This window comes from Vulpes vulpes, chromosome 11 (genome assembly GCF_048418805.1).
Source record: "Vulpes vulpes isolate BD-2025 chromosome 11, VulVul3, whole genome shotgun sequence".
Classification (NCBI taxonomy): Eukaryota; Metazoa; Chordata; class Mammalia; order Carnivora; family Canidae; genus Vulpes; species Vulpes vulpes.
In genome coordinates, this window is record NC_132790.1 from 59,297,030 (window position 1) to 59,418,925 (window position 121,896).

At 39.6% G+C, this 121,896-nt stretch overlaps 1 protein-coding gene and 1 pseudogene across 5 annotated transcripts; one reads left to right on the forward strand and one right to left on the reverse strand.

The window, feature by feature from the left end:
• Positions 1-9,072: 9,072 nt before the first annotated feature.
• On the reverse strand, positions 9,073-96,997 carry SCN11A (sodium voltage-gated channel alpha subunit 11). 5 transcript variants are annotated; one of them, XM_072726495.1, is made up of 27 exons: positions 96,872-96,997; positions 89,396-89,669; positions 86,125-86,243; positions 84,754-84,855; positions 75,275-75,403; positions 73,877-73,983; positions 68,862-69,035; positions 68,043-68,106; positions 67,035-67,176; positions 66,261-66,458; positions 65,271-65,444; positions 62,743-62,872; positions 61,467-61,705; positions 57,861-58,043; positions 56,630-56,998; positions 54,318-54,707; positions 43,422-43,541; positions 42,572-42,686; positions 40,173-40,327; positions 37,040-37,213; positions 32,074-32,175; positions 31,327-31,596; positions 30,600-30,653; positions 27,457-27,598; positions 20,837-20,937; positions 13,687-13,957; positions 9,073-10,717 (listed from the first exon to the last, which is right to left on the reverse strand). In XM_072726495.1, exons 2-27 carry the CDS (start codon positions 89,666-89,668, stop codon positions 9,687-9,689), a joined length of 5,328 nt encoding a protein of 1,775 aa, XP_072582596.1. In that variant the 5' UTR covers position 89,669; positions 96,872-96,997; the 3' UTR covers positions 9,073-9,686. The 5 variants fall into 5 exon arrangements, with proteins under 5 accessions (XP_072582596.1, XP_072582599.1, XP_025856772.1 ...); XM_072726498.1 differs by having other exon boundaries at positions 89,396-89,706; positions 96,872-96,954; XM_026000987.2 differs by lacking the exon at positions 96,872-96,997 and adding an exon at positions 95,967-96,133 and having other exon boundaries at positions 89,396-89,706.
• Positions 96,998-107,174: 10,177 nt separating this feature from the next.
• LOC112921527 (SERPINE1 mRNA-binding protein 1-like) lies at positions 107,175-108,558 on the forward strand (annotated as a pseudogene).
• Positions 108,559-121,896: the final 13,338 nt, after the last annotated feature.

Consider the following 121,896-nt stretch of genomic DNA (forward strand, 5'->3'; position numbering starts at 1 on the left):
TTTAAAGTGTACAAGTTGATAAACTTTGATATGTATTATTTGCTTATAAAACCATCACCACAGGGATCCCTGGGTGGCGCAGCGGTTTGGCGCCTGCCTTTGGCCCAGGGCGCGATCCTGGAGACCCGGGATCGAATCCCACATCAGGCTCCCGGTGCATGGAGCCTGCTTCTCCCTCCGCCTGTGTCTCTGCCTCTCTCTCTCTCTCTGTGACTATCATAAAAAATTAAAAAAAAAATTTTTTTTTTAAAATAAATAAATAAAACCATCACCACAATCAAGATTGTGAACATATCTATTATTCCCAAAAGTTTCCTCATGCACCTTTGTCCACCCTTTAACCAACTCTTCTTTCCCCTATCCCCAGGTCACCACTGATTTATTTTCCGTCACCATCATTCTGTTTACATTTCTTAGAGTTTCATATAAATGGAAACATACAGTGCCTATCTGTTTTTATCCAGTTTATTTCACTTAGAATAATTCTTTCAAGCAAGCATCATTTATGTCCTCACTTGTATAAATAGTTCACTCCTTTGTACCAGGTAATGTAGCCTTGGATGGATATGCCATGATTTATTTATCCATTCACCTGTTAATGGACTTGTTTGCAGTTGTTTGGGTCTATTAAGAATAAAGCAACTATTAATATATGTAAACAAATCTTTGTATGGATATATGCCTTAATTTCTATTGGGTAAATTTCCAAGACTGGAATACCTGGTTGTGTTATAGGCTAATGTTTAACTTCCTGAGAAATAACCAAGCTATTTTCCAAAGTGTGTGCACTACTTTCCACTCCTACCAGCAATGTATGACAGTTCCAGTTGCTCTACATCCTCACCAAAACGTGGTGCAGACTTTTCCCCTTCTTTTCTCTTTTTTTTTTTCACCATTTCAATAAATGTGAGGTGGTGTCTCACTGAGATTTTATTTTTTTTTAACTTTATTTATTCATGAGAGACACACACACAGATAGAGAGAGAGAGAAGAGAAGAGAGAGAGAGAGAGAGACTGAGAGGCAGAGGGAGAAGCAGGCTCCATGCAGGGAGCCTGATGTGGGACTCGATCCCGGGACTCCAGGATCACACCCTGGGCGGAAGGCAGGCGCTAAATGGCTGAGCCACCCAGGGATCCCTCACTGAGATTTAAATTTGCATTTGCCTGATGACTGATGATGTTGAGCATCTTTTCATGTACTTTGTTATCAGCTGTCTAAAATAGTTTACCCATTTTTTATTAGATTGTCTTTCTTCTTATTGAATTGTAAGGACCCTTTGTATATTCTAGATATAAGTCCTTTATATCTTTGGTATATGTTTTTCAAATGCTTTCTCCCAGGCAAAGTCTTTTAAGAACAAATGTCTTTAATTCTGAAGTCCAGGAATACTAAATCCAGCAAAACTATTCTTCAGAAATGAAGGAGAGATAAAGGCATTCCCAAATAAAATACAAATCAAAACCACCATGAGATATCTCACACCAGTGAGAATGGTGAAAAGTAACAAGACAGGAAACATTTGTTAATGTTGGAGAGGATGTGGAGAAAGGGGAACCCTCTTGCACTGTTGGTGGGAATGTGAACTACTGCAACCACTCTGGAAAACTGTATGGAGGTTCCTCAAAGAGTTAAAAATAGATCTGCCCTATGACCCAGCAATTGCACTGCTGGGGATTTACCCCAAAGATACAGATGCAGTGAAACGTCAGGACACCTGCACCCCAATGTTTATAGCAGCAATGCCCACAATAGCCAAACTGTGGAAGGAGCCTCGGTGTCCATTGAAAGATGAATGGATAAAGAAGATGTGGTCTGTGTGTACAATGGAATATTACTCAGCCATTAGAAACGACAAATACCCACCATTTGCTTCGACATGGAGGGATCTGGAGGGTATTATGCTGAGTGCAATAAGTCAATTGGAAAAGGACAAACATTATATGGTCTCATTCATTTCGGGAATATAAAAATTAGTGAAAGGGAAAATGGGGAAAGGACAGAAAATAGAGTGAAAATATCAGTGAGGGTGACAAAACATGAGAGACACCCAACTCTGGGAAATGTACAAGGGATAGTGGAAGGGGAGATGGGAGGGGTTTGGGGTGACTGGGTGATGGGCACTGAGGGGGGCACTTGGCGGGGGATGAGCACTGGGTTTTATGCTATATGTTGGCAAATTGAACTCCAGTAAAAAAATTTTTAAAAAGGCATTCCCAAATAACCAAAAGCTAGAGGAGTTTATCACTAGACCTGCTATAAGAAATGCTAAATGGAGTTCTCAGGTTGAAATGAAAGGATGCTAAGGGCTAACAGGGAAACATGAAAATATATAACTCACTGGTAAAGGTAAATATATAGGCAAACTCAAAATACTCTAACACTATAATGGTGGTGCATACATCAATTTTATCTCTGGTATAAAAGTTAAAAGTAAGTAGTATTAAAAATAATGTGGCTACAATAATTTGTTAATGGATGCACGACATTAAAAGATGTAAAGTATGACATCAAGATCATGAAATGTGGAGAGAGGGGAACTAAAGGTATAGAGTTTTTGTACATGATTGAATGTAAGTTTTTTGTTAGTTTTAAACAGACTATTAGAGCTATAAGACATTTTATGTAAAACTCACGATAATAGCCACACACACACACACACACACACACACACACACACAATATTTCCAGTAGATATACAAAAGATAAAAAGAAAGGAATTAAAGCATACCACTATGAAAAATAAATAATTAAGGAAAAAAACAAGAGAGGAAGAAAGGAACTACAAGTAGGTAGAAGACAATGAACAAAATTGTAATGGTAAGTCCTTACCTATCAATAATTATTTTAAGTGCAAACGAATTAAATTTTCCAATCCAAAGATGTAAGACCCAACACCATAAAACTCTTAGAAGATCTCTCTGACATTGGTCTTGACAATGATTTTTTGGGTATGACACCAAAAGCACAGCAAAGCAAAAATAAACAGATGGGACTATATCAAACTAAAAACCGTCTGCACATCAAAGAAAACCATCAACAGAAGGAAAAAGCAATGCACGGAATGGAAGAAAATATATGTATAGCATATATCAGATATGGGGCTACTATCCAAAATATATAATGGACTCATGCTACTCAAAGCAATAAATAAATAAATAACCCAATTTAAAAATGCACAAAGGACTGAGTAGATATTTTTCTAAAGAAGATATACGAATAGCCAACAGGTACATTAAAAGGAACTCAATATCACTGATAATCAGGGAACTGCATATCAAAACCGTAAATATCCCCTCACAACTGTTAGAATGGCTATTATCAAAAAGATAAAACATAACAAGTGTCAATAAAGGTGTGGCATTAAGGGAACCCTTATATACTGTCGGTGAGAATTATAAATTGGTATGGCTATTATGGAAAACAATATGGAAGTTCCTCAAAAATATAAAAATAGAACTAATCATACAATCCAGCAAACTCATTTCTGGAGGAAATGAAATTACTATCTCAAGGAGGTGTCTGCACTTCAATGATCATTGCAGCATTATTCACAACCACTGAGATGTGAAAACAACCTGTGTCCATCAACAGATAAACAGGTCTTAAAAATGTGAGTGGAATATCATTTGGAATGGTAAAGGAATATCATGCAGCCATGAAAAAAAGAAGTCTTGCCATTTGTGACAACATAGAAGAAACTGGAGGGCATTATGCTAACTGTAATGAGCCAGACACATACTGCATGATCGCATTTATATATGAAATCTAAAAAAATGTCGAACTCATAGAACCAGAAAGTAGAAAGGTGAATCCCAGGAGGAGTGGGAGTGGAGAGTAAGGGAAACAGATATACTGGTTAAAGGGCACAAACATTCAGTTGTAAGATGAATAAGTTCTGGGAATTGAATGTACAGCAAGGTGATTATAGTTGGGGCACCTGGGTGACTCAGTGCTTAAGCATCTGCCTTTGGCTTGATCCCGGGGTCCTGGGATCGAGTGCCACATTGGGTTCCCCACAAGGATCCTGCTTCTCCCTCTGCCTATGTCTCTGCCTCTATCTCTCCCTCTCTCTCTCTGTATCTCATAAAAAAATGAATAAAATCTTACTATAGTTAATAATACTATATTGTATACTAGAAATTTGCTAAGAGAGTAGATCTTACATTTTCTCAGCATGCCAAAAAAAAAGGAAACGGAGGTGATGGACGTGTGAATTAGCTTGATTGTGGTAATCATTTCACAATGTATACATATATCAAACCATTGTGTTGTACACCTTAAATATATACAATTTTTATACCTCAATAAAGCTGGGAAAAAATAGAGTATGAGCCATCAGTGTGATTTGGAAGTGATTTTAAAATATAAGAAAGAGCTTAAAGGAGGTAAAGGCACTTGAAGGTGCAACAGCTCAGCAGACACAGTGATTTTAGTTTGACTGTCCGCTCGTTCTGGGTGGCTGGGGTTGGGAGGCTGATGGACAGTAAGGAGAACTAAATCGGCAAGGCCACCATACCTCTCATACCACTACTATCACATTAGCGCACTTGAAGCCTTCATTAATAACCTTATATAGATCGTCCAAAAAGAGAGGAGAGTCCACTCCTGCCACCTTGGGCACCAGCTGCTAGAAAAGGTAAATTAACCAGAGTTTGCCTGGAGAAGGAGGAAAAGAATGAGAAAAAGATGGAAACTAGGTCAAAAATATTAGGGAATCGGGTACATTGACAGAACCTGAGGATGTAGAATTTGCAGAGGGGGCACAGCATCTCCAACTCCTCATGTACAGGATGCTTCTACAATGTAAGAACTTCAAAACTATGTTTCATCTCCAGAGGAGAGGAGATGGATGGTGAAAGGTTCACAGACTAACGTGAACAGGGAAACTGCATCTTCTCTTTCAATTGCAGCCGCACTATCCCTTGGTGTCTGGCCGGTGTGGTGCGGTGGTTGGTAGCTTGAGCTCTGCGGCCAGGCTGCTTGGGTTTTGAACTAGTCTCTTACTTCCTCTACATGCCTCAATCTTCTCATCAGAACAATGAAGATTAAAAGTAGTTTATGTCTAATAAAGCTGTCGTGCAGATTAAGCGGGGTATTCTTGGTAAAGTGGCAGCTCAGTCCAGAGTAAGTGCTCAATAAATGTTAGCACCTGTTTTCTCACCGCCTCTATGATTACTCCTTGTGCAGCAAAGGACAAGATTGCCCAGCGAATGACCCCGGAGCTTCTCTCTTGGGTTGCCAGGCAACAAGCTATCTGGGACTGGCAGCTCCCCCTCCTTGAGCAGGAAGAGCCATACAGGATTTCAACTTCCCCAAGGGCACTGAGCACTAGTAGCTGACATTCCAAGACAGCTCCCCAGAACAGCTGGCTTCTGAGCCTGGATTGTTTATAAGGCAAGCTCTCATGCTGGTTCAGTAAAAAGGTAGAAGAGTAGGGAGTGGGGGGTCCTTTCCTGGAACACAACCACACTGTGTCCTGGCTCCTTGCTTGCTTCTTGGTGGAAGGGATGAAAAGGTGGAACCATGTAACTCATCTTGTTAGCCGTGAATTTCTCGGGAAGCCTGCTCCAAGCCCAAACTGCGTGTTGTGATGTTTACCTTCACCTGCCTCCCCACACCCTTCCCTGAATGGTCTCTGCTCCTTATCTTTACTCCCTGAAAGCATGCCCCTAGGACAAGTCTTCTGCCTCCTTCTAGATCTAGGTATGCTCCATTTCCCCAGGATTTCACCTGCTCCTGGGGTTTCAGATATCATTCCTGTGCTGAGGACCCCTGCTCCTGTCGTATCTTCAAGTTCCTGGCTGGATACTGTCACTTGGAGCTGGCATCTTAAACCTTTAAAATGTTCCAAACTGAATAACTTTTAAAATTTTCCTCTGTAATAGCCATGAAACTAAATAAACCTTTTCTCTCCTATATTCATTAACTTCATAACTTGTACTACCATCTACCTTCTCACCATGACAAAAATCCTAAGGTTCTCTCTAAACCCTTCCGCCATGGCCAGTTAGTTGACACAAGCATCCCTAGGTCTCACTGCATTGCCCCTACCTCTCTCCTCACTCAGTGCCTCTTCCGCTCCAGGACCAGATTCTGCTCTCTTTCCATTGTATTGCATCCTGCACACTCTGTCTGATTAATTTTTCTCCCCCTTTCAAATACCTTTAATCCCTCCCTATTACCTACATATGTTCTAACTCCTCACTGGCACCTAAGGCTCTCCACAAAACAGCCCATTTCTAAAATTCTGTTGGAGCTGCTCCACTAACTACACTCTTGAGTCCCAATTGGTCAGTTGGATAGCCTGTACTTCCTTACACTTTCTCCACACACTCCTTACACTCTGCTGTCCCCTCCACTTCAAGCACCCTCCTGAACAAGCTCCCCCTGTCATAATCCTGTACATCTATCAATCTCATCTCAGGTGCCCCATTGTCTTTCATGAAGCCTTCCCAGCCTGCCTATAGTCACACTCTGAGAGCAGAGCGGGTGTCCCTGGTTTACCAAACCTGTTATGTTGCATTGTATTATTCTCACATGAATGCTTGCCTAATACTTTTCCCAATCAATATATATGCTCTTGAGATTAAGGGCCATTGGTTGTAAGCAGTTTATACAGAGTGGTACGGCACCGGCCCTCAGGAACACGTACGTCTGTTGACTGAATTAGTAGCCCAAATCAGTAGGGGCTGATTTGCCTAGAAATAAGCTCAGAAGACAAGACGGCTGACTTCTTGTGCCAGGTAGGGCTGTTTGCCCTGGACATTCAGCGTGACCCCAGGAGGATGGAGTTCAGACTATCATCTCTGTGTTTTAGGGTATCTTAGATCCCCTCAAGGGAGAGGGCTTTCAAGCACCCATCTATGATTTAAATAATTCACCACTCCCTGCCTTGACTTTCCTTCCTTAGCCCTCTGGCTCTTTGAGTGCCAGGCTCACACACAGTTGCTGGGCAGCACCCAGAAAAGAGCATGTTGGGCATTTGCTGCCATCTAGTGAAGCAAATGTGGCTCAGTCTCTTGCTAAAACTAAGCAGATCCTATGCTGTCCCAGAGAGCTGGCTTTAGGAACCCAGCCTTGGTGAAAAGGGACCATCTGGGGATGGACAGACATGTAGGGGAAAGGTAAAGCTTCTGCACAGAACACATCACACCCAGGCCCCTAAACTGTAATCCAGGATGGGCAAGACCATATCCTTCTAGAGCCTCCCCTACTTCCAGGCAAAGGGTATCCCTACTGGAATGATGGCCAGCCACCTTGTTCAGAAAACTTGGTAAGCATTGAGTGTTTGTAAAACATCCAGTGTTTGTAATCAGAGGCATCTTTTAGGGAAATCATCAGTCATCCACAGTGCCTCAGGTGGAACTGGCCATGACTTTGGAGCTGGTGATTTCTGTAAGGCTCTTGCAGCCCTGCGGGTAGCCCTTGTGGCCCTGCCTCAAGGTTTCCCGGCTCTGGGAGCATCTACTCCCCTTCCCCAGCATGGTACAGAAGCTCTGGCTTCACTAGATGAATGACCACACACTCATAGAGTTATGGTCATGAGATTATTCATGATAAATGCTCAGCCAGTGCCGAATACACAGCCACCACTAAGGAAAAATTAGATATTGATAACAATTAGATAATGATAGTATTGCTATTTTACCAATGCTCCAGAGCATAAGGCTGCTTACAAAACCTATAAAATTCAAGCCCTGAACATGAATACACACTGAAAATAATCACTGCTTCATTGCACCAGAGCATCCAGTGATGGCCCCTTTCCCTTGGGCAAGGAGGAACAGATCAGAGGCTCAGACCTCAGACCTTGTGCTGCTGATTGGACACGTCAGCCCCTCCAGCTTGTCTGTGAGATAGGTTTGTGGAGGGTTTTCCTCCAGACTCAGTTATCATGATGTAGGTTCTCTACCTTCTAGGGCAACTTGTTACCAAGCCTGATGTCTTATTTGGTCTCTGGGCATCTCAAGTTTTTAGGAATATCCTGGGCCTTTTGATAGGCCTGAGTTGTTCTCTGGACTGCATTTCACACAGACATTCAAGCGGAACTGACTACAGGGATCATCAAGTTAAGATCGCTGGCTAACCAATATCTTCTCTGGATTCCCTAACCTGGGGTCCAGGTGTGGCTTCTAAGGTGCTCTCTCAAGCCAAGGTGGCCACTATATATATATATATATATAATTTTTTAAGACTTTATTTATTTATTTATTTATTTATTTGAGAGAGAGTGAGTGACAGTAACAAGCCAGGGGAGAGGCAGAGGGAGAGGAGGAAGCAGGCTGTCCGCTGAGCAGGGAGCCCAATGTAGGGCTTGATCCCAGGACCCCAGAATCATGACCTGAGTGGAAGGCAGATGCTTAACTGACTGAGCCACCCAGGTGCCCCAGCCACCACAGATATTTAATTTTATTTATTTATTTATTTATTTATTTATTTATTTATTTTTTATGATAGTCACACACAAAGAGAGAGAGAGAGGCAGAGACATAGACAGAGGGAGAAGCAGGCTCCATGCACCGGGAGCCCCACGTGGGATTCGATCCTGGGTCTCCAGGACGGGGGACACAGCTGTAGAAGGGGGATGGGCCAGGTTGGATGGTGTGAATCGACGTTTTCTTTAAGAAAAAAATTATAACAATCTATTTACACCCGGGGTGGGGGGTGTGCAGGGAAGGGAAGAGGAATAGACGGGCCGGTCAGGCACTAAACCGCTGTGTCACCCAGGGATCCCCACCACAGATATTTTAAGTGAGTCTTTCTTATTGGCTCCAGCCAGTGGTGTGCTGGAGCCAGGTAGGGCCAGCTCACAAGAATTGATTGGGCATCTCTTCCCAACTCCACATTCAGGAGTATCAGGTTGGTAGCCTAAACTCAGTCCTGATGGGAGTATTCACCACAGAAATCAGTACATGTTACAAATCAGGGTGCTTTTTTTTTTTTTCCCTAAAGATCCAATTGTTATACACTTATCAGCATATGACTGGCTCCCATCTTAATTCCAAGCAAAGCACCACTTTTGAGCGGCTACAAATGAGATTTTTTAGTGTACCACCTGAATGAAATGCAAATTGAAAGTCTCATTTATTTATTTTTTTCCAAATGTGCAGAACAGAGATTGTGAAAGACAGGGTGGTAACTGACAAGTCAAGATCATGCTTTTTCATTAGAAATAAACCCCAAATACTAATGTTGGTAAAAAATATCTGCAATAAGCTATTTATTTATTAGCAGTTTTTGAATTTTTACTCAGCATGCAAAAGAGTTTTATGTGTTTAAGCAACATATTTGCATTGGGGAAAACATGGAACAAAAGTATTGAACAGTATGCCTAGAAACAATATAGAAAAACATCATCTAAATTTTTAACATGTTTTTGTTTCTTTTTTTTTTTTACATGATTTGATTTGTGTTTCAGTCCTAACATCGATGTGTCCTCTACAGCCCTTCTAGTGTTTTCTTTCTTGCTAAAACAGTACCAGTGGTTCATAGTCAGGCAGACTTATCTTCTATCCCTGTAAGAGTCATTTGAAATAAACATTGAAATATCACTTCTTTTAGGCAGAAAAATATAATGGCTAGTTCAGAGAGTCAACTGCTTGTTCACAAACTGAGCTATGGACCTGGAGCTCAGACACCAGAGGCCAGATTGTGAGGCTCTGAGGTAAAAAGTGGAAGTAGGGTCTCAGTCGTAGTGGACCTTGCCCTCGGCCACCCCAGAGCCAGAAAGGTCTCCATTGCAGAGTGTGTGGAGTGGTGAACCAGGCCTATCTTCCAAGGCATACGTGGACATCTTCACCTTATATTTTCGAAAGGCCTTTTGAATAATAGCAGCACACCTTTCCTCTTCCTTCCTCTTGGTGGTGGTGACTATGGGTTCATATAACTTCTTGGAAGGGTTGGCTTCCATGAACTTCTCCTCCATCATGACCTTCATGTTGTCCAGGCCACTGGAGTCACCGAGTACCCTTGTGGTGAATGCGAAGAGAATATCCAAGCAGTGAAGACGATCTCCACTCACCATGGGCAAGTCCATCATGAGAAATTGAAATTTATTTGGCTTTGCCACACGCAAAGGTTCAGGAAGGGCATCAGCAAAGTCAGAAAGGGCAGAATATTTGATAAACTGTGTTGCTTCTGGGTCAAACTTTTCCCAGACTTCATAGAATATCTCAAAGTCATCTTCACCCAAAGGATCCTCACTTTCTTCTGTGGCTGTGTTGAAGTTCTCTAAAATCACAGCAATGTACATGTTGACAACAATGAGAAAGGAGATGATGATGTAACTGACGAAGTAGGTGATGGCTATGGCAGGGAGGTGGCGGCTGTCTAAATTGGGGTTGCATGAATCCTTTGATTGCAGCATGGGCCTAAGGAGGGCATCCCAGCCTGCTGAGGTGGTGATCTGGAAGAGACAGAGTATGCTGCCAACAAAAGTTTTGAAGTTGAATATGTCATCAATTCCAAACTCCTCATTCACTTTGCAAAAGCAGCTCATACCAAAAATGGCATAAATAAACATAACCAGAAAAAGTAGAAGACCGATGTTGAATAGAGAGGGAAGGGACATCATCAGAGCAAAAAGGAGAGTCCTTATTCCTCGTGCTGCCCGAACAAGTCTCAGGATTCGACCAATGCGAGCCAACCGGACAATCCTGAAGAGTGTTGGAGGGAAAGGAATATGCTCCTGGTTCTCCAAGGCAGAAACCATTGTACCTTAGGAGAAGGAGATAGGGTGATTAATTTCCAGCAGGTACCCTGCTTCCAGAGGCAGCTTGTCTCTCCTGCCTTGGAATCTAACTGGACCAACTTTTATCAGTACTTTTCGTAATTCATATACTCATATACTCATATTCATATACTCATATATTCATAAACTAAGAACCTCCTTTACCAATATCAGCGAAAATATCTATCTGTACCTTAACCTGGAAAGTAATTTTCAAGCACTGTACAACTTTAATGGGACTTTAGATGAAATAAGATGTCTATAATATTGAAGACACCCAAGGAAAGGGAAGAGAATACAGTTTATGAAAAGCTATTTTATGACGTATCTCATACATTTGAAATACATTATCTATGTAGGGTATTGAAAGTCACTCATGGAATAACAAATATAATAGTTTCCCATATTTATTGGATATATAGAACGGAAAACAGATAAATTAAGGATGGAGTCCTACAGATTAGAGTAAGGAGAAATTTCTAATACTGATGGTTGGCTTGACCCTGAGCTGTCAGTGGAAACTGTAGAACTTCTAATCTCAAAGTCACCTTAAAAAGGCAGGTTCTTATTTGTATAGAGAATTTGAACACAGCCTACTATAAGGGACAACAGGATAGGGCTGGAGGAAGATGGCAGTGTTGTGACTCTGGGTGGAGCTGCCATGGAGCTGTCATATTTGACCATATGCTCATCCCAAGGAAGGACTCTTGAGGTCCACTCAAAAAGCTTAAGGGACTAAATTTGAGATACTTTCTATTGTTGTAGACACTCCCCAAAATAGCATCTTGAGCAGAGGTTTTTGCAAACAGTTGAATATTTGACCTAAATGTTATCCTGTTCTATTATTGGCTGTTCGGCAAGGAAGTGATACAAGATTTGAAACAACTCACATTTTGACCTGAATATTATAGAATGGCTGGAACATGCTTGTCTTGTGTAGACATGGCCTTGCTCTTGTTCTGGGGGTTCCTCAAAGAAATTAGGGGTAATGGTCAGCCAAAATTATCTGCTATCCCCTAATGACTAAAGAGAACTTGTTCATAATATATTTTACCAACTGCCCAATTGTGCCAACAAAGCTGAATGCATATGTTAATTATGCAACAAATGCTAGTGAGATGTGGAATTGATTAAGTTGCAACTTAGTAACGACTAGAGGAGGTCCACCCTTTATGGCCACCTCCTTTACAAATATTTCTTTGACTAATGGAGTTTACAGTAATCTGTCCTTTATCTGAACTCAGTTCTTCTGTATACCAGGAGTTTTGGTGTGCAGTTAATTTCTCTATGTTTTTTTTTTTTTTGACCCTTTAAGGTAGAGTAAGTCTTAATACTTAAACTGCATGGCTAACTCCTACAGAGAGATTCACTTCAACTCACACTCATTTTGTATTTCTCTGAAAGCTTAAGAAAGAGCTTGGGAAAGTGTAGGGGTTTAGTGTTGGGTGGCAGATCTACTGGCAAAGCCATATAAAATGCTATCCACATTGGTGAGTAGAATTTGGCTCAAAGTGTGGATGTTCTCATCCACTGGAGCAAAATGTTACGCAGTGCTCTGCTGTGTAACTGCAATTGCCTAGCAGTTGTTCAAATGACAGAAGTAAGAGATATTTCCACAATCTGCATGATGGCTGGCACTGCCTAGAAGGAGTTCAGTAAGTAGTGGAATAAATGAGCTGCTCTTTGCATAGTGGAGGAAGGGTCTCCTCAAGTTCTCAAAGGGCTGTGTTAGAGTCATTCTACCATCATTTTCTGACCTTATTGTTGCTCTCAGTTTCATCAGGATTTGGGATTGGAATTAAGTGATAAACATTACTGGTATATTTCCCTGGAGGCATGTGGAAGGATCTATTGCTAAACTTTATCTACATAAACTTCATGGCTTAGAAACCAGAACAGACTATGAACTGTACCATTTTCTTGTTCTTGGAAATATCTGCATTGCTGCTGTAGTGATAGGAACCAAAATATTTTGATCTCACATATCTGTTTAACACATTCTTTCTGAAATAGTATAAAAGCTTCCACTGTGAAACCAGTTTTCATTGTCTTCCTTGCTTTTTGAACCATGAGAATAGCCCCTGGGTGGTTGCACACAATTATAAAAAGTCAAATTATCAGTGTATTTAAAAGCAAACTGCAAAAACCGAGAGAGTAAACTCTTATGGGTAGCTATGAAGAATCTAATTTTAAAGTTGATTTGTATATGTATTATAAAAAGATATATGTCAACAACCCTTTTTTCCTTTATTCTTTTTTCATAAATCTTATAGTTAATCCTGCCTATGTTAAGAAAAATATACTGATTATAGAATAAGACTGGTTGGTGAATGGGATCCAACAGTTGAGACAAGCATAGTTCATGCTGTGGTTTAAGTTAACATGGGATACAGCATAAAGAGAAAGCACTTCTTGTCTTCATGACATATTCTTGGAAGCCCAATCTAGCCTGGGCCATGGAAATCCTGTATAGGAGATGAGAGAAGGCCTAGCAATGTCACAGGGGCACACTAATTGTGATATGATATCCACATGGATTTTGAACTAAGGAAAACCGTGGCAACTAAGTACCAAATCCTTAAAACTAAAAGATGCTCATGAGAGCTTATAGTTCAACATGAAAGGTAGAATTTTGACTCAGTTGCCTGGATATACCCAAGAATCCCCACAAATACTTTAAGGTCATCTTAATTTTGTCTATCTCCACTGAATAAATGGATCCACACAATTCTTTAACTCTCTGCTTCAGTCATGTAAACAGTCAAGGGAATGAAAATTGCTCTGTATCTCCTAGCAACTTCCCAGTACAGAATGGCATCAGTATACCTGTCTATTTTTTTAGAAACCACAGTAAGCCTAATTTGTTCCTTTGTGGATAGTTTGGACATACTTCCACATGATAAGATTTACTTCTAGCTCTCAGATTAAAGCTCCCCTGGCTTCTGATAATACTTACTAACAATAGAAAGAACCACGATCACACAATCAAATAAATTCCAGCCAATGGTGAAGTAGTATTGCCTCAAAGCAAAGATTTTGATGAGACACTCAATTGTAAAGATGACCACAAAGGCCAGGTTGAGACGATCAAGGATGAATTTTGTGGTATCAAGCTGGTTTTCTGATTCAGCCATCATGCTAAGCATGTTGAGGAAAATGAGGATGATGATAATGACGTCAAAGACTTGGTTTGTGACTAGGTCATACATGAGACCCTGGCATTTATTCTGTGAGGGGAAAAAAAAGGAACCTTAGACCATTTTGCATTGGAAGAATGAAATCACATAAATTAAAAAAGGCACATACAACAGAATTTGTCCATTTTTTTACAATTGAAGAGTTTTCTTGAAAAATGTACACCCTTTTTAAACAAATTCTTGCACTTACATTTTCATTTAAATGTAATTACATGACTGTTTTTAAGTTGCAGGCTTATAGCTTTAATTCCATTTTAAAACAAAAAATGTTTGGAAATGACATAACTTTGATGTGATATATGATGTTTTGCTGAAATAAAACAGCTCATGTTGGATTTAATAATAAAAAGATGACCTTTGGTTTCTATATTTCATGTTTCTTTATTTAGGCTTCAGTAATATTAATGCAAAGAATACCTACTCACATAATTATGTTGGAGAAAATGGAATTAACATCCTTAAGCCTCCTTTTGTTAATTCAGAATAATCAGACCTTATACGTAATTAAATCTCTGTATTCAAGCAGTTCTTGAATGCCAATTTTCTAAATCTTGTTCACTTGAAAATAAGGCTAGATAAATGGGATAGTAATGCAATGATTACTAAAAACAAAAATAGAAAAGTTGATTATTTCATTTTATTACTGATGGTGAGCTTGCATATTGATTGGTACATAGATGGCCCTACTGCTCACAAAGTAAGTACATGCTAATTGTTCTTGTACAGGTTCTAGCTCAAGTTTGCACACCTAATCTACAAAGTGCATCTAAATTACTCAATTGTCTCACTATATTTTCTGTAATCTAACAGCTGTGTAACCTAGGATTTCTCTTTACTTAGTGGAAAACTATTCTCAAACACAGACTCAGACACTAATATTGTAGGTATTAGGTTTGGATTCTATCAGTGACTAAGCCAGTGATTCTATCACTGATCTAAGCCAGGTTCCTGGGTTCCTATTTTGACTTACATCATTATCAACAGGGCTCACCTAATTTACAAATCTTACAATTTTACTCCAGCAACCAAAATGACTCAGTACTTCTCTTTTGCTTCTATAATAAAGTTCAAGTTTATCAACTTGGCAAAAATCCTTCTCTGAATGTGGCCTCAACCTGCATCTCCTGCCCATTCTCACTTTGCACTTTGAGTTCTAATCTCCCACTAAACACACTACCTTGTGCTCTGTACCACTGCTGAAACAGATTCCTCTGCTTGGAATATCTTACTTCCCCAAGGAGCTAATTCCCACTCATTCTTTAGTATTCAACTTGTGCTATGTCTTTTTTAGGTTAGTAAATTCCCCACTCAGAGATCTCTCATCATTCTGAACACACCCCACTCATAGCAAGTACAACTTAATTAGGAATTATTCCTTTATAGATGTGTCTCCTCTAACCAACAGTTTATTCATAGTCACATTCCCAATACTTGGCATATAAAAAATATTCTAAAAATGGTTGTTGAAATTTTAGTGAAGACCAGGTATTCAACATGAACAGCATTTCTCTGATCTATATACTCAACAGCAACATTTGTTGGACTGCTGAAAATAGCCTTTGCCATCATTGCCAGTAAGGCTGTAGGACAAAGATATTCTCATGTGGGGTTAAGAAACATAAACATTGATTCACAAAGAGAGTCACTCAGGATGAAGTGTAGCTTGTGACTACCATCATGCAGAATCCAAGCCAATACAAGATTACAGACTGCTTCTGGAACAGACAGAGTGACATGAAACATGGAAATTACATGCAGGTTCTGGCTAATGGTCTGGAAAACAAACTCTATAAAGACCTGGAGCAACTGAAAAAGATTCAGGTGCCACTCCTGGGGCCTTCATGCTCAAGGTCAACATACCAAGACCACTCTGGCAGTGGCTGCATCATGGGTATGACCCAAAAGTCCACAAAAAAAGTCTATGGGCCTCGTATATTAGAAAATAGTTTATACACCTTTTAAAAATTCAACATCGAGTCACTGGTATTGATTATGAAAAATTCCCCTTCCACTTTTTAAAACAGGGACAGGACTTATGCATCTCCAGTAAACTGGCATTTTTACCATTCTTTATAGTTCTTCTTTTCAGATTGGATTGGCAATGTAATTTGCACATTTTTCACAAAACACTGGGATACAGTTTATTAGAATTAAGAGACTAATTTAAAGTAACTAAGTTCTTCCACCTTGGCCTTCCCTTTCTTTTGCTAACATGTCTCTCCTCTCCCCAGTAAGAAAGAAGTAAAAGCTTAAACAGCATGGTTTTTTTCTAAGTAATCTTTCAACAGTAGATCACTGCTGCCTTGATGCCACCCCAGGGACCTCCAAACAAGAAGAGGTTAGTGTCTGGGGCACCTGGGTGGCTCAGTGGTTGAGCATCTGCCTTTGGCTCAGGTCATGACCCCCGGGGTCCTGGGCTCAACTCCCGCATCAGGCTCCCTGTGGGGAACTTGCTTCTCCTTCTGACTGTATCTCTGCCTCTCTCTCTGTGTCTCTCATGAATAAATAAATACAATCTTAAAAAAGAATTCCCCAGCTGTTTATTATGTGCTGTAACGTTTGAGAACCATTGTTCTAGACACTATTCTCTTATTTGGGCCCAAAATGAAGAAGTGGGACTACTGGTTAGAAGCCACTGGGAGACAGATCTGAACTCCACATCCCAACTAATTTTCTAATAAGCAGAACTGTCTGAAGAGGAAATGATGCCTTTAGAGATAGCGAGTTTTCAGTTGTGGAGATGTGTTGGGTAAATTTCTGACACCTCTGTTGGGGGATAAGGCAGCTTTGGGATGAGCTTTGGGGTAGAAACAGCAGCAGGGCTTGGAGTTGGGTGTGGGATCCGATGCCAAACAAACTATAAATTGTTTTACAATATATGTACATATTAGGTATTTTATATTATATTATCATGTGATCCAAATATACATCCACTAACTTATTTAGAAAACTCATAAACTCCTGAGAATAATTTTTAGAACTCTAGGTATCTGTTATGGTAATCAGGCAAAAGATGATGTTGGTTTGTGATGCTAACAGTGGAGAGAGATGTAAGCATTTAGGTTTAAGAGCTAATATGGAAGTAGATGCAGGAGTCAGAAGGTGTTTGAATGGAGGTGGCTATGGGAAAATGATAGGCTGAGGCTATCATTTCTGATTGGTAGACACATTCAATCACCAGAGAACAGAGAATAAGGCATTTTGGAGGGAAAGGATAAGATCAGTCCTGAGTTTAAGGGCATAGTGGGGCATCTGAGGGCCCTGGGCAGGTAAAAGTATGGGTTTGGAACTCAGGTACAGAGCTGGAATCCAGATGTGGAATTCAATGGCATCATTACTGATATGAATTAAAACTATGAGAGTGGACGATATCAGTCAGGGAGAGCAAGAGTGATGAGAACTGAGAGGGTAGGGACAGCACTGGAGGGATACTACATTCAAGTTGGTGTCTTTCAAATTTTATCCGAGAATCATTCAAGCTTTTATCAAAGAGTCTGGAGAAGAAACTTGAAAGTCCATTGCATTTGCTGTGTGAGAAATCATCTGGGAAGTCAGAAAGGACTTGGTGAAAAGGTGCTCTCCAGGGAATCACGGTGAATGGTAAGAATAACAGCGAGGATGAGGTGCCTGGGTGGCTTAGTGGTTGAGCATCTGCCTCTGGCTCAATTCATGATCTGGGGGTCCTGGGATCAAGTCTTGCATCCGGCTCCCCACAGTGAGTCTGCTTCTCCTTCTGCCTATGTCTCTGCCTCTCTGTCTATGTCTCTCATGAAAAAATAAATAAAATCTTAAAAAAAAAAAAGAATAACAGTGAGGCAGGGTAGGTCTAGGCCTAATGTTTAATATTTAGACAAGAGATCAAGAATATAAGTTACCTAATGATATCAAAAAGCATTTGATATCACTTTGGAATGATTCTACATCTCAGTATCATTTTTAAACCAGTAATAACACCACTCTGTGTGGATGGTTCATAAAGAATCAAAAATTATCCCAAATCCCTTCTTCTACTGTTTAATTAAAATGCATCACTGCTTAGATTAAAACAGCCAGATTCCCCCTCCCCTGTACAACTGCTATTCATTTGTTCCAAAGGTCAAAAATGGTATTTAGATTTTAGAGATTAAAAAAAGTCTCTGGGGAGATAAAGTTGTGAGTTAAGGGCTAACAGCTGATTTAAAAGTCTTAACTGAAACTCAGGGACATCTGGAAATATGTATTTATCTCATGCAACACCACTTTCTGGAATACAGAAGTTAAGGTAAGTGTGATATATTAACTGAGGAGATGGTACCTGGTTGTTGGAATTGCTCCTTGTGAAGTCCTGACTGGTAAGCTGTAGCTACACAGGGATGTCTATGGCATGACACCTATTCCCAAATGAACCATGTGATGAACATGCCATAAGACATAGACTTATGGGGCATGCCCCATGATACATGCCACCATGGAGGTGGAAGCTTGCCTTGGGTAAAGTAGACCATGCCTATCTGAAGCTCATCACTTGCAGTTTAGCATGCCCAGTGCAATGGAGAGGCCTCAAAACTGCAGCTGTGTCATTGCAACTCTCTTTGGCTATGTGCTTCCTTGCTCGATTCATATTCTTTTTGAAAGAAATGGGTAAATATGTGGGAAGCTATTGTGTCTCATGATTCTTTTAGTTAATCTCAAATCTGGGACCAACTGGTATTGACAGTGGGTGCACAGCATGCACATGTAAATAAAAATTCTTTTTGTCTTTTTTGTTGGCTCAAGTTCAAATAAGAACCTCTCCAGATATAATTGTATCATTAACCTCTCAGTAAAAAATTCTTCATTGTATAAATTCTAAACACTTTGCCTTAACATTCCTAGGTATTTTTAGTGCAATACAAATATTTAATCCTAATGGAATAGACTCTGTGTGTACCCTAAATCATAGTCTTTCATTCAACTAATAGTTACTGAGGATATACTTTAAGCCAGGCTCTATTCTTAGTCATGGGAATAGCAGTAAACTAAACATACCTCTGATAATTTTGGGTCTCATGTTCAAATGAAAATCTCTAAATCCTCTACATGCTTTGGATATCAAGCCCCTCTTCCATAGCGCTTTCCTGAATTGAAAACCTTCCAACTCACATGTGAGAGCTATCAATTATTCTTAGCATATTAGCTTATAATCTGATGTGCTCAAATTCCAACTCCTCAATTAGACTGCAAGCACAAAGCAGCCCTGGAGTACCTGAAAAAGCAAGATTCATTGAGAGCAAGGGTCAGCAAACTATAACCTTTAGGCCAGATCTGGCCCACTACTGGTTTTTGTATAGCCTGCGAACTCAGGATAGGTTTTATGTTTTTTAATGTTTGGGGGAAAAAACTCAAAAGAAAAATAAAATTTTGACATGTGAAAATTAAAGACATCCAAGTTTTAGTGTTTATAAATCAAGTTGCACTAGAACATAGCCATGCACATTTGTTTTATACTATCCATGGCTGCTTTTTTGTTACATGGCAGAGCTGAATAGTGTGGCAGAGATCATGTGGACTGCAAAGCCTGAAATATTTATTATCTGACTCTTTATTTTGTCAACTCCCAATATAGAAATTTTATCATAAGTACTGGTGAAGTGGAAGCCAGTATGCATGACCTAGACTTCACACCAGGAAAGGCTGCAAAAATATATTATAAATACATTTTTAAATGGTCAAGTTTTAGTCAAAACTATAATGAGATATCACCTCACGCCTGTCAGAATGGCTAAAAGCAACAACATAAAAAACAAGAGGTATTGGATGTGGATAAAAAGGAACCCTAATGCATTGTTGGTGGGAATATAAACTGGTGGGAAACAGTATGGAGTTTCCTCAAAAACTCAAAAATAGAACTACCCTAAGATCCAGCAATCATACTACTATTCACTCAAATAATATAAAAATACTAATTCAAAGGGATTCACCCCAATATTTATAGCAGCATTTTCTATAATAGCCAAATTATAGAAACAGTCCAGGTGTCCATTAACTGATGAATTGGGTAAAGAAGATGTGGTGTATATACAATGGAATATTATTCAGTCATAAAAAAGAATGAAGTCTTGCCATTTGCAATGACATGGGCGGTGCTAGAGAGAATAATGCTAGGTGACATAAGTCAGAGAAGGACAAATACCATATGATTTCACTCAGATGTGGAATTTAAGAAATAAAACAAATGAACAAAGGGGGATAAAAGAAAGAGAGGCAAACCAAGAGACAGACTCAACTATAGAGAACTGATGGTTACCAGAGGGGAGTTGGGCGGGGGGATTAAGGAGTGCACTTGTGATGAGCACTGAGTTATGTATGGAAGTGTTGAGTCACTGTATTGTATACCTGAAACTAATATAATTCTGTATGTAACTATATTGGAATTTCAATTTTTAAAAAAGATTTAAACTATTAAGTTTACATCATTGCAATGAGTTACACTAAGGACCTATTGTGTGCTTACTAAAAATCAAATGAAAGTTGTTGCTCAAGTTCCTTTTTTTTAAGATTTTATTTATTTATTTATTTATTTATTTATGAGAGACACACAGAGAGAGAGAGAGAAAGAGAGAGAGGCAGAGACACAGGCAGAGGGAGAAACAGGCTCCATGCAGGGACCCTAATGTGGGACTCAATCCTGCGTCTCCAGGATCATGCCCTGGGCTGAAGGCAGCACTAGACCACTGAGCCACACAGGCTGTCCTCAAGTTCTTATTATTGAATTTGAATGTCCAATTTTCCTAAGGACTTGAGCTGGACACCACTGTATCTGAGTCTTTGTTGAATTTTTAGATAATGCCTATAAACTTAAAAAAAAATAAAGGAGAACAGCACTGCAGACATCTGACCTCAAGACCACTTAATGGATCTATGTGTTTAGAATGAATCAATTGCTCTCACCAGAGGCCTTGGAATGGGCTTTTGAGGTTTTTTGGATCCTAATTTTTTCATTGCATTATAGTATTTCTTCTGTTCTTCAGTCATAAAAATGTCTTCACCACCTAAGTATACAGAGAAAATGATTGCTAATTAACAGTTTTTTTAGAAACAAGTTCTGAGTTTTCAGAAGTAGTTTCAAAGTTATATTACATTCTATCACAATCCCTAAAATTCCAATGGGAAATAAAAGAGGCTGGACTCTGTGGGAGGGCTGAAACAACATTTAAATTAAGGAATAGGAAAAAATGTTACTTTTATCAGGTGTATCTTTATAGAATATGAACAAAATTACATACTTTTTCCAAACATCCACCAAATCTTTACAAAAATTGAGTATATTTCAGGTTGCTTACCTCAAATCACAATGCAAGCAAAATAGATACTAGTAACAAAAATTTAAACAAACAAAATCTCATCAAGTGGCAATTAAAATTCTCCTAAATAAATGAATAAGTGCATAATCACTAATAAAATCTCATAAAATTTTCCAGACCCATTCTCAGGAAAACAAAACAAAACTAGAGAGCTTTAAATGTTTTCACCATTGAGCAAGAATGAATAGAAATATGAACCAAAATTTTCATTTCTGGAAATTAAAATATCAAGAAATGCTGAGTAAATTAGAACAGAATTCTTTTAAAATGTATAGGTAACTTGCAAAAGTAAGGAACATTTCTGGGGTCTGAAAATCAATAGTGATCAAAAAGAGTAGTAAACTAGCCTGAAGCTACTGTTGGCCTAAGAGCATTCTTCAATCTCTGTAAACACTAGAATCTTAGGCTTTAATAACTACAAGAGAGTAATGGGGAAAAGACTGTGGGCTTATGCCAAGGTCCCTGCATGAATCTGAGACTTGTCAAGTGCTGCCGATAAAAGGGTGAAGAAGCAAACAGAATCTGTCAGTAGGCAATGCAAGACAAGGAGGAAACTATCTTAGTCTGGACTATGGGTAAAAACCCAGTCTTCCCTGACAGTTTGTGAATCCAGGCCTGCCTTGATACAGTGTGGGATTTGAATTTGCACCACTATCAGTAGGGACCAAAAATATACAGTCCTATGACAGTCTTTTTGACAATGATGCTGGGGAAACTGGATACCGACATGCAAAAGAATAAAGTTAAGTTCTTACTTAACACCATACACAAAAATAGCTCAAAATAAATTAAAGACATAAATTTAAGATCTAAAACAACAAAATCCTTAGAAGAAAACATAGGGCAAAAGCTTTACAACACTATATCTGGTAATGATTTCTTGCATATGACACCAAAGGCACAGATAACAACAACAACAAAAAACAGACAAACTGGACTTCATGAAAATATTAAAATGGGTCTCACATAAATGTGAGGGTCTTTAATCCATTTTGAGTTTATTTTCACATGTGTTGTTAGAAAGTAGTTCAGTTTCATTCTTTTACATGTAGTTTTCCAGTTTTCCTAGCACCATTTATTGAAGAGACCCATTGTAGATTCTTGCTTCATCAATGTTTTATGGTTTTCAGAGTATAGGTCTTTTGCCGCTTTGGTTAAATTTATCCCTAGGTATTTTCTTCTTTTAAGTGCAATTGTAAATGGAGTTAATTTTTTAGTTTCTCTCTCTGCTATTTCATTATTAGTGTATAGGAATGCTACCAATTTCTGGGTATTAATTTTGTTTCCTGTACCTTTGCTCATTTATTACTTCTAGTAGTTTTTTGGAGGAGTCTTTAGGATTTTATATGTGTAGTATCGTGTCATCTGCAATTAGTGACAGTGTAACTTCTTCAACAATATGGGTGATTCATTTCTTTTCTTGTCTGATTGCTGTGGCTAGGACCTCCAGTACTGTGTTGAATAAAAGTGCAGAGTGGATATCCTTCACTTATTCTTCATCTTAGAGGAAAAGCTCTCAATTTTTTCCCACTGAATATAATGTTAGCTTTGACTTTTTCAAACATGGCCTTATTATGTTGAGGTATGTTCCCTCTAAACCCACTTTGTTAATAGTTTTATCATGAATGAGTGTTGAATTTTGTCAACATTTTTCCAGATATGTCTCCTGAGGCAAGGGAAATAAAAGCAAAAAAAAAAAAGTTATCAAGACTACATCAAAATAAAAGGCTTATGCACAGTGAAGGAAATGATCAACAAAACAAAAAAGGCAACCTACTAAGTGGGAGAAGATATATGCAAATGATATATCCAATAAGGGATAAATATCCAAAATATATAAAGAACTTATACAACTCAACAATCCAGTTAAAAAATGAGAAGAGGACCTGAATAAACATTTTTCCAAAGTAGACATACAGATGAGCAATAGACACATGAAAAAGTGCTCAACATCATTAAACATCAGGGAAATGCAAATCAAAACTGAAATGAGATATCACCTCACACCTTTCAGAATGGCTAAAATCAAAAACACAAGAGAGAACAAAAGAAACCCTCATGTACTGTTGATGAGAATGCAAAATGATTCAGTCACTGTGGAAAACAGTATGGAGGTTCCTCAAAAAATGAAAAATAGAAATCATATGATCCAATAATTCTACTACTGGGTACATATCCAAAGAAAATGAAAACACTTATTTGAAAAAATATATGCACCCCTATGTTTATTGTTAGCATTATTTATCATAGCCAAGACATGAAAGAAACCTAAGGGTCCATTGATGGATGAATGAATAAAGAAGATACGGTACACACACAGAGGAAGATTATGCAACCATAAAAAAGAATGGGTTTGTGACATGGATGGACCTAGATGGTATTATGCTAAGTGAAATAAGAAAAACAAATACCATATGATTTAACTCATATGTGGAATCTAAAAAACAAATGAATAAACAAACAAAAAGCAGAACCAGATCTTTAAATACAGAGAACAACAGATGATTGCCAGAGAGGAGGGAGGTGGGGGATGTTAAATGGTTGAGGGGGAGTGGGAGGTACAGTCTTCCAGTTATGGAATGAACAAGTCAAGGGAACAAAAGGCACAGTATAAGGAATATAGTCAGTGATATTATAATAGTGTTGTATAGTGACAGATGGCAGCTACACTTGTGCTGAGCATAGCATAACATATAAACTTGCCAAATCACTATGTGTATATCTGAAAGTAACGTAATATGTGTCAGTTATACTCAAATTAAATAAATAAGTAATAAACAATCTGATTGGCAAAGGACTTCAGTAGACATCTCTCTAAAGAAGATATGCAAATAGCCAACAAGCACATGAAAAAACGCTCAACATCAATAGTCATTAGGGAAATACCAATAAAAACCACAGTGATATACCACCATACTCATTAGGATGGCTACTATCAAAAAAAGAGAATGCAAGCATTGGTCAACATGAAGAGAAATTAGAATTACACTGTTGGTAGAATGTAAAATAGCAGCTTCTGTGGAAAAGAGTACAGTGATTCCTCAAAAAAATTAAAATATATTATTACCATATGATCCAGCAATTCCACCTCTGGATATCAGGGTTTCAAAGAGATATTTGCATACTTATGTTCATAGCAACTTTTCAAAATAGCTAAAATGTGGAATCAACCCAAATGTCCATCAACAGATAAATGTATGAGCAAAGTGTGGTACATTACATATAATGGAATATTATTCAGCCTTAAAAAGGAAGGAAATTCTGAAATATGCTACAACATGGATGAGTCTTGAGGACATTATGCTAAATGAAATAACTCAATCACAAAAGACAAATACTGTACAATTCCACTTATATGAGGTACTTAGAACAGTCAAATTCATAGCAAAAGAAATAGAATGGTGGCTGCTGAGGGCTAGGGAAAGGAGAATGGGAAATTATTGCCTAATAGGTGTACAGTTTCAGTTTTACAAGATGAAAAGAGTTATGAGGATGGATGTTGGTAATGGTTGCACACCATTATAAATGTATTTAATATCACGGAACTGTACACAAAAAAATGGCTAAGGTGGTAAATTTTATGTTATGTATATTGTACCACAGTAAAAAAATTTGTGGAAAAAAAAAAAAGCAGCCCTAGAAGTTAAGATTGTTTCAGGATGCCTGGCAGATAAAAGTGTCTTCAGTAATTATACTCATCATGATAGTTTGTATTAATACTATTATTCTGAGACTGTCCTATGTGTGTGTTGGGGGATAAAACAAAAATGATTAATTACAGAAAATTTTTATACTATTATTTCCTATGCCCGCGAGAATCAGTTTTCTCAATGTGGAAGAGAAGAGATACAGATTATTATTAGAGAAGAAGTTAAGTGAAAACCTTGTAGTTCTGAACTTGAATGACCAGTATTCATATTTCCACATACATTTCCTTGAAGTCCTAAATATGACATAGCTCTGTCCGCTGAAAAAGCCTTGAAGCAATGACAATGAGCATTCTGGGTTGTGATCCTGAAATACCACCTCCCCACCCCATCCCCAGAAAAACAAAACTCCTTAGAGAAATGGCTGATTCTTGATCTGGCATAAGAGTGGTATCACTTAGCCCTGGAATATCTTGTCACTTCAGAGATCAAGGAATCTGTCAAATGGGAGGACCTGATTTTAACCCTGACTTAAAAAGAATATCAGTCGATCAAAGAATGAATAAATATTTTAAGAAAATGAAAGACTCAAGGAAATTTGAACATCGACTGGGATTTGACATATTTAGAGAATTCATGTTAAAACTTTTTAGATGTGATCATGGAATTGTGATTATCTTTAAAAAGAGATATGTTTTGAAATACCTGTGAGTAAAACAATGTTAGATTATTTGCCCTATTAAAAAATCTGGTGGCATGATTGGATAAGGGTGTAGATGCCATAAAGATGTTCTTAAGTCAATAAACGTGATGGGTGACTGGTCTTTTAGGTTCATTTTAGTATACTCTTATGCATGGTGGAAATTTTCTGCAATAAAAAGTAAAGCAAACAAAACAAAATGCCATGGCCTGATCAAAACAGTGATTTCAAATATAAGCTTCCATCTAAAATCAAAGGCCTGACATCCAAATTGCAGAGATTGATTGCAATCAAGCTGCATATTACAGAGGTGGCTCTACAAAGTGCACTTCCAAATAATAGCAGCAATGTAGTTACAGAAGGACAATGAGTGAGTCTCCCAGCAGACAGTTAAGAAGGCTGATCGGCACCAGGATACATTTTGGATAGACTGCAAGAGTTCAAAAAAGATTTTAAAAAGCCATAAAGACAATTAGGGAAACCAAAGGTGAATATTTAGTTACCCCATTTTAGAATTTTGGGATTCAGTTCCTACATGAAAGGGAAGACGTCAAAAAGGACAAGATTAGGAATCTGACGCAATAAAACCACTAAAGGTCTATAAATAAAAAATGTCATTATAGACATATAAGAAGCAAGTCACAAATTAGACTTAATATATAAAAACATGAGAAAAAGATGACAATTTCAATTTTAAAAAAGAGACAAAGGGAGAAATACAGCCATTTATCTGTGAAAAAGTATAATCTCACAAATGATCAAATAAATGAATATAAAACAATGAGATGACACTTTACCTCAAGCTAGAAAAAATAATAAAAATTATAAAAATAAGAATGGTGAGAACATAGTATATAGGCATAGTTATATCTTGCAAAAGGAGAGTACCTAGTACAGCATTTCTGAAAGGTTACTGTAATGCTTTAAATTCTAGAAATGTATCCTGAGGAAATAATCACAGATATAGAGAGAATTTTAAGAATGTTCATGATTGTTTTAGAAGAGCAAGAAATTTAAAAATGATCTAAATGTTCAAAAAAGAAGGGAATGATTAAGACAAATTATTATTTATCCATCATATAGGAAGCAATTTAGTCCTGAAAATTCTTATAACAAAGATGATTTCATCACATGGGCTCATAACTAATGGGGAGGAGGGGAAGCTACAAAATCATTATCAGGTAATCTCAACCATGTACAAGGAATACATACATATTTAGTGAGAAAGTAACTAGAAGAGATTATGTCAAAATGATGAGTTTTAATCTAAAATTGTTATAATTTGGTGGTCACCTTATGGGTGATTAAAATTTTTTAAAATCTTTCTTCGTTTTCCACATTTACTACGGATACCTTATGAATTATAGAATCAGAAAAAAATATACATCTGTTTATTACAATGCATGAAGAAAAATATCTCCCCCCGAAAGCCTGCCTTCTCCTCAAACATCTTTCCAAGTTCAATAAATCTGCTGAGACTGGTGTGCTATAAGCCAGGACACAAACTTTCTGGGAAAGGAGAGTTTTTCTTTTTATCCTGAATAACAAGGTACCCTTGAAAGGTTACTAAAATTTGACTATAGTGTCATAAATACTAATCCTGGTACTTGTTTTTCTGTTAGGGTTTAACAATGCCTTCTGTTTGAGGGTAGAATGGAAAGTAAAAACGATGACTTAATAAAACCCAGATGTCCTCAGTCTCTTTTCAGCCAAATCTTCGAGGATCTTCCCCAGGTGGCCTTGTTCCCATGCAGATGATAAAGGTTGCACCCTTGCACAGCAATTCAGATCAGAACTGTGTTCCATTAGAGCCCTTTGGAAAAGAAAGTTGAAAATACCAAACCAGGACAACCCCCATACTTATCTTTTTCTGCTGTTGGTTGAAGTTGTCAATTATAACACCAATAAAGAGATTCAGAGTAAAGAATGAACCAAAGATGATAAAAGCCACAAAGAAAAGGTAGTTGTATGGGCTTTCCTCAAACCCTGGCTGTTGTTCTTTCTGTTAGGGATTTTAAAACAAGAAAAGAAAACAATTACTGGAGAAAATTATAAGCCTTCTTAATAATTTATCTAGAAGACCAAAGTATTTCTCAGCAGTAGTGTTAACTACTCAGGCTTGTGAAAACAGCCCTGGCCCCTGCAGGGAAGACCCTCTTTCAGTTTCCCCTAGAGGAGCTTGACTGTTACCATGCAATGGGGAGGACATGTGACAAGAGGGGTAGGCCTTTTCTTCTAAGCAATGGAGAATCATGGAAGAGTTGTAAGAGAGGAGAATGGCATAATCACAGGTGTCCTTTGAGACGGTTTCTAGGATGTCTGTATGGACATAACTTGAGGGAGCCAGACTGGAGATGAGGCCTCTGGAGATGGGTCACAGTCTCTTCAGGCACAAGTGACTGACTACCAGCTCTTGATGAATGACAACATCCTTCATACAGAGCCCACTGTTGTATTTAGTCTGTGCTTGTGTCCCGTCACTCTTGAATTCCTAGAGCCTAGCATACTTTGTGACATGTAGATTCTCAATATATATTGAATGAATGTTTGGATGGATGGACGGGCAGATGGATGGATGGACAGATGGATGGATGGGTGGATGGATGGATGGATGGATGGTTGGAAGGAAGGATGGATGGATGAGTAAATGAATGAATAATCAAGCTATAGAACAGACACAAAAATGGACTTTAACCAAGTTCCCCCAACTCAAAGTATGTCCAAAAGCATCCAAAATCCCTTTCATCCAAGTTCTTCACATTGTTATTGGCTCTATGCAGTTTGGGCATAGCTGGCAGGAGAATTTTTCTTTTCTTTCTCCAGATCACATTCAAAGATAGTTATGAGTGTTGCTAGCTCTGTCACCTGTTGAATGTTTTTATATTTGTTTTTCAAAACCTACCGTATAGACTAATGTAATAAAGGTAATATTTGAAAATATTTTTGTCTTTGCCTTGAAGAGTACATGAGCTTAGTCCCAGTTGGTTTTATATGCTAAGGGTAGGCATTAGTACAGAAATGATACAATGGAAAGAAAAAAATCACTATCAGCATCTGACATTTCAAATAAGACTATGTAGGCTAACAGTCCTACAAAGGGAGGTTCAGATAGGAAGAGGAAATGACAAAAGCTCACCCTTCTTGTACCTAGGGAATTGTCAGAAAAATAAAGAGAGAATATCAGAGCCGTGAGATATGTGTCCTGATTCTCTCTCTTTGGGTTTATAGAAGGGACTTGGGATTCAGTAAACTGAAGGGAACATGGGAGTACAAAAGAGGGTATTCTAGCTCAAATTACTCCACAGGCAGGATTACTTAAGAGGCTAGATGGAGTTGCATAATTGGACAGAGAGTCTCAAATTTTTCAGTTTTCATGAGGCTTGGACATGGAGTTGATAGCCTAGGCCTGCCATGATGGGCTTTTGGCAAGAGTTAGGAGTAGACTGCTGGGTCAGGGGACCATGTAGAGGACATCACAGAGTCAGTGTTTGAGGCCAGGATGAACTAAGGGGGGAGAAAGGCCCATGGTTTTACCAATATTTGAGACCAGCAAGATTCTCTGTGACTACACAGACAAGGGCATCATTATGCTAGAAGCCAGTACATACACACCAACTATAATGTCCCAGGACCAGCATCAAGATGGGCATCCCTCCACATACCTCCACCGACCGTCATTCACTCAGGGAACATATAAGCCACATATCTCTTTGTGCATACATCTGCATAAAATTTCCTCCCCATCTCCTATCTCCACCTCAAGGCACATGGATGCCTTAGGTAAACTAGGGTGAAGGTCGTATATTCAGAAGACAAAAAAAAGCACATTAGTATTTTAAAATACTGTCTTTGTTATAAATTGGCTCTACTACTACTACTATAACACTTCTTGGCGTGCATGGGTGGCTTGGTCAGTTAAACATCCAACTCTTGACCTCAGCTCAGGTCTCAATCTGAGTTCAAGCCCCATGCTGGGCTCCACGCTGAGCATGGAACCTACATTTAAAAAAAAGGGAGGGGGGACACCTGGGTGGCTCAGCAGTTGAGCGTCTGCCTTCAGCTCTGGTTGTGGTCTTGGGGTCCCGGGATCGTGTCCTACATCGGGTTCCCCGCACAGAGCCTGCTTCTCCCTCTGCCTGTGTCTCTGCCTCTCTCTCTCTCTCTCTCTCTCTCTCTCTCTGTCACTCATGAATAAATAAAATATTTTAAATATATATATATTTTAAAACCCCACTTCTTATACCATTTCCGCTGCCACTACTAGCTCACATACCTACTATGGGCAGGCATCAACTCTGCAGACTCTCAGACAGAACAACAACATGTGTGTGCTGACAATAATAATAATAATAATAATAATAATAATAATAAACAATGCTGATTCTATTCTTGGTTCAGCCATTTGCTTACTCCATGGTTTTGGGCAACACTCTTACTTTCCAGTTCTCAACTTTCCTGACTGGGAAATAGAAATAGACTAGATGGCTGAGTACTCCTCCAACTCTCAGAATCCATGATAACATTTTACTTAACTAGAATTTTACAGTTGGCAATCACTAGAAACCCACTTAGTCTCTGAGCCTAGAGAGGTCTCTCTTATAGAGACCCTAGTCCAGGTATAAGGTTTTCCCAGAGTTCAGGGCTGTACCCTTTGAAATTTGGTTTTTGCCTGGATACCCATTTGGAAAAGAAGTGAGAGAGGAAAATAATAAAAATAATTCCACAATTCTATTGCTTCTGGCTCCATCTCCTGCAGAAGAGGTTTCTCCCTGGTCACTATGGAGAAACAGGACTGGATTTTGGAGCAAAATAGGATGTAATACTAATGAAAGGGTGAATAAGAACATCTTTTATCCCTATTTTATAGTCATTGTCCCAAGGAAAAAAAGGCAAAGAATGCTGGCTGGTGAAACTATGATGTGGGATGTTCTAGACTATCTGTGCAGTCATGATATCCCTGATTTGACCATAGCATTCTAGAACATGGCTCAACAAAAGCTTACCCCTCTGGAATCGACAGCTGCATACATAATATCCATCCAGCCCTTAAATGTTGCCTGTAACAAAAGTAGAGAAACATGAACACAATTATAGACTTGCTATCAACAGACAAGTGCAATACAACAGCAAGCAAGGCTCACTGGGCAGATATATATAAGATAGGACTGAATGTCCAGAACAGAATATCTAGATAAAAGAACACTAGAATGGAATTCAAAAACAGGTGTCTTGGGTTTTTTTCTTCTTTGTTTGTACAAGATAAATTTTTAAAGGATATTTCTACATTAAAATTTCTAGAGAAGTTGTGTAACAACTGCTGGAAAGAGCCTTTTGAGACTTTCCTGATGCCATATGTTTGCACCATATGCCTAAGACCTGGCAACTTTGTCTTGACCAGGGAACTGACTTCCAACAGAGAACTGCTGCTAATGGTGTGGCTTAGCATCTGAGGCTCTAGTCCTCTTTGGATGGAGCTCTGGAGAGTAAGGCACCATACAGGACAGAATGATATGTACAGGGGCATTGCTTGGGGGTTGAGGATCAGTAGACAGTAAAGTTGGAGATGCTTAATGGGGAACAATTCCAGAGGGCATTGGCTTCCACATGAGGAATTGGGATTTGATTCTACTATCTCAGTGGAGTCACTGTGTTTTTATTAAACTGAGAAATGATTTATGCTTCTTTAAAGGTTTCTCTCCTCAGAGTGAAAAACATACCAACAGCACTTACCACTTGCAGCAGGGCAAGGTAAGCCATTCCCACATTGTCAAAGTTGACTGGAAGGTTGACCCAAGATAAATTTCCACCTTCACATTGACTTTGATTCGCAATAGTGCTGTAATTTATAACTGAGTTTATATCTGTTCTATTAATGCATCTTCCAAATTTTCCAGAAAAGAAGTTTACTCCCAGGATACAAAATATCAGCCAGAAAATGAGGCAGACAAGCAAAACATTCAGAATGGCAGGTATGGCACCTATGAGAGCATTGACTACCACCTTAAAAAAATAAAACAGAAGAAAAATATAACAGATGCATGGGATTCACCAAGCTCTGGATCTCAGGATAGGCTTGATGTGTGAGACTGGACCTCTTAGAGCTCTGTCTTTACTTTCTACCTCCAACCCCCCAACCATGCATCCTATGACAAGCCCTGCTCTCAGCTTCACATACATAATGGATCCTTTCTATTGTCACTAAGGATCACTTGAGAGGTGTCCTCTGATGACAGTGTTACAGACTTATGGGACACCTGCCCTAGTATGGAAGGGAAGCCAGAGCTCATCTTGGCTACCACAGAATGGATGCTATACCTTAAATTTTTCTCCATCTCTCAGATTCTAAGCAGTGGACTAGATGAGAAGGAGCTCAGGAAGAGCCTGGCAATTTAAAGGAAGCCCAGCCAAAGAAGAGCAATTGGCTTTTCCACCTCTCCCTGACAGCTGACCTTCCTCCCATCTGCCTGAAGAATGTACCTTCATTCCTTGGAACTGGGACAATGCTCGCAAGGGCCTCAGTGCTCGTAGGGTCCGAAAGGACTTCAAGCTCTTTAAGTCAATGAGACTGGTCACAGAGACCTGGTGGGAAGAGAAGCCACAGATAATATACCTGACTTGGTTTCCAGAGAAGCCAGTTGGGGGCTGGTAGCCCTCATTCTGAGAGGCAGACACAGGGTGACCAGTGGATTATTCAGAAACAGAAAGCAACCAGCCCCTGCTGGAAGTGGGAAGGCCAATGAAGAAGCTATTTTTCTCCGAGATTGCCAAAGCTACAGCCCATAAAGGTGAGGACAACGCATTTACATTATCTGTTTAATGAAAGACAAAGAAAAGCTGAGAAATAGTTGTAAGTTAAAGGAAACCAAAGGGATATGACAATGATATGTCACTTGGGGTTCTGAACTGAATCCTGGATTAAGGGGAGGTGAGGGAAGACCAGGGTGGATGGATAGAAAGAATTAATCATAAAGGACCTTGTTGAAACAACTGACAAAATTTGAAAATGGATATTTTTACTATTGAGTCATGTTAAATTTCCTAACTTTGATCATTGTGCTGTGACTGTGTGAGACAATATCCTTTTTCTTAGAAAATACACACTAGAATGTTTAGGGATAAAGGGATGTAGTGCCTGCAACCTAAGCAGTTCTCTCCAATGAAAAACAGAGAGAAAATAACAAAGCAGATGGGGTGAAATGTTATTAATTGGTGAATCTGTGGAAAGAGTATAGGGGGTTCTTTACACTATTTCTTGCAACTTTTCTGTGAGTTTTAAATGATATAATAAGTTACAACGAAATAATAAATTGTTTGCTAATATTTCCCTTCCCTCATATGACTCCTTTTTGGGGAATACGCTGAATTGAAACTCAACAAATACAGTAAGTTTGAGTTGAAGACCACTATTTGCAGATTCCAGTCATTCGTACTGATCATGCAGAGCCTTCAGAGATTCAACTTGGAAGAGGGGCAGCTCAGCAGGATAGGAAGTGAATTATATGACTGACTATGCTGGTATCAGAGTCCACTATTGTCTAGCATCATTCCCCTACCAATTCATTGTAGTAGTAAAATACTACCAAATTGAGAGAGATTAAGTGAGTCAATATGGCAGGATAACAAAATTTTTAAATTAAAAAAAATCACCATCAATTCAAAATGCTTTTAAGTATAAAGGTCTCCTAAAATAGGCTTTCTGTTTGTTCTCTTGTTTGTAATCACATTGTCTGTTGGGAGAGTTAGATCTGCAGGTTTTCCACAAATACTCCTACCTTGTTCTTAGCCAGAGGGAAAAGGATGGGGCAATTTAGCAGTTCCTCTGGCTTTACCAAATAACTGTTATGCTGGGTGGGGAAGAAGCATCCCTAGAAGGACACTGTACACCTTTTCACCTGGAACCTTATCCCCAATCTGTGTTCCACCAAACTGGGAAGCATTGATGAGGCTTGCAGACATAAAAATAGCCACATTCTTACCCACGCTACATACAGTATTCTAAAGGTGGGAAGTTTTCTGCTGGTTTTATCTTTTTTTTTCTAACTTGCATTTACTACTTTCTACTCTTTTGACATTCACCATTCTGATATACACATTCTTGTGGCTAGTTCCTTTTAACTGTTATAAAATATTACAGCATAAAAATATTCATATTTTATGGATCCATTCCCCCTTGGTGAATATCTGGGTTATTTCCATTTCTTTGCTGTCCAACAAACTGGACAGATGTATGCATTTTTCCTGCATACATACACAAAAGTTTTCCAAAAATGTATAATTAGAAGTGGTATTTCTGGATAACAAATTGGGTTCACTTTTAATTTTACTTAATAATGCAAGATCTTCCCTAAAATAACTGTACCTATTAAGTTGTTAGCAGTGATTAGAAATTCCATTTTCTTACATCTTTCTCAATATTGGAGATTACTCAACTTAAAAATTTTTGGCATTCTGATGAATAACACAAAGCCTCTCATTTTAATATGGACTTCTATGCTAACTGGTAATAAGGCTAGTGTGTATTTCTTCATATATTTATTAGTAACTTAGCATTCCTTATGTGAATTACCTGTTTACATCCTTCTCCCATTCTTATACTGAGTTGTCTTTTTCTTATTGATCTGTAGAGAGTTTTTATATACTATAGAAAATAATTTTCTGTTATGCATATGGCAAATACTGTCTCCAGGCTCTAGCCTGTCTTTGTAATTACAATTCTATGAAATAAAACACCAAAAGTTTTACATTTTGATATAGTTGAATTTAGGTTTATTTTTTGTGGCTGCGTTTATATTTTTCTACTTCAAAACAATAAAGATCATTTTTTTTTAGATTTATTTTTTTTAAGATTTATTTATTTATTTATGATAGACAGAGAGAGAGAGAGAGAGGCAGAGACACAGGCAGAGGAACAAGCAGGCTCCATGCACTGGGAGCCCGACGTGGGATTCGATTCCCGGTCTCCAGGATCGCGCCCTGGATCAAAGGCAGGCGCCAAACCGCTGCGCCACCCAGGGATCCCCAATAAAGATCATTTTATATAATGTTGATTAACAAGCAACATAAAAGGACTATTCATGGGGTGCTTGGTGGCTCAGTTGGTTGATCATCTGACTCTTGACTTTGGCTTAGGTCATGATCTCAGGGTTGTGAGATCAAGACCCATGATGGGTTCTGCACTAAGTGTAGAGTATGCTTAGGATTTTCTCTCTCTCTCCCTCTCCTTCTGCCCCACCTCCTGTCCCCACTCACACTCTCTCTAAATTTTTTAAAATGTTTTAAAGTATTATTCACATATATTCTCTTATTTAATCTGCACAATAATGTTCTGATTTAAGTATTATAGATCATGTACCATGTAATAGAAAAGGAAAGCTGAAGCTCAGAGGATTAGCAACTTGTTTCAGGTGGAATTGAGATTTACACCTTGGTCTATATGATACTAATGCTAACAGTAATCGTGAACCATACTTATCAAGTGCTTTCTCTGGGATTTATAAAGATAAATAATTATAAGATTATTTCTTTTCTTATTCTACTCATTTTTATTCCATTCATTTTGTTATCAAAATTATACTTGCCTCATCAAATAAAGCTTGCAAGCTTCCTTTTTAAATTTTTTTGTAACAATTCGATAAGGTTGGGGTTAACTGATTATTGCAGGCTGCTATAACAGAATATAATAGCCTGGGTTGCTTATAAACAACAGAAATTCATTTCTCACAGTCTAGAGACTGTGTAGTCCAAGATCAAGGTGCTAGCAGAATCAATGTCTGATGAGAGATCACATCCTGGCTCATAGCCAGTTTTCTTCTCCTTATGTCTTCACATGACAGAAGGGGTGAGGAAGCTCTGTGGGGTCTCTTTTATAACACGGCTAGTCCCATTCGTGAGGGCTCTGCCTTCATAACCTAATCACCTCCCAAAGGTACCACCTCAAAATATGAACACACTGGGGGTTAGGTTTCAACATATGAATTTTAGGGGATGCAAACATTCAGTATATAGCACTACTCCTTGAAGGTTTTGTAAAACTTGCCTGTAAAACGATCTGGGCCTGGTGCCCTTTTTTGACAGTATGGTGTTGAACTACTGTTTTGATGTTTTAAATGGCTATTGTTAGATTTATGTCTTCCATTTGTCTCTGTTCTAATTTGGGCAATTTGTAGCCAACACTCTAATTTTTTATTAAGGTGGACTTGTCAAAAGAAGGAAGTACTTTACCTAAGGATACACAGAAAGATAGCAGACAAGTTAACTTTAGAATCAGTTTCCTGAGTTTAGGTCAGTGGACCACAGGTCCCTAGAATGGAGATACCTATCATCTGTCCACTGTGTTATGGGTTCTTCACTATACTATAAGATAACAGGTGCAAAGTGATTTCCACCCTGGAAAATGATAGAGTTGACAGACATGTGGATATTTTTATTCTTTTTTATTATTCCTGTTGGAGCTCCCATGGCACTGATACCTTTCTAAAATGTCTGAACCACGTGCCTCCTCGTGTCCACCAACAACATCAACATTATGGTTCTCCAGTCAGTATGTTGACCACATGGCTTATGCTTATGCATTTGTCATGTCTACTTTTTAAATAGCAGGGACAAAGTCTAACTAATTAGCACCTGATACAAAGGATATAGATGTTAAAATCCAGGGCTTCACAGTGAGGCTTACTGAGTTTGAGTTTCATGTCCACCACTTCTAGCTAGCCAATCTTTACATGTTTCTTAACCTCTCTGTGACTTAGTTTCTCCCTGTATATATGAGAAAAAATAATAGTACCTATCATATGGAGTGGTTGTGATAACTAAAAGAAAGAATGCTTATGAAGCCTATGGCAAAATTCCTGGCACAGAGAGAACACTCGATGAATGTGATGTACTCTTATTAGCCTTAGCATCACACAGGCCAAGGTGTGAATCTCAGCTTTATTTGAAACAAGTTGCTGACCATCTGAGCTTCAAGTTTCCTTATTTGTAATGTGGTATGTGACGTGTAACTCTGCTTAACTCAGAACACTGTTGTGTGGATTAAATGAAAGAATGTATGTGAATATTCCTCTTATGTTGCTTGACAATCAAGATGGAGACCAGCCTAGTCCGTTGGCTGCTGACCAGAAATCTCAAGAGAAAATAGAAAGTTGGAAGGAGAAGAGTGGGATGCTCAAAGTTATTCTAGGTATACATCAGATATAAGTGGTGGATGAATGCATCATGGAAAGCATTAGGGTAGTGAGAATATGACGTGCAGTGTGAGGAATGAGGTGCAGAACAAGCAGGGATACTGATGGATAAATGACAACTACTTACAAGTACTGTGAAGAAAAAAAATTTTTGGAGAGGTACCCAAACAAGGCACACAGGAAAAGCAGCTCCCTTATGATATTTCCCCCTCCCCTACCTCAACCCCTGCCTGCATGGAACACAGAGATGGTAAACTTACAATCACAATGATGAAATCGAGCCAGCACCAGACACTGGTGAAATACTTCCCAAATCCAAAGGCCACCCATTTTAGACCCATCTCCAGGATAAAAATGTATGTGAAAATATGGTCAGTACAATTAAGTAAATCTCGGATATTGGGTCGTTCCTCAAGGTAAATATCTTCAAATACCTGAAATGATAAAGCATAGCCATAGGCCAGGTTGAACATTTGCTTAGAATTACTTGCTGCCTTACTTTTCAGTTTTTCTTCCTTATTTGAATAGACTAACATCTCTTTTGGTGATAAGGTTTTGCTCAAAAGGTATTAAGAATGAAATTTCCCAGTGGAATCAATTCATTGAGTAAGTAAAACTGGAAGAAAGAATATTCTATTTCTAGACTTCTATTGCCACAATAGCTCCCTAGGCTCTCATCATTGACCTCTGAAATACGAAGATATCTTCCTACTAACAGATCACATAATTTCCTTGTCTTCCTGATCCTTTCAACTCTTGCCAACAATATCTTGCCAACTTTTCCAGAACCACCTAGTGGCACATTCCATCTCTTTTATCCTCCTAGTTACCTTATTGGCTCTATTCAGTGGCTCTCCATTGCTCATCACACCTTAATGCTAAACACCTTAGTCCACACTCTAGATTCTGCCAACCCTGAGGCCAATGATCTACAACAAATAGCCTTACCACAGTGCTCCCGATGTATGTGCCCATTTTTTGTGTACCAGGACATGCAAAAGTTGAGGAAGCTCTGGGCTAGAGCTTCCAGTGTAGATTACTTTGAATATTAAATACATGTTGAATGTGATCATGAAAGTGAGACATCCTATCTTCTGGAGAGTCCCTTTTTCATTGTACATACAAACATTCCCCTCATCTTAAGTGTGTATGTGGTTCTTTGGGATCTATATAACTAGGGTAGAAGCTGTCCTTTGGCCTTTACAGAGTTACTGAAAATGAAAAAAGAAGAATATAAGGGTCCCTGGTACTGAACCTGTCAAGACATTTGGGCAAAAACTGAACGCAAGAAAGAAATTGGTCCTGCTGTTGGGTACGAAGGTAATCCTATAGCCTCATGGCCCTAGGGAAAATAAATGCAAAATAATAAAACAGTCTAACTTCTAACTCCCAAGTGGGCTCTTGATTGGAGAAAACACTCCACCTCCTCAGTTTGCTTGATATTTTCTTTGGAAATTTCCTTCTTCCACCAAGACAATTAGGTGCCTGTTCTACATGGCCCCTATGTCATCCACTGCTTCTTTGACTGTATCATATGGCCCTGGTCTATAATTGCTTGAACCGCATCTGTCTTTCCTACTAGACTCCACACTCCTGGAAGGTAGGGACTTGTCTGTGTGCCTTGAAGAGAGACAAATCTGAATTGTATTGGAAGTTCATTTCCTCTCTCACCTTGGAGGCTGAGCAACAAGCTGTCTCAGCAGATCTGAGTTTGCTCAACTGAAGAGTAGGCTAATATTGGCAACTGAACTTTGGAGTCTCCCACATTATAATGAGACCATTTCCTCGTCCAGAAAGCTCCCGTTATTACCCAGTTGCCTGGACCAGAGCTTCCCAAACTCTAATTAGAGTCCCAAAGCACTTAAGTTCTGTGGGTCTAGGGCAGGTCCAAGACTGCATTTCTAACAAGCATTTAGACTGCTGATCCATATACCACATACAGTGGCAAGGGACTAGATCTTTCTTGTCTCCATTTGTCTACAAATAAGTTAAGTGAAACAGGACCTGACTCCTTCTCGTAGAACCCTCTACATTGTGTGTTCAGTCTTGCTCTGCTCAACCTACACTTGCCTCATCAGAAGCCGTATGAGACCAAGGAGGATGGTACCACATGTCCCTGACCATCTGACAACACCATGCTTTCCCACTGACTAGCCCATGGTTTGGTAGACACCTATTATCATTTGTGGAATAAGTTAAAGAATCCTATTACTTGAATAAGAGTAAATAGCCAGTGAAAATGTAAGTACTAGTAGACTACAGGGACTCCTAGACCAAGGATTAGCAATAAAAATTAATTAAGAGAGTTCTCTGCAATGGTTTAGAGAAATTTACTTTTTTTTTTTTTTTGCTTGAGAAATAATTTACAGTGCATTAAGTATATAAATGGAGATGTGTGCTGATCATAGGCTCTGGTGGGCCCCAGTGTGTGCTCATCTCCTTTCACCTAGAGATCACACAGATGTAAAGCACTAACCAGGAAGGTAATGGTGAAGAAGCAAGACATTTCCTTGTACCTTCTAATTGTTAGCAACTTACTATGAAATGTTCTGTGACTCTAAATCAAAAAGGGGAACCTAAGTGCCATTTACTTATGCAACAAATAGTTTAGTTCTATATTATGGCCATTTTAAGGGAATATAAGATACAAGAGGAGGGAGGGAGAGAATGAGAGAGAAACATGTAGATGATAAGAGCTACTAATAGCTAGTTATAGTTATAGCTATAGCTAAAGCTATAACTCAAGTAGGGGAGGCTAATAGAGGGCAAGGACCAAAAGGTGAGGAGAGAGAAGGAAGGAGTTTAGGACTATAGACTATGGAGGCATGGATTTGGAATTATTTCCAAACCTCACTGGGACACACTACACCTTGACCTGGAAGGATCTGCTCTGTGCATAAAGCAGTATCTATTTGACTCTTCTCTCAAGGGGCCATGACCAATGGAAAATGGAAAATGCCGACAACTTATTACATCCTAATCCAATCTCCCTGTAGCCTTCTCCCTCTAATGTTCTACCTTTAGGAAAGCAGCATTATGGTTTTCCAGAAAAGAGAGGTAGGAACATTGCTGTCTAGAGTAAGAAACATTTAAGATACAGTGAAAATGTCTAGAAATTCTTCAGGAATGAGAGACAGGCATGGGATTAAGGGCTAGACTCCAGGAGCCACTTTAAAGTGCTGATTTGAGTCATGACTCCCTATAAGTAAATTTTCATTGGGTTGGGACTTCCTAGTTGGAGCAGGACTCCAGAAGTTGTGCAAAATCCTGCCTCAAGGGGGACCAGTAGCAGAGATCCTACTTCCACCTGGTCTCCCCGCATTAACAGCCCCATGTCAGAATGTAGCCCAGCCACCTGGCCCACAATGTCCCCACAAGACTGTGACAATTTACCAGTGCCCCACTGCTCAGCAGAATCACAAAGATAATAAAGCTCTCAAACCAGCTGTGTTTCACTATTTGGTAGCAGGTTTTCCGCAGGTTCCACCAAATGATCCAGGGGGACTTTCTCTTGTTCATGGAACAGCATGGGAAGCAGTGACCCAGGCCTGCAAGGAATGGGCAGTAGCACTATCATTAGTGTCTGTAATGAGCTGCATTAATAACCCTAACTCTTCACCCCTCCCCTGTGCATGTCCGTTAGCTTTACAATTCTTCCCACTGAAGAGGTAGAGTTGTATTCCAACCCCTTGAATCTGGGCTCAGCCATGTGACTTGATTTGGCCAATCAAGTAGAGTTGGAATCACACATACCAGTTCTGAGCTTTAGCCTTGAGAGGTCTTGCATGTTTCCACTTGCTCTCTGGCACCATTTCCATAAGAAAGGAATATTTGGGCCAGCCCATTGGTTTCAGGAGAAGGGGGATGGACATGTGGTACAGAAGACGGGGCCCAGTTATGCCCAGGGGCCCAGTTAAGCCCAGGCCAGACTGGTGGACTCCCAGTCATTACCATTCATATGAATAAAGCCAGCCAAAATAAGCAGAAATAACCAGCCTAGATGAGTGGAGTCATGTAGAGGCATGTTTATTATTGTGTGCCACTGAGGCTTCATGGCTGTTTGTTGTGCAGCAATTTCTTTTGCAACAGTAAGCAGTGCCCTAAGGACTGAAGGGAAGAGGTAAGGATGGGAACAGGCTCTGTGAACTACTCAAACCACACATGGAAGAATCTGATCAATTGTCAAGGTGTTTACACATAGCTGAGCATTTGACCTCAACACACACCAGCCTTCAGCTTGAATCACATCACCCTTCTCACCTTGTCTCCTCCACCCATCCTCCAAGTTCCATGGATGTTAATTTCATGGTGATTATAACATTCCATTCCTTTCCTCATCATCTTCCTAAACTACTATGAGGTCTCCTTAGTCTGACCCTGCCCTCCTCCATCGTTCAGAACATCAATAGGTTAATCTTCCGAAAAGGCTTTTATTCTTTTATGCCATTCCTCCCTTCTTCTAGAAACCAACTTTTCTTCTCTAACTTCACTGTTGACATCCTGTACACACCTCAAGCACAGTCCAAATGTAAGTCAGGATAACTAACTGTCATCTATCTCTAACCTGACCTCTACCCCTATGGGCAGTCTGGGGACTGCTAAACAATCTGGAATAAGTTTGAAACTCATTCTTAGTGTCTGTTCTGAGACAAGTCTAATGTCAAACTTATGGAGAAATTTTTAATTTTAGATTCCTTCATTCATTTAAGTATCTATCTATCTATCTATCTATCTATCTATCTATCTATCATCTATCTATCATCTATCTATTTATCATCTATCTACCTATATTTGTTGAGCCCATAATCTGGGCAAGATTCCATTCTTACACTAGAGATACGTTATTGATTAAGTCACTGCCTTTATTTTTAAGGACCTTACAAGAGAAACAGACACAAATAAATTTCCCACAATGAATATAGGAGATAATAAAGGCAGATAGGAAGGAACCACTATATACACTTTATTGATTGCTTATTGTGTACCAGATATTCTTCTAGGTGATTTACATTCACTCATTTATTTTTTTTAATTTTTTTTTTTATGATAGTCACAGAGAGAGAGAGAGAGAGAGGCAGAGACATAGGCAGAGGGATAAGCAGGCTCCATGCACCGGGAGCCCAACGTGGGATTCGATCCCAGGTCTCCAGGATCACGCCCTGGGCCAAAGGCAGGCGCCAAACTGCTGCGCCACCCAGGGATCCCCTACATTCACTCATTTAATAGCAAAATAATCCTTTACAGTAGATACTATCATAGCCATTTTATAAATGAGGCACAGAGAGGCTAAGTAAATTGAACAAGTCATACAGCTAGTAAATGAAGAGGCCAGAATTGAAATCAGGCAGTCTGGCTCCAGAGCCAAAGCTCCTAACTACAGTATTGTCCTTCTTCCAGAGAAAAATCTTGGGGGATGTGTTGAGGGTCTGGCAGGTCTCCATTCAACCCTGGACTTATGGTCATGTTCCTTTGGTCTATCATCTCAACTATATCCTGACAATGGATGTACTGGGGGCAAACATATTGGCCCAGTGGGATTTCCAGGAAAGTTTTCTAGAGTTTCTACCCTGGTTGTTAGACTATGTTAGTTGAACCCACCTAAAATCAAGAATTTCCTGAAATCTCCTTTGCCTGGGTCTGATAATAGCCCTAAGAATCTACGGATGCCCTCTCCTTACCTCTGCCTCCAACAGAAATAGAAAGAAGGAATCTATCAAATCACAGAGCTTCAAAGAATAACAGAATCTCATCCAAATATTCTGTAAACTGAATGCAGAAATACTTCCACTTACCTTTGGGAAAACATCGCTCTGGTTCTTTTTTGAGAACCATTTCAGTTACCCGCCCAAAGGGATCCTGTGGATCAATGGTGCTACATTCTGAGAACACACTGGCAGTATCAGACTTCTGCACATCAGAACAAAGGAAAAGGGGAAATATTTACCAAGACGGTCTCTCACCATGGTAGCACCTAATACCTTATTGTATGACTTTTTAGGAATGAAGCTAGCTAGGCAAAGGATTCTAGGTATAGGTGTATCTAGAAAGTGTCCCTCTCATTTGGTGATTTTTTAAATTCTCTGACTAGCCTGACTTTAGGAGAGAATTCTCTAACTGTTCTCCCCTGGCTGAGAAAAGGTGAGATATATAAAGACATGGTATCTCAGCCTTTTCCTCCCTACAAATCATACCTCTGATATACTACCTAACTCCAAATAAGGAGGCTGGGTGATGAAATGAAGGTTAATTTACTGAGACTAGTTTTTAGCTCTCTCAATTCCTGGAATTATAGGTCTAGACTAGTGGTTCTTGTTGATTTTGCCCTCAAGAGACATGTTGACAATGTCTAAGGACACTTTTTATCTCACAATTGTGGGATACTATAAACATCTAGTGGATAGATGCCATGGATGCTGCTAAATATCCTACAACAGACAGAATAGCCAAGCACAAGATGGAATTATCATGTCCCAAATGTGATAGTGGAGAGGTTAAGAAAACTTGGCCTTTGATTAAGATCTGATTCTGGCACTTTGCTCTGCATTTATCCTGATACTTTAATCTTGATAGCCATAATGGCTATCTTGGAGAATGTGTATGGATAAGCTATATGTTCCTTCTGGAACACCCTGGGAAAATTACCTTTTGGGGATCTTGTTTTGACAAACATATGTCATCCTCAGAGAACACGTCAATTTCCACACTTTGAGCTCCTGGGCTGGTGGACTTCTTGGTCTCCTGATGGAATTCAAAGGCCTGACACTGAAAAGCCCAGAGTAGAATTAATATGCCTCTTGGGCTTCTCACTTGAGATAAAACAATTTTGAATTGTGACATTATTACTCTTTTTCTTTTTACTTTTTAAAACTGCTCCTGGAGAATCTCAACATAAAATAATTCTGGGAAAACTACTAAAGGAAACAGATTACCAAACTTACTCAAAAGTCATATAATCAAACAATATGGTTTTCTACAAAATTTGCCTAATAATTCAGAGGTGAAACTTACTGTATCCTTTCACTTCAATGACTAAATGATAAATTACTTAATAAATGGTACTAGTATAATTAGTTATCCCTGAAAATATAACATAATGCCAGAATATGGTAAAGATAAAAACCATAATGATTTTATATACTGATATAAAAATAGATGAACAAGGGGATCCCTGGGTGGCTCAGCGGTTTGGCGCCTGCCTTTGGCCCAGGGCGCGATCCTGGAGTCCTGGGATCGAGTCCCGCGTCGGGCTCCTGGTGTGGAGTCTGCTTCTCTGTCCTCCTGTGTCTCTGCCTCTCTCCTTCTCTCTCTACATCTATCATGAATAAATAAATAAATAAATCTTAAAAAAAATAACTTTAAAAATAGATGAACAAAAATGATAGAAGACTAATTTGGATTTTTTTTTATTCTTTGGGGTACAGAAAGTTGGCTTAGTGAAATAGAAAAAGATATAAGAGAAAAATGAAAATATATTACTTTTAAAAAATAAAAAATAAATTTTGTCTGATGACCTGCAGGTATATTCAAGACAGACATGAGAAGTCATGCCTTAGGTGAGGGTTTCATCCTAAAATCTGTGTGAGTATTCCTGTGACTATGACACAGTAAAGTCATGATTTAAGAACAATTCTCCCATTTGAATACATGCATTGATATATTACAAACACACACACACACTCACACACACACACACACACGAAAAACAAGTAAATATGGCTACAGAACAGACACAGAACAGAAATATGAAATGGTGACCATTTAAAGCATGTAGCAGGTAATGGTGACTAAAAGTGTCCCATGTGAGGAAGAGAATCACAGCTATGTCCAAGGCTTGAAACTGTGGACTGGGCTGAGTTCTTGCACTTAAGAAAGAAAGCCAAAACGAGTTATGGCTAATGCTTGGAATTATAATTATACACAGCTGCATATCTAGGAAGCAGACGGAGGTACAGCCTCAGAAATAGGATCTGGGTAAAGGTCCCCACTGGATCTGAAATATACTTTGTGTCACTGTTAGACAAGAATCCCAAATTGTCAGTGTAAGATTTGGTTCTGCAATGGTTGCCCTAAGAAGGTTGATTAAAGATATCATAGAACTTAGACTGCAAAGACAGTGACAGATCCTCTCACTAAAGTTGAAATTTAAACTAACCCTCCAAAATATAGGAGAAAACAAACAAAATCAGTAGCCATAAAAATTAACTACCAGGTGAATTTACTTGAGGAAAAAATGAAATTAATATAATAATCTAAAGTGTCATTAAAATAAGTAAGTTTAGAATTTAATGAAAAAGATATGCAGATTTTCACTTCCTAGATGGCAGTATAAGGAGCTCCATGGACATGATCTCCAGAGAAATAAGCATAAGTGGTGAAAAATATTTTTAAAACATCATTTAAAGTCTTTAGAAATTGTCCTAAGGCATACAGCAAATAAAGAAACATTTATTCAAAAAATCTTCAGAATTCAGTAATAGTATCAGGAGTCCATGGCAACTGAGCCATGATCTTCCCTCTCTCTCCCCACCTTCCAGCTCAGTTTGATGGAAGTCCTACTCTAGGAGGCTATGATCAGGAAGATGGGGCTCCCTCTACCCTCAGCCCCCAATCAAGGGATATGTATCTTAACAGGAGGTGTAGATGACCAGTTTTTCTTATCATCTCCAACTCTAAGTTGAAGAAGCTACATTCCTAGTGAATATGGCCAAGAAATTGGGCTCTCTTTTTCAATCCAGCCTCTATTCATAGGATAGAGACTCTATTCCAGATTCAGCAGCTTAAGAATCCTGGGGTTCTGATCATCCTCAATCCAGTTTGTTTAAGGGGAAGAGATTCCATGCAGAAAGAAGGAAGCTGAGAAGATGAGAGGCTACTGTCCTTCCAAGTACTTGGATCAGTACTAAGAGATTTTCCGTTTGGTAGGAGGCATTCCATAAGAAACAAGAACTCTAAAAAATTTAAAAAAAAAAAAAGAAAGAAAGAAAGAAAGAAAGAAAGAAAGAAAGAAAGAAAGAAAGAAAGAAAGAAACAAGAACTCTGAACGCTCTCCTCAAAGAACTGACTTTATCCGGAATAATGTAGGGGAGTTGAAGCTTAAGGATATTCTTGAAAACACTGGAGATTTTGATGGTAAGCAAATAAGAAGAGACTGGTCACTCTTCTTCATTAAAACTAACAAATTAAACCACAGGTCAGCAAGTTTACCACAGAGAACCATGGAAAGAGACAGCTAAGAAGAATCTCCCTGGGGTCAAAACAAATCTCAAAGACTGGCTTTATAAGTATCCCTCCTTGAAATTAATTAGATCAGACTGTGGAGGAATTAATGCCCTGTGGTATTGTCAAAAACAATAGAGCAATTAGCCAGCAATTAGTTCAGCCTAAAATCTGGGTGTGATACCAAATAAGGCAGACAGATTAACAGAGAGATCATGGAAAGAGATAGTCAAAGAGAGCCCTGCTAAAATAACTGTCATCCTGCTGTGACTGTCTACAAATCCAAGGGTTGCCCTCTGAGTAGTAACACCAAAGATTTCACATTTGTGTGTGTGTGGCAAGGGGGGATATGGGGGAGGAGGGAATAGACTTCACTAGAATAGTCTAGTCAAGTCACCAAATAAGCCCCAGAGAGTAGAAAAGGGAATCCATTCCAGATCTGCTACAATACATTAGGTAAAATGTCCAATTTTAAACAAAAATGATTAAACATGGGACAAACCCAGGAAGTACGACCCACACATAGGAAGAAGGCAGGCAAGATAAATTGTGAAAGGGCCTGGATGCCAGAGTTAAAAAACAAAGAGTGCAAATCAGCCATTTTAAATATGTTCAAAGAATTTTAAAAATATATTTAATAAATAAAGGATGCTATGATGACAATGCATAATCAAATACAGAATATCAATGAAGAGATAAGTTATTTTAAAAAAAAACAAATAAGGGATCCCTGGGTAGTGCAGCGGTTTAGCACCTGCCTTTGGCCCAGGGCGCTATCCTGGAGACCCGGGATCGAATCCCACGTCAGGCTGCCGGTGCATGGAGCCTGCTTCTCCCTCTGCCTATGTCTCTGCCTCTCTCTCTCTCTCTCTCTCTCTCTCTCTCTGTGTGTGTGTGTGTGTGACTATCATAAATAAAAATTTTTTTAAAAATTCTGGAATTGAAATGTGTAATAACTGTAATGAAAAATTCACTAAGTGAAGAAAGAATCAGTGAACTTGAAGAGGGATCAGTAGAGATTATGCAATCCAAAGAGCACAGGAAAGAAGACAGAAAACTTAAAGGAAACACAAAGGAATGTAAAACTCCATTAAGCATACCAACCAGAAAGAAAGGAGAGAGAAAGGAAACCAGAATAATGGCTTAAATCTGACTGGAATTATTCATTTACACCTCTAAGGAGCTCATAAAACTCACAGTAAGATAAACACAAAAGGATCCAAACCTAGATATAATCATAGCAAAAATGCTGAAAGCCAAAGACAGAGGAAATATTGAAAGTAGCAAGAACAAAGTTGCTCATCACATACAAGGGGATTCCCAACAAATTTAACAACTGACTTTTTCTTCCTTTCTAAGTAGGCTCCATGCTCAACATGGATCTTGAACTCATGACCCTGAGGTTACAGGTCATGTGCTCTACCAACTGAATCAGCCAGGTACCCCAACAACTGACTTCTTATTAGAAATAATGGAGACTAGAAAGCAGTGGAATGATATACCATGACTGTTGAAATTAAAAAACAAATGTGAACTAAGATTTTATTACCCAGAAAAACTGTCTTTCAAAAATGAAGGTGAAATAAAATAGCACATAAACAAAAACAGAAAATTCTTTGCTAGCTGACCCACCTTACAAAAAATACCCAAGAAGATCCCTCTGAAAGTAAGTGATCCTAAATGGTAATAAAGTCCACACAAAAAAGCAAAGAGCCCAGGTAAAGGTAAATCTGTAAAGATGAGAAAAACTCATATTTCTTTTCCTTTCTTCTCTATACTTGATTTCAAAAGAAGTTGTCTAAAACAGTTTAAAATTAATGTATTGTTGGACATGTAACATATAAAAATAAAATAAATGTGGTAATAACAGCACCAAAAAGATGAATGGGAGCAAAGTTGAACTGTAGTAAGGAAATGACACCTGAAGGTAACTCAGATTCACAGAAACAAATGGAGAGCTGGAAATGGTAAATAAGAAGATTAATAAAATAAACTCTATCAATATATACTTGCTTTCTTTTCTCAGCTTCACTAGTAAACTTATATGAAGCAATGATAAAAATGTATTGTTGGGTTTTTAACATATATGGAAGTAATATGTGTAATAAAAAATAGTACAAAAACATGGGAGAGGAAATAGAACTATACATGAGTAATGTTTCTGTATCTCACTAGAATTAAGTTAACTTACCAGACACCAATTCTGATAAGTTAAATGTATGTGACAGGCCCTAGAGCAATCAATAAGAAAATAATCCAAGAAATATTGTGAAAAATCATTAAAGGAATTAAGATGTTATATTAGAAAATATTCAAATAATGCAAAGTAAGGCAATAAAGGATGAAAAGAGGAATAAAAACAAATGAAATGCATAAAAACAAAAAGTAAAATACTAGAAGTAGATAAACTAGACCAAAAATTAGATTAAATGTGAATGGGTTAAGCAATCTAACAAAAAGGCAGAAACTGTCAGACTAGATAAGAAAACAAGATCCAATTATGTACTGACTACAAGAGACACATTTTAGATTTAAAGATACAGTTTGAAAGTAAAAGAGTGGAAGAAGCTATCATACAAGCAGAAACCATAATAAAACTGTAGTGACTATATTAATGTCAGAAAAAAATAGACTTTGCAGTTTTTTGCTTGTTTTTTTCCTCTTTTGAGAGAGCTTATTAGCATGGGAGGTGGGAGGGGTGGAGAGAGAGAGAGAGAGAGAATCTTAAGCAGGCTCCATACCCAGCACGGAGCCTGAGACAAGACTCAATCTCATGACCCTGAGATCATGACCTGAGCTGAAATCAAGAGTTGGACACTTAACTGACTGAGCCACCGAGGTGCCCTAGATAAAATAGACCTTGAAACAAAAAAATTTACTAGAGATAAAGAGGGACATTGACAAAAACATAAATATATCAGAAAGATAAAACATTTATAAACATATATGCACCTAACACAAGAGCCACAAAATATACGGAAGGAAAAACTGACAGAATTGAAGGGAGAAATAGATAACTCAACAATAATAGTTGGAGGCTTCAATAACCCATTTTTAAAAATGAACACAACTAAGTAGAAGATAGAAATAGAAGGCTTGAACAACATTATCTGTCAATTATACCTAACAGACACCTGCAGAACCTTCAACTTCAAAGAGCAGAATACGCATATGTGTATTGAAACTGTACAGAATGTGTTCTCTGATCATAATGAAATAAAATTAGAAGTACAAAAAGATATTTTAAAAACTCACAAACAGGAGGAAATTAAGTAAAACATTCTTAAATGACCAACAAGTCAAAGAATAAATCACAAAAGAAATTAGAAAAGACTTTGAGATAAAAAACAAAAATATAATATGCCAAAATTTGTTGGATGCATGCAGATAAAGTAGCACTTAGAGGGAAATTTATAGCTATAAATACCTACAATTGAAAAAAAGTCTCAAATCAATAACCTAAACTTCCATGTGAAGGCACGGGGAGAGAAAGAGAACATGAAATTCAAAAAAAGAAATAAGGATATGGTAAGTATATGAGCAGAGATTAATAAAACAATAGGATCAACAAAATCAAAAGCTGATTATTTTAAATGATCAAGAAAATCGACAAAACTTTAACAAGATTTACCAAGAGAAAATGAAAGATCAAATTACTAAAATCAAGAATAAAAGAGGAAACATTGCTATCAACCTTACAGAAACCAAAATGATTCCAAAGAAATACTACAAATAACTGTACGTCAACAGTTATTTAGAAGCTTCAATAAATAAACCTATTCCTAGAAATACAAAAACTACCAAAATAGGCTCAAGAAGAAAGAGAAAATCTGAATAGCCCTGTAATCTCTGTAACAAGAAAACAGACTGAATTTATAATTTAAAACTTCCCACAGAGAATTCCAGTTTCTGATCTGACATGTTAAGAAGCCTGGAGGTCTCCACTCCAGCCCAACATGTGCAAAGCTAAACGAACTTGAAAAACAGTAACTCTTCTTACAACCGTAAGAGAAGCGAGGTCCAGGGAAAACTGCTGCCCCCCAAATTGAAGGGAAAGACAGCCTACTACAGAGAATCACAACTTGGCAAAGCAGAAACCTAGAAGAACAAACCTTTGTGGGAATCAGTCCCAGAGTAAGAAAACCTGAACTATTATCAACAAACTAGGGGAGGCTCAGTGAGAACAAGTGTAAGAGATAAAAACTTGAGGGTCCCAGGCAACAGGAGTCCCCATAATTTTGTGCGTTTTACCTCTTCGAGCTTTACCAGGTTCTCACAGTGAGTTTGGGAGAAAAAAAAAAAAAAAAAACATTTGCTTCCATCGGGGGAGAGTAAAAAGAATCATTCTGAAACATGCAAACACGTCTTGTTCTTCACAAGGCCTTCCCTCAAGAGAAACTAGTTAACCAGAGTCTAAACTGCTGGGGTTTTATTAGGACCTGACTGACCTGGGGTGTGGGAAATACTCAATTCTAGCCAGCTCTAGATTTCCACCTGGAGGGAGGCAGATACCCAACTCCAGCTCTCACTAGCCACACTGACATGCACTGTTCACAGTCCAGAAGCACAAGCTCTCTAAAAGCCTGAGATCTACTCATAGGACCGCAGAGCTTCTTCATTCCCCTCACACTTCACCAACACATTAATAAAGACCTATTTAGAATATTTCCATTTACCCAGTACACCATGTCTGACTCTAAAGAAAAAATTAGAAGGTATATTAAAAGGCAAAAAATAAAGTTTGAAGAGACAGAGCAAGCATTGGAACCACATTCAATGCGGTAAAATTGTTGAAATTGTCAGACCAGGAATTTAAAATAACTATGATTAAAATACTCAGGGCTCGAAGGATGAAGTAGACAGCATGCAAGAACACAATATAAGCAGAGATGGAAATTCTAAGAAAGGACAAAAAAAAAAAAAAGCTAGAGATCTAACACATTGTAACAGAAATGAAGAATGCCATTGATGGGCTTATTAGCAGACAGAACACAGCTGAGGAAAGAATCTCTACTTAAGAGGTTTCAGTAGAAACCTCCAAAACTGAAGAACAAAAAGAAAAAAAAGTATGGAGGAAAAAAGAAACAGAACAGAATACTCTAGACCTGTGGAGCGACAGGTGTCAAACATAAATATAATAGGAATACCAGAAGGAGAGGAGAAAAAAGAATAGAACAAATATTTGAAACAACAATGACTGAGAATTTCCACACAATGTTATGGGTCAATTATAATTGATAATATTTGTATGGACCCTGAAGACATTACACTCAAATGAAACTAGTCAGACAAAGACAAGTACAATGTGATATCATTTATGTGTGAAATCTGAAAAACCCAAATCTGCAGAGTCAGAGTAGAATGGTAGTTGACGGAAGCTGGAGGCAGGGGGAGAGTAGGGAGATGTTGATCAAAAAGTACAAACTTTCGATAAGAAGATGAGTAAGTTCATAGGATATAATGCACAGCATTGTGATTATAGTTAATAATACTGTGTTATATAGTTGAAAGTTGCTAAGAGAGTAAATCTTAAATATTCTTACCATAATAAGAATTATGTGACATGATGGAGGTGTTAGCTAATGCTGTGATGGTAATCATATTATAATATATAAATATATCAAGTCAACATGTTATATACCTTAAACTTACACAATGTTACATGCCAAATATATCTCATAAAGCTAGGGGGGGAAGAAAAGAAACAGAAGAGAAAGAAGACCTCTTGACCCATTTAATGAGGCCCATATTAACCCGAGACCAAAACAAGGCAGACACATTTTAAGGGAAAATCTAGGGATGCGAAATCTTTAATGAAATATTAGCAAGTTGAATCCAAATATATATAAAAGGCTAATATACCATGACTGAATAGGGATAATCCAAGGAATATGTAAGTGATTTAATATTCAAAATAAATGTTATTTATGGCTAGGATAATATGATTAGAAAATGTATTTTAGAGAAATCAATATACATTCATGATTTAAAAGAAAAATAAAACCTCCTAGCAAACTGGGAATAAAGGGAACTTCCTCAACTAAAATCTTACTTAATGGGGAAAGACTTAATGTTTCTACCTAAGATTAGGTGCAAGGCAAGGAATATACTCCTACGATTCCTATTCAACATTATACCAAAGTTCCTAACTAATGTAATAAGACAAGAAAAAAAAAAACCATACAAATTTATTTAAAAAGCTATTTTTATTTACAAATGAAATAATTACTTTTGTAGAAAATGCTAAATAATCTTTTAAAAGCTACTGGAATTAATAAGTCAGTTTACCAACATTGCAGGATACAAAGTCAAAATACAAAAGCCCAGGACACCTGGGTGGCTCAGTGGTTGAGCATCTGCCTTCTGCTCAGGGCATGATCCCAGAGTTCTGGGATCAAGTCCCACATCATGCTCTCTGTAGGGAACCTGCTTCTCCTTCTGCCTGTGTCTCTGCCTCTCTTTGTGTCTCTCATGAATAAATAAATACAATTTTAAAAAATTCAGAAGCCCGTTCATTTCTATGTACTTATAAAGAAAATTTGGAAAGTGAAATTTTAAAAATTACATTTATAATAGTATAAAAATATTAACTTCTTAAGGAATAAATGTAACCAAAAATGTCAAGACTTATACACACTGAAAAATACAAAACATTACTAAAAAAAAAAAATAAAGAAGATCTAAATAGGTGGAGAAAAATACATGTTCATGAATCAGATGACTCAATGTTGTGAAGATACCAATTATTTACAGAATATTCAGTGCAATGCCAAACAAAATCCTAACAATCCTTTTTATGGTAAGTTAACACACTGATTCTAAAATGCATAAGGAGGGGATCCCTGGGTGGCTCAGTAGTTTAGTGCCTGCCTTTGGCCCAGGGCATGATCCCGAGACCCAGGATCAAGTCCCACATTGGGCTCCCTGCATGGAGCCTGCATCTCCCTCTGCCTGTGTCTCTGCCTCTCTCTCTGTGTCTCTCATGAATAAATAGATAAAATCTTTTAAAAAAATAAAATAAAATGCATAAGGAAATATAAAGGACCTACAATAGCCAAAACAAATTTGATAAACAATAAAATTATATAAAACGTATTATAAATCTACAGTAATCAAGACAGTCTGGTCTTGGTATAAAATAGACCTATAGATCAATGAAACAGAATTAAGAATCCAGAAAAAGTCCTGATAGACAGATGATAGATAGATAGATGATAGCCAATTTGATTTTGACAAAGATACCAAATTGATTCAGTGGCATAAGAACAGTCTTTTCAACATATGGTACTAGAATCACTTAGATATATGGGGGAAAAGATGACACAAATCATTGATTTGTAATGATTAGTCATTAAATTGAATTGGATCATGGACTTGAACCTGAGAGGTAAACTTATCAAAGAAAACATGTGAGAAAACTTCGGCAGTTTTGGATTATACAAAAATTTCTTAGAACGGAAGCAAAACACATGAGCCATAGGAATAATACTCATAAATTATACTTCACCAAAATTAAAAATTTCTGCTCATTAAGATACCATTAAGAAAGTGAAAGATGAGGCACGGTTAGAAAATATGTGCAGTGCACATATCAAAGGACTTGTATCAAAATATGTTATAAAAACACCTCAATCATAAGAAATCCCTCAATAAAAATGGGCAATAGACAATTTACCAAGGAAGATATATTATGCAACATCATTATTTAACAGTGAAATAAAACTTGAAACCTCAACAAGGCACCACCTCAAACCCATTAGAATTATTCAAATTATTGCTGGGGGAATGCAATATGTTACAACCATTGTGGAAAATTCAGGAATATACAGACTACCATGCTGCATACAGAATGAAGTCTGTAGTAGTTCATTTGGGGTGTCCACCACCCTGCCATTCCCTGACAGCCCTCATCTCCCACCATTCCTCGTCCTTTGGTCCCTTTAGAGGCTAAGTTTGTTCCCACTACTGTCTCCTTTTCTGTGCTGTTCAGGTCACTTTCCTCACCTTTCAGCTAATCCAAACTTTATACTTCTATTAGGGCACAAAGTCACTTGATTCCCTTATTGCCTCAACCCACTGTGATCTCACTCCCCTCTCGACTCCTCTTCCATCTCCCACTTCCACATGTGCAGGACCATGATTAGAACCAGCACTGAGGTGTACACATGAGTCCTGAAGGGCAGCCTCCACATGCTATAACCTTATTATCCCAGCTTGGTGCTTAGGGTAGGGTACATGGTGCTCAGAACAGGACAGGCAACCAGTGTCTCATGGCAGCTCTAGTTTCGTATGACTTCTGCATTTATGTATAAACTTTCTTACCTGTTTTCCAGCCTCAGGTTGTGTGATATGCTGTGCATTGTTTTCTCCAGAAGATTCAAAACCATCCTCTTCCTCTGCAAGTGGGGCCAACCACGTCTGATCATGCTCCTCCCTAGTCTCTGGGCCCCTTTTCATCTCTGTGACCAACGGAATGATATCTTTGCTTTGGGCAGCAGGGCCTCCTGTCACCTTTGTTCTCTTTGGTGACTTTTGAGTCCTGCACCACTTGTGACAAAAATGCTCAAGAGTATATATAACAATGCAGAAAACCCGGTGGAACCGATCCAGGGCTAACTGGACTTTGGTTTTTTTGGACTCTCCATCCAAGTTTCCATCTCTCTCCTCATTACTGAAGGAATTGAGCAGCAAGGCAATGAAGAGGTTGAGTACCTAGGGTGGGGTGGGGTGGGGGGTGACACACAAGGGGAATGGAAAGTTTAGAAGAGGGAAAAATAGAAGAAGATTCCAGAACAACTTTTCCCCAAGACCTCAAGCTAACTCAAATTAGATTCTATGTCCTCCTTTTTTTAAAAAAGATTTTATTTATTTATTCATGAGAGACATACAGAGAGAGGCAGAGACATAGGCAGAGAGAGAAACAGGATCTCTGTGGGGAGCCTGATGTGGGACTTGATCCCAGGATCCCAGGATCATGATCTGAGCCAAAGGCAGACGCTCAACCACTGAGTCACCCAGGCATCCCATTCTATGTCCTCTGTCTCTTGAGAAAGTTCATCTATAAAAGGAGTAAAAGGAGACAAGATTGAGGAAGTCAGCAAGAAAAGACAAGAGAAAAATTGAAGTGAAAGGGTGCAAACAGCCAAGACCAATGTGTCCACGTACAAGCAACACGTGCTGTAAACCCTGGCTAGGGTAAAGCACAACTGTGTGACCATTGGCAAAAAATTAATTAATTAATTAATTAATAAAAATAAAAAAGTATATTCCTTGAGGATCAGTCGAATTGTGAGCTTGGTTTTGCTAGGATGGATATGGGTCTGATGTCTAATACTGCCATGGGGTCCTCCCCTGTTGGCACAGTTTGAAACATAATGTGCTTTGTACAGGGTCTTTAGGTCCTGTTGCCTGAACCACAGAAAAGTATTGGGGCTGAACTGGAGGGGTTTGAATTGAATGTGTAACTCTTCTGTTGATGATGAAGCATGGATCGCTTTAAATTTAGAACATCTCATCAGCGTCCTACTTGGGTTTATTTTTTTTTTTTTGCTTACATTTACACACCCTCCAATTCATCATCTTCACCTCCTCAAACTCCTTTGTTTGTGGCTGTCACCAGCTCAAAAATATACAGCCTTTGAGGGCGGGGTCTTGTGAGTGGTCTAGTTACTCTCCCGCAGCTTCACCACAAACTCCATCTGTGGAGCTTTGCTCAAGCTTTCCTCTGTTTGCCCAGTCCTCCTTGCCTCTGTCACACCCTTCTCACGTACTATATCTTCCACACATCCTTTGCTAACTCTCCCTTCCCACACCCGTTGGTTATATTCTGTTCTTCTGAACCTTTGTATCACTTACTGTCTACCTAACGTTGCCGATCAGGTACATAGGATAGAGTCAATGTGTGCGTGGATGGTTCAGTATATTTGCATGATAGCCCCAACTTGATTCTGAAGACCTTGTGCTCAGGTATCCTGTGTGTCTCCAGTCTTTTCATACTCTTCATAGGTACCCAATTAGCTAATATCTATGTTTCCAGCTGCAAGTGACAGACTCAAGGTAACTTAAGCATAAGAAAATGTAACCTAAGAAGTTTGAAAATAAAATAGGAGGACCAATTATGACATGAAAGTAGGTTTGTTCCACCTTTTCCCTCTACCTTCCTCAGTACTGGCTTTGTCTTAGGCTAGCTCTTCTCATGCTTGCGTAATGTTTATAGTTCTACCAGGAATCATAGTCATAAAAAGCCCCAGAGAAAATAAAAGACCATTTTTTTTTAACTCATCCCTTCTTCTTTTAAGAACAAGAAACCTTTTTCACTAGATGTCCCTTTACAACTTATTGACCAAATTGACAAACCCCTGCCTCAGCCATTCACTGACAAAGTGAATACAATTAGAATAATCACCTGCAGTAAAATAGCTATTGAGGCATCAGTCAAGATGAGCACTATGTGACAAAGAGGTTTTGTTTCATGCTTTTTATAATTTCATCAAGTCAAATTGAAATGCAGATTTTTAATATAATATAGCATTAAATGTATAATATTGGATTTAGAATAATAATTAGTGAAGTGTTGCAAAAGAAGCTAATACATTTATTTTGTCCATATGTTAAAAAAAATCTAAGACACTCACCACGAGTTTCCCTATCACCATGATCAACAGAAAGACGACAATGCACAGTGTTTGATTTGTTTCTTGCATACATTCCCACATGTTTTCAATCCATTCCCCACAGAGGATGCGGAATACCACCAGAAAGGAATGGTAAAAGTCCCCCATGTGCCAGCGTCGTAAACATGGGACTGCAGGGTTGCAGGATCTTCTATTACTCTTTACAGAATTGAATTGAGAGCCAAAAAGCTGCATGCCAACCACTGAGAAAATAAAGACCACAATAGCCAGGACCACAGTCAGGTTTCCCAGAGCTCCAACGGAGTGGCCAATTATCTTAATCAGTGTGTTTAAAGTTGGCCAGGATTTGGCTAACTTGAAGACCCTCAGCTGTAAAAGCAGACAATAAACAAAGGTGGAAGAAAAACCAGTTAAAGACAAATTCCATTTGCTCAGCTATACAGTAAATGACACACTCCCAAACCACAGCATTTATGACTTTTAAAAATCTTTTCAAAGTTAAATCCATTCTAAACATAGTTATTAACTCCCTGTTCCATGATAATACCTGTATCTACTCTTTGTTTTAAAAACGGGAATGTTTTGTTCCAATTTTTGTTAAATGATAAAGTCTTTGGAGTCATGATGGTGGAATTAAGCATCTATGTTTATTGCAGAAAATGAATGTTTTGGAATCCTATATTAATACACTAACGATAAAAAACTCTGGCCCAAGGGCCAAATCCAGCCCATTGCCTGTTTTTGTACGGCCTGAGGGATAAGAATGTTTTACATTTTTTAATGATTGGAAAATAATTGAAAGAAAGTTATTTCATCACACATGAAAATTGTATGAAGTTCAAATTTTTGTGTCCGTAAATAAAGTTCTATGGAACACACTCATGCCCACTTCTTCTCATATGTCTATGGCTACTGCTGTGCTACAACAGCAGAGCTGAATGATCTTAACAGAGACCGTACAGCAGAATTTTGACACCAAAAGACACAATGTTTTATCAGGTTGCCTAAAGGATCATTTTAGCACAGGAGAGGTAGGGAGTTCAAGGGGGAGAAGACCTCCTGAGACTCCCAAGAGTACGCAAAACCTGGGTGGGAGGAGGAGCACAGTTTTGATTCTTGGGTTAAGGTAAAATGAGTTAAAGTTTAATGTAAAATAGCCACTGAACTCACTCAAGACTTGTCAATCCTGGTAGCTAAGGTATTCAGTAAAATAAAACAGTAAGTGCCTTACCACTCTCAAGGAATGGAAAACCCTCGGACATTGTTTTCCTACAATTATATTGATCATCACATCTACAAAACTCAGAAGAGCAACGATGCTGTCAAAAATGTTCCAGCCTCGGCGAAAGTAGTTGTAGGGATCAAGTGCAATAATTTTTAGGCACATTTCTGCCATGAAAATGCCAGTGAAAACCTACAGTGAGACAGGGAAGAATGAGAAAAGGAAGCTACTTCTCCTTGAAGATACACTTCTAAGAATGGTCCAAGGGAATTGCAGAGTTTACAAAGAAATAAAATGCATTTTCATTTACTTTGTTCCTCTTCTCCCACCCCACCATAGTGCCCATTACAATAGTACCAAGCGCACAGACATCAGGGTAGAGAATAAATATTTCCCATTCTTTTGAAAATAGAAACAACTGGCCTTTTGATAGAGGGCAGAGCTATAGAAAGCATCAAGCAATTCCTCCTCTAAGTTCCCTTTAAAATGAGAATAAAAACTCCCAAGTGAGGGGAGGGGCAGGATACATGACAGCTCTGAAAACTGAAGATAAATACCAACCATAAAGTAGAATCCAGGAAGAGTTCTCCTAACCACTCAATCTTAACACCTTGATCAGAAAAGAACATTTAAAAGGGACCCAGAGCAAAGAATTGAAAGCACTACTAGGAACAGGAAAACATCTTTAACCAACTCAATATAGAGGCTTATCCTATGTGATGAATTTCTTGGGATAAACCCTAGATTGGTTATGGTTGAAAGACGGATTAACGAGTTGGAATAGAATCTTAAATCTTACAGTTCACTCAGAGAATGCAGAGTTCATTATTCCAAAACAAAATACCAAGGAATTAAAAGGAAGGGCAAGAGTTACAGAAAGTGCTAAACTACGTGATTTCTATGGGCACAAATAAGTGTTTTTGTTTTTGTCTTTGAAAATTAGATAAATATAGGCTTAAAAACATTGCACAATGTTGAATAAGTTGTAGCCAAATTCAAAACTAAATCTATCATCTACATTTTGTATAAGATAAAACAAAGCATTTCTTTATAGCAAATAGCACATTCTCACACATATACAATTTAAAAAATATGAGAAAACAATAGTGTTGTTGACAACAAAAGGTTGTCAGTAGTAAGACTCTCCTCTATAGTTCTGGAAAAGAAAAAAGAAACAACTCAGAAATTATATTTAAGTCTCCTTATTAAAAGTAACAGATGATCTATTTTCATAAATAATTCGATGACTTGCTATTTATTTTAAAAATCCCTAAAATAAAGTGACATGAGTTAATAAAGGATAGGCAAAGACAGATTCAAGATAGGCAAAGAGAAAACAAATCAAAGTGGCAAAGAAAACCCAAAGCTTTTCCCTTTAAATATTGCTATTTACCTCTACCCAAAACCATAACCAGTGCCTAAAAGCATGCAGTGTTACCTGTTGTGGTTGATTGTGCTGGACTGATCCCTGTCCCTTTTTGAGCTCCTCCTCCCTATCCTGTCTCCTTCAGGCTTTAGATATCTAGCACTACAGCATCCCTACATGCCTTGTGACCATTGGTTTTGCAATCCAATTCAACTGCTATTAGCTTCTTGGGAGCTCAATGTACTCCCCTGATTCAAGCAATCCCAAAGCCTAGGGAGTCCATTTCCAAGTCCAGTCCCACAGAACTCCACAGGCCAGTTGAATCCTGGTCTACCTGTCAGAGGAAGGAGGTTTGCATGTGTTCTTTGGAACTCAAGGCTCCAAGACCTCCCTCTACCACTGCTATGGGAGCACAGTAAATGAGGTGGCAGCCACCTTTGTAGTGCATGTTTAGGGAATGGGGCACATAGAATGGAAGCGCAGGCTACAAGCCAGCTCTGCATGTTTCTTATCAGTTTGCAGGGACCAGGACACAGAAGCTGCCTGTGAACTTACACACCAACAATGTCCCTGTGCTTCCTTCTGTACCGCTTCTGGGAGAGTGAAGAAGAATGTCACGTAATTACTCAGTTTCTAACTGTAAAACGTAGCTTCACCTCAACACCCAGAACATCTATTCAGTGGGAGTTCTGAGAGGGTGGTTTCAGTCATTTCCTATAGTTGGATCAGCAAATGAAGGGATGGACAGACCACCTTTGCAAACTGGGAAGCTCTGCCTAGGGGCATGACTCTGGGTTCTTTGGGTATTCTCTGGAACTTATCTAATAACTCCATCTACTAGAAGGTGCTGAAAGATGGGTCTGCTGACTCTGCTGAGGCAGGAACCATGGCCCTGCAGGCACAGTTCTTGTCTCCAAGTGAAACAACATTTTCAACCTGTTTCTGGGATACATCAGCAGGAGAGAGCTGAATACACTAGCCTGGAGCCCAAAAGATAACAGCTCATTAGAAGGTACCTAAGTGTATTAGGTTCATCACGCAGCATGAAATCTAATCTGACCCATGCACACCCACAGAACACTTCTTCCCAAGGGCAGTTTGGGGAAAAGAAACTTACATGCAGACTCTCTGTAAGGAGAACCACCCTGGTCTTTCACTGCAGTCCCACTGTATCTCTGCTCCTCCTGAGAGAGGCATGGAACTGAGGGTGACCTCAACCTGATGCATAGAAGCAGCTTTGTGGATCAACTTCTGGTTCAATAGGTATAGTGGGTTCTGATCAATAAACTAATTAATTTTAAAAACTAAACTAATTAGTAAACTAATTAATTAAAAAATACATACACGTATATTGCCTAGAAATCCTCTGCAATGCTAAGAATGATCGCCTTTACTAATAGGACCGTAGGAAATGAGTTTCCCCTTTGTATTTCCTTTATTTGTACTTTTCCTTATTTTTAGAATTGCAGAAAGCATGTCTTGCTTCTTAAATTGGAAAATAAAACTTTAAGAATAAATGGCTAGATATTCTCGTAAGATTTTTAGCCTATTAATTCATTAGCTAATTAGGGTAGAACATTCAGTGGGTAATTGTTATTTCTGATATTTGGGAAACTAATTAATCCTTAGGGGGAAAAATACCTTCTCCAAGAACAATAAATTGAATGTTTGTGGGAAATCTGCTCTCCTATCTTATTTTCCGAATTTAACTGGGACTAGATCCATCCAATAAGAAACATACTGAAGCAGGCTCAAGCCTGGAGGCCCCTCCCCACCACACCACTCCATAAGCTCTGTACAACTCCTCCTGGGAAAATATGCCTCCCACAGCTGCCAGCCTCTGACCCACATTTCCAGGGGGAATAACACCTTGTAATGGCAGTCACATTATTTTGTGACAAATGATGTCATCCATATCACTGGGGATCATGGGACACATTACCAGGGTCTCTGGATATGGCTAATGTCTGCTTGATCATCCCAAATGGCTGAACTTTTATGATGTCTACTGGCTTCTGGCTTCCCACTGGATGATTAAAGAGATGCCCTAGCATACCAGAGGGCCAACACAGGGCCCGGGGAAAATTACTGAACTGCATAAAAACGAAATCCTAATAGTCATCTTTTCCCTTTACCTAATGGGACAAAAGACCTAGGCTAGGTTAGGCCACTCACAAAATGTTTAGACTTAGGAAGAATTATAATTCACTATTTGAAATATTCTTATATTTTAAAAAGCCTAACGTTACCAAATTCCCTGTGTACAATATAGACTCAAAACTCTGGTCCATTTTGTAATGCTCCATGGCCAAGAAGACAGTATTGATGATGATGCAGACGGTGATGGCCAGCTCAGTAAAGGGGTCAGTCATCACGGTTCTCAGGGCCTTCTTAATGCATAGCCAACGTGGACTACAATTCCACACGAGGTATCTGGATGCCAGGTTTTCCCCACATGGGAGGCAAGGCTCCTGTGATTTTTCTTGTTCTGTAGAAGGAGAATGAAAAGAGCAGTTGAGTAGTATGCTCTGAATCTATTTGGCTGCTGTTAGCCTGAGTGCATTCTTTCCTCTCTCTTCCCTAGGGTCTCTTATGAAAAACCTGATCAGCCAAGAAGGGCACTGATGGATGTAGCTGGAAAGGTTTCCCATATACAACTTCCATATGGTATAGCCATACATCTAGTCATTATACTTGTATTCAGCATCTGGATACTCGGCTGCACTGTTAGAGATACAGATGTGGAAGACAGCACTGACTGGCTGTGAACCCACGAAAGAGAAAGATCTAAGCTCAAGTTATATTCATTCAAAGCAGACCATGGTGACAGCTGTAACAGAGGCACACAGAACTACCAGGGCTCAGGGGAAGGAGGGGCATCTATATGCATTGAAAGAAAAGGTATTCTTATTAGCCGGTTGAGTTCAGCCCATAAGGCTACTGGACCCCTGATTTCCCTGGCACCATTTCAGGGACTCATGCAAGTCAAACGAGACGATACAACAGGCTCAAAATTGCTAAGGATCAATCTGACCCCATCCTTGAAAGGACTTGAGTCCTACCTTTGAACACTAACCCCTTAGTTGGGTCCTGGTTACCTGCTGTTAATGAGATCCATCAGATGGTTCCAGCCTATCTGGAAGACATAGGTCTTCCATTGTCCATGTCAGATTCCTAATTCTAACTTCAATGACTACTGTCACCTACTGGAAACTTCTGTGTCTTCCCTTCTTTGGTCACTAGCTTTGTCACTGAGACCTCCTGTTACTGCCTGGCTTGATTGGGAGGTCCCAGCTGTACTCTTGGTCCCAAGTCCAATCCCAAAGGCTAGCCAGTTCCCACCACTAACTGAGGGCCAACTCAGTATGGGCCCACTTCTTCCAAGCCATTTTTCTCACATGTTCCAAAGAGGCAGAAGAAGTCACTCTGCAGAAAGTACAAGGGGCTTCAGAGGGCTCTGGGGGAGGAGAATGGAGGGGTATCAGAGCAGTTCGGATCTTCCTGGGGCTGGAAGGCAGAGCTTACCCTGCATGGTAATGGTGAGGATGCTGACAGCACTCAGGGCCCTCTGCCTTTGGAAGGGGTCCCCGTGATCATCACAATAATCCACTGATAGATTCTGGGAGAGTCGTTTGGTTTGCTCCAGGATGTGAGGCTGTAAGAGAAGGCAGGCATGATGAACCTTCAGGGAAGGGGCTGTCTCTCCTCAAAACTTTACCAGCTACTTTGTTTCAATGTCACATGCCTCAAAGATACTTAATATCTTATATAGATCTACTCACTTCCATTTCATGGCATGCTGAAGGTTCAGTTTTTGTATTTCATATTGAATAGAGAAGTGAAATACAGTTTGACCATTCATATTTCCTACGCATGCACATTTCCAGGGTCCCAGCTACAGAAAGTTTTCTTTCTCTGTGATTTATTCATTGTTAACAAAGAACAAACAAAATTTTACAAAAACTAACAAACGATAGTTCAGAGTACAAAAATAATAAAAAGTTGAACTTGGAAACAATGTTTTTGGGTGGCAGAAGAGGGAGATACATTGAGAAGGGTGGATTGGGGCCAGATAACGAAGTGCCTTGAATGGCTGCCTAAATTGATTTTGAAACAGTAACTAAAAGGAACTGCCAAAATATACATGACAGAATCTATACACTAAACCTCAAGCACTCTTTCAGGCTATGCCCCGGAGCTTGACTCTCACCTTACCTACAATTCTAAGATCTCTAGAGATGAAAGGATATAAACCTTCAGATACATAGAAAACTGTCCATTATGACTTATTTCCCTACACTTCTGACTAACCAGGGTTCCCAGGGAACTATCCCTTGTGATAAGCTATTTTAAAGACAACCTATAAACTTTCTATAACTATTTTTGTTTTGATCTAAGGAAAAGACACTTTTTACTAACTATCGGGTCTTGATCTTTTGTGAAATGAGGAAAACCTTCAAAATATTAAAAAAATATTTACAGTCTCTTCAACATACTATAATCTGACATTAAAGAAGCCTCTTGGGATGGCTTGATGGCTCAGTGGTTGAGCGTCTGTCTGCCTTTGGCTCAGGGTGTGATCCCAGTCCCAGGATCGAGTCCCACATTGGGCTCCCTGTGAGGAGCCTGCTTCTCCCTCTGCCTATGTCTCTGCCTCTCTTTCTGTATCTCTCACGAATAAATAAATAAAGTCTTAGAAAAAAAAAAAAGAAGCTTCTAAACCAAGAGATGGGCCCATGTCATTTCATCAGAGAACCGCTGACAGCAGTAGATGAGGTTTACCAATCAGGCATCTTCCCCACCCTGTATATCTAGTCAACTGCCAAATTTTATTGTCTGGAGATTACTATACCCTGTTATTCTCTCTTCATTCTCCTGCCTTAACCACAATTTAAGCCCTTGTTGCTTCTTGGATTACTGCCACAGCTTCTTAATTGGTTGTGTCCAGTTTTATCTTACTCCTCCCCCATCTTTTCAATGCATCTAGGTTTTCAAAACTGTCAATTTGGTCAAGTCACTCTTTTGCTTAAAACCTTTCAATACTGCCTAGCTTTTGCTCTCTAAGGGAGAACCCTGAGCAAGGCCTTTTGTGATGATCCCATCCCATCAGCTATAGTCTGTCACTACCCACCCTCATTTCATTACATACACACATACATGTGTGTATATATACTCTCAAGTGTTCTATGGGGTCACATTCTCCAGCTCTCCTTTGTCTCAAAGCCTTTGTATATGCCATTCCCTCTACCTGTGGTGCTCCATTCACTTTTTTCCAAAGAATGAAACATTAATTCCCCCTTTCTGCACAGACACTGCTTCTTCTGGGAACTCTTCCTATCTACAGCTCTTCTCCCACCCCCACCAAGTCTGGGTTGGTTGTCTGAAGCAGATACTGCTGTTCAGTTGAATCTGTATGTTCCTGGGACCTACCTGGAGGCTTTCTCTGGAGACTTGACCACCATTTGCCCTAATGCATATCAAGTCAGAAATTCAGAAAAATGATTATCTCCTGAACCCAGCCCTCATGCCATGGAGATTAAACTCTAACCACCTTCATTGGTAACTGGCTTGATAATTACCCTTAATTGGCCACCTTCTTTTCCATGTATCCCTTCTTCCCATTCCTCTTGATGCTTCCTGGGATCATTTCCTAAATAATCTACTTGCCCTCTAATGTCTCAGGGTTTGCTTTGGAGGGAACTCCCACTAAGAACTTGTTCCTCCTCCATAGCAATCATCATGGCAGCCATCACACTGGACAGTAACTGCCTCCTTATTAGTGTGCCTTCATCCTTAGTTGTCTGTTTCACACATCTCATGTATCCCCAGTACCTACCCCAGGGCCAAGCAGATAGTAATCACTATCAACACTTCAAATAGATGCCTGTAAACAAATGAGTAGTTGAACAGACACATAGATGTGGGTAAACATGCACAAAGGGATGAATGGATAAATGAGTAAATGAATGAATGAATCCTTTCAAGTAGACTAACAACTTGACCTGTCCCCCTAACAGTGTTATGGTATCATTAATTACTGGGCCAAGACTTGCCTTTTTTGTGGAATCTTCATCAGAATCTGATCCTGGAGTCTGGTCTTTCCCAGAGTCTCTCAAAAAAAAGGACTTTCTTTTCCTATTACCAAATAGCTTTCTCTTCTTTGAGGAAAAAGATGATGCTTCCAGGGAATTAAGTGAACTTCTGTCAATTCCCATGGCAACTAGAGCCTTAGAAAGTGAACAAAAACAATTAATAAATGGATTACACCTCCCCATACGATGCTGCAAATGACTCGACCTTCTTAAGTGTTTCCTCCTCTCTTCTGGAAGCATCATACCATTTAGATTGTTCATCACCTACTTGGAATATGCTAGATTTGTTATTATTTATCAGGAACATATCCTGTTTGTTTATTCACTGGGATTGCAGCCTCAAAGGCAAGGTTAACTCTTTCATATCTCTATCACTAACCCTTAGCACAGAGTACAGTATGTGCTATGCACTCTATAAGTGTTTGTACCTGATGACTCAGGTATTAAACATAATGGGCTTCCACCTGATGAATCTCTATGGAGGATGAGAAATAAATTTTAGAATTGGGAAAATGATACCAAGGAAACAATAAGAACAGGCTGTAAATATGACAGGAATTTCAAGAAGGGAAAGGTGATCACAGTTGTCTCTAGAGCACCATTATTGCTTTCCCAAACCCTCCCAAACAAAGGCCCTAAACACAAACATCTTCAGATTCCCATAAGAAAGCCTGGATCCCAGCCTTAGTTTACATATATGTACATTTTATCCTCTAGTCAGCAGTCTGGGATCTGTCCTAGAAGGCCCAGGTTTCAGAAGACCTAGTGTTCCCTGTTCTCAAGAGTTCTGTACTTGGACACCATAGGGAGAGATGGCAGCAGAGCCAGTCTTTGAGAGGCTTAAATTCTCAGAGAAGCACCAGTAGAGAAAACTCTAAGAGCAGGCTTGATGGCCTCTGCAGTCCCCTCCACCCCAAGCAGACCCCACTGTCTGACACTGTGTGCCCCTACCTCCTTCTCCTCCTTCAGCAGCCGCTGGGCTTCCTGAAACATCTTTTCCTTGGCCTCTGTTTCAGCAGCTACATTTCTGTTCTGTTCCTCATAAGCCATGGTGACAACAGCCAGGGTTAAGTTAATCAGGTAAAAAGAGCCCAGGAAGATGACTACCACAAAGAAGAAAACTGAGAAGAGCCCTGAGGCACGCAAGGTCTGCAAAGGACAAAATACACAGTTGTATCTAAAGCCTTTTTCCACAGAGAGGTGACTGTCACCTCAAGCAGACACAACACAGTAGCAACCAGTCTTCCTCCAGCACTGCTTGGGTTAGCTGCCTGTAGCACCGTCTATAGCCTCCCATCACCCAGGGACTCCTGCTGCCCATCAGTGAGCAGATGCCATCCCGACATTCTCAGGTAAGACTTGATACTTTATTATGACTTTCTCAAGAGTATTTGCATTTTCCAATTTAAAAGGCAGGAAAGAAAGGAATGCTTCATGAAAACTGAAGTACTGGTGGTGGAACTGCAGGCAGGAAGGAATCTGGAGATGGGTAACATTTATAGGAAGAGATGTTTTTTGATGTTTCTAACAGAATAAAGTAGAATTTAACAATACAGCTATTGAGGATGAGGGACAGATGACAAAAGAGGAGGGTAGATGGTAAGTTATGAATAAATGACAGAAAGATAGATGAGTGATAGAGGGTAGGGAGTGGAGGGAGGAGGGTGAAAGGAGGGAGGGCAAAGGTGGAGGCAGGAAGTGACAGAGAGAGAATAATTAGATAACCTGTTGATAAAGCTTCTCCCAGGAATCTTGGGTCATAAGCCGAAACATGGCAAGAAAAGACCAACCAAAGTTGTCAAAATTGGTATAATTATAGTCAGGATTCCTTTTGGTGTGGTTGCATTGAAATCCTTCAGAACAGGCACTAGATGAAAACAAGGGAACAGAGGAGGAATTACATTCCCTGCAGGACATCTTCCCTCTCAACCCCTACCCATCGCAGCTGAGGCGCTGGCTCTTTTGAGGGCCACAGGCTCACGTGGGAAAGTCCTGGGTGCAGAGTATTTATAGAGTGGCCATGCCCCACCTGGCAAGCCTCCCGACCTATCTCTTACTGTGGACACTCACAGTAAGTATCTTATCTTAATTTGAAATATACTCATTAAATCACCCTTAATTGAATTTTTCACCACAGAGAACACTGATACTCTGGAAGAAAGAAAGGTATCCCTAAAGAGCTACAGAGTTACAAGCTGGATGAGGTGAATGTGTGTGAACACACATACAACTGTATATGAAATTAGAGGCAGTGGTGATCAACACTCAGTTTTATATCAGGGCCATGCTGCTGGACAGGACATAAGAATTCCATGGGGCTCTCAGTCATAATGTTCTTTTTACCCTTTGAAAGTCTTGAAAATCCACTCCATAAAGTCAAAATATCATATTTTCCGTAGGTTTCTTCAGCTACAAATTCAACATGACTTGGGAGACAAAGCTGTTTTAAACACTTGGAAATACTTATTATAATATTAATTATAATTAAGTGTGTCCTTTTATTATTAATTTTTAAATTACTTGATTAATTTTATTAATAATTATAATAATGAATTATTGATAATTTAATAACTTATTCTAAATTTGCCTAGACTCATGAAATAATCAGTCTTGTTTGTCTACAACCATCACTGCTTCCACAAATCATTAGATGAAAACTGTTGGCCACATTACCCCAAAAGGTCCATGATGAGTGCTCTGCTTGGGAGAAAAATGGAGACATGAACCTCTTACCTTTCACCCATCCAGATGCCACACATTCTGAATTCAGAGGAATTTTTCTTTTCAAAGCAACTATCTGAGAAGCAAAGAATCACAAGTTCAGGTTAAAAAAAAAGAGAGAGAATAGAAAATATGCCAAATTTGCTTGAAACTAATGGTTTGAAATCCTCTAAAATGATCAAAGTGGATGGCCAGAGAGGAATAGAACCTAAATGCTCAGGAAGGAGCCAGAGAAAAAGAGAGAAAGGAAGATGCAAGAAGGAGAAGGAGGAGGAAGCAGTGATACCACCATGCCCCCACGGCCTCTCAGTTCATAAAACTGAACCAGGGGCCATGCCCTGGAGGAAGCTAGACACAGACTCAGCCCATGAGAAGTGCATAAACCAAGATAGACATGGATAAGGGGTAGTCACATGAGATCCAGAACACGTGAAATTGCTGTAGGGTTGACCTCAATGTAGAGAGAGTGCAGCAGAAAAAGAAGTGGTGTCATTAGAGAAAATACCAAGGAGGAGGGCTGGGAAGTTGCTGGCCAAATCCAGGCATTCTAAAGACTTCTGCAAAATGTGGCAAAGAAATGGACAGATCCACAGGGGAAGGGAAAGGGCTGACACCACTTGTGTGGATGTGGCTTCAGGCTTTACCTTCTCCATGGAAACCTGAAGAACAAGGCAGTTCTCTAAGAGACTCATCTGCCTGCATGAGAACCCTGGATGGATGAAGTCATCCTTACTCCTAAGAAACTCTGTAATACAGATCTATAGATAGTATGAGTGGTGACAGTAAAAGTTAACCATGCACAGACCAAGGTGTAAAAGGTGGGATATTTACCACTAAGTTTATTGATATCCGTACAGCTCGCCTTGATACATCTTTGGTTCAGACTTCCCATGAAGAGCTGCTGACCCACCAGGGCGAAGATGCTGAGGCAAAAGAGAGTCAGGATCATCACGTCGACAAGCTTCTTCACAGAGCGTAGCAAGGCCCCAACAATGACTTTTAGACCTGGTGAGAAGAAGGACCAGTGTGGGGAGAAGCCCCCACTCACACACACAGGAGACACATGCCAGGGGCAGGGAGAGAACAGCCAAGGTCTCAAATGTCACTTGACTCTTTCTGGAATCAGAAACTGGCCTGGCCTATGATTCTGATGCCATGGATTCTGGTTCTAACTCTGCCTGAGAAGTTGTATGGCATTGAGCAGTCCACCAATCTAGAGCTTAGCCTCTTCATCCTGCCTGTGTCTGCCACAGGGTTGTTCTAAAGAGTAAGTGAGAAGACTCTGACTAGAAACATCTCATACAGACAACTTAATTACATTGTGCAGACACCTCACAGCTAGGGAATACATGCAGCACCAAGGCCAAAGTGAAGCCACCCTAGAGGAGATAGAACTGTATTTAACATTCAACAGTCACTGGTTACTGCAAGTATGCAAGGTGCTATGAGACAGTGTTAAATTGGAGGGCAGGGAGCTAGAAGGAGGACCTTTGTCTGGATTCAGATAATGAGAATATTTAGGAGGAAAAAACTCAGATTACTACTTATAATAGGTTTTTTTCTTTAAAATTCAAGAAATATTTACTAAGCACCTATTGTGTCCATGGCACACTGCTAGGCTGCCAAGTTGCAAAATAAGAAAGACATAATCTTGTGGTACAATGGTAAATGTTTAAAATCAGCTTTCTAGGGGTGCCAGAGTGGTGCAGTTGGTTAAGCATCCGACTCTTGATTTCTGCCCAGGTTGTGATCTTGGGGTCATGAGATCGAGCGCCATGTCAAGCACTGCACTCAGCACAGAATCTGCTTCGAATTCTCTCTCCCTCTCCCTCTGCCCTTCTCCTCTTCTAAAATTAAAAAAAAAAAATCTTTAAAAAAAATCAGCTTTCTGTATGAGGGAGGAGTGTACAGAGAAAGTCCCATCTATACCATTTACGGTCCTCCTTGTTTGCTGAATTATGTAGTGTAGATCCCTTTTCTCTCTGCATACAGCCCTCTTACCCAGCTGGTTTCAAGCTAAACTACATGACATCCCTGGATGCAGAGCTGGAAAAGGACATGCACAATCTGCTGCCAAGGAGCCAAAACAAGTAGCTCCAGTACACCACTGAGTTAGGGACTCTGCTCTCAGCACAGCTGGAAAGATAGTCAGATATGACTTACAATGTGTGAGATTACACAAAGTGACAAAGTTTCAACTAATCGGTGTAAATCATGACTGGTAGACTTGGGAACAGAAAGTGACACCTAATGGGAAGCCAAACCTGCAGCAAATGACCCTCCCACAAAGTGGGATGCCACATAAGGAGGAGGCTTCAGGCCAAGCTGGGACATTCACTGTGTCCCCAGCTGCAGCCAAACAAGTAGATGCTCCAGTCTCATTGAAGTGTGACTCTCATCTATAACAATATGCTTGAGTCTTCTCCAAAGCAAGAGGATTTGGATGAAAGATGGATGAAAAAACTGCTCTGATTCCTCAATAATTTTTACAAAGTCCCTGAAGAGATCATAATACATCATTATTTCCAGAAAGTATCCAGAGATCTCATGTGTTTCATGGGTCAAAATGGAGACTATGTTCACCTCCTTAGAGGTGAAGAAGGAAACACTACAGCTGCTAAGTGACTGCCTGATACAATGTTTTACCCATTGGAAACACAAGGCACAAAGTCCCTAACCTCACCTGAGAAGCCAGGGTCCACCTTGCAAAAGAGGAAGAAAAGGAGGAGAGGGACAAATTCTACATAAAATGTCATTTGCTGATAGTTTATCACTATGCAGTTTTTCTTCTGAGGTTTCTTTTTTTTTAAGATTTTATTTATTTATTCACGAGAGACACAGAGAGAGAAAGAGGCAGAGACATAGGCAGAGAGAGAAGCAGGCTCCATGTAGGGAGCCTGATGCGGGACTTCAATCCCAGTACTCCAGGATCACATCCTGAGCCAAAGACAGGTGCTCAACTGCTGAGCCACCCAGACGTCTCATCTTCTGAGGTTTCAAAAAGTAACCCACTGCCTCTGTTTGAAAGGATTCAAATTGCCTAGAGTTTCAGTGGTACAGCTAAGCACTGATAGAAAATACTGGAAGGGAAGAAGGGGGGGTGAAGGACTCCAGAAAGAGAATATTTTTTAGTAAAGATTTTTTTAATGTAAAGGAAAGAGGAAAGAGAGGAGAAAGGTATGCCACAGCAACCTCATTTTTTAAATAAACTGTAGCTCATATTCACAACCCATCCTTAGCTTCATCCTGACTCACAGAACACCTTCCTTACCTGGCTTCCAGGATCCACCTTTCCCTCTTACTTTCTGGTGACTCCTTCTCATCACCTCTCCTGGTCTCCCCCTTCCCTCTTCACCTTTAAGGTGATGGTGCCCTGGGACTCAGTCCTCTGCCCTTTCCTATTCTTCATCTAGGTTCACTCTCTTGGTGATCTCATCAGATTTCATGGCTCAAGTATCATCTATAGGCTCATGATTTCCAAAATGACATCTCCAGCCCAAGCTGCTGCCTGGAACTCCAGACTCATATACGTAATTACCTGTTTGATATTTCTATTTGATGTCTCACAGCCATTTCAAACAGAAAATGTCCAAAGCTAACTCTCCATCTGACCCCTAGACCTGTTCCTGTGACAGCCTTCCCTATGTCAGTCCTCGATGATTCCGTCTTTCCAGTCATTCAGGCCTAAAACCTTGACTCATCCTTAACTCTTTTCTTTTGCTCACACCACACATACAATCAGTCTTTCAGTAAATTCTATTGTTTCTATCTTCAAATTTAGAATCAGACCGTTGTCTACCAACTCCTCTATCACCACCTGATCTGAGAGCACAATCATCTCCTTTCTTGGATTATGACAGTGGCATCTTGTGTCATTTTGGGTTCTCTGAGAATCAGATACTCTGGAACCAGAAATGCAAGAGATCCATTGGGTGATACGTCTATGAAGAAGAAGGGAGTACAGCTGGCAGGGAGAGCCTCAGACTACGACACAGGGCTGATACCTGGGAAAGGAGAGTGGGAAGGAAGCAGGACTGGACAAGGAGAGTCTCAGACTGTAGTGCCACTGTAAGAGTCACAACCAGATTGCTGAGGAGCCCCTGAGCTAAAGTCCTTCAGGACTTTAACCTTCAGGAATGGCCTTGTACTTGTCCCTCTGACATGCAGGGCAAGTGTGATCTTGGGATGTACATGAATGCAGTGGTGAATCCAAAGATGTGGTATCTGGGATCATCAGTCAGCTATGCTCCCTAAAGCAGGAGATCTGAGTGGCACATTTCCATGGCAACCACCATGCCTCCTATCTGATCTTTCTACTTCTACCTTTACTCCCCGACATTCTATCCTTCATTCAACAGCCAAAATAATCCATTTAAAACCTTTCAGATTAGATGAATGGATAAATAAGATGAAATTTTGGAGCAGCCCAGGTAGCTCAGTGGTTTTAGCACTGCCTTCAGCCCAGGGCGTGATCCTGGAGACCTGGGATCAAGTCCCACATCAGGGCTCCCTGCATGGAGCCTGCTTCTCCCTCTGCCTGTGTCTCTGCCTCTCTCTCTCTCTCTCTCTCTCTCTCTCTGTCTCTCATGAATAAATAAATAAGATCTTAAAAAAAAGAAGATGAAATTTCTCAGCCATAAAAAAGAGCAAGTTTTTGCCACTTGCAACAACATGGATAGACCTAGAGGGTACTATGCTTAGTGAAATAAGTCAGAGAAAGACAAACACTGTATGATTTCATTTACATGTGGAATCTCAAAAACAAAGCAAATGAACAAACAAAACAAAATGGAAACTCATAAATACAGAGAATAAACTGGTAGTTGCCAGGGGGATGGGAGGAGGGTGGTGGGCTGGGAAAAAGGGTGAAGGGGAATGAGAGGCACAGGCTTCCAGTTTTGGAATGAAGAAGTCATGGGGATGAAAGGCACAGCATAGGGAATATACTTAATGGTATTGTAATAGCATCATATGGTGACAGGTGGGAGCTACACTTGTGGTGAGCACAGCGTAATTTATAGAATTGTTGAATCACTCTGCTGCACATCTGAAGCTAATGTAACATGTGTCACCTCTACTTCCATAAAAACAAATCAAAACAAAACCACTGCCAGATCATATGACTCCTCTGCCCAAAGCCCTCAGGTGGCCCCCATTTACCTCAGAGCAAAGCCCAAGTCCTCCTAGTGCATATGTGCCTCCCCTCCTCTATGTGGTCCCACTTCTACCATCTGGCCCCTCACTGTCTGCTCAGCCTGATCCATATCCTTTATATTCCTCAGTCTCTGCACCACTGGCTTGGCCCATGCTATGAACACTCTTTTCCATAAATCTGCTTATGAAACGCCCTTGTTACCTTCAAACCCACTCCCATCTCCTCTCCCCAATGACACCTATCCTGACTATGCTGACTATACTATTGAAAACTGCACTCTGTTTCCCTGAACCCCTGTGACTCCCAGTAGCCCTCATGTTGCTCACTTTTCCCTTTTATTTTTCCATGGCACATACCACTTTCTAAACAGGATAGAGAATTACCTATTTATTATAGTTATTTTACCTATTTATTATAGCTATTGCTTAGTGTCTGTCTCCCCACCCTACCCAGAAGGTAAACTCCATTAGAGCAGAGACCTCTGTCTGTTCACTCACTGATAAGATATGCCCCCAGGCAGCTAGCACAGTGTCTATACATATGCTGAAATACACACTGTTGATGAATGATCAAATAAATGAGTAAAGCAGAATTTTTTTGGTTTTGGTTTATATGACATCTTGAGAAATTTTAAATATAAAAGAACATTCCTCCTGCTTAAAAGGCAATGTTGAAGATCAGAGTGACTTACCTGAAACCACTGAAATTGCTTTCAAAGCTCTAAACACTCGGAAGGTACGCAGGGATGACATACTGATGCTGTTGTTGAGTATGGTATTTGGTGAGTATGATACAAACCTACAAGACAAAGCACAGGAAAAATTCTGGGCCTACTCAGTTCTGCAGCCACACTGTACATCTGTACATCTTGCACAAAGGCCACAAATAACATGGCCTGGGCCCTCTGTCCCTGGGCCTTACCTTCTCAGCCCCACTTTCATCTTAGGGTCTGGTAATATCATTCTCTATTGCTGTGGACTACAGATTGCACAGGAGGCTGTTCTCTACTAATATTTATATTTGGACACAGATGAGGATTTCTTGAAATAGCCCATGCAGTTGTGCTACATCCACTGATAAAAAAAATCAATCGAAACACTTATTGACTACCAAGTTCCAGGCCCAGTGCACTTCCCTAAAATCTCACTATGTGGCCAAGCCAGAAGAAATCCAGGCAGTCTGACTCTAGAGCCCTCACAACTGCACTACACTATCTTTCAATAAGTAAGAGTACCCAATCATTGAATTTCAAATATAAAACTCTGATATTAATAGCATCTACTTCAAAGGACTCTTGTGAATATTAAATAGGAAAACATATGCAAAGTGCTTGAAACAATGGCTGGCACAAATTAAGTAACATTAGGTTTATTATTATTGTGCTGGCAATGGGCCATTGTTCTTCTTGTTCGTTATTTTGCTAACCCTGTTTCATCATTCAGATGCCAAACTGATGTCCTTTCCTTCAGGAGGAACTTCAACTCTTGCCTCATATAAAATACAATATACATAATAATTAACTCAAAATGGACCATGGACTTAAACATAAGAGCCAAATCTATAAAACTTCTAGAAGAAAATGAAAAAAAAAACTCCTTGAGAGCTTGCAGTAGCCAAAGATTTTTAAGACTCTGTAGTTCCTCCTACACATTCTGACAGCCCCATACATGCCCAACTCCTGTCCTAGCACTCACCCTACCAGATTGTGATGGTTGTTAATTTTCTCTCTTTCCATCTGGACTGTGAGCTTTAGGAGGGTGAGAACCATGTCTGTTTGTTTTGTTTTGTTTTCATTATCACAACCCCTGTATCTCACACAGAAGTTGGCCCATAATAGGCCAGTGTTTGGGAAGTGAATGGCTGAAGGAATGAGAGCATGAATGTGGCCTAGAAATGGATTCGTGCGTGGAGGCCTCTGGCCAGTTGGCTGCCTGGTGCTGTTCACGGTCAACCAACACTGCATTCAGAATTCTAGACATTATCAGGACACACTTAGCTACTCACGTGGACCCATACAGACCCCTGGGGGAAGCCAAAGAGCTTCTTTCCCACCCTGAATTTCCTCAATAAACATATTGGATATACTTACGCTGTTACAATGACAATGGAGTCCAGCCAGTTCCATGGATCTCGAAGAAAAGAAAACTCATCCAGAATAAAACCTCTTGCCAATATTTTTATTAAAGCTTCAAAAATATAAATCCCAGTGAAGACATACCTATAAAGCAAATCATTCACAACAAGAAGGAACATGATAAGTGATGTGAAAAGCAGAGAGCTCACCCATCTTATCTGGTCTTTATGCAGTTCTATTTCATTTCAATGTGACATTTAACATTCTGATTTTCAGCAAACCAGAGTTCAGAGAGGTAAGCTCCTTAAGCAAGTTCTAATAGTTAGAATTTCTGAGAAACAGGCCCACAGATAAAGTTGTAAAACTGCTGTTTGATGCCTCACTCCACAGCCATATTCTTGACAGTCACCTAACCAACATGAGACCTTAGGACTAGGGGCTGTCACTGCTATTTTGTTACCACTATTCTAGAATTATCACTTTGATATATAAAAGAGGATGATAGCAAAGGAACAAAGAGAATAAATGACAAGGCTAAAAAGTTAATCTTTCCATATCCCATGTTCACGGATCAGAAGACTTAATACTGTTAAGATGTTCCTGCTAGTCAAAGTCATCTACAGATTCAGTACAATCCCTACCAAAATCCCAATGACATTCTTTGCAGAAATAGAAACATCTGTCCTTAAATTCATATGGATATCCTGAATAGCCAATCTTGAAAAAGAAAAAGTTGGAGGTCTCATACTTTCTTATATCAAAATATATCACAAAGCTGAAGTAACCAAAACAGTGTGGTGCTGGTATAAAGACAGACATATAGGAGGAAGGGGAACCCTCTTGCACTGTTGGTGGGAATGTGAACTGGTACGACCACTCTGGAAAACTGTGTGGAGGTTCCTCAAAGAATTAAAAATAGAACTGCCCTACAACCCAGCAATTGCACTACTGGGTATTTACCCCAAAGATACAGATGCAGTGAAATGCTGGGACACCTGCACCCCAATGTTTATAGCAACAATGTTCACAATAGCCAAACTGTGGAAGGAGCCGTGATGTCCATCGACAGATGAATGGATCAAGAAGATGTGATTTATATATATATATATAAATATATATATTTACTCAGCCATTAGAAAGGACGAATACCCACCATTTGCTTTGACACGGATGGAGCTGGAGGGTATTATGCTGAGTGAAGTAAATCAATCGGAGAAGGACAATCATTATACGGTTTCACTCATATGGGGAATATAAGAAATAGTGAAAGGGGAAAAGGAGGAAAAATGAGTGGGAAAAATTAGAGAGGGAAACAAACAAGGGTTTGTGGAAGGCAAGGTAGATGGGGGGATAGGGTGACTGGGTGACGGGCACTGAAGAGGACATTTGATGGGATGAGCACTGGGTGCTATACTATATGTTGGCAAATTGAACTTCAATAAAATATAAAACATATATATATATTTGACCATATATATTAGGGTGTATTTCTGGGCTCCCTATTCTAGTGGTTTATATGTCTGTCTTTATATATATATTATATATACTAGAACCACCAGCTACTTACTAGAACCACCAGCTACTCACGTGGACCCACACAGAGCCCTGGTGGAAGTGGTTTCTAGTGGTTTATATGTGGTTCTAGTGGTTTACATATATTATATATTATATATGTATTATATATATATTTATATGTGGTTCTAGTGGTTTATATATATTATATATTATATATATATTGTATATTATATATATAAAGACAGACATATAAACCACTAGAATAGAGAGCCCAGAAATAAGCCCTAATATATACGGTCAAATGATTTTCAACAAAGATGCCAAGACCGGGACGCCTGGGTAGCTCAGTGGTTAAGCATCTGCCTTCGTCTCAGGGAGTGATCCTGGAGTTCTGGGATCGAGTCCCACATCGGGCTCCCTGCATGGAGCCTGCTTCTCCCTCTGCCTATGTCTCTGCCTCTCTCTGTGTCTCTCATGAATAAATAAATAAAATCTTTAAAAAAAAAAAAAGATGCCAAGACCATTCAGTGGGAGGACAGTCTTTTCAATAAATGGTGTTGGGAAAGGTCAATATTCACATGCAAAAAAAAGAAATGAAGTCGGACCCCTACCTTACACTGATGTACAAAAATTGACTCAAACCAGATTAAATAGCTAAGTACGAGAACAGAAACTATAAAACTTCTAGAAGAAAATATTTGCAAATCATGTATCTGATGAGAGGTTAATATCCACAATATACAAAGAACTCCTACAACCTAACAACAAAAAACCACAAAAAAATCACACCATATACAAAAATAAGCTTGAAATGGATTAAAGACTCAAATGTAAGACCTGAAACCAAAAAATTCCTAGATGAAACCTTAGGCAGTAAGCTCTTTGACATTGGTCTTAACAATATTTGTTTGGATATGTCTCCCCAGACAAGGACAACAAAAGCAAAAATAAATAAATGGAACTATATCAAAGTGAAAAGCTTTTGCAAAACAAAGGAAATCATCAACAAAATGAAAAAGCAATCTACTGAATGAGAGAAGATATAGCATTTGCAAATGCTATATCCCATAGCCCCCTATGGGATAACATCCAAAATATATATTAAAAAATTCATACAACTCAATATCAAGCAAAAAATCTTATTAAAAATGAGCACCCAAAAAAGGGCTTAAAGAGACATTTTTCCAGAGAAGATATACAGATGGACAGCAAGCACCTGAAAAGACACCTAAGGTTACTAATAATGAAGAAAATGCAAATCAAGACCACAGTGAGCTCTCATCTCACACTTACCACAATGAATATTATCAAAAAGACAAGAAGCAAGTGTTGGCAAGGATGCCAAGAAAAGGGAACCCTGTGCACTGTTAATGGGAATGTAAACTGATGTAAACACAATGGAAAATGGTTCCTCTAAAAAGTTAAAAATAGAAGTACCATATGATCCAGCAATTTTATTTCTGGATATTTATCCAAAGAAAACAAAAGTGCCATTTAAAAAGACATACATACTTCTATGTTCACTGCAGTATTATTTACAGTAGCCAGCATATGGAAGCAATCTAACTGTCCATCAGCAGATAAGTGGATAAAGAATATGTGGTATATGTACACAATGGAATATTACTCCACATAAAAAAAGAATGAAATCTTGCCATTTGTGACAACAGAGATAGACTAGAGGGTATTATACAAAGTAAAATTAGTCAGAGGAAGACAAATACTGTATGATTTCACTTATATGTGGAATCTAAAAAACAAATTAAACAAAACAAAACAGACTCCTAGAAACAGAGAACAAACTGATGGTTGCTGGTGGGAAGGGGTTGGGGATGAATGAGATAGGTGAAGGGGATTAAGAGGCATAATCTTTCAGTTGTAAAATAAATAAGACATAGGGATATAATGAATAGCGTAGGGAGTACAGTCAATAATATTGTAAAACTTTTGTATGGTAACTAGACTCATAGTGATCACTATACACCTGAAACTAATATAATATTGTATGCCATTATAAAAAGATTGTAAATAAAAAAATGAATAAAAAACAGCAGCAAAAATCAAGTAATCTAATTTAAAATGGCTAAATGAGTTGAATTATATATTTCTCCAAAGATGACATACAAATGGCCATCAAGCATATGAAAAGATGCTCAATATCACAAATCATCAGGGAAATGTAAATGAAAGCCACAATGAAATACCACCTCACATCCATTAAGATGGCGACTTTCCAAAAAACCTCAGAAAATAATAAGTATTGGTAAGGATGCAGAAAAGTTGAAACTCTTGTGCAGTCCTAGTAAGACTGTAAAATGGTACAACCAACCATGAAAAAATACTATGAGGGTTCTTCAAAAAAATAAAAATAGAATTACCATATGATCCAGCAATCCCACTTCTGGATATACATACAGAAGAATTGAAGACAAGGTTTTAGAGAGGTATTTGCACACCTATGTTCACAGCAGCATTATTTAGGTACTCATATTTGTCTTGAGCAAGAGATGGAAACAACCTAAATGTCCATCGATCGAAAATAAATTAATAAAATGTCGTACATACCAAGAAATAGTATTCTGCCTTAAAAATGAAGAAAATCCTAAAACATGCTACAACGTAGATGAAACTTGAAGTCATTCTGCTAAAGGAAATGAACCAGTTACAAAAAGACAAATACTGTGTGATTCTACTTAAGCAAGGCACTTAGAGCAGCAGTCAAATACCTAGTGACCCAATGTAGAATGGTGGTTGCCAGGGACTGGAGGGGAGTTAGTGCTTAGTAGGCACAGAATTTCAGTTTTGCAAAACAAAAAGAGTTCTGGAGATGGATGGTGGTAACTGGTTGCACAACTCTGTGAATGTACTTAGTAACCCTTAAGAATGTTAAGATGGTAAATTTTATGTAACATGTATTTTATAGTAATTAAAAAGAAAAACCTATTTCCATTCTCTTCCCAGAGTCCTTCGTCATGTTCTATCTTCTAATTTATTTCCTTTCCTCTCCCTCCTCCTTCAAAAACAAACCAAAAAAAAAAAAAAAAGCAAATAAAAAACAACAACAACAAAACCCCACAATATTCCATCTCTCTTGTTATAATCCCAAGCTGTCAAAAATGCTGGGTCTGCACACACACACACTCTCTCTCTCTCTCTCTCTCTCTCTCTCTCTCTCACACACACACACACACATACACACATGCACAGTTTCCTTTCTGGGGACTATCAATTTAAACAATCTGTCATTTCACAATAAAAGAAGTGGACCTTTCCTGGTAAAATATCCAGCCCACAAGTCTAAAGAACCAAGGTCTGGGGAACTTAAAAAATTCAAAGTAGCCAAATCTAAGAAGAGAAATGGCTATGAGCAGCTCTCTGCTTTAACCTTTTTTAAAGTTGATCCTCTTTTAGGTGACAAATGAACACAGCAGATTAATTCGTGTCTGCCCTGAAACACCATTTTTAAAACTTAGGTATAATTTACAAAGTTAAGGGTATTTTGGAAGAAGGCTGTAATTGCAGATTTGTGGGATTTTGCAAGTCTCCATCCAGTTCTCACACAATTGAGACAACATCCTCTGACTGCAATTTCTGCCTAAACACCGGGCCTCCCACTCCTACCCCTTCCCATTCTCTCTTTTCCAGCAGAAGCCTGGCCAATAGAGAGACAGGCAGACCACATGACATCTGATAATTGAGTAGAGCCATGCCTACCACCATAGGGCTTGGGAACTCCTTTATCCAACCCACCAGACAAATAAGGCCTTCTGGAGTGTATCACTATCATTTCAAGCTTGGTTAGAGCATCCAGTCAGGGCCATGGGTGGCGTCCAGGTAGGTTGATAGAACACCATGACCTGATCCTAGGGCACTTTGGCATCATTCTCTGAGAGCTATCAACCTGAAACCAATTTCCTATTTAAAAGTTTCCTAACCAAAGGACATTGACAAAGCTAAAGAAACTCTCCCCCCATGCCTAACAATTCAGTTGCATGCTCTCTTTCATAAAATCATTTTCAACAGCCTCCTCTCACCCCCACTTTCATGCACACATTGTCAGTCCAAATGCCACCAGGAGACAGTAGCAGCTTTCCTACAGCCTAAACAAAGGTTCTTTCATATCTCTGCTTTATGGGTCTTTTAGTAGTGAAAATGGCCTGGGAGAAAATTAGCATCCAATTGGGCCACTGCTTTCCATTAATAGGAAAAGAAGACTCATTTCATCTCACCAGAAATGCTGGCAAAGCAGACCGCTGCTATGGGAGCAATCCCCACTCCTGGAACTGCCTCCTCCACAGATCTCACTTTGTTAACTACAAAGGCTTTCAGAGACACTGCAGTAAACAATGAGCAGCAGCCCTGCACTATCAGTTAGCTCCTCACATGGAATAGCTAACTCTCTAGAAGGGGGACCATTTTCCCCAGTGATATTGCCAGGATGATTCTATTCTCAGGGGTGTCCATGCCCCTTGCTCCAAGGCACAGCCCTGAGCTCACTGGCCTTAACTATACCCTAAGACTCACTTAGCAACAGAGAAGCAGCAATCCCTAAAAAGTAATGCAAAGAAGCAAAGCTAAAAAACCAGCAGAGAATTAAAATGAAATACTAAACATACCTGATTAACAAAAAAAGAAGGCAGCAGTAGAAGAACAACAGAAGAGCAAAAGAACAAAAAACAGATGAGATCAACAGAAAACTGATAAACAGCAGACCTGAATTCAAGCACATTCATAATTACATTAAATGTAAATGAAATAAATATTCCATCAAAAGTCAGATATTGGCAAATAGATTGCATAAAAGACAAGAACCAACTATGTGCTCTTTACAAGAGATACATTAATCATACAAATACAAAAGGTTTGATAGTAAAGGATGGAAAAAGATATGCTGTGTAAACAATAAGCATAAGAAAGTTGGAGTAGCTATAGTAATCTCAGACAAAACAATTACTAAAAGGCATGCCACTAGAAATAAAGAAAGACATTTCATAATGATTAAAGAATGCATACATTAGGAAGATATAATAACCATAAATATGTACATGCCTAGTAATAGTGCTACAAAAATACATGAATCAAAACTTGCCAAAAATAAAGGAATAATAGACAAATTCACAGTCATAGATGGAGACTTCAAGCCTCTCCTCAGTAATTCACAGAAGTACTAATAGAAATGCTGAGTGAAGTAAGTCAATCGGAGAAGGACAAACATATGTTCTCATTCATTTGGGGAATATAAATAATAGTGAAAGGGAATAGAAGGGAAGGGAGAAGAAATGTGTGGGAAATATCAGAAAGGGAGACAGAACATAAAGACTCCTAATTCTGGGAAATGAACTAGGGGTGGTTGGAAGGGGAGGAGGGCGGGGGGTGGGGGTGAATGGGTGACGGGCACGGGGGCGGGGCACTTGACGGGATGAGCACTGGGTGTTATTCTGTATGTTGGTAAATTGAACACCAATAAAAAATAAATTTATTTTTTAAAAAAGATATGCAATTATATATTTTATTTACATTAGCAAACCTTATATTTAACATAGCATTTTTTATATTGTTAGACATTTACCAATGTTGAATATTTTTATATCTTTTGGCCAATTATTGAATGGGTTAAACAATATGAAATTGCCATTTTTGTTCTGTATCAAGGATTTAATTTGTACAAAATATAAATGCTCTTTAATACTTACCCTTCCAAAAAAAAAAAAAAAAAAGAAAGAAATAGTAAAAGGACAAGATATCTAAATGATACTATCAAGCACCTTAACTTAACTGACCATTTACAGAATATCATACCAAACAACTGCAGAACCTGTGTTCTTTCAAGTGCATGTGAAACATTCCCCATGGTAGAACCATAAAATAAATTTCTCCTAATTTTAAAAGATTGAGATCTTACAGAGTATATTCTCTACAACTGAATTAAATTAGAAATCATTGACAACAAGACAACTAGAAAAATATAAAATATTTGGAAACTAAAAAACACACTTCTAAATAACACATGGGACAAACAAGAAATCACAAGAAGTAAGGAATATGTTTAACCAACAGGGAGCAAAAACACAACCTATCAACATCTGTGGTATGAAGCTTTAGCAACGCATGGTGGAAATTTATAGCTTTATATAATTGCACAAGAAAAGAAGAAAAATCTAAAACAACTATTTAAGTTTCTACCTTAAGAACCTAGAAATAGAAGAGCAAATTAAACTCAAAGTAAATTGAAGGATGAAATTAATAAAGACTTTGAAACCTTTACATATTGCTGGCAGGAATGTAATAAAGTGCAGTCACTTTGGAAAAGTTTGGCAATTTCTTACAAAACTCACTCAAATTCACCAGGATAAAAGCAAAAGTGATACACAGGCAAAGATGGAAACACACAATTCACAAACTAAAACAAAAAAGCCCAACTCATCCAGAAATTAAGGAAATGTAAATATTTTTAACTCTATAAATTACAAAGTTATTCATATGCTTAGCAAATGACACAGCAATTCCACTCCTAGGTATTTATCCAAGGGAAAGCAAACATATATCCACAAAAAAGACTTTTATACAGAAATTTTCATAACAACTTTATTCATAATATCAAAAATTAGAAACAGGTGATGGGAAAACAAATTGTGGTATACTCATACAAAGGAATACAACTCAACAACAAAAAAGGGAAAAACAAGAGCATGGATGTATCTCAAAACATGCTAAGAGGAAAAAGCCAGACATAAAAGTATTGTATCATACCTACTATATGAGTCCTTTATATGAAATCCTAGAAAAGGCAAGACTAGCCTAGAGTGACAGAAAGCAAATCAATATTTGAGAGTGGGACTTGCCCACTCTAATGCCAAGAGGCATTGGGAAACTTTTAGGGTGTCTGGAATGTTCTGAAATGTTGACTTTGGTGGTTTCTAACACATAGTTAAATATGTGATCAAAATAAAAGATCTCTTATTACTCTGCCAATTAATTATTCAATATATTTCTAAAGGACTAAAGCAGTAAATATGTTAAGCTAGAAACTCTAGGACAACATATAAGAGAATGCTTATCAAAATATGGAACTTTCTAAATTGAAAAATAAAATTGTATGTCTGAATAGCCAACTAAAAATTACAGAAAGTTAATATTTTCATTATACAAAGAAGGGACTCCTGGGTGGCTCAGCGGTTGAGCGTCTGCCTTCGGCTCAGGGTGTGATCCCAGAGTTCTGGGATAGAGTCCCACATCAGGCTCCCTGCATGGAGCCTGCTTCTCCCTCTGCCTATGTCTCTGCCTCTCTCATGAATAAGTAAATTTTTAAAAAAATTATTATACAAAGAACTCACTCAAATTCACCAGGATAAAAGCAAAAATGATACATGGGCAAAGATGGAAACACACAATTCACAAACTAAAACAAAAAAGCCCAACTCATCCAGAAATTAAGGAAATGTAAATATTTTTAACTCTATAAATTAATAACTTTTCCAAACTTTTTGGAAAATATTTTGTCACCATATATTTTTCAAGTATTAAAATGTACCTTTTAATCCAGTAAATCCATTTCTAAGACTCTATCCTAAGAAAATAGTAATTTTTAAAAAATACCTATGCAAAGATGTTGCCTGTTGCAATATTTATAGCAGTAAAATACTAGAATGGTTAAGTAAATTATGGTTTACTTACCTAATAAAATATTATATAAGCTAAAAGTAGATTCTTAAGAAGCCTATGTAAACCCAAAGAAAACCTTCTAAAAGCTAGACATAAAATGTGTATGTGTGCTCTTTATTATTTTAAAAGGTCTTTAAAAACAGTTGTAAAGACTATGTATACACAACTAAAATGGACTCTGCCAGCAATTGTGTTGGGGAATTGGGACTATGGATGAGTCTGTCTTTCTCTACATATTTGAACTCTGATGTAATCATAAGTCTTTTAGGAGTAGTTGTAAAAACCTTGGGATAGATGAGTGCAGGACAAACACTTACTCAGCATTGTCGGTATCTGTATTATTTTTGTCCTTCCCATGAGCGGTGGCCATGAACACGCAGTTGATGATGACGGTGCAGATGATGAACATGCTGAACAATGTGATCGCTGTCCGTTAAGGCTGGTACGCTACAGGGCGGCACATGTCATCAGTCATAGTGAAGGCTGTGGGCATACCTCCAGGTCTCCTTTTCTGTAGGTGCACCTGTCTGCTAACTGTGAGTGTTGGCAAAGAACAAATCATAGCTGTGCCCTCCCCTGAAGAACAGTCCTCAGCTGAATAGCAGCCTCCTCACATGGAGGGCTACAACCCTCTTCCTCATGTCTGACTGCCTGAGACTTAGAAAAAGTTGCCCCCTTGGTTCTGGGTTGGGAGTAGGGGTAGCTCTGTGACATAATTAGTGCTCCAGAGTTCCCAGTGGGCTCGAGCTGACATAGGATTAGCTGAGACACTGCCCTTACTAGCCTCTTCTTTCTGCTCCATCCTGCTTCCCTCTTTCCTTCTTCAGAGAGCATTCTTCAACTAAATCATTTAAATAAGAATCCCCATCTCAGGCTCTCCTAAGGAATCCGAACTGAATAGTTATTCCTCCCATGCACCCAGTACTTCAATATGTCTAGCAGTCTATGTCTTCCTCACCTTCCCCAGTCTAAAAATGCCCAGTGTCTCCACTACCTGCTGGACACATCAGGAATGCTCCTTGTCTTTATTCTTTAAGACTGAGGTTGCAAATTCAAAGTCTTAAGAGTTTGAGGAGTCATTTAAATGGGTGAAATGGGCATATGCTGGGACAAAGGGAGGTTGAGATGTGTTGAAGCAGAGCTTGCATGGCCCCTCTAAAAGAGGCGGTGTCCTCACTACATTGACGTTTGCCAGGTAGGAATGCAAATCTAGTCTTGATAGAGGTTCCACCTTCAAAAAATGCTGGAAATCTAGACTTTTAACATTATACAGTGTTTCCATAAAGTTTTAAACACTGTATAGGTCCAACACAACACATTTAGCAGCTAAATACAGAGCACAGATTAAGTCTGCAACCTTTGTTTGGGTCTCAACTCAAGTGTTCCTTTCTCCAAGAAGTCATCCTGGATGTCTCCAAAGCACAACTACCATTCCCAAACTGCCCACTTCACTAAAGAAATCACCTGCCTTTTGGGCCAATCTCCTTCTAAGGCCACAGGATCCTAGAGCAGGGCCAAGTCTTATTCACACACAGCACTACCATAGCTCCTGCCATGCAGCAGTAGGCATTCAACAAGTATTTGTTCCAAGAATGAGCTAACTTCCACTCAACAAGTATGCGAACAATCTAGGGCTTTTGCGCTTTCCACATGACATGGACTTAGGAAAAGATGCAATGAAAAGATATGAATGGACTGAGATTTTGATGGCTAAACTTCGGATTGGATTGAAAGGCCCAAGAATGAACAAGGCACGCTTGGCACTGAAGCGGTAGATTGTTCTCTTTTTATTCAACACCATAAATGTCTGCAAAAACAAACAAACACAACAAGAATTACATTCAGTGACAAAACAATATTTATGAGTTCATTTAAAGAAAATTCAGAAGAACCACAGATTGAGGTGTGGCTTAGTTTTTTATGATAATGACAGTTTATAATCAAGTGCTGTCATTCTGAAGCCCAAGGTACTTTTTAGCCAGCCTACACTTTGACTCTGGACATCATCAGATCTACCATGTGGCCTGGGTCTTACTCAGAGTCCCAAGATAGGTACTGGGCTGTGGACTGTTCACCCAGTGGGATACTTTGGAGGTCCAGAAAAATGTAACATCCAGGCCCAGCAAATAAGCAAGAATAGAGACTAGTAACTGGGGCAAACAAAATCCTTCATAATATACTCCATGGTGTGTATTTATGAAGTAGACTAGAAGGGAACTTGAAGAGATGGAAGTAGTATTGAACATTGACATTCAGCAAATTATTTTAAATTATTTTGATTACAAATGAAAACTTCCTAAAAAATCATAGCATAGTCAGGGACTTAGAGAGTTCACATTGTTGTTCACATTGTATCTATCTCAATTCTACATGAGATAGTCTAACAATAAGTTCTAACCTTGAGGATCATCAACATAAAAGTCATCAAGTTTCCCAGACTTGATCTCCCATTCTCCTCACAGACATACAGGCAAGTATGCCTGTGGTTCCCAACTGGTAGGAGAGGCCCTAAAAAAGACATCTGGAAATGCATGTGAGTATTTTTGATTGTCACAATTTTGATTGCCTGTCACAAGGCCCTACTGATTAGATAGGTTTAGTGATTAGATAGCCAAACATAGGACAGACCTGCTAAATGTTACACTGCCCCATCCAAAATGCCCACTGGGCTCCGTTGAAGAATACCATACCTATGCTCATTTCTTCCTAGTATGTCTCCCTGGGCTTTGGGAATGAAACAGCCCCTGGACAACAATCCATCATCCACAGGCTTTTAACATCAACTCCCAGATCTCCTTCCTTCCATTCAACTGTAATCTGGCTATCCCTTTACATGTCCCTAAGGCTATTAATTACAAAAGCCTTCACAGAATGAGGGTCTTTCCTGTTTCCCCATGTCTCTGCTCCTTTAAGATTTGCAAAAGTACTACTTGACATGTAATCCAGTATGTTCTTATACAGAAAAGATAGGCCTTGTCATCCAGGCCCAATACAGCAGGATGAATGCTGCCTTGGCTGGGGTACGAGAACTTCAGCCACTGCCAGCCATCAACCATCCTTTGTTGAGTTGCTGGAACTTACTTGTCTGCTGGCCATCTGGCTGCAGGAAAAAATGGAGTAGGATATTTTCTGTTGCCTCTATAACAAAAGGAAATGGGCCACAGAGTTCTTTGAAAGCTATGAGCTCAGGAGCCAGAGACCCATTTTAGGGATTCCAGGCACTTCCTTTGGATATAAAGACAATTTTAGAGCAGCGAGCAAACTTCTCCTTTAGGTGGGTCACCCTAGATTAATAGGTGGCATGATATGGCTCTGCCTCTGTACCCCTTGATGTTTTATTAATGCTATCTCTGACTGCTTTAAATATTTCAACTAATGGTGTATTTAACTATACTCACCAGGGTTTTAATTATTAAAATGAGAGGCACCAACTCCTTTTGTCTGCTGAGATATCTCTACCCTGTTTTTTGTAGCTCTTCAAAATGGAAATTTCTGAAGATAGGAAGTGGCCTTAGATGACAGAAAGAGCCCTTGGGCATGAGTACCAACTCCATCCCTTATTAGTTGTTTGGCCTGGCATAATCCACCTCCCCATCTAGTCTTTGGATTCCTTATCTGCGAGGTGGAGAGCTAACTACCACATATACTTCACATGACTACTGCGAGTACCAGGCACATGGAAGTCATTGGTGTGCAGAACTCTAAAATCATATCTTCTGACATAAAAGGAGAGCCCAAGATGAGAAGAGATGATTCTAGAACAGAACCTATCTTCCCAGGACTATCTGCACCACAACAAGCTGCTGCCTGCTCTAGCCTTGAGGCAGAAGACCTCCAGCAGTTAACTCACACTTAACAACTCTGCCTCCAGGAAGGCCCTGGGATTCTGGGGCATAAGGTGAAGAAGAAATATTGGAGTGTTTTTGTTCCTTCATCTCTCATCCCCTTTCTTGAATTTCCCCCTCACATCTCTCTTTCCTCTATACACACAGGTCCCATTTGGTCTGGTAATTCTAGGTCTGTCCCAGGTGCAAGGACATACCAGGCAACATTTCTCTGGAGAGATCAATTTCATATAGTTGCCAGCAGAAAATGGTCTCAGTATCTCATATTTCTAGGACTTCTCCCCAAACTTCCTTCTTCTCTGAACTCAGACAGGTGAGGTTGGTTTTCTATTCTCTGGAGTATCACACAGTGAGATGATGATGGCAAGGTCTTCTGAGCTTCTCTTGAAAGGGGAGGACTGTCCTCACTGCCCCAGTCTTTCAAATAGCCATCAGAGGAGCCCTTTTAAGGAACTTTTACTAGAATTTCCCTGTAAGAACTACATTCAGGTTTAACACCAAGCCTATCACATATTGGCATGGGATTTACATAAAATCTCCATATGCCCAGTTGATTACCATATTCTTAGCTTCATTTATTGAATTTCAATTATGTATCATGTTGGCGTATGGCTCAGGCCTCCAAAAATCTCATTTAATAGCCCAACAAGCCTATAGTTAGTTGAGAGGTTTTCCAAGGAAAACTCTTATAAAACTCTTTTAAAGTGCTTCCATATCATGTCCATGTTATAGGAAGCAGGCATTTTACAGATCAGAAAAATGAGGATTGGTGAAGTGACTTATCCAAAGTCAAAAAGCCAGTCACTTAAAGGCCTACACCCAATTTTTCGGAATATTGGTCCAGTCCTCTTTCTTGACACCATTTGTTTTCTGTTTCCCTTTTAACCTTCCTGCTGCTCCTAGTCCTCCTCTTTTTTTTTTTTTGCCAAGACATACATTACAGAGAGAAAATGAGGACTGAAAGAGGTTTTTAGTACTATGAAGGCAATGACAAGTGGTGATAGCAAAGGAGAAGAACAGACATCTCTACAAACCCCCAGATCCGTGTTTGGAAATTCTTGTAATAGTCATTGTAACTGCATGGCTAGAACACCCCAGGCCCCCCTTCAACTACCTTATGATTTCTGTAGAATGGGTCCAAGTCTTCCAGGGGCCTTGCTATCAGCTCATGGGGAATATCACCATAGAGCTTGGGCAACTTCCTGGAGACCTTTAAGTCAAGCTGAGGCCGAGGCTGGGGTTCTGCTGTTGTCTTGTCTTTGCACCTCTTTTTCTCCTTTTGGATGGCAATCCTCTTCTCAATTGTAGCCAGAGTATCAGAAGTGAAGGGACGGAAATTCCGTTCATCTGGAAAGATCACTGGGTAGCATCTGTCATCCATTGTCATCCTCAAGACAGAGATAAACAACAGATCCTCAGAGAGCCCTGGAAGGCAAAAATCACACAGCCTGCCCTGGAATCCCACTCTCCAAGGATAATGTCATGAGAGGCTATAAGAATTAAGTGAAGTGAGGTGGCTTGGGAGCTCATTGGCTGTGGAGCAGTTCCAATGGACCTGTGGAGCAGGATACAGTAGGATTTTGGGCATTGGGAAGACCAAAGCAGGCCATCATTTCTGGAGGACCTGGGCGTAAGTGGTAGTAAGTTCAGAACAATGGGCAGAAAAAGCCCAGTCTCTAAAACTGAGACCCAAGCATTGACCAAGACAGTAAGACTGAACCCATCTAACTACTGAAATGGAGCCTGCAGATGGTGGGCAAATGGCTGCAGTGTGAACAGAAGCAGAAAGAATAGGGTATTGAGTGGGACATAACTATGGGTTGCAAAATCAAAACCATAAGTGCATGCATCTTCTCACTGTTTGGTCAGCAAATATCTTAAAAGGTGATGGAATGGAAACAAAAAGGCCATAAACATAGGCACAAACTCTTACACTAACACCCATGATTCTATGCCAACTCTTTTACTTCTGAGATCCCTCACTTCTGGTAGAAGTGAGACCCCAAGAAAGCAGAAAGGTTTTGCCAAAGCTAACAGGGTCACTCTGCTGCAGGATAATAGCTGTACTGGCCCCTATCCCTGACAGCCCTTTCTATAAGGACTTTTTTCTATAGCCTCAAGTCTAAAAGTAGGTTCTGAGAAAATGCAGTAATGCTCAGGTTAAATGCCCTTACTCCCCATGCCAATGCCAAGCATCTTCTTCCTTTCCTATTTACCTGAATGCCAATCTAATATAGATTTCCAAGGCACTCCAGAGAATTACAATGGGTAATCCAACATAGCACTGGTTTATTCATTCAGCAACCAGTGTCTGCTCGGTGTCTGTTTGGAACAGTGCTAGGCACTAACAGAGAAGAAACACTGGTCCCTCCTCCTGGTCCTACAAGTTATGCTGCCCTGAGGTAGTAGTGGAGAAGACAAATAAAAGATAGTATATTACAACAAAAGTAAGACAGATGCTAATATAGGGATAAGTAGATGGTGCTATGTCTGCGCATGGGATGGGTGTCTAACCGGTCTTTGGGAATCAAGGATGATCTGCCAATGCTTTAATGTCTCAGTTAAGACCTGAAGGGGATGTAAGACATAGATTAAAAAAAAAAAAAAGGAGGACATTAGAATGTGTAGAAGAAACAAACAGCATGTACGGGAACCCATCGGTGAAAAAGAACATGGTGTCCATCTGCCAGGGATGGAAATTTTGTGGGATGGAAAGGCCAGATAAGGCTCCAGTCAGCATTGAGTGAGCATGTGGGGCCCTATAATCCTTAGTAAATGTCATGGATTTCATCCTGAGGGTAATGGAGAATTGCTAAAGAGTGAGTTGTTGTTGTTGTTGTTACAGAGGAGTAACACTATCAGGTTTTAAAATATATATATCCCTCTTATTGATGAGAATGGATAGGACTTAGGATGAGGGGCTGATGGAAGTGAGGAGTTGGACCTACAGAGATTGTTGCAGCAATCACAACCACTGAGGATGACCTAATGGAGTGGTGGATCTGATAGTCACTTAAGAAATAACCTTGACAAGTGATTTATGGGGAAGGAGAGATTTGAGGGACAAGAAGGAGCTGAGGTTCCTGGTGTGGGCAGCTGGGTCAACATGGTGCTGCTCACTCAGAGAGCATTGTGTTTAGGGGCCATGATCAAGGCAACATATGTGTCTTTAAACACACTAAGGGTAATGTGATGCCCATAATGTGAATCATATGTCAACTGAAATGAAATAGGGAACCTAGATTCACTGCATTCTGTTCCATGCATTCAGGGTCAAGCTCTTTATGGATGTGCCTGGATGATTGAGTTGGCCACGCTACTTAAATTACTCTCTCTCTCTTCCCACTCACCCAGCCACTTCTCTTCCCCTCCATTCCACTTCCCTCTCTCTCATAAATATATATGATTAAATTGGTATAAATTAAGTGGGAATATAATTATACTCTACTATATTTGGTTCTAGAACTCATGAAAGACATGTGAGACAGGGATGAAGTTCTCTGCAGTCAACAGCATATGGATATTAGTTGATCCTAGAAAATAGATGAGCCTAGAAAGACCCTGGATGGCAAAAACTAGACCTGATGCTAAGGTACAGCAAGGAATCCAGTGCAGGACTGCTATTATAATAATAAGGAGACTCTTAAGGAAGAAACTGGACTCTCTGCCCCTATTGTTCTGACCCTGGGGATATTTTGCTCAGTCTCTAGAAAAAAGAGACTTGATGGAAATAAGTAACACAAAATAATGTGCCCAGAAACTGTGCACATTAAAATTTGTTATAGATGCTGAAATAAGAACCACGTGTTAAAGTTTACACTGAAAACTATAAAAATTGACCCAGGAATAAGAGGACTTAATTATCAACCCAAATAAATCTGACAAAATAAAATCACATGAAGTAAAATTTTCTTAATAACTGAAAAAAACTGACAAAAGAATCAAATATTTTTAATAAAAGCAGACTCAAGAAGATTGGACTGTAAGAATACAGGCTGTGCATGCAAAATGAATTAAATTAATAAAAATCAATATGGTATAATTGGTAAAATTTGAAATGATTCAAATCTTCATTATGAAATTTATACACCAAATACTTAATTCTGAAAATTTTCCTGTACAGAAAATATATCGCATTATATGGAAAATTGGTTGAAGAATTAAACTGGCTATAGTGCAATTCTTTCCCAAGCTTCACTAATAATCAAGTGTGATGGCCAATTTTTCAGACTCTGAATGATTCTTTACAAAAAAAAAAGTATTTGAATATATGCTTCCAAACAATGAAAAGAGAATGCAAAAATGGAATCCAAAAAAATCCAAAACATAAGTGTACCTAATCCAAGAGTCCAATAAAAAAAAATTCCAGGGTAACTGCACTACAATCAGCTTAAAAAGCAATTGATCCAACTAGAATTAGAAGTCAGACAGCCTAAGAAAAACCTTTCGAAGGGAGAAGAAATGTGTGGGAAATATCAGAAAGGGAGACAGAACATAAAGACTCCTAACTCTGGGAAACGAACTAGGGGTGGGGAAGGGGAGGAGGGCGGGGAGTGGGGTGAATGGGTGACAGGCACTGAGGGGGGCACTTGACGGGATGACCACTGGGTGTTATTCTGTATGTTGGTAAATTGAACACCAATAAAAAATAAATTTATTATAAAAAAAAACCTTTCGAGATTGAAGTAAATTCTCTGTAACAAATAACATGATTAAACAACTGATTTCTTAATAGGTAAAAAAGAAAGGCATTGAAACAATAGCTCTTTGGAAGTCAGGTTTTACATATGATGCCAACTAAATGGCTTGAGCAGCTGATAGAAATAAAAAAGAAAGTCCAAAAAAAAATAAAATAAATAAAAATTAAAAATTAAAAAAAAAAGAAAGTCCGGAGGTGCCTGGGTGACTCAGTAGTTAGTTAATGCATCTGCCTTTGGCTCAGGTCATGGTCCCAGGGTCCTAGGATCCAGTCTGGCTCCTGCTCAGCAGGGAGTCTGCTTCTTCATCTCCCTCTGCCCCTCTCCATGCTTTCTCATGTTCATGTGCACTCTATCTCTCTCAAATAAATAAAATCTTAAAAAAAAAAAAAAAGTCCACTTGACCTTGACATTTAGGACATTCTTCTTCATGCAGTCAGAGTTCATCCCCTTCTCTATGGGTCCAAATGTAGTACTTGGTTTTAGAGACTAGAAGCTACAAAATCATTGCATCATAAAACTTGTGTACCAGTTTTTAATTTTAACAATCATCCTATATATAAAGCAGAATTTATTACAATTACAGAATAGAATTCAAAAGATATAAATGTTATAAGATGTTTTTGCATGCTAGAGTTGGAAAGCAAAGATGAAGGGAGGCTCTGAGCCACCAATTTCCTCATCTTAAACACCTGGAGAATCAAGATATTCTATCAAAGGCCGACAGATCAAGCAATCGACTGTAAGTCTAACCCTTAAAATTATGCAGGTAACCAAGCACAATACCAAATGAAAAATCTACTAAGTAGCAGAAAGTGGAGGAATCAGGAGGACAGCAGAAAGATTACTGTCGCACTAAATTCCTCATCTTGCACAGGGACAATTCGATAACTGCTACTTAACCTTGACAAATCAAGAAATAGAAGCATAATAGAATCAATGAGAGTTAACTAGACAATGGTCAGCACACTAAAAAACTAAAAGGGTTAAAAGTGGAAGTGAGGATACAGGCAGAGGTGGGGACATTTTATTTTTCATGTGATACCCTCCGCAGCATTTCTTCCTTCTCAGTTATTTGAATTATGTGCATATAAGTGTTACTTTTGCAGATTTGCAAAAGGACCATAAAAATCTTTACAGGGCTCCAAATATCCTCGGATTTAACCTAGAGAGTCAAAATATCGGTTACAGTGACAGGTTCTAAATCTGAGTCATAAAGAAAGGAAGCATAATCTCAATTTGCAGTCCCAACCAAGAGGCCTGCACAATATAGATCATGATTTCACGTGGGAAACCGCAGTGACAGGAAGGCCCATGCAGAGGCTCTGAGGTGAGAGACCTCCCTGAGGTGAGGCGCTAGATTGCAAGGGAGGTGGGAGTTACCCATCAGAAGCTCCGCTTCTGTTCCTCTGAGGACTGGCCCCCAGCAGGCTCACAGGCTCACACTCCCCCTGAATAGCCAGAAGACAAGCACTCATCCTGGAAAGAGGGCTGAGGCGTCACCTCCCTAAGCAGAGACTCTAAATTCCTCAAGAATTCACTTGCAGTGAAGATTAGGTAGCTCCAGGCTTTACTTCCAATCTTCAGCCCTGATAGAGCTCCAATTGCTCACTCATTCATGCACTGGGTGCTGGAAATACAAAATGATTTAAAACTCTATCCCAGCCCTCGAGGCTCTTACAATGGCGTGGGGAATTAGGTGAGTCAAAGATGAAGGACAAAACCATACAGTGAGTGTGACTGCACTAGGGGGAACTTTAGGAGCCCAGAAAACAATGTGGTAATGAAGAATCACGTGGACCCCTCAGTGGGATCCCCTGAACTCTGGCTTCTGGTTGGGTTTGGCCAATGGGAGGCCCCAGCAAGAGATCCAGAGGATGGTGAAGAGTGAAGTCAGGGTCTTCCTCTCCACCTCTCTCCCCAGTGGCAGCCATGCCCCACAGCTGCTGCCAGGTGACCCATCCACAGGGCTCTCTCTGGTTCTACAACACCCTCCTCCCCTGACCCTTTCAGATGTGGGTGCCATTACACCCACATTCTCACCACACCTGAAAACTGTACACTCACGGTATCCTGTTACTGAACTCTGCTTGCATTTAAAAAGTGTTCCTTTAATAAAATATCCTCAAAATGCCCAGTTTGAATGTACCATCTGTTTCCTGCCAGAACCCTGGCTGATAGAATCATCCATTAAATAAAATTGAGAAAACAAGAAGAGGAAATGATCACCCACAAATCAAAGCCACCCAGCACATGCAAGTATTAACATTTTGATATATTTCATTTCAGCAATCTTTGGGTCCATATATGTACATAGCTGGCATTGTCATGCATACACAACTTTACATTATGAACTTTCCAATTAATGTGATATTACAAACATTTTTACAATGATAGGTATCATTTAATGGCATCTACCTTGTTCCAGGCAAAAACTTAAGTGTGTTAACATTACATTATCTCATTTAATTCTAAGAACAATCTCATGAGATAAATATTATCCTTGGGGATTTCTGAAAGGAAATATTCATCTGCAATGAAGCTGAATTATTTTTGGCTTTCTCTTAGGAGGCAGAGGTTTTAAACGTATACCTTCTTAGAACAGTGTTTCTCTCTAGTTTTCTCTGTCAGTAAGAAGCCAAACCAGACAATCTGATCCTCACGCTTTACCTTAACCAGTAGGGGAAGTCACTGGGCAAGTCGCCAGAGGTTTGCAACAACACACTCAAAACATTTCAATGTGGATCTGGTCCACAAAACTTGAAACACCACACTGACGCTAATAAGAGCTATAAACTATGGGTTAAGCACAGGGCCAAATGTTTTAAATAGATTATCTCTCATAATCTCTCCTAACTTCCCAGGAAATCTACATTCTACAGAAGAAAACATGAGGATTTAGAGAAATTGAGATACTTGTCTATAATCACATAAGGAAGTGCTAGACAATCTCAATCCCAAGTAATCACCACCATGCAATCCACCTACCTGCCTAGTTCTTCATACTCCAAGCTAAGACATCTCAAGAAGGTGAGAGAAGAGAGTCAGGAGGTGAGCCACACTGATTCCAGCTGGACTGGGCGGGGCCTCTGATACCCTCACTGTGTGACGTGTTTCCCAAGACATCAGCCTCACTGCCACCTCCTCATTCACCTGTCAATCCCACAGGCATTCCACCTCCCCCACCATGATACCCTCCCATCCACCCAACACAGAAGCCCAGTGGTAATGTGCCCTATAAGATGCCCCTTTGTCCATTTCGGTGGTCTAAACGGCAATATCTTAGCTTTGTTGACACAGAAGCCATGTCCATTAATACGGGTTACAAAAAAATAATACCTCATAAGAAAATTAGAAAACAAATGAACATGAACAGACTTTAACACAATAGATCCCAATCCAAAATCAATCCCAGATTGATTAGCTTGTCAGCTCTTCAGAAAAAAAAATTTAAGTGTACATTAATTTCTGATTAAGTTAATTGGCCATAGGGAACTCAGAAACTATTTGGAGGATTTGCACCATAGTTTCAGAATATAGGATTTGAGCATATCTTTTCTAGAAAGCCCCATTCAAACAAAGTCCAGTGTTGTGAGTACCTAGCAAGCCAGGCAGCCATCTCCCGTTCCCATGGCCCCAGGTCTTCACAGAGCACTTGAAAGGAGAACCACTCCCATGAACTCCATCATTGGAGCCATGTATCTTGTACCTGGTCCTTGACTCCAATTTGAGTAGGACATGACTACGAAAGGCCTATACTGCATCCTGATGGTAAAAAAAAAAAAGAAAACAAAACAAAACAATACAAAACAAAAACAGAGCAAGTTCCATAACGACAGGTCTAGCCTTGAAAGCACAGAAGAATAGGGCTGCCACCAGCCCAGAGGACTTACCTGCCTTCGTAAGGTGGCTCCAAACAGCAACCCCAGTGGCACCTCTCAACGCTCTCCACAGAACAAGTCCCTCAGAGTCAGAGCTCCTGCTCCTGGCAGTTGGAGGCCTTCTGGGAGGGGCGGCTCGGAAGCTGGGTGGAGAGCGTGAGGAAGGCAAATGGGAACACGGCCAAAGTGATTTTAAAGAATCGTGTAGGAAACCCTGTAACTGGAGACGTGACTGAGATGGTACTTACATTTATACTTTGGAAGCATCTGCCTTTAATCAGTGCTTAATCTAACTCTGCAGAAAGCATCATTAATAAAGAAACAGGTTGTTTTTTTCTTTGGCTCATCCAAGTGGGTGAGAGAACAGCGAAGAGTCTATCTGAAAAGCCATGCTGGGCTTCTGTAAGCAGCTGAGCAGCTTAGCCTGTAGGCCACCTAACTAGGCACTCTAGGGTTTCACCCCCCAAGACCCCAAGGCCCACAATGTGAAATTGTTCATAAGGTACCCAGTCAGCTGCTCCTTCTTTCTTTTCTCTTGTGCCATCAACACTGGGGGTTCTGACCCAACTGGAGGTTCAAGCATGTATGAAAATACATGCTTGTCTATGTGGCTGTCATAAGGGACACCAAGAAAATCCCTTGGCCACCAAAGCAATTCCACAATGGATTTGTCATCAAACCCCAAATTCCTCCAAGTTAGCTTTTGTTTCGTTAATTCTTGGAGACAACTTAGATCTCTTTGGGAAGTGTCACAAGATAAGCTATTTTCAGTTGTTGTCACCTTCCAGAGGCTAACTGACAGCCAACAGGGATAAACAATGCAAGATGGGTGTTTACATGGAGGCAGGAGATAGGAAGTAGGTGTTTATAGGAGTATTGGATTAGAATTACAAGCAGATTTTGGTCCTGCCAGAAGTGGCACTGAACACTAGTCAAAAGAACTGGGCATAAATCCCAGCTCTACCACTAAAGCTGCATGATATTGGATGAAGCACTCAATTTCTCTGAGCCTTAATTTTCTTTGCATAAAATGGGATAATTCTTTCAAACTTCCTCAGTCTTAAGAAGCAAATGTGGTAATAGCTATAAAAACACTCTGCAAACACTGGATATAAGTATCTTCATTTTCAAGAAGGAAAAGGCCTGGTTGCTTTTTTCCCCCAACTGACTCAACACCTAGATCCCACGCAGAGAAAATGAAATCACAGACATAGGATTAGTACCAGGCTTGGCACAATGTATAGGCCCCGACTTTTTTTAAGCAGTGATCAGAAATTCTAAATCCCTGTCTGATTTCAGTATGATTCTCAGAATAAGAGAAGACCAAAGAATAGGAGAAGTACCTAGAGTTAATAAATAAGTATTTTTTATATAGATAAAAACGTGTGTATCCGAAGAGGTAAAGGAAGCCTCCAAATCCATTATCTTAAAAGGTCCTAGCCTTTTTAAATATAAACTCTTTGCAAATATTATTTTCCTAAGCCATTAAGTCATTTTCTGACTTCCCACTCTGAAGTTTCAGAGAGCATCCTGGCTTCATCTTCAAGGTAAATACAAATGATTCCAAACATAAGGACTTTCAAAGAGTTATACACCATCACAGGCCACCCAAGCAGTATGGCGTTTGCATTCAGGACTTTTACCAGACTCATCTCTCCAGTGGAGAACTTGGGGAAGGAAATTTACATTTGAAAGCTGGAACAGAATCTCTTTGTTGAGTAATAATAAGAGGATAATAAGAGGATGCTAACATCAGCAAAGGGTCAGGATGCCCCTACATTTGCATTCCTGGAGCCATTACATGTTGTCACCTAACTCTTGGGTGCTAGCAAGCAGCAAGACCCTGCCAGTCTGTCTTGTCATCTGATAAACTGACCAGCATCAACATCAGTGCCCAAGTCAGGATTATCAGCTTTAGCACCAGCCACATGTCTATCTATTTATCTTGCAAACATGACATTGAACCTCCACTATTGCAGAACATCTGGAAATACCAAAATAAGACCTAAGTCCTTAAGGAGCATGAAGTCTGCTGCATGAGAAAGAAAGATGTACAAAGAACAATAGCAAGAAAGAGGGCATCAAGGAGCTGCAAGCAAGATGCAAACAGAGGTCTTCACAGAAGGGAGTAAGGAGCAACTCATTTTGGGAAGGCTTCCAAGAGGAGATAGGATTTGAGGTGAGGCTGAGATGATGAATGAGAACTCAATATGCAGAGCAAGTAGGAATGGGCTTTCCAGGAAAAGCCTGAGCAAGGACACACAGGCCCAGAAGGACAGGACATGTGTAGAGAATCTCAAGTGGTTCCATGAGGATGGAGTAGTGACAAGGAAAGGGGACAAAAGAAGAGGAGAATTTGCATGGCCTTGCATACCACTCGAACACCACTAAGGAGTTTGAACTTGAACTTGTATTGAGTCACAGGTATGGCACTGGCACAGTCTTAAGCTGCTGATAATGTATAACCACTAACTCTTCTGTTTCCCTGATAGGCACCACCACTGGTATCTCACTGACAATAAGACATCCATGCAAATAAACAATGTTCATGGATAATGCTGAGGGTGTGACATATATCACAGCAGGTACGGCAGCCAGAGTGAATGGAACATTTGTGGGAAAACTTGGAGAGAGCAAACCAACCAAGGGGAGCCAACTGGCTCTGATTGATTTAGCTGAAATCAGAGGTGGTCTAAGGAAACATAGCAGTGGAAGCAAAAGCAGCTGCTTTATTCAGAAACCTCCTAAAAGCTGGTTCCTGTGTATTTTGCCCTCTCCAATGCCACAGGGTCAGCCAACAGCTTCCACATACATGTAGAGACTGAGCAAAGGTTTCAATGTCCAGTTCCCAAGATCTCCTGCAACACAAGAGTAAAGACTGCTCCATCCTCTAACTTCCACAGTTCATTCCTGGCACTTGAATTTAGCATTTAGTACACTGTGCTTCCACTTTCTGATATGTATGCTGATATGATGTGTTCTTCTGACATGTAATATTGAGGAGTCTTTTAGTTGCAAGTAACAAAATCCTAGTATATAGTATAAGCAGAAAAGACACTTTATTGGCAAGGATCACAGGTGTCACATAGAATCCAAGGGAAGAAATGCTGTGGACCCTCACAGAATAGAACCAAAAACTGAAGAATGATTCCTGCAGGAAACTCAAGAAACTCTGCCTCTCTTTGTCTCCTGTTTCTGTTGCTATTCCCCAGCCTCTATGCTCCCTTTTTCTATTCTATACTAGCTTTCTGTGGTCCAAGTTGACCTGACAGAAAATGACCATTCTCAACCACTGTGTTTAAATGCAGAGCCCTTTCATTCTGGGATCCGAATCCCTGGGAAGCACCTGAATGATCTCATTTGGCCCCAGGACCTGACTCTGAACCAATCAACAGAGATCAGGAAGATGGAGGTAGGGCAGCTCCCACTGCCAACCTGAGGATGAATCCAGGAGGAGCAGCTCCAAGAGAACGCCCAAATGGGAACAGCACCAACATCACAATGTTTTAAGTATTAAATGAGGCAACGTGTATGAACTTCTCTTTGTAAAGTCTTAAATGTTGTACAAAGATAAAATTTTATGATTCTTTGGGAACCAAAAGACCTGGCCTTGAATCCTACCGTGTTGTGCCACCTAAAAGCCATGTGATCTCTTTTTAAAATTTCTCTAAATCTTGGTTTCTTCATCCAGAAATGGCACTGATAACAGCTACTATCCACAGCATTCATGAGACTTAAATGATCAGGAGATACCACTTTGTGAACTGTAAAGTGCAAGCTAAAATAAAGTGAGTGTGGTAAGAGTCAGTGTTCACATATGTGATCGCCCACTAGCAACAGTGTCCTTACCACCCCACCCTCACAGATGCAAATATACACACAATGCAAATTCTTTGTACCTACCACAGCCCCTATCACATTTAAGCAGCAGCAAGTAGTAGCTACAGTGGATTGCTTATTTGTGTAGGAGGGAGAGAGAAATAGGTGGAGGAAGGCAGGGAGGGAGGGAGAGAACAAGGCAGGCAGACAGGCATGCCGCCAGCCTGAGGCTGGGATAGGTGGCCAAGTCTATATGGAAGCCCAGTGAAGGGACTGGCTGGAAGTCAAAAAGGATATAATTAACTTAAGAATCACAATAAACTTGTACCCACACTTAATAGGTTTCAAATATTTTCTCAATTTACCCTGGCTTTATCCTTCTCCGTTTGCCCTTATTGAGGAGGCAGGGAATGGAAAAAGGCAAGGAAAATTCTTAAAGAGACAGCACTCCTACACCTATAAACAAGAGGAGCTGGTGGCCTGCAAGACATCAGACCTCTGCAGCCACTCCTCAGAGAACACATAGCGGAGGGGAGTTGAGCTGTAGGGACAGGGAGAAATACATCTGACCTATGAAGCTGCCTTGACTGACCTCCCTCCCCACCACCCCTCCTGGCTGCTCCCCCTCCTCAACTCTCCTCTCCAGCAGCCCTTAAACCCTTAGAGGCTGAAGGTGGTCTCAGGGCTGCAGATGAGTGTCCCTTGAAGAATTCAGGCAGGTTTGCCTCATGATGCCCTAGTTTGTTTTGTCATTTCAGCTTTTTCTGTGCTTTTTCCTGACTGGGCAGAAAATGGATGTTGGTATTTCTGGAGCAAATTTAAAGCCATCTGGAAATGAATTCACAATGTGCACAGAAGAGAAACAAGGTCTTCTGAGGTTCAAGTTCAGAAACAGAATGACTGGGTGTCGCAGGAGGAGTTGGAAGACCCTCCTGGCCTCAGGTTAAGTGCTTCACACCAAAACCTCAACTTGATGATACTCAGTTCTCTTTAAAATCCTGAGCATAGTAGCTCCCCTGGCTATCTCCATAAAAGGTGGCCCAACCAAAACCTCTGGGAGTACTGGAGCCTGTGGCCATCAGTGGCCATCTAAAGAATGTATCCTTTTATCTGTAACACAGATGTTAGCTGTCTGTCCTTCTTCTGTCTCCTGGACCCCTACTGCTGTGCCTTGCTTCTGGCCCTGGGGGAATCTTTCTTGGCCTTCCCCAGCCCCATTGGGCTTTCTATTCTTTTTATTCCCTTCAGTTTCTTTTTTTTTTTTAATTTTTTAAAATTTATTTATGATAGTCACAGAGAGAGAGAGAGAGAGAGAGAGAGAGAGAGAGGCAGACACAGGCAGAGGGAGAAGCAGGCTCCATGCACCGGGAGCCCGACGTGGGATTCGATCCCGGGTCTCCAGGATCGCGCCCTGGGCCAAAGGCAGGCGCCAAACCGCTGTGCCACCCGGGGTTCCCTCCCTTCAGTTTCCTACCATCTTTCCTCTCAAGAATGAGGCAAATTTCTTTCCATGCCTTGAGCATAACAGTTTGAAAGATGCTCCCCATTTTTTTATATGCATGCCCTTGGGTCTCATCTGCCATCTCAAGCAATTTATCTGAGTTTTTCTTTCAAATAAATAATATGTTCTCTGCAAAAGAAATTTTAGTAAAGAATATGTCTCCACCTGATGGGATTGCCATAATTTGGAATTAGAGGTAATACTGTCTTATTTTGTTTGCTGTCAATTTTACATTTAATTTTAGAAATTAAAATGGATAAAAGAAATCTTAATTAATTTTTGAGGCCTTATTTGAGACAGGTTAGTCTTAAAAGACACCATGAAGTGAGTATGTATATATAGATTCCCAGATGACTAGAAAGTCAAACCACTGGGGTCCTTCTGAAGTTTTTCCCCTTCTGTTCCTCTCCACTTTCTAGAATTATCTATGTCCTGACCAGTCCAACCTGTCAGCATCTTTGCCCCTTAAGGTCAGTAAGACCACTCCCCCACATGAATTTCTTTCTCAGAAGGGGTCAGGTCAATGAGCAGTAGGTGCACCCTGACCATGGGGCCTTCAATGTACTCCTAGAGCCCTGGGACCTTGCTCAAGAGAAAGAGCCTGTATGGGTCTCTCTTTGCCCCTCTGAAGGCCCAAGCTCTCCTACCTCTACATCCTTTGGCATATGTTCCAGCATCAGGGAGCCCAACACACCTCAATGTGAGGACAGAGCTGCTACCAGGGTCCCTGTGGAGGACTGAGGGTCTCATAGCCTCAGTAATTCAAAGCCATAGTCCCTGTTGCCCTAATTCTATTACTATCACCCCAGGCCCAAATCCAGAACACAAGTGTCTGATGAAGATCCCTGAAAGCCCAGGTATGCATTCACACTCATTCATACATATACACAGAGAAAGAGGGAGAGAACCCAGCAGAACAGAGATGTGAAAGTAAGTAAGATGCAGAAAACCTAAGGTTTCATTGGGACCACTACTTGATTTCTTCTGTAAGGTTGGGCTTTGCACACCCCAAACACCATGAGGCTAAGAAAGGAAGGCTCACAGACCAGGTGATCCCAAGGGGAGACAAACCAGCAAGCAGGCAGACAAATGGCCACCCTGAGTGGCACTGGCCTGGCTGAGGCTTACCTCCCTGACCTTACTTACCTACTCTTGTGTCATTTAGAGGCTCATGCCCAAATCCATACCGGTGCTCCTGCTGGGCCCCTGCATGGACTGCCCTCTCCCCTACCTGCTCCCTGAATCCATGCCAACATTCAGAACTTAGCTGAAGCTCTCTTCTCTAGGGAGCTTTTCTCATAGCGAGGTTTTACTTTGGTGACATTGATTGTCCCCCACTTCCTCCTCAGACCATTTCATGTTGGATGAACTTCATCAACCCAGTTAGGTTTAAGGCTGCTCCAGGGCAAAATTTGTGTCCTCTTTCCTTGCATCAATCAGCACCCAGCCTGGAGTTCATGTTCATAAATTAACATTCAAGTCCCCTATTAAATGAAATGAAGGAAGCTAGATGAGAGATGGCTCAGCTGCTTCCAGAAAGACACTTGCGCTTCAGAGCTCGAGGAAAACAGGAGGAGGGCGGGAGAGAGGGAGAGAGAGGGAGGGAAAGGCTCACTAAAAGCTTATGGAATACACAGAAGAGCTGAGCACCAGAACAAAGACTCATTTAAAAGGGCAAAGGAAACACTAGATGGCTGTTAATGGTGAACTGAATATGATAAATTATTGCTTAAATCACTTGGTTTCACTCCTTGTTGTTATGCACAGTTAATTGGAGAGAACAAAATGCTGAGGCTGGCTGTACCGGTTGGGAGATGGCAGCAGTCTCCGGCTTGTAGCTTCTCCAGGACCACAAAGCCATCATGCAGGGATGACAAACATGGAGCCAATCTCACTCCCTAGCCCCCTGCAGTCACCGATCCCATTACCCACACTCTGGTCCCCTGCAGGCTTTAGCTTTTTGCAGCAAAGTGTCCTAATGGAGAGTGAATCAGAGGGATGATCTGAGTGGCAGGATGTCACCTTATGATCCCCCAAGCTCTGAACACCAAACTTGCCCCCTCAGGGCCCCAGTCAGATGTCTCTCACCCCAAAGAAAGCCAGGTAGCCTCAATTACAGGTTTAATCTCTATTCAAAAACTTGGATTTTGACAGTTTTTTCTTATGTTTCTAATATATATATATATATATATATATATATATATATATATATATAGTTCCTACTAAATTATAAAGCACTTAGTGGAGAAAAGGGTTAAGGAAATCCAGAAATGAGTAGGACATAGCTTCTGCCTTTACTCAGTTGAGAGAACAGACATTGAACTCATTGTGGGCTCCATAGGAAAAAAATCTTTCTACCACTTAATTTAGAACAAAGAATCTGTTAAAGTCTGGGATTTTATTAATAATCCTGTGGCAAAGGGAGAATAAGCAGGCAAAGTGAGCCTGATAACAACATCAGCAAAATAAAAAACAGAAACATACAGAACTGTTAAAGATTAGAATTTCACAAATAATGTTTATATGACAATTAATTAGGCTTGGAGAGTTATAGTTACATGATATGGAAGACAACATTCAAATGTTGAAGTCTTACATGTCTACAAGATAGTTTAACAAATACTATCAAGAGACATTATGGTTACAGAAATAGAAAAAGAGAATTATAAGATACAACACAAGTATAAGTTTGAAGACATGGTCATGTGTTCCTAAACATGAATTTAAATTTATATTTAATCTTATGTTTAAAGACTCTTCTCAACCTTCAGTTTTATCACAAGAAAAAGTTTTTAATTGCTATACTCCTTTCATTAAGTTTTTGTGTAAATAAATGTTATCTCAAGAGAAAAAGCTTTTTCACAAGACTGTTAATTAGAGGCTTGCAGGCTCTTCTTAGAGTGAGGAGTCAGTACAGGAAAATAAAACAACAACAACAACAAATATATATATATATATACACACTACACACACGCACATCTCAGAATTAAAATGCTAACAAAGAATAAAATATGGAATAATGGTTTCTCTATTATAAAATATGAGTTTAAGGAGGGCCCTGGAACAACATTTCTGTCATTATGGGGAGCTGAATACCTTCAAAAATTATTGCATTTGAAAGAACTAGTATACTGGATAACACAGTAAAAGGTGAAAACTTAAGGGCATTAAGTACCTTGGTCAGTTAAGCAGCCAAGTCTTAAGGTCAGCTCAAGTAATGATTTCAGGGTTGTGAGATCGGGCCCCATGTTGGGCTCCACACTGAGCATGGAGTCTGCTTAAGATTCTCTCTCTCTCTCTCTGCCCCTACCCCACTCTCGTTCTCAAAAAATAAAATAAAATAAGTAAATAAAAATAAATAAAAGATGAAAAATTAAAACATTTAAAAAGCTCTAAAAAAAAAAAAAAAAAAGCTCTGAGGACTCTACAGATAAAGACAAAGAAGAAACCCTTGGATGGAAAAGTATTGGAACCAGCTTTTACCTAAAGGATCTCTGCCAAGCCTTGGAGACCTCACATTTCCAATAGATTGTTGCATAGGGTGTGGGACATGCCAAAAGCCTAGGGGTCATCTAAAGTGGGATATGCAAGAGCAGTTCACTGTGTAAGGTGAGAGCATCAAAGGGCTTACACCCATAATGCAAAGTGAACAAGAAATAAAATCTGCCTCTCGAAGGAGACTAGCAGAAGCAAACACAAATCCTTTCTGGTGAAATCCCACTGTGATCAAGGACCTCAAGCAATCCTCACAATAATGTTTTAATAAAACTTAACATTTCACAGTGAAAATCACAAAGCACACAAGGAAATAAGTCACCATGAATGAGAAGTAATCAAAGCAATGGATAACACAAAGATTTTAGTTTCCAGAGTTATCTGACAGAAAATTTAGGAATTAATAAAAAAGCTTAAAAATATGAAAGGACAAGAGACTATAAATAATGACCCTTGCAAATTTTAAATAAATCAAAAAATATCTAGGAAGTAAAATATAGGAACTGCAATTAGAAATGTAATACACAGGGATCCCTGGGTGGCGCAGCGGTTTGGCGCCTGCCTTTGGCCCAGGGCGCGATCCTGGAGATCCGGAATCGAATCCCACGTCGGGCTCCCGGTGCATGGAGCCTGCTTCTCCCTCTGCCTGTGTCTCTGCCTCTCTCTCTCACTGTGTTCCTATCATAAATAAATAAAAATTAAAAAAAATTTATAAAATGGTTAAAAAAAAAGAAATGTAATACACAAATAAAACAGCAGATTAGACATATATGAAGAGAAAAATTTTAAACTGAAAGCTAAATATAAGTAAATTAGACCAAAGTGCAACACAAGATGCAAAATTAGTAAGAGGGGTTAAAAGACATGGAAGGTAGATTGAACCTAATATCAGTTCAAACTCAAGTTTCAAAAGGAGATAATAGAATGAAGAAAAGAACATTCAAAGAATGGAGAAATTCCCAGAGTTGTTAGGAAAGATCAATCTTCAAGTCCAAGAATCACAATAAATCCAAAGAAGGGAAAAAAATGTAATAAAAAAAAATTCAGAACATCAAAAGTGACTAGATTCTAAAACCTTCCATGGAGAAAAGACAAATCATGTACCAATGGATAGTAATTTAATTGATGGCTGACACCTCAACAGCAATAAAATAATCCAGAAAGGAGCAGAATAAAATGTCCAATGGAATGAGAGAGGGAAAAAAGGCAAACCTAAAATTCCATGTTGATAAAACTATCTTTCAAGGACAACAGTGAAATATAGACAATTTTGGAGAAAAACTAAGAAAAGTTTATCAACAAAAGATCCTCATTAAAAATATACCTCAAGCTGAAAAAAAATTTCCCAGGTGGAAAATCTGAGACACATGAAAGTATGCTGAGTAAAAATATGGTAATATGGAGCCCTACTATCTTGTGGGAAAAGCTCAATGAGCAGGTACTCTTGGCTCAGAGCAGCCTGCTACAATCCGGGAAGGAACGTACCGCTGAGCCATCATCATGCCTGAGCACTTACAGGAAGGCTTTTGCTGTGTGGTCACCAACTAATTCAACCAGTTATTTGATGATGAATTGGACCCCTCTGAGGTATTGAAGGCAGCAAAGAACAAGAAAAAAGAAGCCAGCGGGGGCAGCTTGGCCCTGGGGCCAAGGGGGCATCTCAGGCCACAGCTCAGACCAACCCCAACACAGCAGGCAAACAGCTGCCTGAAGAGTCCCAGAAAGACTGCAAGAACCCACTGCCCCCACAACGTTAGTATGGTTGAGAAGGAGAAGACACAGCCAACCGTGGCACTTAAGAAATAAGGAATAAGATGTGTTAGAAGAAGACTTGGTCAACAGTTGCAGCGTGAAGGGAGAATAATTGACAGGAGACCAGAAAGGTGACCATCTGGTAAACTACAATTTGAAAAGCCACTTAAAGAAAAGGATGGGGACACCTGGGTGGCTCAGCGGTTGAGCATCTGCCATTGACTCAGGGCATGATCCCAGGATCTGGGATCAAATCCCACATTGGGCTCCTTTCATGGAGCCTGCTTATCCTTCTGTCTGTGTCTCTGCCTCTCTTTCTGTGTCTCTCATGAATAAATTAATTAATTAAAATTAAAAAAGAAGAAAAGGATGAAGGAGGAGACTTTTCAGTTGATAGATTATTGACTGGCCTATCAGAGGCTGTGGTGGTCTTGGAAGAAGTTGAGGAGGCTGGGGCATGGAATGGACAGAGGATATGGACTTGATTCTGGGAGCAAATGTCAATTTGATAGGTATTGTGGAAGTGACATTACAGTGGCCTGAAGCATAGGGACAAATGTGGAGGTCGTGGATCTCAAAACTGGGAAACTTTCAAGATGAATTAACAGAGTCCCCAAAATACATTGGAAAAACTGTTATAATTGCAGTAATTTGGATCAATCAAATGTGACTGAGGAAACACCAGAAGGTGAAGAACATCCAGTTGCACACACTGAAAATGAGAACAAAGTTGAAGTAAAAGAAGACGGTCCCCCCAAAAATGACTTTGGATGTGTGAAAAGTTATTCAAAATAAAAACCGGGCAAAAGTAGATTTTAAATCTGAAAACTAAATGAAGGTGCTCATGGGCAGTAGAAGAGGGGATCTGTCCTTCCTAAGTCAGAGAGTGAAAAGGCTCATGTGGAATATATAATTATGGATCATCATTTCCAAAAGCCATCGATTGATACAATGTCTTAGCTGGAGATCAGTTTTATCAGATCAGTCCATCCAGAACTTGGTGGCAGGGGAGGATGATGTGGCCTTGGGCATGATGGACGTCCAAATCCCAAACCATGGCAGCAGAACTGACAAGTCAAGTGCTTCTGCTCCTGATGTAGATGACCCTGAGGCATTCCCAGCTCTGCCTTAACTGGTTGCCACAAGACAACCCTGATTCCTTTATAGACTCTCACCTCTCTGGTTTTGCATGCTTAAGGATCCCAAACAGCTTAAGAATTGAAAAAAAAAAAAAAAATAAGACTATCGTTCATACCATTCACATCTAAAGACTGAATTATATCTGTTTTGAAATTGAACTTCTTTTGTTACACAGAAGTGAGAATATGGTAGTCAGTTTTGTATTTAGAAACGTATTGGTAGCAGGGATGTTTTCATAATTTTCAGAGATTATAGATTCTTCACAAATACTTTTGTATTGCTGCTTGCAAATATGCATTTCCAAACTTGAAATATATGTGTGAACAGTGTGTACCAGTTTAAAGCTTTCATTTCATTTGTTTTTTTAATTAAGGATTTAAATGTTCTCCCAATTACAATCTGGTCTCTTTTTTTTTAAAGATTATTTATTTATTTATTTATTTGAAACAGAGAGAGTGAATGAGAAAGAGAGAGAGAGAAAGAGAGCATGAGTGGGGGGAAGGGCAGAAGGAGAGGGAGTAGCAGACTGTCTCACAAGCAGGAATCCAGACTTGGCTCTGTCCTGGGACACCTGCATCATCACCTGATTCATAGCCAGAGGCATAACTGACTGAGTCACCCCGGCACCCCTACAAACTGGTTTTAAACATTGGACATAATAACAGCTTTAATACTTCCTTTGCATTTTCACACATGGTCTGTTGAGTCATGTAAACTTTGATTTGTCCAATTTTATCTTGTGTGGAACACTAATACTACTTTATGTATTTTAACTTAGTTTTAATATTTTCATTTCTGGAGACGCCTACATGGCTCAGCAGTTGAGCTTCTGCCTTCAGCTCAGGGTATGATCCCAGGTCCGGGGATCCAGTCCCACATCAGGCTCCCTGCGAGAAGCCTGCTTCTCCCTCTGTTTATGTCTCTGCCTCTTCCTCTGTGTCTCTCATGAATAAATTAATAAATAAATCTTTTAAAAATTTTTTTCATTTTTGAGGAAAATCTGTTTTTTCCCATAATAGCTATTATATATGCTAAATCTTTATATACAGAAATATCAGCATTTGAGAAAATTCAAAGCACATTGGTTTATTAATCCTTGCTCCTTCATGATTCATTAAGTTCAAAATTATAATTGATTTACAATTTCAACTATTTACTTCTAAAATGTGTGACTTTTCCATTTTAAAAACCAAACTAGACATTTTGTTGGTGAAAGTTTAAGCTACTTATTGTTGATACACATCCTATCAAGTGAAGTAGTTTTATGGGTGTTGAGGTTTTTCTTCCACTCCAAAAGTAGATGGAACAAGATAATTTGGCCACTGCATAATATTTAAATTGTTCTGTAAAATAAGTGTCTGTCCACTCAGAATGATTTGTGTGTGTGGAAGGTCCCAAATAAAACTTGTTCTTCCAAAGACAGCCTCTTCAATAAATGGTTCTGGGAAAATTGGACATCCACATGCAGAAGAATGAAACTAGACCACTCTCTTGCACCATACACAAAGATAAACTCAAAATGGATGAAAGATCTAAATGTGAGACAAAATTCCATCAAAATCCTAGAGAAGAACACCGGCAATGCCCTTTTTGAACTCAGCCACAGTAACTTCTTGCAAGATACATCCACGAAGGCAAAAGAAACAAAAGCAAAAATGAACTATTGGGACTTCATCAAGATAAGAAGCTTTTGCACAGCAAAGGATACAGTCAACAAAACTAAAAGACAACCTACAGAATGGGAGAAGATATTTGCAAATGACATATCAGATAAAGGGCTAGTTTCCACGATTTACAAACAACTTATTAAACTCAACACCAAAGAAACAAACAATCCAATCATGAAATGGGCAAAAGACATGAACAGAAATCTCACAGAGGAAGACATAGAAATGGCCAACAAGCATATGAGAAAATGCTGCACATCCCTTGCCATCAGGGAAATACAAATCAAAACCACAATGAGATCCCACCTCACACCAGTGAGAATGGGGAAAATTAACAAGGCAGGAAACCACAAATGTTGGAGAGGATGCGGAGAAAAGGGAACCCTCTTACACTGTTGGTGGGAATGTGAACTGGTGCAGCCACTCTGGAAAACTGTGTGGAGGTTCCTCAAAGAGTTAAAAATAGACCTGCCCTACGACCCAGCAATTGCACTGCTGGGGATTTACCCCAAAGATGCAGATGCAATGAAACACCGGGACACCTGCACCCCGATGTTTCTAGCAGCAATGTCCACAATAGCCAAACTGTGGAAGGAGCCTCGGTGTCCATTGAAAGATGAATGGATAAAGAAGATGTGGTCTGTGTATACTATGGAATATTACTCAGCCATAAGAAACGACAAATACCCACCATTTGCTCCAACGTGGTTGGACCTGGAGGGTATTATGCTGAGTGAAATAAGTCAATCGGAGAAGGACAAACATTATATGGTCTCATGCATTTGGGGAATATAAATAATAGTGAAAGAAGGGAAGGGAGAAGAAATGGGTAGGAGATGTCAGAAAGGGAGACAGAACATAAAGACTCCTAACTCTGGGAAACGAACTAGGGGTGGTGGAAGGGGAGGAGGGCGAGGGGGTGGGGGTGACTGGGTGATGGGCACTGAGGGGGGCACTTGACGGGATGAGCACTGGGTGTTATTCTGTATGTTGGTAAATTGAACACCAATAAAAAATAAATTTATTATTAAAAAAAAACTTGTTCTTCCATGATCAACAGCCCTTTAACCCTTCCTTTTTCTTTTTTTTTTTTCCCTTCCTTTTTCTAAAGAAATCAAAGCGCACGGATTCAAAAAAAAAAAAAAAAAGGGCACTGATTCATATGATAAGATGGGAGAGTATGTTAATTTTTGGAATTTGGAAAGCAAGTAACTACTTTATAAGGTTGGAACAGCAGCACCATCCATGAAATATAAACCTAAAATCTTATTGTTTCTTAATTTCCTACATTGCTATTAATTTTGGTTTTGATTCAGATGACCGTTCCACAGAAAGTGGTATCTTTTACCTCTTCCTTTGGAAAATTAGGCTAATGGGTGCCTTGAATGGGAGCATCACCACTTGCTAAAATATACATGGAGAGAATTATCAACAAACAGATTTTCTAGGATCTTTTTTATAGTCTAATGCCACATTTATTGGTAAACAGGAGAGGAATTTAGTGTACAGTTTTAAAGATCTTTTGTCACTCAGTATTTTCTACCTGTGTACAGTAATATCCCGTTTTTAAAATATTGAAGATCTTAAATAATAAAATGTCTGCTATTTAGCTCATTCATTCTCCTGTATACTTCTAAAAGATAAATTGTACAGTAAAGAGTTATTCATTTGGATTAGATTTACTAATCTAGTTACTTGTTAGTTTGACATCTTAGGAAGGATGTAATTGGTTTTTAATGATGGATAAACGTTTGTGCTGGTGTTTTGGAATTTTGATGCTGAGCATGTTCCACACTGGTGCTAATATCTAATATAATTTTACATTTACAAACATAAAAAGTATGTTAATATGTGGGTAAAGCTAAATAAACATTGACTTAGTAATAATTAGTATAATAAAAATAGTAAAACAATTAGTAATAATAAAAATTAGTAATAATAACAATAATAATAATACAGTAATAATAATAATGCTTAATTTGAGGGGTGAAAGGTAGGCTAGAAATAAAATACTGGATATCAAGAAGAGGAGATTAAAGCATTCTTAGGGTCTTTGTCTAATTCAGTAGGATTAAAATGTTGATTAACTTTAATGTAGGCATGTTAAAATAACTTGCTAAGAAATAGACATACAGTGTGTATAGCTTGCAAACAGGTTGATAAAAAAAATTTTAATAAGAAAAAGAAAAAAAAGGCAAGGATGGAGATTGTTGGACATTTTCTAAGTGGAATAAACCAATCAGAAAAGATTCCACATACATGAGGTACCTGGAGTAGTGAATTCACAGAGAATGTAGAATGATGATTTCCAGGGGCTGGAGGGAGAGGAGAGTAGGGGACTGTTGTTTAATGGATATAGAGTTTCAGTTATGCAAGATAAAAAGAGTTCTGGAGGTTGGTCTCATGACAATGTGAATGTATTTGATACTCAAACTGTACACTTAAAGTAGTTGATGGTAAAATTTTATGTTATGTATATTTTACCACATTTTTTTAAAAAAAGAAAAAAAAAACAGAGACTATTTGAATAAACCAGAAAAGAGTACATTATAAAAAGAAAACCATAAGGTAATAGAAATGTCTTAGATATAAGTAATTTTTTTTTAATTTATTCATGAGACACAGAGACAGAGAGAGAAAAGCAGGCAGGTGGGGACTCGATCCCGGGTCTGGAGGATCACGCCCTGGGCTGAAGGCGGCACTAAACCGCTGAGCCACCCGGGCTGCCCGATAGCAGTAATTACTATAAAGGTTAATAGAACTCTCTAGTTTCAAACAATGTTGTCTTATTAGACTTAAAATTGAAAATCCAGTTGTAGGTTCGTTATGAGACATAATTAAAACATAAAGAAATAGAAATACTTTGTCAAAGAAAAAATACACATACTGTCACAAACCAAGCTTCCATATTTATGAGAATTGTTTCTCAGTTTTTACACAAGCAAAGCATCCATTCACACCTCACATAAGACATTTTTGCATGTAGGGGACATTACTGAAGGCCTGGGGAGACAGTGGCAGGGCCTGTACATTACCGAAATGTAAACCTTTTCAAATCAAAGATTGTACACTTCAGACCTGAATGGTTCTTTGGTCACCCCTCAAAGCCCCATGTCTCACTTGACCTCACTGGCTTAATCCTTCTCCCCTCCATCTCACCCCTGTTTATGGCAACCAGGGTCTTCAATTCTTTTTGCTCTTGACTGAGAGGAATTCAGCTTTCTCCAGTCCCTCTGTCCAAATCCAGAGGAGCCTTCCTCCTCAGAAGGTAGTGATTTATGATTACATGTGGAACTAGAAGTAGCGGGACGCCTGGGGGGCTCAGCGGTTGAGCACCTGCCTTAGGCTCAGGGTGTGATCCCGGAGTTCAGGGATCGCGTCCCACATCGGGCTCCCAGCGTGGAGCCTGCTTCTCCCTCTGCCTGTGTCTCTGGCTCTCTCTCTCTGTCTCTCATGAGTAAATAGATAAAATCTTAAAAAAAAAAAAAAACTAGAAGTAGCTGGGGAAATAATTTAATAACCAATACTGCTCAGAGTGTGGATCCTTTGAGAGCAGTGGTTTCTAAACAGGGTTGAGAAACAAAGTCTCTGAAAGCTTCCCTTCAGACCCTCTTAATCAGATGTCCTATGGTGGATTTGGATCCATGTGCATCTCTGCTAAAAAAAAAAAAAAAAAAAAAAAAAAAAAAAAGAATGAAAGAAATAAAGAGAAAACAATATGGGTAAAATTATTATTGATAAGTACATAGTGATTACTCAAAACAAACAAACAAACAAAAAAAGAATGGGTTTCTGCTTCATAATGAATTTCTCCAGGCTAGTCCAGCTCTCAGAGTTTGTCTGAAATGTTGCCATGGTTTCTTCCCTAGCCAGCCAGGCTCCATTCCTCTTCCCCTCCCTCTGCCCTACACATGCCACTTCTGAGACCAGAGCTACTCAGATGGCTTGGAGAACTCCCCAGTAGCTATTGAATAAGAGTTACACAACCTTGAACATGTCACTTAATCTCTCTGTGCCTCAGTTTCTTCATCTGTAAGTTATAGAAAACAATAACTCTCATGAGGAGTGAGGTTGATATGAGAATGAAGAATTAGTGTTAATAAAGAATTTCAAACATTGCCTGACACATCATAAGCATTCAAATGTCAGCCATTACTACTGTTTATGTTATTTTTTTCAATCTGCCTTGTTCTGGTCATAACTATCCACACTGCAGATAGAGCTGTACACTATGGCCCTACCTTCACCTACCTTTCTAGACTCATTTCCCACTGTGACTCAAATTGGATCATCTCCACCACCACCCCAAATATGCCTATGAGTTTCATTTCTGCACTTTTGCTCACTCTGTAATTTCTACTAGGATGCACATTTTTTGTCTTTCTATATTGGTTAATAGGCAGATCAGTCATTTTTTAAATGTATAACTCAAGTGTTACCTTATCTCCAGACTTCCTCTTCCTGTTACCATCCAATATCAAATCTGTATCACTTCCAGCCAGGAACATTTGAATAGTAAAACCACCCTCAGCTTCTCCCCACCAATATCACCATCCTTGATGCTTCCAGAAAATTCTTTTCTCCTTAGAACATTCTCTGATTACCTGTGATGTGCCAAGCACTGCCAGAACCTTCCACAATATTTCATTACTTACCACAAGCACCCACATAATGCAGGTATTACCATTCCTATTTTACAGGCAAGAAAACTGATACTCATTGCCAAGGTCACTGAGCTAGTGGTGCAAGGGCCAGGATTTCAAATCAGGTCTATTTCCTCCAGTACCTATACTCATTCCACAAGAATTGTCTCTGAGCCATCTTTGTAATTTTTGCAACTTCTGTACTATTAAGTTATTATTTTATTTAAATCAAGTCAATTTTTTTGCTTTTATTTTTTTCATGTATTTGGAAATTTATTTGAAGTTCGATTTGCCAACATATAGTATAACACCCAGTGCTCATTCCATCAAGTGCCCTCCTCAGTGCCTGTCACCCAGTCACCCCATCCCCTACCCACTTCCCCATCTGCAACCCTTTGCTTCCCAGAGTTAGGAGTCTCTCATGGTTTGTCTCCCTCTCTAATTTTTCCCACTCAGTTCCCCTCTTTTTCCTTATAATCCCTTTCACTATTTCTAATATTCCCCATATGACTGAAACCAGATGATTATTGTCCTTCTCTGATTGTAAATCAAGTCAATTTTTAATCTTAAATATGTTCTTAAAAATCTGAATGTTACTACTACCCATTAAAAATAACACTTGCCATAAATAAAAAGTAATCCTGAATAATAATACCATGAAGGTAACATTAGGTCTAGTCTGTGCCTCCAGCCTTGGGTCCCTTCATTCTTCCCATGCCCTTCCTACTTTGGCCATCGCAGTTTGCTTTCTGTCCTTAGTGTTTACCATGCCTCCTAAAGCCACAGGGCTGTTAACATGCTGTTAACATGCTCAGAACATTCTTCCCCACCCTCTTAGCTTACTTAAACTCCTTCTAACCTTTCCAATACCAGTGTAAGATATTTCCCTGGGAAAACCTTCACAGACCTCCCTGAGTGGACCAAACCCCCCCACTCCTGGGTACCACTACAGGTCTCTCCTCAGCATTTCTTCCACTTTTCAATTTTTTATGGGATCATTAACATCTGTCTTTCCCTCTGGATTACATAACTTCCACCAGAGCTATGAACACTATTGGTTCTGCTTACCACTGAATTTCTAGAATCAAGCATTGTTACTTAATGGTATTTGCTGAATGAGCAAATGAATGAATGATTCCTAGATTTTTGAAATATCAAGTAGTAAAGTCCTGCAATTCCTTGTAGGTGTAAGTCTTCTCTTCCCTACTCTCAGCTTATGTGTTTCCGACTTGACGCTAAGGCATGGAAGATACTGCAAGCTGTCTATAGTGAGGCTGCAACTGCTTTCTGGTATCATGAGGGCAGAGCGTAGCATGTTGCTCACAGGTTTTGAGAGTCAGAGCTTTCTGAATGTTCTGAGTCCTCCAGTTATTGCCATTTTCATGTTCATTCTCTGCAGACCTGCTCCATGTCATTCAGATGAACCTATGACAGGCAGGGATTTCAATACGTGATATAAACACATAACTAACAAAGTTTAAAATGGACTTCCCTGAATCTTTAAACTTCACACTTCCTAAAACTCTTCTCTGCCAAGTCTACATGGTGCTCCTCCAAAACCTCTTCTGACTTGGATTTCCCGTCTCCACTGCCAATCTCTAACACATGACCTTGTCTTCTGGCATCTGGACCATTATAACACATCCCTCTAGTCTCTGTCTTCTTTAACCTATTCCCTAAACTGTCAAAAATTCAAGTATAAGCAGGCTGTCTCTCAGATGAAAAACCTTGTCTCCAGTTCCCTCCCAAATCTCAAAACTTCCCCGGCAAACAGTTAAGGCCTTCTTCAGCATGGCCCCAACCTCCCATTCAGCGTCTTTACTCCACAAGGGAGAATGCTGTTCTGTGGTCACACTGAGATTGAGCCTAGGCCTGCAGCCTGCCCCCAGCACATATCACAGGCACTGCAGTGCCCCACACTGGGGACCAGACAGAAGGGGATTGTGCATGAGTCAAAGCCACACCTGAGGAGACACTCAGAAAAACAGGCAATGCTGGCTGCTCAGGGTATCTAATGCTGGGGACAGGCATCCTTTTCAGCACAACTCTGGACGTGAATGAAAGAATCTCTTTCTGCTTTCTTTAAGGGGAAAAATTACCAATTTACCTTGAAAGAATAGAACCATTTACTTCATATGGAAAAACTATGGAGCACTGCACTCAGAAGACTGGAAGAAAGAAGGGATTCACTTCTAGAGGCAAAGTGGTTTTTAAAACATCTTTCCGGGAAGGGAAGTTAATGGGTGAGCAGCACAACATAAGACCTGGAACCACTGCAGACAAGTATGGCATGGTGATCCCAGTCACTAATGGGAGTTAGGGGTCACAGCTAACTCCCATTAATGACTGGGATCACCATGCCAGGCTCACTGCAAGAGCACAGACAGGTCACTATCCTCTCCAAGTCTGTACCATGCAAACTGTAAACTGAATGCCATTGGAAAGGGAGGAGGACCAGGAGAGATGTGTGAGAAGGTGCTATAACTGTAACTAGGCTTCCCAGCCCAGGAGAGATTTGGGGGCTTTTCGATTTTCTAGTAGGTGATGATGTCTAGCAGGGAGCAGCTCACAGATGGATCAGGTCAGACCCAGAATTTGGTCCTGAGCATTGATGCATCAGAAATATTTCATTTATTTAATAAAACAGTTGTGATTGTTCTCCTGGGCAGCCTCTTCCCAGCATCAGGATTCTGGGAAGCCAAATTAGCAACCAGAAGTTTATTCACTAGGGGTGGAAGTGAGGCAAAGGCAACCAGACCCTTGTAGACACATTTTTTGTTTTTGCTTTATACTTAAAACTTAAACACAGCCCGAAATTTTTGATGCAGTGGAGAGCTGGTGTGCCTAAAACCCAGGGTGAGATATACCAGAACACCAGACACAGTACCTCATTCCCTGGGCTGCAGCTGAATAAATCTGGACATTGGTTTTTTTCTGGTCTTCCTTTGTCTGCCCCTCTGTAGACTTCCACCCTTCTGCCTGCGTCTGTCATTACCATGTCACTGTTTCCAAGGTAACAATTTATTTGATGTGGCTCCTTATCTTCCTCGTTCAGAAAAACCCTAATCTCAAATTAACCATGTATTTACAAGCCATCTCTAGAGTTGGGCTTCACATCTATTAGGGAAATTCTTATTACCCAGAGGAGTCACTTCCTGACCTGATGGACAAACACAAAGGGTACAACTGTCTGTCTCCCCTTACACCTTAATTACATGTCCAAGAAGCAGTTCAGAAATGCAGACTGGAAAATGGCTTCAAGTCGGCTCCAGTATAAATCAGATCTCTGTCAGCTGAGAACTAAAAACCAAGGCAACCAGTGCTTCCCAGGCCCAGATTTATGGGATGTCTTTAGGGATTGGTCTTGAGTCTTTCTGCACACTCACCCATGGTCCTGAGAAAGAGCAGCAGGCCATTGACACAGATTTTTGAGGTCATGTGCCAGAGTGGGTGGCCATCCTAAGGCAAAGGATGAGGCTAGCAACAGAGCAATCAAGGGGGAAATCGCAGTTCAAAAACCATGAAGGACAGAGAGTGACCCCACTTGGCCTCAGATTTTCCAATGTGTGGGATGAATCTGACACAGAGTGCAAAGTGAGACAGCATTGACTCAGAACTATGGGACTGAGTATAAGACAAAAGTAGGGACTAGGGTCAATACTAGAGCTGGCAGGGAGGGCCAAAAAGCTGAGTACTCAGGAGGTAATGCTAGCCTGCTGCCTGCTTTGTTGGGACCACACCTGAACCAGCTCAGGATGCAGAATTCCTGGAACTTTTAATGAGTGTAAAGGGCATTTTCCACAGAGCAAGAGGAAATGAGCTTTACTCCCAACAAAGTGCACAAATCATCCTAGCCTGCTAAGCATTACTTTTCTTAATGGTTTAATGGGCCCTGGGTAAACAGTAGGTGAGCCCCTGATTTAAATGGAAAAGTCTGAGTTTATAGAATGCAGCCCCACAGAGTTAATAAAGTAGGGTGGGGAGCTACTTTGAAGCAGGTACTCTTATATGAACCTAAAGAGACATAAAAGAACACTTATGGACTGTTCTATTGAAATAAGCTTAAAGAACCATTTCATTTATTAAGGGAAAGAGATTTCTGTGAAAGTAGGGAATCAACAGAAATACTGCATGGTGTCATGCTACATAATAAAGATGTTTGATGGCTCAGGAAAGGGGTGAGAGCAGAAGAGGGAAGCCAGGAAGGAGGACCCCGGCCCAGTCTCAGGAGCCTGGGCTGTCATGTAACACCTACCACTAACTGTAGTCTTGGGAGAGCCCATTCTGGCCCTTGGTTTCCATATCTGTGAAGTTGCTATAATAATAATAGCAACTGACACTTATTGAGAACTTCCTCCAAATGCCTGATACACATTCCAAGCATCTTATATAAGTATTTCATTTAATTGTCACAATGATCTAATGAGATAGAAGAAAATTTCTGACTTCTCTGAGAAAAATCAGGAGCCCTGACAATGTTGGGCACCAGTCCAACATGGCAGAAAAAGTCAGAGCTGAGTAAAAGCCATACTGTTTTAGATGAGACCATTAGGCATACCATCACACTCCTATCATACTGTTTATTTTGTTTATGGTATCTAATGGTTCTTATAGCAAGTGGGCTTGTGGCCCCTGGATTCAATGGTCTTAGTGATCCCTCCTCTACTCCTAAGAGTTGATGTTCTTTGCTCCATGCTACCCTGCCCAGAGTGGTCAGGCCATTCCTCAATAGTCAGGCCTTAGATAGTGGGTACCTGATATTGGGCTCCCCATTTCGAGGACCCTTAGGAAGCAGGAATGCTGGGGACTGAGGGAAGGCACTACTGTGCCCTCTAAAATGGAGTTTCAACGGACACTGAGTCCTTTACAGCTTACCCTCCCCTGAGCCAGGAGCTTGAGTCTCATTTGAATGGGGAAAGGAAGTAACGGAAAAATGAAGAAGGACATTCTGAAATCGCCAGGGACTGTGCCAGGATGAATGAGGACCTTTCTATCCTAGAGGCAAGACAAGGTGTTACCCTAAGGCAAGTTACTCAACTTGGTTTCCTCACTTACAAGTTAATAATTGTCCCTACCTCATAGGGAGGCTGTAAGAAACAGAGTAAGAATCCATGGGTTGCTAAAAACTGTGAAGTTTCTGGTCCCACTCCTATGGCCATCATGAGAGACTTGTGGGTTCATAAAAAAATGATCTACCTCTAATATAAAAAAAAAACCCTTTCTACTTAAGCTAGCTTGTATTGGGTTTCACCCACCAGGAAGTTAGAAACAGAAACTTCTTAGAGATGAATTTACACATTACAAATTCTTCAGGTCTGTGCGCTTTTTCCATTGCTCTCTTTCTAAATGGGCCTCTGGTACACATAACGAGCAGTTCACTTATTTGTTCCCAGGAGAATGGGGTAAAATGAAGTTCTATTCATCACATTCCTAATTCTTTTCAGTCCAATTGCTTTGGAAAGGTTTCTACAGAAGTCAACCTTATTCAAGCTCTCTTTTTCTTCTCTGCTCCCCCTCCTCAACCACCAGGCCATAGGAGGAATCCTGGAGAAGTTTTACTCTATGACCAATGGGTCCTTCTCACTAGCAGCTGTCTCAAACCACATTTCTCCAGTTGGGTTTACTCATTCTTCAACTGAGGCCCCTGTTCTGTGGCAGGTGTTCTATTCAGAAATTGCCTGTTCAGAGCTGCCTGATTCTTGTTTAGTCCTGGCTCTTTTTTTTTTTTTTTTCATTTGTCTTTTGATATTTTTTATAAATGTATTTTTTATTGGTGTTCAATTTGCCAACATACAGAATAATACCCAGTGCTCATCCCATCAAGTGCCCCCCTTAGTGCCAGTCACCCAGTCACCCCCAACCTCCACCCACCTCCCCTTCCACCACCCCTAGTTCATTTCCCAGAGTTAGGAGTCTTTCATGTTCTATCTCCCTTTCTGATATTTCCCACTCATTTTTCCTCCTTTCCCCTTTATTCCCTTTCACTATTTTTTATATTCCCCAAATAAATGAGACCATATAATGTTTGTCCTTCTCCGACTGACTTACTTCACTCAGCATAATACCCTCCAGGTCCATCCACATCGAAGCAAATGGTGGGTATTTGTCGTTTCTAACGGCTGAGGAATATTCCATTGTACACATACACCACATCTTCTTTATCCATTCATCTGTCGATGGACACCGAGGCTCCTTCCACAGTTTGGCTATTGTGGACATTGCTGCTAGAAACATCGGGGTGCAGGTGTCCCGGTGTTTCATTGCATCTGCATCTTTGGGGTAAATCCCCAGCAGTGCAATTGCTGGGTTGTAGGGCAGGTCTATTTTTAACTCTTTGAGGAACCTCCACACAGTTTTCCAGAGTGGCTGCACCAGTTCACATTCCCACCAACAGTGCAAGAGGGTTCCCTTTTCTTCACATCCTCTCCAACATTTGTGGTTTCCTGCCTTGTTAATTTTCCCCATTCTCACTGGTGTGAGGTGGTATCTCATTGTGGTTTTGATTTATATTTCCCTGATGGCAAGTGATGCAGAGCATTTTCTCATGTGCTTGTTGGCCATGTCTATGTCTTCTTCTGTGAGATTTCTGTTCATGCCTTTTGTATTCCTGGCTCTTTAACACCACCTTCAATCAAATGTGCTCCCTCTAGCTTCTCATAATTGCTATTTTAGTTTAAATAGGAAAGAGTTGGGGAACCTGGATGGCTCAGTCAGTTAAGTATCCGACTCTTGATTTTGGCTCAAGTAATGATGTCAAGGTTGTGATATCAAGCCCTGTGTTGGGCTCCATGCAGGGCATGGAGCCTGCTTAAGATTCTCTCTCTCTCACTCTCCCTCTGCTCCTCCCACCACCCCCCAAAAAAATAAATAAAATAATAAAATAAAATAAAATAAAATAAAATAAAATAAAATAAAATAGTTGGTTTTGTTGCTTGCAACCCAAGAACCCTAACTTCAATATAGTACGTCACTGGTGAGGGCAAGAGAGTAGATGATGAAAGGAAGTTGGTTATATTGAAT

What these genes read in the sequence shown, in the direction of transcription:
- SCN11A (XM_072726495.1), bottom strand. Translation starts at nt 89,668, where the DNA reads ATGACAATGGATGACAGATGCTACCCAGTGATCTTTCCAGATGAACGG. An exon ending in TGCTGAAGGAGGAGAAGGAG is followed by an intron (nt 65,445 to 66,260) that starts GTAGGGGCACAC and finishes TCACTTTCTAAG; the next exon opens with GCTCTAGTTGCCATGGGAAT. An exon ending in TGCTGAGCAGTGGGGCACTG is followed by an intron (nt 37,214 to 40,172) that starts GTAAATTGTCAC and finishes TTATCATTTCAG; the next exon opens with GTATTTGAAGATATTTACCT.